Raw genomic sequence first — 122,986 nt, forward strand, 5'->3', positions numbered from 1 at the left:
CTCTAATCTTTACCAGTCACAACTTCAAGCCCCTAATCAGGAACGTATCCAATATTTAACTAATGTACAATTCTCGACATTGATTGAGGAACAAAAAAGAAAGAAACGCCATGGAGGCTTGTTGTACTTCACACCTTGATCTGGCATGATGAAGGTCATTAGACCAAAACATCTGTGCTTAACATTGGATCAATTTTTCATGTATACCTAAATACCGTATTTTCCACGTCGCATCAACCTATGTTAACTTCACAATAAATGTATTTGTTTATTCATCACTGAATCAAGAGTGTGCAGCAGATAATTTCTTTTTTGGATACTGACAGGGTCGGAGGACCCATTTTCTGCTTGCACCTCAATCTAGTATATGAGAGTGCAGTTCCACTGCTTTCTTACAATTGATTGAGGAACAATGAGACTTCCTAGATTCCCCGTTTAAAATGGAGGAACTATTCGATGCTCTGGCAGATATAGCTAAAGGTAAAATACCAGACCAAGATGGTATACAATAGGAGGTGTATACACAGTACCAGGATATCTTACCCCTTGCTTTGTAAAAATGTTACCAAGCTGCTTACTTGACCCACACTCTACCGGATTACTTTTACGATGCAACCATTATTCTTCTTCTCAAACCAGATAAGGATCCACTGGACTGTGGGTCATACAGAAATGTCTTCACATCTGGATCCGAACTGGTGATCAGCTTAGAAGCAGAGAAGGTGTTTGACCATTTAGGCTTGCTGTTCCTTGCTGCCTTTGAGACATATGGTCTTTGAGGGCCCTTCTTAGTGGCAATTACAAACCTTTATTTGACTCCTTCTGCTATGGTTAAATTATTTCATGCCTCCTTCCCTTCTTTCTCGCTTCATAATGTCACGTGACAGGGCTGCTCGCAGGGGCATAACTACTGGGGTAGCAGCGGTAGTAGCTGCCACCGGGCCCGGGACATTAGGGGACTGGCAACAGTTGCTACCGCTATGTTTTGTTTTTTTTTCTTAATAGGTTGTTACAACAGGCCCTATTTACTTACCAAACCTGGCAGGGGCCGGGATCGGTAAGTGACACCGCGGGCCCCACAAATATTATTATTATACTCGGGGGTCTTATCAGACCCCCGAGTATAATGATCGGAGGTCCAGGAGACGTAAGAGAACTTAAAAAACACTGTTACTTACCTCTTCTGGCAGGTTTTGGGCCTACTTCTGTGACGTCCCTGACGTCACATGACCGGGGCCTGCATCCCGGGTCATGTGACATTCCAGATGTCATTGAAGATGGCCAACACCATCGAGGACTGCAGTGGACCCAGGGATAGGTAAGTGACAGTGTTTTTTTTACGTTTATTCCCCCTGGGTCTAAAATAATTGTTCATGGGTGTCCACAATGGGGCATAATAGTGTGTGCAGGGGCCACTATGGGACATAATACTGTGTGCAGGGGCCAGTGTGGGGCATAATACTGTGTGCAGGGGCCACTATGGGGCATAATAGTATGTGCAGGGGCCACTATGGGGCAAAGTAGTATGTGCAGGGGCCACTATGGGGCATAATACTGTATGCAGGGGCTACTATGGGGCATAATAGAGCGCGCAGGAATGTGGAAAGGGGGGTCGGTTCGTCGAGGTCTTCTGCGTTGGCTGGGGGGGGCCATGTCAAAAGTTTGCCACAGGGCCCCGGCATTCCTAGCTACACCACTGGCTGCTCACTCTCGCCCTTTCTCTTTATCCTTTGTATTGAGCTCCTGTTGGCGGCCATCTATTTGCATCTGGACATTAACTGGGTTATAGTGCATGATTGGGAGTTTAAACTCTCCATATTTGCTGACAACGTACTTCTGACCCTCATTGATCTCCATGTCACTTCGCACAACCTCCATGCTCTTTTGGCCCAGCTTCACCACCCATTGGAATATAAGATCAACACATCTAAAATGGAGGCACTTCCTTTTCACATGCCTCCCATTTAGCTGGTTTTTGGTCTCTTTCCTCCGTAGGTGACAGGAGTGCTCCCTCAAATACCTTGGCATTCATCTTACCAAATCATTCTCCCGTTGATACAAAGTCAACTTATCTCTACTCTTTCAACACATATGGTCACTCCTCACTAAGTGTTTGGTCCTCCCTTTGTCTCTCTTCAGCCGGATAAAGATAACTATATTGCCTAAACTCCTCATCAATTTGTGACCCTCCCGATTTCGATTCCTCTCAAGGATCTTCGATCCCTTCAGGGATCTATTCTGCAGTTTATCTGGGCGGGGGGAAGACACAGGCAGGCTTTCTAGCCAAAACACGATGACCTGTAAAGCCAAGGGTGGCCTTTCCCTGCCTAATCTATCCTATATTATATGGTTCATCATAGCTAAGCACTGGAAGCAGGTGGCCTCCCAGCTCTTTACTCTATAACTAGAAAGTTCAGGTTCCTGGAATACTTGACAACTATTCTAAACAAAGAGGAGGAGACATTCCAGTGGTTTGGTAATCCTAGTATTTAATCTGGGCCCATCATGACCTGTGATTCTCAGTGGAGGCTAAGATTCAACACTCACACATTTCTTCTGTACTTTCACTGCGCTATGTTTGGGTTCATTATTCTACATAATTCATTTGGAGCCAAACAGATGCCCTCAGCAGGGCTGGATCCAGGTTTTGGTGGGCCCTTGGCCTGAGTCTCATTATGCCTGCTGTCAGCCATGGTAAGAGGTATAATCCAAAAACTCCTTGAAGACACAGCCTCATTTTTCAAATCTGACATTTATTGCCTTATGTGATAAGAACTTAAAAATGCTTTGGGGCCACATGGTGGCTCAGTGGTTAGCACTGCAGCCTTGCAGCACTGGAGTCCTGGTGTTCAAATCCTGCCAAGGGCATAAAACCATCTGCAAGGAGTTTGTATGTTCTCCCCGTATTTGCATGGATTTCCATCCCATATTCCAAAAAGACATACTGATAGGAAAAAATTTACATTGTGAGCTCTATGTGGGGCTCACAATCTACATTAAAAAAAAAAAAAAGAACTTAAAAATGCTTTAAAATATTTCAGTCATTCTGAGATTGTTTTATTGTGACACTTCGTACTACAAATCAATGGTACGTTTTAGTCAATATGCTTTGTGTTTAATAATGAAAAAAATAGGAAATTTGGTGAAAATTTGGAAAAAGGAGTTATAGTAAGGAGTTATAGTAAGGCCTGAGACTGCAATGGATATATCAGGGACAGATCTATTAGATGGTGGAAACAGTAGTAGTTCAGTCTTAGAGAGATTTAGTTTCAGATAGAGTGAAGACATGAGACAGCAGAAAGACAGTCACTGGTATTCTGTATGAGTGCAGGGGTGATGTCATGGGAAGATGTGTATAATTGGGTGTCATCAGCATAAAGAGGGTACCTGAATCCAAATCTGGTGATGGTTTCTCCAATGGGGGCAGTGTAGAGAGAAAAGTGCAAGGGGCCTAGGACCGAGCCCTGAGGAACCCCAACAGCAAGAGAAAGAGGGGAAGAAACAGAGCCTGTAAATGATACACTGAAAGTGCGGTCTGGGAGATAAGAGGAGAACCAGGAGAGCGCTGTGTCCTTGATGCTGACAGAGTGGAGCATAGTGAGGAGGAGATGATGGTCAACAGTGGCAAATGCTGCAGAGAGGTCCAAAAGAATAAGAAGAGAGAAGTCACCATTAGATTTAGCCATCAGGACTTTTGTGAGGGCCGTTTCAGTAGAGTTGCAGAGCATGGAAACCAGATTGTAAGGGGTCAAGCAGAGAGTTAGCAGAAAGATAGCGGATTAAACGAGAATAGACCAGGCGTTCCAAGATTTTAGAGATGAAGGGGAGGTTAGAGACGGGTCGATAGTTAGCAGCACAGGACGGGTCCAGGGAGGATTTTTTCAATAGCAGGGTTATGACAGCATGCTTGAAAGAGGATGGCAAAATTCAAGAAGAGAGAGAGAAGTTAAATATTTTAGTAAGTTAAGTCGAGACAGCAGGCGACAGAGATTGGAGAAGGTGTGAGGGGAAGGGGTCACTACTGCAGGTTGTAGGGCGAGATGAAGAAAGTAGCTGAGAGACTTCCTCTCCTGTAACAGGTTCAAAAGAGGAGAATGGACAGTCTGAAGTGTGGTTGGTTAGGGGATCCGTACTATGGTAGGTGTGGGACTCAATGCCACCTGGGGATAGAGCATGTCATAATCCATTATATGAAATATGTGTTACTATCTCCCGAGCATGGAATTATCCCACATGTGGATGTAAACTGATTAATGGGCAGATGGCAGCAGACCAAAGGAAAGGAGCGCAGTTGGAATTTTGGAGGGCAGACTTTACTGCAATCATTTTCAGGTGCCATGTTGCATTTTCAAAGCCCCTGAGGCACCAGAACAGTGTAGGGCCCTGCTCACAAGAGCTTACATTCAATCAGGAAATAGGGGGACACAAGAGGTCAGAGGGCTTGTTTGCTACAATGGTCCAGCCATCTTTTAATAGAAAAAGGTTGTGTAACTTAAGCTGTATGATCAGTCACCAGCCGGTATCTGTGAATAAACAGATGCTAAGTGCAAGGAGTGCAGTGTAACTTCTAGAAGGAGAACAAAGATCTGAGGAACAGTAGAGGAAGGATAAAAAGTGTTATTGTTCTATACTTCCGCACTCTATACTATGTTCAGGTCACTTGATAAGCCTGATCAAAGAGATGTCGTTTTAGTGCAGTTTTAAGGCTGCTGTGGGTGGGAAGTAACCAGATTGCCCAGGGTAACGTGTTCCAGAGCACCACTGCAGCTCAAAAAAAGTCTTGGAAACGGAAGTGGGATGTTCGTATAACAGAGGATGCAAGTCTAAGGTCATTGGCAGAATGGAGAGGATGGTTAAGGCGGGAGACATTGACATGAGAGGAGATATAGGAGGCACAGTGCTATGGATGGATTTGTGGGTGAGTGTGATAATTTTAGGTTGAATTCTGTGATGGATGGGCAACCAATACATCAACTGTCACAAGGTAGAGGCGTTTATGTACCAGTTTGACAGAAACATGAGTCTAGCGGTTGCATTCAGGATAGATTGTAGAGAGGAGAATTTAGTAAGAGGAAGCCCAATTAGAAGAAAATTGCAATAGTAAAGAGGAGACAGAATAAGAGCGGCAATGAGTGTATTTGATGTTTCCAAAGTGAGAAAAGGGAGAATTCTAGAGATGTTTTTGAGGTGGAGGTGGCAAGAGTGTGTCTGAATATGTGGGGTAAACGTGAAATATGAGTCAAATACAACCCCAAGACAGTGGGCATGCTGCCTCAGTGTAATAGTAAGGCCACAGACATACATGGAGATATCAGGGTTAGGTCAGTTAGTAGATGGAGGGGACACAAGAAGTTCAGTTTTTGAAAGATTCAATTTCAGAAAAAGAGAAGACATGATGTTAGAGACAGCAGAGAGACAGTCACTGGTGTTCTGTAGTAGTGCAGGGGTGATGTCACAGGATGAGGTACATAGTTGGGTATCATTAGCATAAAGATTGTATTGAAAGCTAAATCTGCTGATGGTTTGTCTAATTGGGGCTGTGTACAGAGAGAAGAGGAGGGGGGCCTAGGACCGAGCCTTGAGGAACATCAAACGCAAGAGGCAGAGGAGGAGAAATAGCATTAGCAAATGATACACTAAATGTGCGGTCAGAGAGATAGGAAGAAAACCAAGAGAGAGCAGCAGATTTTGCAGAACTAGTTTTCAGGTGCCATTCTGTATTTGCAGTGCCCCTATCTACTAGAATAGTGAAAACAAATTCAACTAATAACCTCTTTTTGGAAACTAAATCCCTTAAGAAATTTATCAAGGGGTATAAGTGAGCATATGAACCCCACTGGTTTAGCATTAATTTATTTTAAAAAAAATCGGTGCACAGCAAAAGTTGAAAGGTAAATCTGTGAAGAGTACATCACGGTATAAGGAGGCAAATAAATTATATAATTAATAATCCATGGATGTGTGGTATAGTCTGAAGTACTCCTTCATGCACAAGATTTTTTGGGGTAGGTGTAACACTGATTTAATGGTGTCTTTCCTCATCCATTTTTTGGAAAACACTCTTCACCTTTTTTGGGTCTTTCCATTCTTAGCAGTTTGGAAACTGGTGTCCTGGTACAATGCGAGCACTTTCAATTTCAGAAGTACTGAGCCATTCCTGGTCCCCAAATATCAGGGTTTGAAAACTATTTCCTGAACTTAAGGAATGTTACTGTCCTGCCTGTACAATGTGTATGGCCAGATTTTTATACCACACTTTTGTTTTCCTAGTGGCACTATATGTCTTCAGGATGGAGGATGCAGTCTGGTTTTGGAATAGTGGTGCTGGTACCACGGACAGGGACAAGGGTGCTGCCATTTCAATGAATTTTGGTTAGTACACTAGAACAACAGCATGTTCTCATTGCAGACTGCCCTATTCTCACCGCTCCTAAGTGGTTGTGGAATCCGTGCCATAGGGAGGCCTCTGTGATTTCTGAGTACTGGTCAACAAGCTACAGTTCCTCTGGAACTGAGGTACCTAAAACGTGGGATGCTGGTGTAGAAATTATCCACATAAAGGTGATAACCCTGATGCAGCAGTGGGTAGAGCAAATTCCACACTATTGTCCCACTAACTCCTAGGATAGGGGGGCATTATGGTTGCTCAATTCTTGTTTCCCTTCCATCATAAACGTTAAACTTGTGGGTGTAATCTGAGCTAGTCACACATAATTTGCATATGTTAATGCTGTACTGTGCCCTCTTACTGGGCAGGTATTGGTAAAATTTAAGCCTCCTTTTAAAATTGAACAGAGACTCATCTATAGCAATTTTCTCATATGGAATGTATGTTGCGGCAAATTGGCTGCTAAAGTGGTAAATGATTGGCCTGATTTTTAACAGGCGGTCAAAATTCATGGCATCTGAGGGTGGGCACTGTGCGCTATTGTTGTAATGTAGAAATTTCAGGATCGCTTCAAAGCTTTTTGTGGTCATGGCCATTAGAAAGATTGGAATGTTCTGTAAAATGTCTGTACTCCAATAACGTCTTTTTTTTTTTTTTTTTTTTTTAATTTTAATGCCCAAATGCAACACAAGACCCCAGAATATTTTCATCTTTGCTGCATTTACAAGGGTCCACCTAAGGGGCCTAGCATATGAAGAGGTGGCATTTTGTTCAGTAAATGGCTGGGAATATAAATTTGTTTGGGCCACCATTAAATCTATAAAATCATCAATTTCTGTGGAGCCTTTAGTCTCAAAACAGTCCATTACCTACTGGAGCAACCCCTATAACATCACTGATGCTGATCCCCACTACTGATCCTCATAGCCTCGCTGTTCTTACTTTGAAGAATCCCCTTCTGTGTTGCTGATGAAACCTTCTCTTTACGGGTAAGTTCACACAGAGTTTTTTGGATAGGAACCTGAAGTGGTAGCCGCCTCAGGTTCTGTTCCAAAAGACGGATCACCGCAACTGAAAGCCAGTGCATTGCCCCGCACACGCCGCTCCGGATTAGGCCCAATGAATGGGCCTAGTTCATCAGGCGATTACGGCCTCAAAACCCTGACCAAAAAACTCTGTGTGGACTTACCCTACCAGTGTAGTGTTTTGAAGGTGGCGCCGCACTTCCTCCTGGGTTAAACTGTTGAAATTTAATTGAGAGTTAACATTACCCCTAATAATGTTGCTGACCATTGGAATTTCTTGTATAAAGACCGTAAAAAGGCATTTAATCTTTTTCCTCATTCTCCTCCACCATTACACTCAGATTATTTTTGAGAGGGCCCACATTGTCAATTTTTATTCTCTTATTATTTATGTAATTGAAGAATAATTTTGGAATCTTTTTACCTGGCAATTTTTCTCAGCCTTGATCTTTGCCTCCTTTAATTGTCTTTTGCACAATTTATTTTACTTTCGAAGGTTGGCCATGCATAAAATGGATTGTAATTCTAACACCAAACCTCTATTTTGTGCGGTGAAATGCAACTTACTGTACTGTGTTTTCCACTACGATACACCCTGATTACTACTTAACATTCAGAGTCCGGGATCATCTGGTGACTTCTGCTATCAGAAATCTATGAATGTAACAATATCTGTTTTGAGGGCTCCATTAAAAAATCCAGACAAAATAGGAGTAGCCAACAAACTCCATTAGGGTCCATTAACACAGAGGAAAACGGTGAGGAACTTGGTGTGGAATTTCAGCGCTGAAAAAAAGCCTCTCATTGGCTTCTATGGGTTCCTTTTTCTGCTAGCATTTAAGTCTATGGGAGGTTTTTTTTTTGAGCGCTAAAATTCCACTCCAAATTTCTCACCATTTTCCTCCGTGTGAAGGCACCCTTATAGTCTATAAGGTCCTTCTGGTGCCAATAGCGTCTGTTATTAAATAGATTCTGCCCTACCATATTTTTGCTGTTATTAATGGGGCACACCAACAGAAATATTTAGCACAGATGTGAACACAACCTTAGGAGTACTGTGTTAGCCTTTCATTTAAAAAAAAAATAAAAAACAACAAGGAACTGACAACTAACAATATTAGATTTATGATGAGTTGCCTGTATCAATTCTTATTTATTTCTATATAAATAAAGATTATTAAATATATTAAAGCACCTGAACTTTCTTAAGAACAAGTGTGATGCAAACACACCCTGGAAGTGTGGTCATACCATTAGTTGTTTTTTGTGTGTGGGTTTAATTCCTCCCCTCCTCCTGCTTTGTCATATATGCTTGATGTTCAGGGAAGTATTTTGCAATTTCCAGTGGGTTGGAGAGATGGTAACGGCATCATTACACTGGGAACAGCTGCTGGTACAAAAGATTTATCAAGGCAGCAGGAAAACCAATGTGCTGCATGATAAGTCATGTATTAGAAGCACAGTGTGACTACACAACTAAGCAGGTGAAAAACGTGTTCGGTAAGTACAATGACTTTCTATACATATATTAGACATGATAAGGAGATCTAAGGAATAGTGACAGATGTATATGATATCAGGCTCTTAGATTTGTAAAAATTGTATTCTAGGTAAAATGTTGCTCTTTTTATATATACTATGTATCAACATTTCACAAGCTTCAGAACTAGCTGGATGTTGTCATCTTGAGCCAGAATTGTTATAGAAATCATTGTCTCCTGGTTAAAACACTTAGACTTAACATAAGGATATCAAGAATAATTTACATACTGTACATGTATGGACGTGAGCACCCAAAGTGACGTCATGTCTGTAGTACACTGTGTATAGTTGCAACACAAGTCTTTCTAGCATTCTATTCCGTAAGTACCCAGAGAATTTCAATAAATTGCAGTAACGACATGATCTATTACTATCAAGTCTACAAAGATGACAATCTAGACAAACACAATTGGTTGTTTTTGCCTCTTTGGAAACTACTTCAGTTCTATATTTTTCATCATCCTTAATATTATAAATCAAGGTTACTGTTCTTCTTGTTCCCTTTGTCATACCTAAGGCTTAGGCCACTCTGTGGAAAAGCCAATATTTTGCTACAGCCAAAGGCAAAACTGGATTTAACACTCTTAGCTTTGACTCAAAAACCGTCAGCAATATCTGAAACAAAAACACAGCTTTTCCAAAATGTGTGGCTTCAGCCTCAAGGGATTTATCAGAAATCAAGGTTATTCTAATATACAGTACAAAAATTATAGCTTTTTGCAATATATTTTCTATATCTATTTCTCATGATTTGCAAGACCTTTGCTGGTAGTAACTGAATAGGAACCTTTGATGTTCACTGGCAGGAGAAGAAAATTTGTCCTGGTCATGTGCTGTACACATAGATGCATGGTTTGTTACGAGACACACTTCTAGCTGTATTGTAATGAGATGTAGATGATTTTTACATATAACATAGGTACATTCTTCTACAAACTTCTTCTATTTCACTTCTCAAAGCTCTTTATTTACTGAAACTGGAATACCACATTCAGGCGGCGTTCACATTAGCATTGGTGACATCAGTAGTGTCTGTAGCTATTTCCCTTAATTTCAATGGGATTTTATATTGTGTCTGTAAGTGTCCGTTTGTGTCACTTTACACACAATCCCTCAGAAGTCCGTTTTTTCCAGCGGACAAAAAAATCCTACATCCTACATCTTTTTCTTTCCGTTAGAAAAAAACGGACGGCAAGTGTCCGTTTTTTTTTAACATTGAAGTATATGGGCAACAGACTTATAACGGACAGTAACTGATAGCCATCAGTTACTGTCCGTTATTTGTTTCCGTTGTTTTCTGTTCATGGTCAGAAACAGAAACAAAACAAAACAAAAAAAAAGGACAGTATACAAAACCGGACGCTAACTGACAGCAAGCGATGCTAAGTGCACTAAACTGATTCTAGTGTGTCCAATTTTTTTATTGATCAGTTAAAAAAACGGACACATTAACATCAGTTAGTGTCCGTTTTGGGATTTTTTAACGGACAGCTTCATAACGGAATTCAATGATAGTGTGAACCCTGCCTAACTGGTGAGAATGTAAATGTTCTGCATAACTGATAGACTGGGTAAGGACAAATAATGCAGGCAATTTCATGTTCCAACACTTTGCTATAATTTTGCACTAGAGTAAGTACTGTATTCTTTCCTTTTGGAATAATTATTGTGGTTTAAACCTACCTGTCAAAGGGTTAGGATGGCTCATGAGCTACAGAGGGGTATATAGACCTCGGCATTATACTGTACTATGAACACTTTACAACTAGTGTATCATGGATACCTACATTATTAGATCAAACCTACAAAGCAGAATGTACATTGAGCAGGTGCGATTTGAAATGGCCTCAGTTCAGATTATTAGCAATTTGATGCATTTTTACATGCTTGTATGCCTGAATAATTTCACTTAGCTCTATTATCCAATATCATTAATGGCCATTGTGACAAATCCCTCTTTTTAGTTGTGTAGTTCACAGAATTTTGTTCATATTATATCAATATGAATAATCTGATATGGAGTTTCTGTATAGTAAGGGAGCGTTCACACTACCGTCGGTGTCCGACAGCTAGTGTCTGCTGCTAATGTCCATTCAAAATCTTGTGCGGACATTAGCAGCGGACACTAGCTGTGTCCGTGACATTTTGCATTGATTTAAATGGACATCAGGTGCGTTGTTTTACAGTCCGTGTCTGTCCTTAACTGTCCGTTCCCAAAGATGTCCGACTTTTCAAGCGGACAGCAAAAACCTACATGTCGGGTTTAGCTGTCTGCTTGAAAAGTCGGACATCTTTGGGAACAGACAGTTAAGGACACCCACAGACTGTAAAAGAACACACCCGATCGCCATTTAAATCAATGCAAAATGTCACGGTCACAGCTAGTGTCCGCTGCTAATGTCCGCACAAGATTTTGAATGGACATTAGCAGAAGACACTAGCTGTCGGACACCGACGGTAGTGTGAACGCTCCCTAACAGAGCTGCCTTCTGGCTGTATATACAATGTTTCAGCTGGAAAACTGGTATTTTACCTGCCATACTTACTGAAAACTGAATAGTGATGACATTATTAAGGAATATTGACTATTAAAGATGTTTTCTAGAACTAGAATATTGATGACCTGTCCTTAGGCTATATCATTATTATCAGAATAGCGTGGACGCTTGGTGTCAGCTGAACAATATGAAACGGTTGTGGTACTTGGACAAGTTCCACTTCTGCTTTACAGGGCCAGAATAATTTCTCTGGCTATTACATAGATCTAGGTCAGGTAAACTAACCAAATTAAAATATTTCTCGCCAGATATGCTTGAGGTGATTTTTCAATGTAGATTTCCTTTTATGATTCCAAAGAAAAACTGGGTTCACATCCACGCTGCAGTCATACAGTCATATTACAAATCAAACTTCTAGCCAAAGGTTAGGTATTTAGTCTTCTCTAACAGGGATTAGATCAGATTGGTCTTCTTGGTATTTTTCTAGCCATGTACTGCTTGAATCATTCCTACCATCTTTCTTTGGGTACATAACCTTTAGTTAAATATCAGTTGTAGATTTAGTGAGCTCTACATATAGTGATGTCCACATATCAGTTTCTCTTTCTAATTATCGTTGATATTTCCCATAACAAAGAGAATGTAATTGAATATGATGTGCAGAATAAAGTCAGGTATAGAAAAGGTAGATAGCCAACAACTTGATAAAACTGGCCCTACTGTCTTGCCTCTATACAATTCAGAAATCTGTCAATTATTGATAATTGTACAAAACTAAAAAAAATACACATGTTGGTGGATAAAACCTCCAGGAATAATTAACATGCTGGTGAAATCTCACCCACTATTCTGGTACTGTAGAATGCATTGGGTCTATTTGCTGTTAAACTTTTGTAATTATGCACAATGAATCACTCTGTCTTGGCCAGGTATTCAGATACATGGCTAGGGCATTGAGTTTTTACACTGGGGAAGTACAATCTATCTAGAACCTTGCATGTACACCGATTGAAAAAAAAAATAACATACCCAGATAGAAATGCAATTGCTACAAAACTCTACATGCAGTTATGTTTCAAGCAGATATGTAAATGATTGTAGATATGGTAGGTTGTGGACATTAGGTTTTGCTACAAGATGGTATAAAAGAGTTTCCCCTGTTGCCTTGTAAAAAGGCTATCAGAGGCTAGTTTTGGGTAATGTGCCTCTTGTTGAGAGTTAACTGACTACTAGATATGCCACTGCAATGCACTCTAAAGCATATTGGCGAGATGACAGACTCTAAGAGGGGATGCATTACAGGAGGGAGAGAATTAGGATGATTGTATTGACGAATTGCCAGAGATCTAGGCTTCTTAACTGTTAGGAGGTCTTGAGTGCAGTGGTTATGTAAGGGCAGGTACACATGGTGAACAGGCTCCAGAAGGCTCAAACATATTGCTAATAGAGAGGAATGTTTGATATGCCATCAATCACAGTTTCATTATTTCCTTGTCCACCATTCAGTCACAGGTCGCTCCTTCATTACATACACCCCTGTCTTAGCCGCACCATTTCCAGGTACTTAGTAGAAAGAAATCCAGTGTCATGACACCCATAATGTGGCCTCAGACAGACATCCACCACCAACTGTATTTACAGTGGAGTCTTGAACAAAAAACTCAGGTTGTACAAGAACAGTATCATCTTGAGTAAAAAAAAAATCCAAGTTCTGTTTGGGATCCGACAATAGTTGGGTTTGAATATGGAGACCTCATGGTGGGTCCTTAAATCTTTCCTTTGCTGTGAGACCACATACTGACCTAAATGCTGATGGGATGATCTGAGGAGCCACTGTATACAACAAATGATCACCACTAGTAGTGGTACGAGGGCCACTAACAGCTCAGCAATATGTGTGGGCATCCTGTGGCCACATGTGTTACCTCTCATCGCAGTTTCCAAGTAGCATTTTTCAGCAGGATAGTACTCGTCCACACACAGCAAGAATTTCTCAGGAAGGTCTACAACAGATTTTAACACTTCGATGGCCTCCCAATAGATTTATCACCAGTTCAGCATTTATGGTAACAGCTGGGATGCCCAGTTTAGCAACTTACAAGTTTGCACAATCTACATGTCCAGATGCTGCAACATCTGTGGGAAAATGTGCCACTGAATACCATGACCATAATTCTTGAAACCTATTAAACCAAGGCAAATAACAAAACCTAAATGCCATTTGAAATTGCTCAGACACACAACGCACAATCAAATGCAGCAGAATCTCCAAAGCAGATATGAACCTAGGGGGAGCCATCCTACTTTGAAGTGGAAAAATCCTTTGCAGTAAAACTTGGTCTAGCTAAGGGGTAGACAGCACCTTTATTTTTTTTTTAGCGGTTTCAATGCATTTTCATGTGACATAATACAGAACAGTAGAAAAGAACACCTTTTGACAAGACTCCTGTGCTGCTTCTAACATTGCATTGTCCTTGTCACAGTGGGGATTATTGAATCGCTCCTTGTTCTTAGTGGAACTTTTCCGGTCTTGCTTCACTGGAAATTTGAGTGACGTGAACAATTAAATATCTGTAATTTGTCTTTTTCATGATTCAAAGGTTTAGAAAGTAGTTACGAGACCCTCCATAAGAAACAGGAACAGGGCTCCACTGCTCTGTAGCCACCACAAACAGTAAATAAGCTCAGAAGACAGGAAAGCTAGGACTATTGCAAATTATTATTAATTACACACATTAAGGTGAGTGTTTTACTGATGCTTTCTACCATGCGGGTCCATTTGTTTGTGTTTCTTATTCATGTAGATACCCCAGTATTTGTAACTCAATATTATGTAGAATCAAAAAAAAAAAAAAAAGAAACATATATTATTATTTTCTATCAGAATTTTATTCTCAAATATGCTACAGTATATAGTTTATTTGCAGCATAACAATGATATTATGATAATTACTTGGCTAGGTATTATGGGTATATGTAGATTACTATATAAAGTATGCACATACAGTATATGGCATTAAAACAACTTTAATTTCCAGGATTAATATTAATGAACATTAACTCATGTATCATACAGGAAAAGACATATCACTCATACCGCCTGTTTAGCTGAATAGGGGCCAGGAGGGGTCTGTTCTAGCCACAGAATATTTTAAAACAAGTATCCTGCTTCTTTCATCCCCTCCCCCTTCTTAGACTTTCATTGCTTGCACTAGCAGTACCCTCCAGGTTTCCATGGGATACTGACAGGGGTTTCACAAAGTAATAGTGTCAAGCATGATATGTGCTGCCCTATATACAATGTAATGATGCCAGCTGAGCCAGGGTATTGAATTAAATAGTCTTTACAATGTTATTACACTAACGCTAGGTTCGCACCTGCGTTGAGGTTACCCCTAGTGGAACCTCCAAACAGAAAACAAATCCCCTTAAAAAGTGGTTACTTTCAGAAACCTGCGGACCCGTCTATAATGGGGTCTGTCTGGTTTCTGCCTGAAAGGGGTAGAAAATGCAGAGAGAAAAGAGCTACTTGCAGGACTTTTCTCTCTGCATTTTTAAAGGAGAATGGGGAACGGAATCCCCAGGTGGAGAACGGAGCGGGCACAAGTGTGAACCCAGCCTAAGGGCTCGTTCACATCTGCGTTCTCCTCTCCGTACTGCAGGTTTCCGTTTCCTGCATAAAACAGAGCAGGAGACGGAAACCTGCAGGAGTCTTTCTCACCCATTCATTTGAATGGGTGAGAAAGTTGTCCGACCGTGAGCGGCGGTGAGCGTTTTATGCTCTCCGCCACGAAACCGGGTTTTATAATCCGGACACAGAGTCGGACATGCAGTACTCTGTGTCCGGATTTTAAAAAAATGGTTTCGCAGCGGAGAGCATAAAACGCTCACTGCTGGACCCGGTCCGTAGTTTCCGTCTTCTGGCATGCAGAAGACGGAAACCACAGAACGGAGACCCTGAACGCTGGTGTGAACCTAGCGTAAGCAGCAGTAGGATATTTTGTGCTGCATTGCATATAGTGTCTTGATGTTAGCAAGGAGGTGGGATGAGTAAATATTTGTCTTTATTCTATTTATTTTTCACTTGAGGTCTGTTCTGTGGTCTGTCATAGCGGTCTGTTCAGGGGACTGATTTGGAGTCTGGTTCAGTGTTTGTTTTAGGTTAATGCCCCAAGTAGCAAAATGCAGCAAAAACGCTGTGGAAAAAACATGGCTGTTATTGAAAACACAGATTGCCTGCTGCAGATTTTTATTCTGCAATGTTGGATGGAATTTGCCAGAATCCCATCCACTTTGCAGGTACTATAAAATTCTGCGTTCATGTTGACATCATCATGAAAAAAACTGCTACCTTCCATTAGAGATCTCTATCTGAAAAATAAATTACTTTTTTTATTCGGCTCCCTGTCGTACAGCAAAAATATGTAAATAGTGGTTCACTGCAAAAAGCATTCAATTCTTGAATTGGCTACAATAAAATCTGTGCTACTGTTTGAAGAATCTTTTTCCGATGAGGCTTCCATAAATAAAAGGCAGGTATTGGAGTGTAGCTGGTAATGTGGACTGATCATGGTCGCAGTATTCACAGCATACTTATAGTGAGTCGCAGTTCAGTTCTGTTTTTGGAAGGAATTCAGAATTAATTCTCTTCCAATTAATAAACATTTAGTAACATCACATTTATTAATAACATGATAAGTTTGCAGAATTTGAAAATTTAAAAAAGTCACCACATATGAGTGAGTATATCTGTACTTGTATTTGCTATACATTGTGCTAAGATGACCTCCATCCCACTGTGGCACAAAAATAAACATATTTTATATTTCTTTAGAGATTGACCCCCAACATGTAAAGTGGTGACCACAGTTGAAATATACATTATAATATAAACTGTGCTATAGCTAATGCTACCAAAGTGCTCAGCATGTAACTTGAAAAGTCTAACACATTAAGGCCCCATTCACATTTGCGGTGGTATTCCGTTTGGGGAGTACGGAGAGAAAAGTACTTCATGAACTACGTTACTTTCCTCTCCGCATGACTCGTGCGGACACTGTGCGGAAAACACATGGACCCCATTATAGTCTATGGGGTTTGTGTGCTTTCAGTGTTCACTTCTTGTCAATTCGTTCAGTATTCTGTTCGGGGGATCCCCAAGCAGACTCCCCAAACAGAATACTGAACACAGATGTGAACCAGGCCTAAGACATAGCTCTCATTTAACCAGTATAAAATATAAAATCACTACATAGTGTCTAATTTTTATATCTAATACTTGCCTAGTTATTAACCCACATGTAAATGACAGCCAGATTCCCGCTTTAACAGATAACACTGATCCTGGTTGTTTAACCCCTATGATGCTATGTTTAACCCCGATGATGCTATGACCAACAATGATCATGGCATCTTAAGAATCTATCAGTCAAGCTAGTCTTGGCCCCACCAATGCAATTGTGTCTAGGGGCCCACCACCAGGATGCAGTGTCGGACTGAAGGATCTAGGGCCCACCAAACAGCTTCCTACTAATAGCCTACAATATGGCTCCTTCACTAAAATTTTTCAAATATGTTGACTATCAGCGGTCACGTAGGGCATGCTGACGTTAGAAAATACAACTAATCCATGGGATTTTTGGCCAGGTAAATGGCTATCTATCGTGTCAAAAAATAAGAAAGATGTAACTCTACTGGCATCATACCACACTATGGGGAAGAGCAGTTACAATAGTTATTTTTCTCCCATGAATGTTGTATCAGCACGTGCCAATGCAAGCTATTGCTAAGCCACGTGTAGCATAGTTGATCAGCACTTGTAGCCTAAACATTGGACTGTAAACCGCCAATACTTATATACATAATGCAGAAAAAAAATTTCAGTGAATTTCTATTGAGCAGGACATATTACACTTCTAGTATCCACTGTACTGCTGTGCTGTTATGACATTGTCTTCTTCCATATTTCATTGATTCTTGTATTGTGTATTATATATAACAATGTAGTTTATTCTTGGTAGGAAAACCTGATGAAGTTAACCTAATTTTTCGATAGCTTATGGAGTGATACCCTAAAGACATGCACAAGGCCTTGGGTGTGCTGCAGGTGCTCCTGCTTCACTTTATAGCAGAAGGTAAGCCATTTTATGCTTATGTTTCAGCAGTGGCATACATAGTGTTGTCAGCATAACATAAAAAACATTTCTTCTAAAGCTCCAATATTTTGCTCCTTACACATGATCATGTGCATTGACAGTATGATAGCCATGTTTTTCACAACACACTGGCCCTTTTTTATGGCCACAAACACACTCACTTGTATTATCATGGGCATGTGTGTGCGACCGTTAACCTGAGGCAACTCATGTCCGGTCCTGTAACTGTCTGTCTTGCAGCCCAGGCTCATTGACAGCGATGGATTGGGCTGTTGAAGCATGGAAGCATTATTATTGTTATATTACAAAATCAAAACTAGATAGAGATATTCCTACCACGCCTTTTCTTTTGCAAATATACTTTACAATAGTTCATATAATGCCTTTTAGTTTAGCAAAAATAATAAAATACAATAAATTATGCTGCATTTTCTCCTTTTATAGGTGTCCAGGCCTGTCACATTACTATAGCTTCCTCAGTTATTCAACGTGGCTCTCCTTTGTCAGCTTCCTGTGATTGCCCTCGCTTAAGAAAAGGGGAATATGAAGTGGTTTGGAAACTAGACAATGATACTGTCCCATGTAATTCATCCAGCAATGCTCAGGCAGGTTCATGTCCACTGCACTTTACCAGCTTCAACAAGACCTCGGGTTTGCTCCAGTGCTATGCCAGCAACCATGATGGACTTCTGCTCCTCGACCAAATTACCATTAAGGCTGGATGTAAGTTTCATTTTATGTATGTAACAATCCACATGATAGGTCATCAGTATCAGATCAGTCCAACATCTGGACCCCTCCTGATCAGCTGTTTTGGCCACCTGCAGCCAAATACTATGACTTTATTGCATTGGTTATATACAAAGTAACATTATTTGCTTGACTGAAAAGGTGTTTGTAAAATGATTAAACAAATAGAAATTAAAGGGGTTGTTCACTTTCAGACCAATATTAAGAGACCAATGTTACTGTTTGTATAATAAAAAGCTGTGACGCTGCAGCTTACCATACATATGTCTGTTACTGTGCTGTGACTATGAGCTGTGCACCTGTGTATATCATGTGACCATGGACTGTATATCACATGACCATGGACTGTATATCACATGACCATGGACTGTATATCACATGACCATGGACTGATTTGTATCCACTGGCAGTAAACAGGATGAATGACAGCAAGCAGAGATCTAAAAAACTGCAAACTGTGAGGAATTGATACAGAAAGTATATTGATAAAATTGAACAATTTTTTTTATATGCAAACGATAAGGTTTGTCTCTCAATATTGGTCTGAATGTGGCCAACTCCTTTAAGTTTGAGACAGTACATCCTTAGATAAAGAAATACTGCCAAATCCTCAAGATCTTGAATTTAGGAGCGAAAAAAGGCTCCTGGTATGAGGATTTGCACAAACACAGTAAGGCTGGATTCACACTGGCGTTGGAGTCTTCGTTGGAGACTCCGCCACTGGATCCGCCTAAAATCGAAAGAGAAAAGTCCTGCAAGGAAGACTTTTCTCTCCGTTGATTTAAGTATAAAATTGTCGGAGACCCAAAAGATCCCATTATAGTTTATTGGGTCCGCGGGCTTCTGAGTAACTGCTTTTTAAGCGGACAGGGTTTCCATCTTTCTGGTTTCCATGCAGACTCAAAGGATAGAAATCCGAATGCCTGTGTGAACCTAGTGTAAGCTTTTTATCGAAGGATAGACACATATGTAGCCATTTTTAACTTGAATCAGTAAACATTCTGCAGTGAGACATCAAACAACAAAAGCCACTAAAAGTAATTGAAAAAAATCAAGTAAAAGAGGACTGTTTTCTTAACCTGTTACCTGTCAAGTTTAAAAGGGCTATACCTGTACCACTACTAACTTTACTATTACATTTATATCAACAATTCCACTATTTTACAGACCCTCCAACTCCACCAACAAACCTCAGCTGTTTGATGAACATTTCACAAAACATTCTCAACTGCACGTGGAAACTTCAGAATAGCTCGCTGTTGGAAGAAAATATAACACTGTCAACTTTCAGGCAAGTAGTCAGAATAGGAAACAAAGCCCTCTGTTTGTAACCGTGCCTAACACTTCACATTTACACATTATTGTTATTGCCTATTACAGGACCAACAGCAAATGTACAACTCATTCAGACAGTGAGTACAGATGTAGCCCCTCAAATGGAGACAATTTCTGTATTATTTCCCGCAAATATTTTAATGCTTTTGGAGAGCTGGCAGTACAAGTAACAGCTGAAAACAAGATCGGATCCGCTACTTCTTCCCTACTTTGTCTGATTCCGATTATGGAAGGTACAATAATATAATAATAATAAATTTTATATAGCGCCAACATATTCCGCAGCACTGTAAAATTTGTAGGGTTCAAGTACAGACAAAAACATACATTACAAAGAGATAGGCACTTCACACAATGGGACTGAGGGCCCTGCTCGCAAGAGCTTACAATCTATGAGGTAGAGGGGGTGACACAAGAGGTAGCAGGGGCGGCATTGCTTATACAGTGGTCAGACAATTTAGCAATAGAGGTTACTGTCATTACACAAACATAAAACTTTATGATCCATCACCAGTCATGTCCTTTAACATGTGGATGGTGCCTGGACATATAAAGTTAGCTAGAAACTGCATCACATCATGTGGGGTAATATGGGAGTGGGAAGAGAGGAGGGTTCATTTTAGGGATTCTAATTACGGTATGGAAGGGTTTACATTAGGAATTGTGATCGCCTGTCAGAAAAGATGTGTCTTTAGTTTGCGTTTGAAGTTGTAGAAATTGGGAGTTAATCTGATTGCCCGGGATAGAGCATTCCAGAGAAGTGGTGCAACTCATGAGAAGTCTTGTAAACGTTGGAGGTTCTGATAATAGAGGATGTAAGTGTTAGGTCATTGAGTGAACAGAGTGCATGGGTTGATCGGTAGACAGAGATGAGGGAGGAGATGTAGGGAGGTGCAGCATTATGGAGAGCCTTGTGGATGAGAGTGATAACTTTATATTTTATTCTATAATGAATAGGCAGCCAATGTAGCAACTGGCACAGACCGGAGGCATCGCTGTAGCGTCTAGACTGATAGATGAGCCTGGCCGCTGCATTCAGAATAGATTATAGAGAGGAGAGTTTAGTGAGGGGAAGACCGATTAGTAAGGAGTTACAGTAGTCAAGGCGAGAATGAATCAGAGAGACAATAAGTGTCTTTAGAGTATCTCTGGTAAGGAAAGGGCGTATTCTGAAGATGTTTTTGAGGTGGAGGTGGCATGAACGTGCGAGTGATTGGATATGGGGGGTGAAGGAAAGGTCTGAGTCAAACACAACCCCAAGCTAGCAGGCATGCTGCCTAGGAGTTACAGTAAGGCCTGAGACTGCAATGGATATATCAGGGACATATCTATTAGATGGTGGAAACAGTTGTAGTTCAGTCTTAGAGAGATTTAATTCCAGATAGAGCAAAGACATGATATTTGAGACAATGCTGATTGCTAGGACAATTGCTAAATGCTTTATCATACACTCTATTAAGATTATGTAATATCAAGAACACATTAATATTGTGTGTAATACATAACAATGTTGGGGTGCATTCACACTGAGTAAACGCTAGCTTATTCTGAACGTAAAACACGTTCAGAATAAGCGGCGTCTAAAGCAGCTCCATTCATTTCTATGGGAGCGGGGATACGAGCGCTCCCCATAGAAATGAATGGGCTGCTTCTTTCACTCCGTGCAGTCCCATTGAAGTGAATGGGGAGTGCCGGAGTATACGGCAAGCTCTGCTCATGCCGGAGCGTACACGCCGGCACTCCCCATTCACTTCAATGGGACTGCACGGAGTGAAAGAAGCAGCCCATTCATTTCTATGGGGAGCGCTCGTATCCCCGCTCCCATAGAAATGAATGGAGCTGCTTTAGACGCCGCTTATTCTGAACGTGTTTTACGTTCAGAATAAGCTAGCGTTTACTCAGTGTGAATGCACCCTTGTATGTATACATAATGTTGAAATATATTTATTTACTTGAGTGGAGTTTTTTCCAATGACTTTTCAGTGTTAGGGCCCCTTCACACGGCGTATACGCTCACTGCTTTGGAGCGTGTAAACGTTCCGTAGCAGCGGCGTCTAAAGCACCTCCCATTGTTTTCTATGGGAGCCGGCAGACGCGCGCTCCCCATAGAAATGAATGGAAAAAGCAGCCCATTCATTTCTATGGCGAGCGCGCGTATGCCGGCTCCCATAGAAATCAATGCGATCTGCTTTTAGACGCCGCTGCTATGGAACGTTTACACGCTCCAAAGCAGTGAGCGTATACGCCGTGTGAAGGGGCCCTTAGGGTATCACACTACAGCAAAGTATCAGTGTCTAGTTAAAGTTTTCTCTATCTGTATATGAACGTGTCTCACAAATTGCCCAGTTTGGCCCTGGCCAATATAGAGCAGCAGTGTTTTCCACTACAAATGGTATGTTCTCAAGTAGTTGCATTTGTATTTCAGTGAAGCTCGAGCCTATAGTTATTAAAGCTGCTATACCTCATAAGGACTGTGTTACATTGCAATGGACATATGGAAAAAAAGAAGACTTTTTAAAAAAAGATATGAGATGTCAGCTTCAATACAAAGAGGCTACAGAGATGAAATGGACTGGGGTAAGTCATCTGTAACACTCATCTGTTTTCTAAAGTGATCTGACCAGCCACACTTTTTCTGGGCCTTACTATAGCAAAATTAAAAAGATATCTACGGTAACTTGATCAACTTTGTTATTCTTCTGAACCCAGTACAACAGTAAAATGAGCACTAAGAGAGATTGGTACCACCAAGGAAAGTTCTGTAAGCAATTGATCAGTTCTGTCAAATCTGCCTACCAATCTGCATCTCTTCGCCAGGGATGTGGACTATAAACATCTTGGAGAGATAACCAAAGAACTTCTGTGGATGTAGGCTGCTCAAATCTTTCTGTTTCTTCATGTAATCCCAGATATACTTAATAATGCTGAGATAAGAGTTATGTGGAAGCCATATCAACACTTCACAGACTCCTCCTCTAAAGGGACATCACACCAAATATTCATTTGATTTAGAATTCTCCTTAGTTCATTCACTTAATCTTCTTGACAAAAATAAATTAACACTCCAATTACTGAAAGCATTGTTACTTGCAAACAATAGATATAGGACTACCAATAATTGACAAATATACTCAAAAGGGTGCCCTCAAACAAGACAAGAGTCTAAAACATAACTTTTATTTATATTGTATAAAAAGAAAACACTCCAGAAACTCAATTTTCTAAAATGACACTAACCCTATTTACGGTTACAATTTTGGGTAGTGTAAGGAAATATAAATAGAGGAAGGGATAGGTAGCTCATCACGGGTAATAAACCCCCCTTATATCGGTGCGACATTCAGATTGTTGATAAATGTCAATGCGTAGAATTAACCCCTCCACACCCCTTTCCCCATTACTCCAATATTAAAAGGCAAAGGGTGATAAACAAGCAAATCTGAAAAACGTCCTAGGTATAATTATGCCCAACAGAACGTGTATTACCCGTGATGAGCCACCTATCCCTTCCTTTATTTATATTTCCTTACACTTCCCAAAATTGTAACCGCTAAATAGGGTTAGTGTCATTTCAGAAAATTGGATTTCTGGAGTGTTTTCTTTTTATACAAAATAAATAAAAGTTATGTTTTTGACTCTTGTCTTGTTTGAGGGAACCCTTTTGAGCATATTAAACATTGTTACTTGGGAGCATTTTTCTCAACAACCTAAAAGTTTTGCACAGCATTGTAAATATTTCAATCCCAACTGTGTTTACAAATAGTGATTCTTGTGGAAATAATCCAGGTTGAAGTGCGATCTTTTGAAAATATCATCCTTCATATGTCAACAGAAGCACTATTGTATGTTTTAAAATGCATGACATATATGTGTTTAAACTGGAAAAGGAGAGTAAACAGGATGGCACTGCTAAATATACGAATGTGAGTCCTGGTAAGCTGGAGGTATATATGAGGAATAAAACCTTTTGTATTGAGAGCCGTGGGGGTGCTCAACAACCAGAAATAGAGCACTGTGGCAATAACAAAATAGTAGAAAAATTGGAAGGGCACTCACCCACATCGAGGCTCGTCTTTGTAAAAAACTTCTTTATTTGATGCAATACATATCTAAAAGCAATAAGTGCAGGGAGGGAAGAACAGCATGCAAAGGCAAAAGGCAACAGCCGTTTCGCGCAGCTATGTGCGCTTTCTCAAGCCATAGAATGCAATATGCATTCTATGGCTTGAGAAAGCGCACATAGCTGCGCGAAACGGCTGTTGCCTTTTGCCTTTGCATGCTGTTCTTCCCTCCCTGCACTTATTGCTTTTAGATATGTATTGCATCAAATAAAGAAGTTTTTTACAAAGACGAGCCTCGATGTGGGTGAGTGCCCTTCCAATTTTTCTACTATTTTGATATATGTGTTTAAGTTGACCTTTGCAGCCTTAGCTTTCCTGCATTACACAAAAGCCCGACCCCCTACTCCAGTGATAAGCAACGTATAGCTCTCAATAGGGAAACAAGGTACGGAAAGAAGCCAAAATCTGTTAACAAAGTAGCTTACAAAATGTATTAATGACACAAATACTGCAAAAAGTAAAAAATAAAAAAAAGTTGTTTGAAAGTTTAGTTACAATCTAATTTAGAAGAATTCAAACACAAAAGCAAAAACAGAACAATAAACTTGTCCGCTGTAGTAAAGGAATCTATATTAAATCTTATTCATTGCCTTTAGCTTGTAGAGAAAACAGATGTGAAAACATTGGACCAATGTGGCTTGTTGGGTGGCACAAAATATGATTTCCAGATTCGTTGCATCCGTATAAATCTAACTGGGCAGTGGAGTGAGTGGGGACCAACAACCAGCGTTATCACTGAGGAATCAGGTAATCTAGACTAAATCTATGTTAATAAACAAATCAATACTAGTCAATACTGGTAACAGTGTAATATTACTGTATATATTTGTGAATCGTGCAACATAATCACCTGTGTGGATTTATCTGAGATGTTTGTTAATATAGCTGTTAGGAAAATTGTTAGGACAGCAATTCCCAAGTAGCTGCTGGAAACCCTGGCACAAGAGACAGTGAGCCCTGGTCTGAAACCCCCAAGTGTCCCTTCGTGCTTGTCTGGTCCTATCCTACGTAATAGATGGCAACTGGGTGACGGGCCCTTCCTATATACGTGAAAACACAAAACGCAGACAAGACAAACAACAACAAAGGGAGGTCAGCTAGCCAAGGGTCCAGTAACAGTCGAGTAATGCAGTGCCAAATCGAAGTCCAAAAGAGTAGTCAATATGGAAAGCCAAGGTCAGGATTAAGAATACAAGTAACAGAACAGCAAGAGAAACCGCCAGCAAGCACGAGGCAATAACAGGCCCCAGTGTGAATGTGAGCCAAGAATAAATAGGGAGGATGAACCAGCCCTGGACCTGATAGGAAGGCAGGCTGTCAATCCCACGGCAAGACTAGAATTAACCACTACAAGGGAAGAAGACGGGTGTGGTGGAAATTCAAATACATTACTAGAGCCGTGTTCACACAGTGCAACCAAAAACTCTAAGCACGGAATCAAACTGCACCCACCTCCTGCACCGCAGCATGCGAGCGGAGGGTGGCGCAGTGACCCAAACAGGCAGAGACGTTACAATAACTTAAACTTTCTTCCATGGCAGATGATCCCCATATCTTGAGCATCATCTTTATTAAAATGGAACATTATCATCTTGACATGACATGTCATATATTAATTTTCGGTTGTTTCAATCAATGAAATTATGTATTTTGTTCTTCCCTGAGAAGTATTATAGCACCTAGAACAACTGGTTATTTTCAAATCCTTTACTGTCCAGAATACGTTTCAAGATTTTGGTTGTCCCAGATAACATAGAGCAACTTAATTTGAATGGGCTTGAAAAATCTCCGGCCGTGTGCACCGGTGAGCATTTTATGCACTCCGCGGCGAAACCGGTTTTTTTAAACCGGACACAGTCGGACATGTAGTATTCTGTGTCTGGTTTACAAAAAAAAAAAATTGTTTTGCCGCGGAGAGCATAAAACGCTCACCGGCGCTCACGGCCGGACTTGGCATGACAGGTTTCCATCTTCTGCATGCAGAAAACGGAAACCTGAAAACGGAGTTCAGGCGCTGGTGTGAACCCAGCATCAGTAGTTTTTGAATAAGTCCGTGTTTATCCATATGCTAATTAGCCTCCAGCGAGCACAGGAAGTTCTCCTCTCTGCTATTCTCTCCTATGTGTGTGTGCGAGCAGGGAGATGAGTCATCAGAAGCAGTAGACTGTGCTGTACACACACATAGGAGAGAATAGCAGAGAGTGCTCACTGAGACTTCCGGAGTGCACGCTGGAAGCTATTCCAAATATGATTTGAATGTTGTCTTCCCATTATATGTCCAAAATTATCATAATCAATACTATTTTATTATACTGTTATGCTTGTTTTGGTCATAGATCGACTTTATTACTTTCCTTGCCAATCTTAGTATTTATCTGTAGTAATTGCTATCACCAAAACTGAATGTTTTCATTACTTTTCTGTCCTAATTCTTACCTAGCCAGGTAAGATAATATGTTTTCATTCTAAATACTATTATAATTATAGCTCCAACTGGAAAATTAGAGACATGGTGGAGGACATTGGAATCCAGTCATAATACCACAATGAAAATTCAGCTATTGTGGAAGGTATGGTTATATAATCATATATTAATTTGTGATTTTTATTTTTATACAAAAGCAAGAGTAATAGAATGAATAGGATATAATTTGGATTATTAGGACTACCCTTGTCTATCCAATACATACATAGACCATGGATTAAAAAAATCTGCCACTTTGTTTTTTCCCTTTTATGATAATAGTTGATCAGAATGGCCCTGCCTCTTTAAAACTCCTGGGTTGCTTTATCAATATGTTTTGGGTCATTGTCCATCTGTACTGCAGAGTACTGCCTGATCAGTCTTGCTGCATTTGGTTGAATCTGAGCATAAAGTAAATAGCCCTGCACACTTGAGACTTTATCCGGCTGCTTCTGTCTTCTGTCATATCATCAATAAACACAAGTGTCTCAATAACATTGCAAGCCATGTATGCCCATCCTATCTCATTGCCTCCACCATGTTTACAGATGATGTGGTATGCTTTGGATCATGAGCTAGTTCAAGCCTTCTCCATACTTTTTTCTTCCCATCATTCTGGTACAGGTTGATCTCAGTCCAAAGAATACTGTTCTAGAACGGGACTGGCTTCTTTAGATTTTTGGAGGAGAAAGTATAATCTGGCCTTTCTATTTTTGTGGCTCTTGAAGTCTTCACTTTATGGTAGACTTAGTTACTGATACATCTACTTTCTGGAAAGTGTTCTTAAATTGGGTGGATGTTGTGAAGGGGATTTTCTTCCACATTGAAGGGATTCTCCACCAATCATCCACCACTGTTGTCTTCCATGGACATCTAGGCCTTGTTGATTTGACCACTTCTAAAATTCTGCTATCTTTTTGATGGATTTCTTCTTCTTTTTTTTTTTCAGCCTAGTGATGCTCACTTTAAGAGCTCCATTTTCCACGTTTTGTGGTTTCACAGCAACAGCTTCCAAATGTGAATGCCACACCTGTAATCAACTCCAAATCATTTATGTTCTTAATTAATGAAGGATTAACGAGGGAATAGCCCATGCAGCCCATTAAATAGCTTTTAAGATAATTGTCCAGTTACTTTTAGTCTCTTGAAAAAGCATATAATAGAGCTGTAATTCCTAAACCATTCCTCCAATTAGAATGAGAATAACCTCAAATTAAAGCTGAGAGTCTGCACTTTAAGCCCATATTGATAACATAAAACTGGATCTTGAATTGGTTAAATAAAATGCCAAAACTTGTGTCTATGTCCAAGTATTTTTGTACCTAACTGTGTGTATGTATATATATATATATATATATATATATTTGTGTGTGTGTGTGTGTGTAGAATTGAAATAGGTCTTTGAAAGGCACGTTTTGAGGCGAAAAAATGCCCACTAATACATGTGTGCATATGTTCTACAGCAACTGGAGAGAAATAAGGCCAATGCTGACAATTTGTGGTACATTGTGAAGAGCTCCTCTCATCAACATGACTCAGATACCATCTTGTGCAACACAACAGCTTTCAATTGTACGATCGCTCTGCCCACTGACAAGAGTACTGTCTTTATATCGGCATACAATAGTGCTGGAGCTTCTCCGGAAACAAAGATCATATTCACTGCCAGAAATGGTAAGAAATTAACAAACCTCAAGACTTGGACTATTACTAGATTTATGCTCACCTATCATCTATTTATATAAAAAAAAAAGATAATTCCAATTCTAATGAGACAGGATGACTTAATCTTAGGATATTGATATCAATAATCATTAATTGGGGATCCGATTCTGGCATCTCCCTGATGTCCAGCTGATTGAGAAGGCTCCCACACTAGTCCCTCAAATGGGACTGAGATACAAAACAAAAAAGTGAGTAACCTCAGAAAAAAATTTCTGAGGGTACCCACTTTTTTGTCTACATTTGATTTCTGGTAGTCCCTTATCCAGTGTATTACTATATGAGATACAAAACAAACCCCATATGACTGGGGTAGATTTAATGTTACAGGGGTGTCACATGCTGGACCCCAAGTGCTCTGATATTGATAAGAGGTCATCAATATAAAAGTCTCAGAAAATCCCTTTAAAATCAAGTTTAATTGTAAAAAAATAAATATTTTAAAATTAGCATTATATTAGGGAAGAACTTGAAATTCTCTAATGTTAAGTTAAAGTGACTTAAACCCAGATAAACCTCATAATGTGCATCCTGTTAACATTGTCAATAGCAGATTATATAGATGTGATTATTGTAATTATTTAGATCATTTTTAATTTTTACTGATATCTATGAATTTAATACAGCAGAAAATTTTAACAAATTCCTTGCAATTGCCATAACAGGAACTCCGGTGTCTAAAACGCAAGTGACTTCCATTGGTGATTCCAGCCTGCATGTAATGTGGAATCCACAACGTTCAGCTGAAGGCTACCTCCTGGAGTGGTATAAAAGTATGGAGCTACCTAACAATGAAATATACTGGAGAACCGAGCAAAAGAAAAGCAGTAGCCTAATTCTGCAAGGTAAAACACAATTTGGCAATTTATATACAGTGGATATGTAGAATATAGTAGATCATTTAAGGTGGAGTACTGAGTACTTCCAAAGTGCCCTTAGCTTATTGCTATTTGCTTTTTGACATACTAGTTGCTAGAGAAAAACTACCTAACCACCTTACCTCTATAAACCATTTCCACCATGTATGTAAAGAAAAGACCTTTCTAAACTGACATCTACTCCCTAGTAATGCAGCATACCTTCAAAATTTAGAAAAACTTTATTGTATACAAGATGGGTCACAAGTTCTCTGACCTGGTGATTGATGCCTATAATGCCTCATACTGCATATCATCTACAAGACAGAGCTCCGGTTACTGTACTTTGTATCGAGCTGTGCACCTGTGTGTTTATCACATGACCCTGGACTGTATATCACATGACAATGGACTGAATTTCATCCACTGGAAGTATAAACAAAGAAAGACAACAAGCAAGGATCTGAAAAAAACTACAAGGAATTGATACAATATGTATACTGGAAAACTGAAAAATTTTCATTATATAAACATAATAACATGCCCTGGGAGCGCTGCTCTTCCTGCTCAAGTAGCATGGGTGATCAATAGCAGTGGGTGGATTAACTCCTACAGCACAGGGAGGCATAAACAGGAGATAGTAGAGGTCTGAGTACCAAGAACAATGCTCTAGACGCTGAAGGCCCACCTCCAGAGCACCAATTGTCTCCTTTGCATATAAGTTCAATCTTTTTTCCCTCCTAATCTACAAAAGTGACATACATAACAAATGTGTAAAATAAGAAAAGAACAAATACCTGCCAGTTTACTTCCTTGCACTGTAATGCTGCAGATCTGTAGCTCATGCCATTGTCTGTATACAGGGTTACAGCGGTGAGATCATGTGGACAACACACGACTGCTGGAGCCAATCACTGGCCTCATCCATTGGATTTACTGTATGTCAGAATGTGTCCTATTCATGACTAGCCCTCTAAACAATGTGTTCCCTTTTTCTTTTCCAGACATTCAACCATTTCAGAGGTATACTGTGAGAGTGTATCCATTGTATAAAGACTGTATAGGAATGTTCAGAGAGACTGAAGTGTACTCTAAAGAAGGAGGTAACATGCAGCTGCATATACTCTGATATCAAACCTTGTAGTACCTCTCGTGTGTTGATTTCCTAAAACTGTATTGAAGGATTCACTGTAAAGAATTTGACTTTTAGATACAAAAATGTTATATATTTTTAGTTTTTTTACATTAATCTCTTAATTGATAAAAGGGAATATACCATTTTAGGTAGTACAATTAAACAAAGACACCTCAGTCTTTCCTGTTACTTCTGCCTGTTATATATGATGTGTAAGATACAGAGGATGACGATGATGATGTGTATTAGCTCTATAAGCAATGACTATCCTTCATCTTGTGTCTTCTCTCATAGCACCAGACTTTTCTCCAGAAATCATCTTATTGAATGTCACCAAGTCCCAGGCAGTGATACAATGGAAGCCAATCCCAGTACAAAGAAGCAATGGATTCATTACCAACTACACTGTTTTCTGGATTGATACAAGTGGAAAAACGCAGAGTAAGAGTTTTTATACATTTTCTCACACAACACAGAAAATAATGGTGGGAATTTTAATGGCGCTTGAAGTTCTCAAGTCGCACAAGAGGCAAATGAGTTATTAAGGGTTCAATTGTTTTGCAAACCAGCTATTTTTGCATGTATCATGTCAGAAACATTGGTTATTTGCTATTGTCCCTATAAAAAAAGGATCTACTTTGTCATTACCTATTTATCTTAAGCCAGAAGCTCAGATGTACATAATGCCCAGTGACAATAACAGCATACCATAATGTGAACCATTTTGATATAATCGGATTCTTGTGATGAATTTAAACCATAAGCTAAAACCCATATAACTCTTTGCTGCTTGACTACTTAGAAAACTAAATTGATGCCTAGTTCCTAGCAGATGGTAATGTACTGTAACCTTGGCTACACAGTCTCTAGTCATGCTGATAAAGCTAACTCCTGGGCTTTTTACAAGTTAAACATTAACATATTTTGCCAATACTTCCATCCTTTATACAGTAAATGGAGCACCTCTTCTAAAAACTCTGTGCTATTCTATTCCTCTGTTATTCCTCTTGGAAAAACTGACAACTGAGAAGTACTATTCTCTTTGTTCCATACTATATAATGCCCCTTAGTGGCCCATCACATAATCAGATACCCTCACATAATAGTCCCCCTTATAGGTAATAGTTCTGTTCACAAGTTACTTATCAGTTGTATAAAAAGAGGTCTAAAAATAATAATAAGGAGGGGAACTATTATTTATAAGGACTAAACTTTCATTTATAAAAGAAATATTATAAGGAGTGAATATTATTTATAAGGGGAACTATTATATTTAAGGAAGGCTCCTATAAAGAGGGAACTATTATTTATAAGGGAGGATATTATTAATAATAATTCCCTATTATAATGGCCCCTTATAAATAATAGTTTCCCCCTTACAATAGCCCTCCTTAGGGCTCGTTCACCTCTGCGTTCTTCTTTCCTTATTGCAGGTTTCCGTTTCCTGCATAAAACAGATGCAGGAGACGGAAGCCTGCAGGAGACTTTCTCACCCATTCATTTGAATGGGTGAGAAAGCTGTCCGGCCGTGTGCGGCAGTGAGCGTTTTGCGCTCTCCGCCGCGAAACCGGGTTTTATAATCCGGACACAGAGTCGGACATGCACTACTCTGTGTCCGGATAAAAAAATCCGGTTTCGCGGCGGAGAGCCTAAAACGCTCACTGCCGCGCACGGCCGGACCCGGTCTATGGTTTCCGTCTTCTGCCATGCAGAAGACGGAAACCATAGTACGGAGACCCTGAACGCAGATGTGAACGAGCCCTTAGATATAATAGTTTACCCACTATAAATAAATCGACCCCCTTATAAATAATAGGTCTATGTTCATAAATAAGGGACCCCTCAGCAGTAAATGTTTCTTTTTCTTTAAAAAAAAAATAATAAAGAAATACTTTTTATACTAATCTTATCATGATCCCCTGATAAGTGGAATAGCTGAGACCTTCTCCTTATTTTGCATTCTAGTTCAGGTAGTGTAATATAGTCACATGTGCCAAGACGTCCTGCATATCACTATAAGTCTACTATGGCGCAGCAGTGAATTTATAGCTCCGTGCTCTATCATAGGCTCAATGGTATGGTTGTAAATCTTATGCCTGGATCTGGGGGCCCCTTTTGGGACAGAGGCCTTTTGCTATTGCCCAGTTTGTCTCCCCACCCCACCCAATGCCAGCCCTGCCTGTAACAGTGGGACAGCACCCTAAATCCTGGATACAAGTGCACCCAGTACAAGTGCACTATTTGTCCTATGGTTAAAGTGGCCCTGGTTACAGGTTCTAATTACTTGACTATCGGGGTAAGGAATATAATCATAGCTGAATTATTGCACTTCATGTAAATAAATATTTAATAATTGTAGGCGCAACTCTACAAGCCTCAACAACAAAATACAATATAACAAATCTGCTCCCATCAACCACGTATCAAGTGTTTATAAGAAGCTCAACATCTGGAGGCAGTGTGAATGGGACAACTATAATGATTCACACCACCGTCCTAGGTAAGCAAGATGTTATTAGGTTTACTAAAAAAGTAATGCATGATGTTAAGGGGGCTGCCCCTAGAGGGCAGCAAACAGAGACACTGTTTTCCTAATTACATCCTGGAAAACAGATTTGCATATTTTTCCCATAATCCCCCAGTGGAGCGAAAAGGGCTTGTAAGTCTCCATACGCTTGTGAAGGTGCACACTCTCCCTAAGGAGTGTTATTATCCCCTGACATTGTAATGTTTTTTTGTTTTTTTTTTACATAGAAGCATTGTTCTAACTGTTAATAGACAGTCTTATGGAATATAATGCTTCCCAGTGCATACAGGTCCATGACACAGACCAATAGGAACTCCATGTACTGCCGCACAGGGTCCCTGCATTATAAAATGCCATATGCAAGGAACCAGGACATACTGTTCAACACTGCAAAACCTAATAAAGTGGGTTGTCGGAAGGATAGAATAAGCAGAATAACTATGTCACAATTTATGTTCATTCATCAAAACAGTACTATACACAGGACATGTAGTTTATTGGTAATACCTAAAGGCAGATCTGAAGACAAAACTCATTATTGTAGCCTTAATTTATGTGATCTTCATTTAAAGGGGTTATCCAGGATAAAATTATATTTCTACACTAAGCTAAACACGCTCCCTCACCTACTTTCTAACTTAGTTTACAAAAATGTATATTTACCTAGATCACTGTGGCGGTCAAGTGACTGCCCCAGGCACATTTTCAGATTTTCTGATGACATTCCGTTTCCAGGTTTCTGGAAATGAAACATCACCAATACTATCCCCACAACCCCCCAGCTCCCAGCCCATCATACTTGCAGAAAGACAGGTAAGTATGATGCGCTAAAGGGAGGGTTGAGTTAGTTAGTTAGTTAGTTAGTTGGGAAGGACTAGTAGTGGGCGGGCTAGCTAGGGAAACAGGGAATGTTAGGGAGTGAGAGAGAGAGGGGGAGGGAGTGAGGGGGTTAGTGTGAGTCTGCTCTTAGTGAAATTCAATACATCATGGTAGTTGTAGGAAAGAAGAACAAGAAGCCACCAATATAAATAAATGCAGAGGATGCCAGGAACTCCCAGAGAAAAATCACTCAAAACACTGCCTGGAAAATCCCTTTAAGATAAAATAGCACTCTTCAGGATGTCTGTGTTTCAGCCACATCAATACCTAAACAAACCAAGACTTTTTTAATATGTAGAGAAGTCCCAAATCGAACTGTAAGACATGTTTGTACATGGGTAGTGAACAAAAATTGTTCTTAGATTGTTTATATATGGTGTATACATTCATAATTCATCTCTACCATCTAGATACTGAAGACGTTAATATGATGCTCCTGACTTTCATTCTGTTTGGATTCTTGGCTATCATTTTCATGATTATTATCTGCCTTGTCAAACATAAAAGGTAATTTCAGTCATTCATAAAGCAATAGTTTAAGAATTCACAATGACAGTTTTGTCTACAAATGTTTACTACTGTTTGGGTGAGTTCACACTACGTAAACGGCAGCTTATTCTGAACGTAAAACACGTTCAGAATCAGCGGCGTATAAAGCAGTTCCCATTCATTTCTATGGGAGCCGGCATACGAGCACTCCACATAGAAATGAGTGGGCTGCTTTTTTCACTACGAGCACTCCCATTGAAGTGAATGGGATGTGCTCGCGTGTACAGCTCGGCATGAGCAGAGCTAGCCGTACACGCCAGCACATCCCATTCACTTCAATGGGAGTGCTCGTAGTGAAAAAAGCAGCCCATTCATTTCTATGGGGAGCGCTCGTATGCTGGCTCCCATAGAAATGAATGGAACTGCTTTATACGCCGCTTATTCTGAACGTATTTTACGTTCAGAATAAGCTGCCATTTACGTAATGTGAACTCACCCTTTTTGTGTAAAACCATCTGTTTCCTGTAAGTTTCCAATAACTTACAGTACTGTATATTCTTCTAACATGGTTTTTTTTCTAACCAAAGCTTAGTCTGTACAATGCCACAATGTTTCTCAGTACTATTGTGTACCCATGTAACTTTACTACACATTTTAATCTCACGTTTTCTTTTACCATGACAGGATGAAGAATAGATTCTGGCCTGTTGTTCCAGACCCTGCCAACAGTAAAATGGGAAATCTTGCCTTTTTCTTAGAAGAGGTGATACCATCAATTTTCTTTCAGTTTTAGGAGAGGGGTTCTTTCTTAACCAAAATAGCTTATAAACCACTTGTATGCGGACATAGGGGTGCAGTTAGTGACATAGTGAACATACATCAAAGTGTAATCTTGCTACCAAGAATTAACTTTTAATGAGGTATGCAAGTAGGTGGTTTGGTGCACCCAGGGTGTGTCCAGTCTACTGGAGCAGCCATGGGAATATCCCTTAACTGGGACGTCCTTTATTGACCTAGTGTTGCTGAATAACAGAGTGTTATAATCTTGGAGCAGACAATTATTTTTTTAGTACCTTCGATGTGTTGGCATTTCAAAATTCAGATTTGTATCTAGCTATAAATATTATTTTCTTTTTGTAGACACCCAAGATGACTTTTAACATCAATGACTTTCATCAAACTATCACAAGTGAACTCAACATTGTGGAAGGAAAGCAAAGAAATAATCCACCTTTGGAAAATGTCAACCATACCACTTTTGAAGATTACGGACATGCATACAATAAACAAATGTCACCTTCTACAGAAGAGCCAAGTAAATCAAGGTATTACGTCAACGTTGACACTGTCCAGTATGCCAAAGTGATTACAGCAGGTTACCGTGAACAGAGTCCTCCAACATCTGTCTATGTGAGGTCTGACTCCACACAACCCCTTCTCTATGATGTATCACCCAGCCCCAAGAATTATCAGAATACATGGTTTCATTTCAGCAGCCATGAGGACAGTGTGTTCTTGATGGAAGAAGAAAATATGAAAGACTTTCCTCTTCTAAAAGCTTTGCAGCTCCATGAGGAGTAAGATTAGTTAAATTGGTTTATTCTTTTATTCTGCAGCTGGCCAGTGTACTTGGTTTCCACATAGGCTGTTGCATTGTTCTTCACATACCTGTGAACTGGACCCAATGTCAAAATATTGTGTGACATTTGAACCATAGTTCATAAAAGAACTGAATTCACCCTCCAAGCATATCATGTAAAAATGGTAAAGGTGATCACCCAGACTTTCCCCTGAAGACAGGTATACGGTGAAAGAAGAATCGAACATATTAAAATTCAACATGCCCAATCCTTTGTTCTAAAGAGATATCACCACCAGAGGTGTCTGTCAGCACCTGATTCTCCTGACATGTGCTATACATTCAGCCAAAGCAACCACGCATGTGTATGGAGAGATTTGCTGAGAAGTGCTGTAGCACCTCTCAACAAGCAGCAAATAAGCAGTTCTGTGCATAGGCATAATATCAGAAAAGACAGATTAAGAAAATGTGAAGATTTTCTTCCAACATATCTTTTAAAGGGGTGCCATAAATGTCCAATTCTAGGAGCCACACCTATGTCGAGAATGGAGATCCTCAAATCCCCTGCTGCTATGAGTGTAGAGCTGGATGAGCATGTGTGGCTCTCAATATTCATTATCATGGGAGTTCCTAGAACAGGCAAACAGGCATATCATATACTATACAGCTGAATAAGCCCTGTACTCTAAGCCTGTATTTCTGTACACAGTAACATTCAATGAGAAGCAGAAACAGATCTCAATACAGAAGCAAGGGAAAAAATGCAGGATTTCACATAAAGGAGACAAAATGTGTTAATACGTAAATTAAATCACAAAATGTACTAATCACGAATTAAGCACGAATACTACCAGAAATGAAAAGTTGTCTGAAAGTTTAGTTAAGTTTTAATGCTGTGTAAGTCAGAGTCTTTTAGAGCTGTGACATATCTTTTATAGTCTAAAAACAAAAACATCATAAAATATTTGGTATGCTATTAATAGAGGGACTGAGCAGCATGGACTAAGTAAGAATAACATGTAACCACTTCTGCATGCAACAAGATACTTCTGGTTATAGCTGTGTTTGACTGTATGCATACCTGTATTAGTTTTGTGCGAGTTCATTGACGGCATTATAAAGAGAGACCAATTACCATGGATTGCTTTATTTCATCGCTACACCTCTTTTGTTTGACATATATAATATATTTGTAAATCAGCTGATATGGACAAGATTAATGATATTTATAGCAGTTTGTTCCAATTCTACACTGCACTTTATCCCTCTATAATATCTATATTGTCTATAAGGTAACTTTACATATTTTAGTAGTAGTCTTTAGCATAGAAGCTTGGTAGAGTAAATGTCTTATGTGTTCATAGTCTATTTTTATATTTACATAGTGTTATTACAGTGGAAATCTATAGTATAAGCTAAAGTTTATTTTACTATCAATGTGAATTATATTTACAAAAATAAAACATTTTTTTGTTGTTTTTCATTTTGTGTGTTTATCTGTATATATATTATTTTATTAAGAATTAGGGCCGATTGGACAGAAATGTGCACTATGGTTAGATACCGCTAAACAATTGGCATCACTTCTGAAATTTTGTGTGAAAACAAATAATTGTATACTATCAAATAAGATGCAATTATATACTTATATACTAAAATTATAGGACAACCCAGTGGCTCAGTGGTTAGCATTGCAGCTGGAGTCCTGGGTTCGAATCCTGCCAGGAACAACATCTGCAAGGAGTTTGTATGTTCTCCCTATGTTTGCGTGGATTTCCTCCTATACTACAAAAGACATACTGATAGGGGGGAAAAATCAAGTATTGCATAAAAAATCAGCACAAAAAAGTCGTAATAAAACTTAACTTTTAATGACAATAAACATATTCCATAAAAGGAAAAATCACCAGATACAAAAATAAAGAATCAGCATACAAGAAAAACTTACAGCTACATCAATCCAGTATAGGCGTTAGTGTGAGGCATCTAGATGGAACAAAGAGCCTACACGTTTCGAGACGTCAGTCTCTTACTCATGGCATGTTTAAAAAGCTCCACAATACCGGAATATATGTAGTTCCAATCACTACATATATTGGTCCCCCGAACTGAAACCTATGCACTTAAAAAAGTGGTTACCCTTGGAAACCCGTACACTGCATAGACTAAAATGAGGTCTGTTGGGTTTCTGCCCAAAAAGGGCGCAAAAATGTGGAGACAAAAGTGCTTGCAGGACTTTTCTCTCCGCATTTTTTAAAGAGGACCTTTCATCAGATCGGGCACATGCAGTTTTATATACTGCTGGAAAGCTGACAGTGCGCTGAATTCAGCGCACTGTCGGCTTTCCCGATCTGTGCCCGGTGTAAAGCGCTATTGGTCCCGGTACCGTAGCGCTTTAGTGTCAGAAGGGCGTTTCTGACAGTTAGCCAGGGATGCCCTTCTGCCCAGCAGCGCCTATCGCGCTGTGCTGTGGAGCGGGGAGGAACTCCCCCCTCCCTCTCCTGATAATACTCGTCTATGGACGAGCTGTGTGAGCAGAGGGAGGAGGCGTTCCTCCCCGCTCCACAGCACAGCGCGATAGGCGCTGCTGGGCAGAAGGGCATCCCTGGCTAACTGTCAGAAACGCCCTTCTGACACTAAAGCGCTACAGTCCCGGGACCGATAGCGCTTTACACCGGGCACAGATCGGGAAAGCCGACAGTGCGCTGAATTCAGCGCACTGTCAGCTTTCCAGCAGTATATAAAACTGCCTGTGCCCGATCTGATGAAAGGTCCTCTTTAAGTGGAATGGGGAATGGAATCCCCGAGCGGAGACCGGGTGCAAGTGTGAACCTAGCCTTAGACAGTCTTGAAATGTACCACATTTATCATGGTGACTGTGGCCTGGCCAAGGTTTGCAGCATTGAGCTGGACACAAGATATGCAGGAGAGAGCTCCCTGGAAATGGGGCTTGGTTCACATCTGCGCCCCAGTCTCTGCTTTCAGGTTTCCGTCTTCTGCCGACAGGAGATGGAAACCCGGCACACAGTGTCCGCCCATGAGCGTTTTGTGGTCTCCGTGGCAAAACCATTTTGTTTTAACCGGACACATAGTCCTGCATGTTAAAAAAAAAAAAACGGCTTCACGGTGGAGACCACAAAACGCTCAAATGAATGAGTTTGAAAAGTGACTGCCGATTTCCGTCTCCTGTCCAGTTTCTTTGGCAGAAGACGGAAACCTGAAAGCAGAGACCGGGTGCAGGTGTGAACCTGCCCTAAGTATTACTTTTTTTTGTTATTTGTATGGCACAACAGTTGTGTGTGGGGCACTAAAGAAGCATTTTTCCTATGAGGGCATCAAACTATCTGGGACCACTAAGGGGACATTATATTGCGTGGGAAGCAGTAATAAAGCATGGTGATAGTGAGAGATCAATTTTGCTGAGTGATTGGGTGGCAAATATGGTGCAGTTAAAAATTGCATATACATTTGTATATGGGGTGAGTGGACTATGTTGGGGTGCAATTAATGCTCATTTTGCAGCCTGAGTGAAGGGTGAGTACAAGATTGAGTGAACTGACCCCTGACAGCCGCACCAGGGCCACGTGCTGGATCAACCCATATGTAACAGTATAGTAAGATCGTATGGATGAAATTGTAATAGCGGGATATGTGGCATTTCATTGAAGTCAGATGTTATAAGTAGGAGAGAATAGCAATGTTCCATTCTATTATCTTGTGAATGTAGCTCTTTGTTTGAAAATAAGCAATTTCATTCAAAGTAAAAGATATCTAGGGGTATTGTGATCGGAGATAAGGAGATACATAAAACGCTCTCTCTACTTTATCTAGCAAGTCATCAATGTTAATGATACTGCCCCTATGCCAGTTATAAAATTACCTGTGGGGGAAGCCCAGTTAGAATTAAGGTTTAGTTAGAAGCGACAAGTGGACCGAATCAGTGGGATGCAATTGCTTCAACAGCTGTATTTTCTGCCAAGTTCGCCATGTAGCTATGAGCAGGGGGTTATTCCTAGTCATCTCCAGGATTGAAGTGTAGAGGAGTTGTAATGGGTAGTTATACTTGGAGCAAAGGACTGGTCACCATTTCTATCAGAGAACATTTCAGTGGCATAGAGCCATTTCATTGCCACCCTCTTCAACACCACTATATTGTACTATGCTCTAATGTCTGGGACATTTAATTCACTGATAAGCCTAGGTTGTTGTAGACTGTGATATGGGATATGAGAGTGCTCCTCTTTCCAAATGAATGTGAAAAACAAATAGCTGATCCATTTCTCATGTATCAAGTGGAGGTACAGCAGCAATGTATAAAAAATATATAGCAGGTGGGGAAATTCATCCATCTTAAGTAGGTGCCTCCTGCCCATGAAAGACAGAGGCTAATTTCTCCATGAGTGAAAGGTTTCTTCTAAAGTCTTGACATATGTGGTCACATTAGCTTTGTATAAACTCACGGGTGATTTAGTGATACAGTCCTTTGATAAGAGATATACATCATCTGTCAGAGGAAAGGAGATGATCCCATCCCACATGGCCTCAGCCCCCATCCCAACAGAATCATGGCTTCTGTTTTAGCTCACTAAGGTATGGCACAAGAACTGCCCTAGCTGCCTAATATCCGCCTTCACACGGAGTAAACGCGCGTGTATTTTTGCAAAATACACGTGTAAAAATAAGACTCCCATTGACTTTGTTGGGGACATTAAAGTGTCCTCATAAGAGTATGTTGCAGAGTTTCAAATTAGATAATTAATTAACAGGCCTAGATGGACTGCAGCCATTTTCTTTAAGCCTGGAGAACTGATTAAAGACACAAGATGGTAGTGTATCAAAAGAGTTCTGATTTTATTATAAGAAAAAGGTAGTTTAAATACATTACAGACAAAGAGCTGGCTTGGCTTATTCTAATTAGTATACCATGATTGGTCATAGAGATATAAGATAAGCCTGGCACATGACTATTGGCTGAGGCCTGATATGATCTGCATCTCATTACAACTTTCCACACTGGGATGGACTTTCCCATGAAACAAAGGATTCAAAATACTTATGTGAGCTAACATCCCAGACTATGTCTATATGTATATATCATGGCAAAAGAGATAAGATGACATGTTCCATAGACCCTGTGTCTATACACTCTAAGTGACCTTCATATACCATAAAATATGACAGAGTGCCCAGATACCATAAGATTAATACTCTTGTTGGTTATGTGTCCATACATCATATAAAGGGGATAAGAGATATACAAAGTCAGCTGCATCTTCTCAAAATGAGGCCCTTGAGAGATAATGATTAGCAACCTATGCATTAACGTTCATTATCACATTCCTTAAAGTCTAACAAAGGGCCTCCTTGACTTAAGGAGAAAAAACACATACTTATACAGTTTATATGTGAAAGAGTACAAGATGGCTGCCAAAATACAAAGATGGAGGACTTAACTCTAACAACTTCAATGACATTTTACAGGCGTATTTTTACACGTGTAAAAAATATCATTGAAGTCAATGGGAGTCTTATTTTTACATGTGTATTTTTACACGTGTATTTTGCAAAAATACACGTGCGTTTACTCCATGTGAACGGGCCCTATAAGATTGAGGAAAGAAATACTAGCGGAACTACATTAATATTAAAAAATGAAAAAAGTTATGTGTCTAAGAATATAGCAACACAAAAACAAGATATCTTGTTAAAAACAGTATTTTTACAGTTTAAAATTATATGTGTAGTATTGGCAGTATTAAGTTAATACTGCACAAAAAACGTATTACATATCTGTCAGGTTTCAGATTTTCCACAGAATCCTTGGATTCCTTGACATGTAAGTTTCCCTAACACAAACAGGTAGAGATACAATAGTAGCACACACAATCTGTGACCATGAACACGCAGGCAATCTCCTTTCTGTGCTATAGTGTGATTAGGAATAGCAATCAATCCACGATCTCACGCCACCCGTCTGCCGGATGCTAGAAGCCAGGAGACAGGATCGTGACGTCACCGCGAACTCTTCCGTACCAGTGCTCGATTGCTTTAGCCTCCACAATATGGCTGCGCCCTTGTGAGACCTGCTTGTGACCGCCGTGCAAGATGTTTACGCTGCGGACAGCCGTGTTTGAGGTCCTTGGCCGGGGTATTAGGTCAGGGGCTGCCTTGGTGGGCGCTGGAAGACAAGCAGCTCAGTGCCGGCCATGGTTTCCAGAGACAAGATCGCTGGCAGCGAGTATGTGTAGCGAGTCGTGCAGACATCAGGGGTTGAGTCTAGATGTTCTGTCATGTCTTGTCTGTTCTGTCATAGACACGTGACATTGGGAAGTGCGGCATTATATATGATGTTTGAATAACATATCCCTTCTGTGATGAGATTTTAGAAGCATATAGGACTTACCATTCATAGATGCATGACAAGCAATAAACTGTGTCTGCTTTGTTTCAGGGGCAAGTCTTATACCTGTATCCAGGACATACGCCACAGCAAAATCTGATGGTCAGTATTGTAACATGCACAAATAGTTCACACGTAAGGGAGGGTTCACACGGTGTAACGTGCCGCGTGATGTGGCACGTCTACGCCGCGGGACCCTTTGCGGGCCGTACACGCTCACATTGATTTCAATGGGAGCGGGGATCGTATGCGCCGCGCTAGTTTGCGGCCGTGATTTTGCAAGCGTTTTTTTTTTTTTTTTTTACCTTGAGGCGTTTTTTGGAGCTTTTTCTGGAGCAGTTTTTGGTAAAAAAAAAAACTGCTTCAGAAAACGCCAGGTGGTTTTCCCCTCCTCTAAAGTGAATGGACTGTAAAAGAAACTCTAGGTGTTTTCAGTTGCTGTTTTTTGCAAAAATAAAAAAGCTAGGCTTTTTTTTTGCAAAAAAACCCCCAAAAAACGCTAGGCGTTTTTCGCCTCCCATTCGCGAAATCTGCTGTCAAAATCTGCCTCATTGCCTCCGTGTGAACTAGCCCTTATGTACTCCTTTATAATAGTCTGTGAAAATCTGATTATAAGACATTCCCAGACATAAAACACAACCCCTTACTCATTGAGTCAGAGAAACTGACTTGACAGCGGAATGAAAATAGAATTGTAAATTTTTAATAATATGCAATTATTGCTTTTAGACACTGAGGCTGGATTCACACTTGCGCCGGACTCTCTGTCTCTTGGGTCCGCCGGGGACCTGAGTGACAGAGAGCCCATCCGCTAAAACAACGGTTATCTGTGGACTACAATGGGTCTGCCGGGTATCTGTATGGTTTAGGCTGTTTTAATACTGAAACCGGCAGAGAGAATAGTCCTCCGTGATGGATTTTTCTCTCCATAGATGTGATATTAGCCATAGTTTGTTGCATATTTACTTTTATAGGAATTCAATCACTAGGATTTTAATTAAGTGATAAATCTTTACGTCTTCTCACTGACCATGGCGTCAGCCGTTCATGATGGAGTTGCTTTAGCTTACCTAATCCACAGCCTCATATTATTCTGCCTACATTTTACGACTGCCCTTGACAAAGCTGTATCCTGCAGCTCGGTTTTTGCAGATGAAATTGCAGGGAAAATACACCGGAAAACTGAATGATAAAATGGAGACTGTCAACTTCCTGTAATGGTCATCTTTTTACTGTATTGCGTTTTTGGCAGAATCCTAATGGAACCTTTAAACGCAGATAACTTTAGATATAGGCATTTTCAGTTTACAAAAAATCCAGTACATATGATTTTACCAGCAAATCACAGCATGGTGATACATATACTATGGGTTGAGAACCTAGGATGTAGACCAAGTTTTTCTTATTGCTAATGAAGAGATAAATGGCCTTTTGTACAGCGACGTGATCCTGTGTCATATTTCTGTCTTCATGGCTCTACAAATTGTTTTGTTTTTTTTTTCCCTCTTCAGGAGGACCAAGCCAGCTAGATGACTTACCGCCTACAATGTTTAAGAAGGAGTATCTAGGAATAAAAAGTGCAGAAGAGTAAGCTATCCGCTGGGCCTTTCCATATTATGCATGTTTGATGCTGCATTTACTAGTCAAACAATTGAATCAGAAAAAAAAAATTCTATATTTTTGTCATGAAGAGGTCACATATTTTCAGTTTAAAGTGGTTGGCCACCAGAGCCCACTGTATCAAACAAGTCTTGCAGATGGGTTGCTTAGGGTCTTCTGAATCAAACAGTGAACCATTGCTTCTGCTGACAAACGCAGCAATATCTCGGCAGTGTCCCAAAGATCTCAGCTGTATAACAAATTACCGCTTACCTCTTTGGAGCAACAGTAATGACCTCGTTGTTCCAAAGTGCTCATCTGCATATTGACAAAACCGGAAATCTCGACCACTGCAGTACTGATTCACAAGGGGAAAACGCTATTAGGTTAGTGTCACTTGAATCAGTCTGTGGGGCTGGGCTGATAGCTTGGGTTTTGGTGACAGACTCCCTTTAGTTGTTGACTGCAGCATTTTATATAGTGGAATGACACGCCATTTATTAATGGCAGTGGACCTTAAAGGGGCTCTATCAGCAAAATCAAGCACGGTGGGCGGGCATTCAGGGTCCGCCGTCTTCTTCATCCACGCCTCCTCTTCCTGCGATGTCCTCGGGTCCCGTCTTCCTCCGGTGCTCGCGAACTGACATTGCTAAAAAAAAAAAAAAAAAATGGCGTGGGCGCATGTGCAGTAGCCGTAGTAGAAGCAGCATGCTAATGCACATGCGCCCAGGCCATTTTTTTAAGCAATGTCAGTTCGCGAGTGCCGGAGGAAGACGGGACCCGAGGACATCGCAGGAAGAGGAGGCGTGGATGAAGAAGACACACCCTGAATGCCCGCCCACCGTGCACGATGGGTAAGTTGATCACATTCTTTTTTAGGGTATTATTTTAAATCTGGGGGGTAGTTTAATATAACTTTAGCGGTGCCTGAATAGCCTTTTTAAAGGCTATTCACGCATATGTGGGGCTCTATCAGCATGATTTTGCTGATAGAGCCCCTTTAAAGGGAATCTATTGTTGCCCACGCCACTCTTGAAGCAGCTAGTTGAAGACTCATTTTTAAAGAAGTTGGTTTTGCTGAATGGAAGCGAGGCGTTGAACTTCTGATGACGCATCTGTGCTCAGAGATAATGCCCCCTGTGCTCTCTGAAGATGGTTTGCATTTGAAGAAAATCAGATTTAAAAAAAAAAAATTAAAGAAAAAACAATAACAGGCATACCTGGAATAACCTTTATAAAGTGTATTTGAAGTTATGCTTATTTAAAAAGCAATTTTAGAAATGATTGATCCTATTTAATATGTATGGAACTACTAGAACCACCTTTCACCAGAAATCCTCTGTAACTTCACTGTATATGTCTCTTGAGCTATATAAATGTATATATGTAAGCATTTTGATTGAAGGGTGTATATTTCTTTTCTTTTTTTCTTTTGTTTTTTGCTATCACTATGTTATGTAAAACCTAGTGTTTTCTATTGATAAAATTATGAAAAAATTAGGATAAGCCAATGTCCAAATATTTTTATATATTTGTCATATATGTTTATATATGAGCGCAATAGCTTACTTCTTAGGTGTTAATAAATTTTTCTTTATATATTTGGATTGAGCATCTCAATACATGTGCAACTTTTTCTCTTTTGATCAATTATCAGATGTACTCCTTAACATGTCTTTTTTTTTTTTTTTTTTTCTTAAGGGTCAATGATGTAGTTAAACGATTGATATCCCTGGATATGGCTAGTCAGGTCAGTATTGCTTTAAATAAGTGGAATCTAGTTTAGAAAACCATTTCATTTAGCGGAGGCTAATATGGCAAAAATAGTACAAACTGGGGGGAATTGATTAACCCTTCTAAGCCTGAAAACTTGTTAATGCGACGCATCTTTGGTACATGGGCCTTTTTTACACCTAAGATGCACCACGTCGCTCATGCTATGCTTTTTTTTTTTTTTTCTTTTTATTACAAAAGTGGGAGTGGGCTGGAGTGGGGAAGCCCTGGCCCGAAAAATGTATTATAACTCGCGCCAGAAAACTGGCACGTATTACGTAGGAAATCCTATGCCATTTCCACAGGAGTGTGGCTGATTTATTGAGACGAATAAATAGCTTCAACTTGTGGAAAATGATCCAGCCGGCAATAAAATGGATAAAACTTAATTTTTATTCATCTGATTCGTCATGAGAAAGTTATCCAAGTGAACATAGTGATAGAACACTGCCCAGCTACTGTTTATTGATTTATTGGGAGGTTGAAGGCTTGGTGTTTTTGCTTTCCTGAGCGTTAGGAGAAGGTAACTAGCTATGAGTACACAGTTGGGCACCTGATTCATATACGGCAAGAGAGACCCAGCCACATTTCGCTGAATATGTCGTCAAAAATCATACATTTTTGAATAAATCTAATTAGTTACAGATGTAGAAAGCGTATTGGTTGGTCACTAACAGAGATACCAGCCATTCAATAATTCTGACCCATTTCAGGAGGTCACATAGAACAGAAATAAAACCTGAATGAGTCAGAGATAGGTGTAGATTTCAGGTGCACATTTCAGTTACATTATTATGACCACCTCCTACTTTTGATGTAAGAAGTGACGCATTATGTGCTTGCTTGGTGGGTATATAAATATATAGATTGTACAATAGGCTGTCTGAACACATCACTTGTTGTTGTCATGGGTAAAAGGGATAACTTATCAGAGTTGCAAAAAGAGTGGCAGTATTTCTCAAAAAGAAATTTCGTGAAGTGCTCGATTTCTGCTGCGGTGAGAATATATCGTGATTTTGCAAACACCACCTTATTCCAGCTTATGAAAATGAACCGGGGGCTACCAGAGATGTCTAAAACATGTATTCAGTGAACCCTACTGCGCATGGGACTCTCTGTTAACAAAGATGCATCAGAGGCTTCATTTTGTATGGTTGTATTGTAACTGGATCAGAGAAGGGTTGCCTTCTCTGAGTCACGTTTTCTGCTTCATCGAATGGATGGGCATTGATGTGTCAGGCAAGAAACATCACAGAACAAAATCATGCAGCCATTGTTGGAAGAACATAAGCTGATGTAAGCAACGGTATGGTCTTCCTTCTTTAATATGTTTAAAATAATTTATCCCAAAATCAGTAGCCTAGGTGATATGGGTCTGGTTTCTGAGCGTCCCACCAATCTCAAGAAACTGTGTTAATTTTTATCTTTATGGGAAAAGTTTGGTAATATCTTTTCTTCTTTCTTCCTACTCACAAGACTCTGAATAGTTTGTAAAAAGTTGGCACAATATGAATGTAGAATAACGGGGAAGATAAAATGTTATTTTTCTTTATATTTTCTAGTCTGACAAACTGAAGATTAAAATTCAGCAACTTGTGGAAAAAGTAAGGAGAAATCCTGAAGACAGTACGTCTACTGAAGTCTACAGTAAGTATCGACTATCAATTGGGTATTGGTGGTCAGAGGTGAAAAAGAGTTGTAGTATATAATAGGATCAGAAGCTCCTTTGTGGCCACAAACTGATAAAGTAATGCAGACATGATCATCTTTTTATGGATATAGAAACCAGCCTTTAAGTGCACTAGTGGTAGGACTAATATGACTAAACAGTTGCAAATGCTGTGACTCCCCTCTGGAATCACTGTCTATAAGCCATGTTAGACATTTTTAGCCTCTACCTTTGTCGCAGTTGTCTGTAACTAATTTGACATTTCAAGCCACTCATAGCACTGCATTACAATTTTGACCACAAATCAATGAAGTATGTTTCTACTCATGCATATGCGGTTTTATATGTTGCTTTCCCAGTATGTGCCCCTGGTATGTGCAGCGATCTCTCCCTACTGTCAGAAGGGCGTTCCTCATAGTTCAGCGTCATTGCTGGGCTGTAAGGAACGACCCCCTGACAGTACTCGTCAGTAGCCCTGTATTGTCAGAGCAGGCGTTCCTTACTGCCCAGTGATGATGCTGAGCTGTGAGGAACACCCCTCCCCCCCTTCCCCAGTACAAGATTTTGGACAAGAACTGTGAGGGAAGGGGAGGGGTGTGAGGACATGAAAGGACCTCTTTAAAGACAATTGCACAGCACTATTACTGGTTCGGGAAGCATTTTGAACCTGACAGACCCCCTTTTAATTTTTATCATAACTTAAATTGTAATTGTGGGAAAACCTCACAAACTTGCAATTAATGTTGCTTTTTTTCTTTTCTTTTTTTTTTTTGCTTGTCTGAAGTCTACAAAACAAAGCATTTCTAAGAGGGAAGCGCTTCATTGGATGATTGTGAATCTACTTCTACTGTGTGTTTTGTAACATTCTTACAGTAATGTTTGGTGTAGATAACTGGAAACATGCAATTTCCCTTTTTTCCCTTAAATAATGTATTTCGACAAACTTCCACTCTAGTAGAGGTTGGAAATTTTAGGCTTTTGCAAGTAAAAATCTAAAAGTGTTTTTAAAAAATGCTATATAAAGTTAGTGTAAGCTCTCGCTGCTCAGAGTAATACTGTTACATCACACTGAGCATAAAGTTGATACTGAATACCAGAATAGTGCAGTGCTGCTGATTTGTGGCTTGGTTATACAGTGGAACCTGGCACTACCTATCAGAATTAGAGAGAGCTCCAGTATGAAGCAGATGAACTTCTCAATAGTGATTGTGACATCTAAGTGATTGGGGGGCCTTCTTGTCACCCCCTCAATGGTTCCAAGAGGTTGCCATTGCAGTGAGGGTATGAGGCTGGCATCTAAGGAGTTTTACTATATATTTGGTCCCCGATTACTCCCCCCAACATGTTTTTTGTTTTGTTTTTGTTTTTTTTGTTTTTTTTTTTTGGGGGGGGGGGGGTCGGTGTTTTAATTTGGCAGCCCAAGTCTACCCTGCCACATACCTGGTTGATCCTGTCCAGAATGGAGGCTGAGAGCTTATGAGTCTGCATAGGCTGACAGCCTCAGAATGACTGCAATACATGGTCAGGTATTGCAGTGTATAGGAATGGTTCAGGTCTCTTATTGGAGAAACAAAATAAAAAAAAAAAAAAAAAAAAAAGTTAAGCGTAGTAAAAATAAAGACATTTCCCCTAATCCCCACCCCTGCAGGGTGAACAGCGTAAAGAAAAAAAAATAATAGAAAACCGCTAGAAATGATTATACACCATTTTGCTTCATAAAATGTTCAATAAAAAGTAATCAATAGATTAGATGGAAACCAAAATACCACCAGTAAAAAGCACAGATTGTAAAAAAATACATTGTTATTAGATCTCCCCACAGATTCTTTCCTCGCTGAATTTAGTGCAGTCGGCTTACTGGCGGTATATAAAACATGAAAGGTGCTCTTTTTATGCCATGTATCCGCTTTTTTGGATGAAGATAAAAGTTAGACTTGCAGCACTTCTCCTCTGTCCAAAAGATACACCATGCACAGCAACAAATAAGTTTTTTTTTGTTTTTTTTAATTTAAATTGAGGTGTATGGATGCTGGACACAAAATTATCAACGGGTATCCATTTTGCAATCCGTATTTCTTCTCTGCTCATGCTCAAAATCATAAGAGGGGACGGCGTACAGGGTTTTTTTTTTTTTTTTTTGACTGATCCATCAAAAAAAAAAAAAAGACACCATGCTATGTGTGTGTTACCCTTTGTGACCGTATTTTTGAAGAATTCATTGTTTTTGTTTTTTTTCTACTCATTCGCAAGAGGTGGCTACCAGGCGTAGATATGAACATAGCGTAAGAGCTTTAAGGAAAATGTTTTAAATTTCTACAAATTTTTTTTTAAAAAAAGCTAAGATTATGGGAAAACCCTTTTAGGCCGGGGCCCATGAGACGTAAAAGCTGCAATTTGCTCATGGTGTTTTCCAGTCAGTGCAAAGTGGATTGGATTCTAGCGAACCCCATGCCCAATTTGCAGTAAAAAAAAAAACGCAGTGCGGACACTCTGCGATATCCAAAACCAGCGCAGTTTTGAAAATTGCAGCATGTCAATTATACCTACGGTAACGCCATATAATTAGGTAGAATTGAAACAGAAAGTCCGCAGCAGAAACCTCTGCAAACTTTCTGTCTAAAGCACTGTGGGAAGATCCTCGGCATTGCCGCCACGGTTTTTCCTGCAGCACTTTTTTGCTGTGAGACATCCTGTGGGGCCTTAGCCTAAAAGGGTTAAAAAAAGAAAAATAGGGAGGTAAACTGGATAGCTTCAAATGAATATGGAATTTATGGTTAAAATTGTGGAAAAGGAGGAAGTGGCGTAGGGGGTGGATGTCATTCTAATTATGAAAAAGCAAAAGAGTGGTAAGTTTTTCTTATAAAAGATCTACAGCAGGTAGATCAAAACCAACACATCTCTAAAGTAGAACAAACGTGAAATAATTTTCCCATTTCACCATTGCTGTTTTTCATGTTTACAGTCGCTGCATTAACCGCTAGAATCCAAAATTTTAAGGAGCATCTTCAAAATCATCCAAAGGCAAGTCACCTTAATCACTATCTTTAAAATCCTATCTATTAGTGGGCAGAGTGATGTTTTGAGATACATAGTTTCAAAATGTATGCATGTAGAGTTAACGTGAACACCTAGCTACCTTCAGCTGCCACTAGAGGGAGCATGGGATCTTTCAGCAAAATGTTACATTGAATTCATTCATAAACTTAGGAGTACACTGTGACCAAATAAATTAGTTGCATGTAACCATGTCGACTGCAACTGTCACTCAGTATGTAAAAGCAATCAGTAACACTATAAAAAGGCACAATGTAGTACTAGCCAAAGATTTTAAGGTGTGTAAGTGGTCTGGGGAATTATAGAGGCTGTCTGGGGGGGGGGGGAGGAAGGAAAATAACAAAACATACTCTCCTGTCTCCAGTGCTTTGGTGTCCTCCCAGCACAGTCTGGTCCAGCTGCTTCAATGTCTTTTTAAAGTGAAACACTATTTGCCGGCTGTGAAGTCCCAGATCCCTTCCACTAAAGTCGCTGAAGCCAATCAGCGGCCTCAGGAAGACAACACTGTATACCTCCCCAAGGATGCTAATTGGCTTTAGTGGTCACATGCAGCGGAAACTTTTTTTTTTTTTTTCACTGCGCCTGGTCGATTTAAAAAAAATAATTTTGGTGTCCATTTATGCCTGGAAACCACTTTAAGCTAACTTAATTTCCTAGCAGTTTCTTCATGCTGGACCTGGTGGTTCTGGCATGGTTCCTACCCCTGGCCATGTGATTGAAAACAGCCCCTTGACCCTTGAGTCGCTTCGATCCCCTCCCTCCCTTTCCTGATTAGACAAGTAATTACCTGTGCTGTGGGGGCTGGCTGAGTATAGGAAAGGAGGGAGAGGTGGAGAGACCTGGATCACACGCTGGTTCTACTCATGTCACCAGGGTTGGAACCCTCAGGTCTAACGTGAAGAAACTGCCATAGGAAATCAGGTAAGCTTAACTCCCCAGACAACCCTTTTAAGCTCCAGTGCTAGATTTATTACCAGCCAGTATATAATCATTACATTTATCTATGCAGGGAAGTTAGAAGTCTGTATCAGAAAAACTGACCAGTAACAGTAAAAAAAAAAAAGGGAAGATACCATTTGGTATAGAAGTTTGGACTTTTCAAATGTGGACGGGCTGTATGAATATATTTAGTGCATCAGCATGCCCTTCTATTAACCCCTGATGAATTATGAAATGCACAGGATACTAAGTTGCTGTCTGTGTGGCCGCAGGGAAGAAGGACCTGGGTTTGCTCTCCTGTGGCATTAAGCCAGGGCAATGGACTCTTAGTGGACCACACTGTGGCTAGGCTAATATTAATCTGGGCTACAGCAACTCCGTGCACCCTTATCAGTAGGGTGACACCTAGTTTAAATGTGGGTATTTTTACACTGTTATTCCACTAGGATGCCACAATGTGCATGAGTTTTAGGGTTTATGTACATTTTCAGACTTTTTAATGAAGCTCCTATAAAAGTTAGGTTTTATCTTAGATAGTTGATTTATTCCACTAAGCATCATACAGAGAATTGGTATTATCCTATGTTTTTGTGATTTTAGTATATTTTGTTATTTACTTATTTCTTCTGTTCTCTACTTTTTCACTTTTCCCTAGGATAAAGCAAACAAGAGACGGATGTTAATGTCAATAGATCGAAGGAAGAAGTTGTTAAAGTTCCTGCGTCGCACTCGCTATGATGCCTTTGAACATGTATGCACTCAGCTTGGCATTGAGTACACCTTCCCTCCTGAATACTACAGACGAGCAACAAAAAGATGGCTTGCTAAGAAAGCTTTCTGTTTGCAGGTCTGCATTTTCTCACTTGTGTGCAGTTACCATATTTACAGGGATATCGACACTTCTTCAGTTACATTTGTTTAATGCTTAGGCTACTGAGGGATGGCAGATCATTGTTGTAAACAGTAGTGGAATAGAGGAGCGCCAGTGTCCAATGCTTTGGCCACTAGCAAGGTTGGAAGGGGAGATGTTTGTTATAGAGCGTTTAAGTGTAACTAATTGTGGAAATTTCTTTCATTTACAGGTATATAAAGAATCACAGAAACTAAAGGAGAAAGAACTATCTCAAAAGAAGCCTATCCCTAAGGCCAATCCTCCTCTTTATGTTTTTCCCAAACCAACAAACTGAGTCTGAAATTGCATGTTGCTACTATATTATGAATAAATATTTTATTATTTTGAAATAAAAATATTTCCTATTTAAGATCAGGAAATAGCAGATTTTGTGCTAAATTCAAACTTTGAGGGTTAACCTCTGAGCACATTGTACTATTGTAAGAACTTCACATTAAATATGAATTTTGTTACGTTCTAGTTATTTGTGTGTTAAATGAGTGGAAAGTCAAAGTGAAACATGCAAACCGTGTGTGATTTGTTTTTATGCATATAGAATGCCTATAAGGATTCTTTTACTTTGTTACAATGCCAAGAGTTGCTCCATGGCAAAAGTCTATCATTTTAAATGTATATATGAAAATTCTCTACAAAAGTGTACTTAGTTTTATTTGTTAAAATTGATCCAAAAAAAGAAAAATCCTCTTTAACCTTTTGGAGTGGTCCAGTCTAAGGGTCTATTTCATACTGCTGTAATGCCACCACATGCCACCTCTGTGACTTACACTTGTATACTGCTACTGATGGGGTACAGTATGTACTACTGCTTATTCTACAGTTGAACTATCCCTAAATTTTCCCTCTCTCCTAGTAGTTTTGTCACCGATCAACTATTTAGCTTCTTCTAGGGGCCCTAGAGTCTGAGACACCTAACACATTCTAGCAAGAGTTCACACATCTTGTTTATGTTTATGCCTACTCTACATGCATTTAAATGAATTCTACCATTAAAACCTCTTTTGTGGATAAGACGTCGGAATAGCCTTTAGAAAGGCTATTCGTCTCTTACCTTTAGATGTGATCTCCGCCGCACCGTTTCTTAAAAATACCGTTTTTTACCGGTATGTAAATTAGTTCTCTGCCCCCATCGCTGTGAGAGAACTGATTTGCATACCGGTAAAAACCGGTATTTCGAAGGAACGGTGCGGCGGCGATTACATCTAAAGGTAAGAGACGAATAGCCTTTCTAAAGGATATTCCGACGTCTTATCCACAAAAAAAAAAGTTTTTAATGGTAGAATCCCTTTAAGTCCAGAGTATTTCCAAACGCACTTCACGTCCCAACAAGATGGAGGGGCAATCCTCAGGGGATTTAGAGGTATGAGCCCAGTGGGGAGTGGAAACCCTTCAAGCTGCTCAAATATATGTCTACAATGTGAGCTTGCTAGTTGTAGAGCTATAGAGGTAGATGCTCCACCCTGAGTGCAGAGGAACGTTCGTTTCAGCAGCGGTCCTGTAACTCTCCTTCTTGTTGGGACATGAAACGTGTTGGGTTGAAGGAAATAAGGGAAAAGTATTTAATTTGATAGGGAGACACAGGGAGAGCTCTAGAGACTGTTGTTGTAAGGACAGGAGTCATTTTGGGACATAGGTGAGAGACAGGATATAAATTACACCATCCCTTCATATGCAAGTCCTGTTGAGTCCCCGTCTCTCAATAGGTCCGGGTAAGACCATTCCTCTTTTATCTAGAGTACGGTTTATGTGCACTTAAATTGGCAATGTTGTTTGACTGTCTTAACATGAATATTTGTTATAATTTATATAGAAAATTAAAGGGGTTGTCCAGGCAAAAACGGATAACCTTTTTCATGTTTAAATCGGCAAAGCAAACTCGCCTGTTGCTCGTTGCTCCAATGGGTCTCTTCCGAAGTTGTGTTGTAGCTGCAGATTTTTTTTCCTGGACAACCCCTTTAAGTTTTATAATTCTTTTGGTCTTCTGCTTGTGACAATAGATTGTTGGATCATGAAGGTTATCTAATAAACTTGTAATTGCATGCTTTAACAATTGGATTTGGCTATTTATAGGCATAAATAGCCAGTAGTTCATAGGTACGACCTATAAATAGCCAATAGTTCATAGGTACGGTACCTATAAATAGCCACATCCTTAACAATTTGTCTATAAGCAAAATAATGTCTGTTGTACCATGTTATCGAAAGAGAAATCTGCCCAGGCACAATAGCTCTGAGCCACATGTCACTGCTTTTATCTGCTCCTTCAACAAATTATAACATGGATCACAAAGTAACCTATAAAATACAAACTAAAAGTGACTAATAACTGCCATTGTATTCAGGACTGGTTTCTGTGAAGAATTTCAGAGAATACTGCTCATATAGTCCTAGTACATTGTTATAGGGTTTTCCCCATTTGGGATAGTTATCCCCATCCATAGAGAGGTCTTCCTGCTCAATCCCGACTGATAAGGAGACTAGGTGACTTTTGTCCCTTATTCTGAATGGATGAGTCGTTAGGTAGCGCACGCCCCCACTGCTCATTTAATTTAATTGGGGGCACTGGATTTAATCGATGTACAGCTCTTAACTCACTTCATTCAGAATGGGGACAAAAATCCCCGTTTATCTAATAGGTGGGGATCTAGGATCACACTGTTCAGCAAGTTATCACCTACCCTGTAGGAGAAATCTGCTAGCTTGGGAGGATCATGACACCACTGACATGAGGAAATCAGAATTAGTCAAGAGCTGCATTATTGTAAATTAAGCAATTACATATTTGCACATTTGTGCTCATTTCCTTTTGTCGTTGAGTTGACTTCTTCCTTGGACTAGAAGTTATCACCAGAACATCACACTTCGAGCTACAGGTCTTCAAAAAGTGGTAAGTGTAACACTTTTTCTCTACATTATATACTCTACAGTATATAGGTTATACTTATAGGAATACCAGCTGTTGCCTTTCCACAGATACCATGCCAGCGGTCACTGAACAGCCTGGATATTCCCAACCGGGTGTTATGTCCCCAACTGGAGAGTGGAGCACCAACCTGTGTGACTGCTGTGATGACTGTGGCCTCTGTAAGTTAGACGTTTTGGTGTATATTATATGCATGTTGCATATCTTATATCCTTGAAAGACACAGCAGTGTACAAGATGCCAATATGCAAGACTGTTTACCATGTGCATTATGTTAATATAGGAAAGATTACATTTTCAGTAACCTGGTAATCCTGCTTTGGCTAGGTTCACATCTGCATAGTTTTCACTGGGGCTCTTCCCACAGAAACTGCTAAAAAATTGGCACCGAGGACACTTCTTTATGCTGGTTTCAGTATGAAAACTTTGGAAACCCAGTGGACCCCATTACAGTCGATGGGGTTTGCTGGTAACCAGTGTTTTAGCAGTTCGGCCGAGAGTCCAGCTTGAGTGTGAACCTAGCCTTATACACTTTTTTTTACATTATGTACATCTTTATCAGTGTCACATTTGGTGATTTCACTTTTAAAAAGGTACTGCTGCCATTTCTATCAGAACTTTTTAAGGCAGAAACTGTTCCTTCAATTACAGGTCTTTTGGGGTTCTGCTTTCCGTCATGCTTTGCATGCTATGTAGCTAACAAATACGGGGAAAGCTGCCTTTTGCCATGTGTTCCTGGAGGAATGACTGCCATGCGCACACACATGCGACTGACCTATGGCATCAGAGTAAGTACAATAATGGAACATGTTCCTACAATCTATAAAATATATGATAATGATAACCTGTAGACCTTTTAGCATGTACATTTTCCAGAGACTGAGTTAGGTGATCTCCCTGGTGATAAGAGACAGGCACATGTGTCGTGTGGAGGATGCTTCAGTTTTTGCATGCCTCTTTTTCAGCTGCCTAGTGTCACTATGGCAGCGATAATAACCACAGTAGAGTGGTTTATACAGATTACAGAGTTAGTACATATCAACCAAACTTGCTGATTTTAGCAGATTGCATTCTAGTGTGTTACCTCTTGGGAAAAGGATCGGGAATGTTGTATTTCTATCCTCGTGCCCACAGGCAGTAAGCTGCTGCAGCTGCGGGGATCAGCCAGCAGCGGCATGCTTATCCAAGCAAACATATCGCCAACAGATATCTTTTTTTTTTTATATATATATATATATATATATATATATATATATATATATATATATTTATTTCATTTCTATTGAAGTTTTTTCAAGCACAAAACAGTAAACAAAACCAAACTCTCGCAAGCACCTTCCCCAACTCCTCCACTTTTCCTCCCATCTGCATCTGCCATAATTAGTTGAAAAAAAAAAATTGATAATAGTCGAGTCATTTCCCAATATAAGGGATCCGGTTACTTCATGTGTCATGGTTGCAGCCCCAGGCTGCCTGGGCCACATTGCAATTCAGTTAGGGGGAGAGACACAAAAGGATTCAGGTACAATTTCCATTTATTCCCAGTAAAAAACAAGAGTATCAGCTAAGAACAGCACAGTAACAGTATTACTAGTTAGTCATATAGGATACATAGTATCATCATGAGTGCCAGTGTATTGACCATTCGAGTCCCTACAGAGATACTGCAGTCACAGCTCTATGTGCCAGGCCAGGCGTATCCATAAGTCTTCAAATTTCTTATATGTACCCGTTTTAAATATATAAATCTCCCCAATGGGAAGATACCTTGGGAGGATTAGAATCTCTGTAATGTGCAGCTACCAATTTACGGGCCTGGTACAGAAGCCACAGGATTGTCAAATGGTGACCCTCTGTCACAGGAGTTTCAGTAACATAGTCCAATAGGCATACAGTTGGGTCCAGATAGATAGAGAAATGGTAAATCCTCACTCTAAAATTTGTCACCCCCCCCCCCCCTCCAAAAGACTAAAATCCCCCCCCCAAAAAAAAAATAAAAAAAAAATTCACATAACATGTATGACATCAGCCCTCTCCTCATCACATCTATAGCAGTTGGAATCATTCCTATATCCCATCCTATGTTGCAAACAGCTATCTGAAGTGTATGGTGCACTGTTCCTCCCTCTCCTAGAGACTCCTTGTTAGTCTGGGACTAAAAGGTGATTTTTGCTAAATACTGCTATGTCGCCCTAAGATATCTGCCCTAATGCAAATGAATGGGGTTGCATTGAGCATTGATTGAAATTTTGCAACTTAGTCACAGTTGAGTCACATTGGGTCTGCAATGTGATCCCCATTCACTTGCATTAGTACAGATGTCACAGCAATTTTTGGTTGTACACCGGGAGTCACAGAATGTCTGTTTGCTATCAGAGAATGTGTGAGGCTGACAACAACAAATAATACAATTTAACATAGAAGCAATAACATAGCTCTTTGACTAATAAGAATAAGTTGAAAATATAATTTGGATTATAAATATAAATCGAGAGAGATGCTCTTTGTTGCCACAATCTTTTCTTGTTAAAAGATGATAATTCTGTACATAGAACCCCCTCTATTAAGTAGAATTTCCTTTAAAAAGTATAGTATTTCCAAATAAGTTTACCAAGCCTAAATAATACGAAGGATTCAATGTATGTATACCATGTTGTTATTTTGGATGTATTGGCTTCATTTTTAGTATTGAGCTGGAATGAACTGCAAAACCTGATAATACATGTAGATTTTCCTCTTAATAGGCCGTTACCTGCTCGAGTAACTCCAGCAGGTAACAGGCCCTATTTACTGCAGTGCCGGGGCTGCCTGAAGTTGGATGCGGAAAGGAACTTCCTCCTCCACAGTCCATCTTTTAACAGTAGTGAAGCCAATTGCTAGCTTCACTACTGTGCCCAAGCAGGGGCCACCTGCTGTCAGGGCCCCTGCCTCCCGGCACTTGAATAATGACAGCGGGCAGGAGAAACTTCTATCTCCTGCCTGCTGTCCCTAAACCCTGATACTTCTGTCCTAGTAGGTTACAGGACCTGTGTCATGACGTCATCACAGGTCCTTTAATCTGCTAAGCTATAATACTATAAAGTATTGTGCGGGCGGAGCTATCCGAATTGTACAGGTCAAGGTACAATGAGGGGAATGGGTTGCAGGTTGCCTTTGAGCAAGAGGGGGAATTGGGGTTCAGACTATAAGCAAGAGGGGTACATGGGTGTGCAGGCTGTGTGAGAAAGTCTGCACCCCATTCCTCCCTTTCTCACACATAGCCTGCACACCCATGTACCCCTCTTGTTCACAGTCTGCACCCCCATTCCCTCCTCTTGCTCACTGTCTGCACCCGTCATTCCCCCCTATGTGAGAAAGAAGGGAGAATGGGTGGTGAAGGCTGTGTGTAAGCAAGAGGGGTACAATGGGCATACAAACTATGTGTGAGCAAAGAGGGTGACGTGGGGGCACAGGCTGCGTGTGAGAAAGAAGGGAGAATGGGTGGTGCAGGTTGTGGGTGAGCAAGTGTGGTGGAATGGGGAGGGGGCATGGCAAAAGTTCACAACGGGGCCCAGCCATGCCTAGTTACGCCACTGAATGTACACTATGTTATGGCTCTATTGTCATGTAGATTAGTTGAAGGTGCTTTCTACATACAGAACATTACACAATATTTCAGAGGCAGTTTGTGGAATATGTCAAAATGAAGGAAACTGTGCGTTTAACTGCACTGTTCCTGCTTAAACAATGAAATACTAATGTTTCCTGTCTTTTTTATTTCTCCTTTTCAATTATGACATATATTTCACTCCTACAATAAGTTGAGTTATCCTAATAATAACATGTTGAGTTATCTAAAGCTAGCCACACATATCAGGTCTAAGCACACTGAGTTAGCAAACGCTGGTTACAGACATCAAGTCAGCAGACAAATATGAATACCTGTCCTGAGGCATTGAGGCAAAAAAGATCAGACTACTTGAATTCTAACCTACTTGGTCTTCAGGGAAATAAATATGGTATCTGCCAGACACATCTGGTGGCACTTCCCTACTGAAATAAACATGCATACCCTGCCAGTTCAAGCATGCATGCTTATGGAAGAGTTAGGTAAGGTAATGTAGTTTTTTCTAAGCAAAGTCTAGTACAACTAACCAACAATGTAAGCTGCAATATCTAGCTATGTGAAAGTATTACTGTTGCTTTTTCAGGGTACTTTATGCAATGATAGCCTTATGATGCTTTTCTGTGGATGGTGTGAGATTTGCAGAATGGCTCGGGAAATAAAACGGTTGCAGCATTAAAGCACAAGGTAGGTCAAAAACATTTTATTCCTTTCTGTCAAGTGAATATCAATGTTCAAATATCCAAAACATGTTTTTTAACTTTCATTTTCTTAGTGAAAATATGGTTATATCATTAGAAAATAAAAAAGGGAAAAAAATAGTGGTCGGGAAATAATTGCAAATTTGCTCATCCTAAATCAGGAATACATACAACTAAAATGTAATGTATCTTAGAAAGAAAAGATTGGCTTCTGGTGTATAGGATCCATGGCCTACCTTTAGACTAGGTTATTAGTGTGAGATCAGTAGGAGATCAAACCCTGGTAGTCCCACAATCAAAAGAAAGAGGGGACATTGACAGTTGCAGGAATATCACAGTGCTGCTGCATGTGGTTCTATCTTGTATTGTTACAGATCACCTCCTCTCCAAATATTCAGTAATGTGAAAGGTATCAAAAATTGTATGTATATGCAACTTTCACATGGCTGTTGAATCACAAAAACATAGACTATAAGGGGTTGTCCACTATTTAGGAATTCATAGTATATCCTTGTGAGGTAGCAGACAGCCAACCTCTGCACTGATCCGCTGCACTGAGCAGCCAGTGCCCGTACTATATGCCCCACAGGGCTAGAAGCAGATAACTGACTGGGAGCTTAGTTGCAATACCAGTGCATGGAGCCAACTGCTTTTGGCCTCATGTTGAGTGTAGTGTGGGCATCAGAGGCGCCCCATACAGCTGTTCGGTGCAGGGGCTGTCTACCCCCCACTGATTAGAAGTTTATGGGCTAGCCTAATGGTAGGCCATAATGTTCTAAACCTGGAGCAGAGTTGTAACTAGAAAACACTAGGCCCCATAGCAAACCTTTGACTTGGGACCTCCCCCCACGCATAGTGCACCCTTTCCTGGCCCCCCACACAGCATAATGCCCCATTTACACATATAATGTCCCAATGTGGCCTCCACACAGTATTATATATCCCATAGCCGCCCCTCCTCACATAATAATGTCACACAACGTCCCTTCCACAGAGTACATTGTCCCATAGCAGGGACAATGCCGGTCTGACCCATGTGAGGCAACTACAGAGGCCCAAACACAGCATGAAGTCGCACTGGAGCCCAAGAGAAGTTCATAACACTGGTTTTTATGTTCACTCATCTACTCTGATCTGAAGAGACCCCAGAGTATAATAGCAGCAGTATTTGTTGCAGTTTGCCCAGCAAATACTCTTGCCTTACTTATCGATCCCCACTTCTGCTGATGGCTTCCCCTTCTGCCCTCCAGGGGCTCTGTGTGTCCTATATGATGTTGCTGGGATGCACAGGGTCTCCTTGAGGGCAAATAGGGGGTGCTGAAGCAGCCATGACCAGGAACATGGATCGATAAGTAAATAGGGCCTGTTACCTGCTGAGATTGCTCCCGTAGGTAATGACCTATTAAAGAAAAAACAGATCAGGGGCCCACCGGGCACCCAAAGGTTGCAGGTCCCAGCTGCTATGGTGGTACTTATGCTACTGCCCTGGACATTCCCTTTAAGTCACTATGCAGATGTGTAAATCAATAGTTTTACATATCTCCATGGAAAAACAAAAGTGAAAAGGTAATTTAGTTGTATTTGAACACACAAAAAAGATCCATCTCCCAAAACAATCTACTATGGATTCTTAAATGAATCAACTAAAAATTACAAAACTGTATTAAATGTAGTGCTTTCCACTATTGTAAACATGGTTATCCCAAGTGTGGGATATCCCTATATCATGAACATAGCCCATAGAACAAAGGTAAATAAGAAACGGTTGCTAGGATGGCAAAATACCTTTAATATGTCAAGTTTTAAGAAAATGAATTTTATATAAATTAACGTTTAGTAATAAAATGTAGGTTAAAGGGGTTGTGTCTGACTTCAAAAACATGGTTGCTTTCTTGTTTCAGGAAGTGACATCATGTCCACTAGTCACATCGCCAAGCTGCAGCTTAGTCTCATTCATCTTAATGCAATGGAGATGTGGCATTACCATTTGACTGATGGACATGAGGTCACTTCCTGAAAAGACGAAAGCAGCCATGTTTTCAATTCCTGCACAACCCCTTTAAGCAAAGAAAGCATATTTCTGTTTGGTATCTATGGACTCCAGTATTAATATGTGTATTTTTTTCATAGGTTGCTTCTACGTCCCATGACATCAGAAAGAGTATGCTGTCAAATATATATAATGCTCCTTCACCAAAACATCAAATTGTATCAATAAAAACGAAATTGTTTTACTGTATTACTGACTTTAGATGTTATTATTCACTATATACCAATATACCAGAATATTAAATGGGTTGTCTAAGATCCAGGGGCGGATCCAGGGCCGGGCGAGCCGGGCAACCGCCCGGGGCCCCGCGCTTAGCGGGGCCCCGCGGCGCGGCCGGGACCTAACAAAATGGTCCCGGTCGGCATGTCCCGACTCCAACTGAGCCCAGCGTTAAAGCAGGAGCTGACAGCTCCTGCTTTAAACGCCTATGTATTTCAGCTCATCGGCGGTAGGACGCCGATGAGCTGAATGCATAGGCGTTTAAAGCCGGAGCTGTCACAGCTCAGCTCCGGCTTTAACGCTGAGCTCCGGGCCTCCGGCATTTGTAGCCGCGATGTGATGACGTCATCACATCGCGGCTACAATATGTGTCTGAGGGAGAGAGCTGCGAGGGAACGAGGAATGGTGAGTGTGTGAGTGAGAACGGCATGACAGTGGGACAGATGGAGGAGGGAGAACGGCATGAGACTGGGGCAGATGAAGAGGGGGAGAACGGCATGGCACTGGGGCAGATGAAGAGGGGGAGAACGGCATGGCACTGGGGCAGATGGAGGGGGAGAACGGCATGGCACTGGGGCAGATGAAGGGGGGAAGAACAGCATGACACTGGGGCAGATGGAGAGGGGAGAATGGCATATCACTGGGGCAGATGGAGGGGGAGAACGGCATGGCACTGGGGCAGATGAAGGAGGGAGAACGGCATGACACTGGGGCAGATGGAGGGGGGAGAATGGCATGACACTGGGGCAGATAGAGGGGGAGAGAACAGCATGACACTGGGGCAGATGGAGGGGGGAGAACGGCATGACACTGGGGCAGATGGAGGGGGGAGAACGGCATGGCACTGGGGCAGATGGAGGGGGGGAGAACAGCATGAAACTGGGGCAAATGGAGGGGGGAGAACAGCATGACACTGGGGCAGATGAAGGGGGGGAGAACAGCATGACACTGTGGCAGAAGGAGGGGGAGAACGGCATGACACTGGGGCAGATGAAGAGGGGGAGAACGGCATGGCACTGGGGCAAATGGAGGGGGAGAACGGCATGGCACTGGGGCAGATGGAGGAGGGAGAACGGCATGGCACTGGGGCAGATGGAGGGGGAGAACGGCATGACACTGGGGCAGATGAAGGGGGGAAGAACAGCATGACACTGGGGCAGATGGAGGGGGGAGAACAGCATGACACTGGGGCAGATGAAGAGGGGAGAACGGCATGGCACTGGGGCAGATGGAGGGGGAGAACGGCATGGCACTGGGGCAGATGGAGGAGGGAGAACGGCATGGCACTGGGGCAGATGAAGGGGGGAAGAACAGCATGACACTGGGGCAGATGAAGGGGGGAAGAACAGCATGACACTGGGGCAGATGGAGGGGGAGAACGGCATGACACTGGGGCAGATGAAGGGGGGAAGAACAGCATGACACTGGGGCAGATGAAGGGGGGAAGAACAGCATGACACTGGGGCAGATGGAGGGGGGAGAACAGCATGACACTGGGGCAGATGAAGGGGGGGAGAACAGCATGACACTGTGGCAGAAGGAGGGGGAGAACGGCATGACACTGGGGCAGATGAAGAGGGGGAGAACGGCATGGCACTGGGGCAGATGGAGGGGGAGAACGGCATGGCACTGGGGCAGATGGAGGAGGGAGAACGGCATGGCACTGGGGCAGATGGAGGGGGAGAACGGCATGACACTGGGGCAGATGAAGGGGGGAAGAACAGCATGACACTGGGGCAGATGAAGGGGGGAAGAACAGCATGACACTGGGGCAGATGGAGGGGGGAGAACAGCATGACACTGGGGCAGATGAAGAGGGGGAGAACGGCATGGCACTGGGGCAGATGGAGGGGGAGAACGGCATGGCACTGGGGCAGATGGAGGAGGGAGAACGGCATGGCACTGGGGCAGATGGAGGGGGAGAACGGCATGACACTGGGGCAGATGAAGGGGGGAAGAACAGCATGACACTGGGGCAGATGAAGGGGGGAAGAACAGCATGACACTGGGGCAGATGGAGGGGGGAGAACAGCATGACACTGGGGCAGATGAAGGGGGGGAGAACAGCATGACACTGTGGCAGAAGGAGGGGGAGAACGGCATGACACTGGGGCAGATGAAGAGGGGGAGAACGGCATGGCACTGGGGCAGATGGAGGGGGAGAACGGCATGGCACTGGGGCAGATGGAGGAGGGAGAACGGCATGGCACTGGGGCAGATGGAGGGGGAGAACGGCATGACACTGGGGCAGATGAAGGGGGGAAGAACAGCATGACACTGGGGCAGATGTAGGGGGGAAGAACAGCATGACACTGGGGAAGATGGAGGGGGGAGAATGGCATGACACTGGGGCAGATAGAGGGGGAGAGAACAGCATGACACTGGGGCAGATGGAGGGGGGAGAACGGCATGACACTGGGGCAGATGGAGGGGGGAGAACGGCATGACACTGGGGCAGATGGAGGGGGAGAACAGCATGACACTGGGGCAGATGGAGGAGGGGAGAACAGCATGACACTGGGGCAGATGAAGGGGGGGAGAACAGCATGACACTGGGGCAGATGGAGGGGGAGAACGGCATGACACTGGGGCAGAGACGGGGGGGGAATGAAACTGTGGGCAGATAAAGGGGGAGAATGGCATGAAACTGGGGACAGAGATAGAGGGGGGACATGAAACTAGGGGTAGATGAAGGGTGTATATGAAAATGGGGGGGAGATATAATTTACGGGTGACTGTAGGAGGATTATACTGTGTGGAATCACATGAAAATTGAATGAGAATGGGTGGAGTCAACATAAAAGTGGGCGGGGCCTAATTTGCTGCGGCGCACTGCGCACGCCGCACGTTTTGTTCCCTCTTTCTGGTCTTCAACAGTTGGGAAGTACAGGTTAGAAGTGCGAGACCCCCAGTAAGTAGGGCCCCGCCAAAGTCAATTGCCCAGGGCCCCGCAAACCCTGGATCCGCCACTGCTAAGATCTTTTTTGAGTTGATAAGTGCTGGCAAATTAGGCCAATTAAATGAAAAAAAAAGTACTCACCTCTTCTAGGTCCTCCATTTCCAGCAGCAGCTGTTGTGTAGAGGTCCCTGACTGACGTCAGCAGTGGTGTCCCATTGGTGTGAGTTGACAACTGCAACTAAGTTCAAACCTCAGTGGTAACGGCTTCACGCACAACACATCACTGCACTCATACTGCACTGTACTGGTGTATAGGAGGGAATTTATTAAAACTGGCATTTCCTATGCTAGTCTTAACAAAGGCCCCACAGGCACGAGGTGTGCTTGAATTATTAACAGTCTCTGGCTCTAGACCAGTCAGGAGGTTTGTAGAGCATCTTTGGCTCAAAAAAGGGCAATGCTCCAAAGATGTAACTGGAGTAAATGGATTTTAATAAATTCCCCCCATGTAAATAAATGCAATGGAATTAATTTACAATAAATTATTAAGTAATATTTCAATGACAGGTCTTTGCACTATCCTAAAGGTCTAAGAAATAAAATGGGTTAAAGAGAGACACTGATGGTGCCTGATGTACCCCACTGACTTATAATGGGGTCTGTCTGGGTTCTATCATTTTGAGTGAAAGGGTAATGGTGCTTGCTGAGCTATTCCTTATGTCAAATACAAAAGAATCTAAAGGATTCACATCAGATGTGAACACATCCTTAGACTATATGCGCAGGAACGTAGTGAAAACAGATGCAACATCCATTTTTTCATCTGTTTTTGCATCCTTAGAGCTTCTGTTTTCATAGATCCCTTCTAGACTTGAGTGTATTGACAACGCCATGAAAACAGACAAAAATAAAGAGACTATACCTGGTAATAATCCCAGCATCATTGCAAAACAAAGGCCTCTTGGAAGGTCGGGCATGACGCAAAAGGGAGCAACCTTTATTGGGTTATTTCACTGGAATTCTGTCTTCCCAACTACATCAGGGAAGATAGACTTGCACATTCCAGTGAGCACCCTCTATTGGTTTGCAACACAGAGACAGCATCTGACTTCCTAATTACATCATGGAAGACAGATTTGCATATTCTTCACATGGTCCTTTGCAAAGTGGAGTGCTAAAGGCTTAATGAGTCTCCACACACCTATATGGTGGTCTCTCCCTAAGGAGTGACAATATCCCCTTAACCCTATTTTTTGACAGTCTGTTAAAACCCCATTCATAGTCCGTGAATAGCTAATTGAAATCAATGTGGGGGAGATTTATTAATACGGTCTAAAAGCAAAACTGTCTTATTTGCCCATAGCAACCAATCACAGCATAGCTTTCATTTTGTATTCTGATCCTGATAAAATGAAAGCTGCATTGTGATTGGTTCCTATAGGTAACTAAGATTTACTTTTAGACCATGTTAATAAATCTCCCCAATGTGTTCTAAAAAGGACTGTACTATGCAGTTTACATACCTCCCAACTTTCAATGGACAGAAAGAGGGACAAAACGTGTGGCAAATTTAGCCCTACCCACTTTTAATTAGGGAGCCTTCACATGGAGTAAACGCACATGTATTTTTGCAAAATACACGTGTAAAAATACACGTGTAAAAATAAGACTCCCATTGACTTCAATGACATTTTACAGGCGTATTTTTACAGGCGTATTTTTACATGTGTAAAAAATATAATTGAAGTCAATGGGAGTCTTATTTTTACACATGTATTTTTGCAAAAATACACGTGCGTTTACTCCGCCATTCTCATCCATTTTTCTTAGTGCTCCCATACAGTATAATGCTTCTACAGTCACCCTAACATAACATACCTCCCAACCATCCCGAATTCCGCGGGACGTTAACGGATTGGGTGTCCTGTCCCAGTCAGCGGGAGGCAGCTGGAGGGGGACATTAAACAGTGGGGGTAGTTGGAGGGAATCATTAAACTGGGGGCAACTAGAGGTGGAGATTAAATTGAAGTAGATGGAAGGGGATATTAAACCATAGGGGTAGCTGAAGGATGTCATTAAATTGGGGACAACTAGAGGCGGACATGTCACCAGTTAAATGTCCCTTTCCAATTGCCTCAGCTTAATGTCTCTGTTCAGTGAACCCCATTTTTTAATGTCCCCTTCCACATCCCCAATTTAATGTCCCTCTTAATCTCCTCTGATTTAATGTCCCCCCCCGTCCATTTGCCACCAGTTTAATACCCCCCTTCATCTGTCCCCAATTGATAACTCCCCTCCAATTGCCTCCAGTTTAATATTCCCCCTCCATTACTGCCCCCAGTTTCATACCCCTTTCATCAGCCTCCAGTTTAATGTGCCACCTTCATTTGCCCATAGTTTCATGTTCCCCCTCAATTTGCCCCCACAGTGTAACATGAAAAAACACTGATATTCACCTCTCCTTGCTCTCCTGCCACTGCGCCTGCAGTTTCTTCTCCTGGAGCATTCTAGGAGCTGTAGGCACGATGTGAGTGACGTCATTGCATTGTACCTACAGAAACATGGAGCCAGAGTGCACGGAGAGCACAGCAGTGAAGCAGGAGCTGACTGCGGAGGCTCTTGCTTCATTCGCTATTGAAGTCAACTCATCTGCGTCTGGAGGATTGATTCCAGGACTACGAGACACGGCCAGGGCTACGAGACACGACCCGCAATTTGGGATTGTCCCGCAGAATCTGGGACAGTTGGGAGGTATGAGTTGATCGCTGTAGTGTGCATGGGGCCTTACTTTTTACCCTACATACCAAGGATTGATCTAATCCCTTCATATCCCTAGATAACAAAATGTTGGTATGGATATAAATAAACATAACCCAAAATAGGATGTTGTAAAATCTCTGCCTGTTCAGGTCACTGTGCCACCCCCTGCTCATGCGGCGGTGCAGGAGGCGTGTGCAGTTTAGCTCCTTACTTAGAGTCTTTGGTTTGTGAACACGGCTCTAGTTCTTTAATTGAATTTACACCACACCCGTCTTCTGCCCTTGTCTGCCTCTGTCCATGAAGTAGTTAAATTTGGTCTTGCCCTGTGATTGACAGCCTGCCTTCCTGTCAGGTCCAGGGCAGGTTCATCCTCCCCTATTTATCCTTGGCTCACATTCACACTGGTGTCTGTTATTGCCTCGTGCTTGCTGGTTTTCTTTTGCTGTTTAATTACTTATATTCTGATTCCTGACCTTGGCTTTCCCTATTGACTATTCTTTTGGATTTCGATTTTGCCACTGCATTGCTCTACTGTTACCGAACCCTGGCTAGCTGACCTCCCTTTGTTGTTGTTCGTCTTGTCTGTGTTTTGTTTCACGTATATAGGAAGGGATCGTCTCCTAGTTGCCACCTATTACGTAGGATAGGACCGGCAAGAGGAAGGGTCAGTGGGAGGCTTCAGCTTAGGGCTCGTGGTCTCTTGTGCCCCATTCTCCAGGGTTTCCAGCAGATACTGGGGAATTGTCATCAAAGCAATGTCCTAACAGATGTGCACTCAAATATATCTCGCCTCACTATGCTTTAGTTTTCATACAGACGGCATACACTTGTATTTCTCTAGTAATCTCCTAATATTCTCCATCACATGCTGTGTGTATGGATTTACTTTCAGGTGCAGACATAGATACAGAGAGTGATGTACATGTAGTGGGGAACAGCCACTAGCACTGGATACCCTCACAACAAGGTGGATATTAGAGAGGAGTGGATACAAGAAGGGCTATCCGCCTCCCCATGTATCCCCCAACCAGGTATATCTATGAGAGCCATGGTTAGGAGCACGCTGCAGCCGACAATGCCGAGGCAGCGCCATCTAGTGGATCCACAAGGAGGAAGCGTCTGTTCTCCACTTCATTCTAGTATGAACCCTGACAAACTCTAGGGGTGCAGAGGTAACAGTTACCGGGCTCTGTACCCTGAAGGGGCCCAAAGCTCCCTCTGCCATATGAACATCTGTTCTGTACCTACTTGTGTTATTTTATTAGGGAGCTTCAGGTTAGTCTATCATATCCACAGACAGCCCTTTTACCTTTACAGGAATGATATACGTGCCACGAAGCAAACAGAGTAGGTGCGACATAAACCTTTATACATTACACATATATTGCTCGCCATGACACACATTTCACGTCGGCGAAGAGATGCAAACCCCTTTAAGAGCCGCAGTATTAGCAAGACACTGTGATTGGCTGAGCCGGAAACCTAGCAACTGAGTGGCGGCGTCCGAGGCCTGAGTCACCGGGGAGCTGTATGAAGTGAGGTCGGAGAGAGCGGGCACCGGAGCTCTGTGACTGTGTGGCCGGCTCTCACAGCCCTCCATTACTGTAACAATACGTGGCCGCCATCTATAGATACTGGCCGGCTGTACAGCACGTACTTCCCCGAGATCTGTCCGGTGTCGCCTCTCCACCCCCGGCCATGTCTCTCCGCACCCTGCCACTGCTCTTCATCAACCTTGGGGGGGAGATGCTATACATCCTGGACCAGCGGCTGAGAGCCCAGAACATCCCTCCAGATAAAGCCAAGAAGGGTGAGTAGATGCAGCAATATGGCTGATCCTCTTATTGTGACGTGTTGTGAAATCCTGCTGCCATATAGTGGGCTCACTGTACCCTTATTATATGGTCTATGGCTCTGCTGTCATCTGCCAAAGGAGCAGAGCAACAGACGTAATGGCGATAGCCTGCGCCATTCCCACTTAGGGCTCATTCACACCACAGGATTCTGCTACCATATAGTGCTGCTGCCATATAGTGGGCTCACTGTACCCTTATTATATGGTCTATGGCTCTGCTGTCATCTGCCAAAGGAGCAGAGCAACAGACGTAATGGCGATAGCCTGCGCCCATTCCCACTTAGGGCTCATTCACACCACAGGATTCCTCCGCTGTCTGCTGCCCCATACACTTAATGGATCTATTCACCCGGCCATTAATTGTCCCTGTAAGTTGTCTGAGAATAAAATGGAACCAACCTTATCTGGAGCCGTTTCCATATCCTCCAATAGAGTCCCACTTGTTTACTTTTCTAAAAGAAAGAGAAAGACTTGCATGGAGGACCTTCCTTCCATTATACTACATCCACGCTCCCCAAATGCTGAGGGAACAATAATGATCCTGAGGGAACAATAATGGGGTCCACAGGTGTCCATATCTGACGTCACACACACAGCACCTTGTAACACTGCTCAGTACCTCAGTGTCCCGGTGTCTCTGCTCTGTTGATACATGGCCAGGCCTGAAGACAAAGGTACACTGCAGCTCCAGGCAGAGATTCCGGGTCTGATGTGAGTAGAGCGGACCAGGGGATTCTATTGCAGGTGCACAACTATATTCACAGTGACTTTAATCCATTATAGCACCAGCTAACCTGTTCTCTGGTATTGGGGAAGAACAGGTTAACAGATGCTGTAGTCAATTCTAGTTATGTGACACCGGCATGTAGCAGCTCTGTCCCTGGCCCGGATCGGGAGTGTCTGAGCAGGGACTAGGGACTACATGCCGCTCTTGTATGACTATAACTGATTACAGCATCAGTAAAGCTGTTCCTCTTCAGTGGCAGAGAACAGATTCATAGATGCTATACACTATTAAAGTCACTGTATATATAGGTGTTTGGCTACGGAAGCATCCCGAGGCTGGCCACATTATAAGTCGTCAGTCCGGTGTATTTTTATTAGTAAATGGTCTTCTTTAGTTCCTGTGACATCTTCATTATACTTAAATCAAGTGATAAAGTACAGAGTCAGACACATTATATTGAACTCTGCTACAGTCTTACTCTATACTTTATCACATGACTGTGCTACAAAACGGCCATGCACTGGAGAAACTCCAGATTTTACTGATCCTCCTCATACATTTCATTGTTTTGAAGGATCCGTGAAAACGGGTAAAAATAGGTCCTGACTAGGGCTGGGTGAGTACGGTAATTGAAAAATAACCGAAGCTGAATATCAACCAGAATAACTGACGTAATTTTGTTCATGTTATTCTGATTTGGTTATTACAGTATTTGCGAAGTTCTTTCCTGCAGTTTGGTTCGGACTAAACATGTCTGAATCAGAACTGCTATTTATACTGTGCAGTCTCTTCAGACCCTAGAGTATAATAAGCGGAAGGTCTAGGGAAGGTGAGCAAACATAAAAAAAGGTGTTACTCACCTCTCCTGGGCTCCGGTACAGCTCCCTGTTCTTTTTGGAGTTTCTGTCTGACGACAGCAACCGCAGAGGCCTGTGATTGGCCTTGTTTTGTCAAGACATATAGACGCAAGTGTCAAAACTTTACATGACCCATGTGACTGCTGAGGCCTATGATTTGTCCCTGACATTAGACAGGTGACCCAAAGACGGCAGAGAGTCACAACATGATCAGTCCAAATGAAACCACCATGTGAACCCTGTGTGACTAATCTTGTGAGGTTCACCCAATACATACTCATATTATAAGGGGCGTGACCTAAATAATCGCCATTAATCATAATTGAGGTAAAATGCATGATTAATCGCAATTTTGATTTAGGTTATAATTCATATAGGTTTTTGTTTTTTTTAAGAAGTGGAGTTTTGTCTGTGTCTTCTGTTTATTGGCAATGTGTTCAAGTATTTAAAGTATACCTCCTCTTATAAAACGTTTCATAAATGAATAGTACAGGTGAATATAAGAAATCTTATTAAGGAGATCTGTTTCTTTTTCCAATTATTAAAGGGATCCTATCATTCAGAAGTATTTTTTTGTCCCTAACACATCGGAATAGCCTTAAGAAAGGCTATTTGTCTCCTACCTTTCGTTGTCTTCTCCGCGCCGCCGTTCGCCCAAAATCCCGTTTTTTGTTGGTATGCAAATGAGTTCTCTTTCAGCACTGGGGGCGGGCCCCAGCGCTCAAACAGCACTGGGGGCGTCCCCAATGCTGCCAGAAAATGCCTCCATCTTCTTCAGGAACATCCTCTTCCTGTGTCTTCTTCCGGCGCAGGCTTTAAAACTTGTAGGCCTCGGGCAGAGCCTACTGCGTATGCCCACAGCCACAAGAAATTGCCGCTTCTGAATGATAGGATTCCTTTAAGCTGTTCTCTTTATTTTCAGTCAGGCCTGAATTTGGGACTGCATGACGCTTTATTGAGAAAAAAGGAACTTTTTGTTTTTACATCTGATCTTCTCAAGAAGACTGGTCAGTGTGAACTTTGCCTTGAGTTGAACAATTTTCATGTGACCTTCCGAAGACATGTTCTAGAGACAAAAACAAAAGAATTGAAAAAACTTGGTTGTACATCAAATCACACACAAAATAAGCTAGTGCTACTAGGCAATTTTGGCCACGATTACTGTCATGCAACCAAAGATCAACATTCATATTAGTGAATGGAGTCGCATTGTGACCTTGATTGTAATGCGACTTCTAGTCATAAAAATGGAACATTGCTCACATATATATGTCCTAATTATTGGACAACCCATTTAAAGCATCTTTAAGCAAAAAAAAAAAAAAAAATACATGTATATGGGTCCTTTTTAATCATATGGCAAATGGTGCACCTGCATTGGGCCCTATAACAGTAGGGGCTCCTCTCTCTCAGCCTATGTTCCCCCTTCAGATCCCCTGCTTGGTTCTTATTAAAGCCCATGTTAATTTAATGCCCCAATTCTGGTCTGTGTTTGCAGTAACACAGAGCAGTATTGGTGTGGTAGGATGTGCTAAACATAAGGCTCAGCTGCTACTGCTTTTCTCCTGGGCTGAGGGGTCCTGATCTGCTTCGTGCTTGGGCTGGCCAGAGTTTACAGTGATGCCACCATATTGTCACGCCAGTCTGTGAGCTACAGTGAGTGACCCATTACCTATCCCCAAGTGGCTGAGGGGCTGATTCTATTGCATATAAAACTATATGTAACAGTATACATTTTTCCAAGGTGTCTATCTGAGTGTTAAAGGTAATTGGTGGGATAATGGACAATCCAAAAACAGTAAGGAATCAGCACCTAGGGAGACTCTGTACTACATTAAAGGAGTTGTCCAGAATAAGATACAAATTAACCCCTAAACTAAATTCCCTCACCCTGTTTAACTTCTAATTGACTTGTATTAAAAAAAAAAAGTATAATTACCCATATCACTGGGGTCGTCATGTAACCACCACAGAGTGTTCCGAGTGCCCCCCTTACACCAGGTCTTGGTGATAATCCGGTGACGTTCTGTTTTGGAAGCGGTGAAATGGAACATCATTAGTACTCTTCCTCCCTCCCAACACCATCAATACTTACGTGGCTTCCTGTCCAGGAATGGCTCCTCCCCTCTTCTTCTCTTCAAGCGTTTCTGGAAGTGGCTGCGAAGTAGAGGTGGCACTCTGACCGGACTTCCCTGGATGAGCCGTTCTGTGATGAGGAACTCTCCGCTGTTATTCAAGGATCTCAGTGGAGTATATCTCCTGGTCCACATAGCTTTATGTTATGACTTTATAAAAGCCTTAGCCTTAGGGATCTCTTAGTCTCCAATCTTTCTGGCTTAGTCACGGTCATCCCAAAACCCAGTAAAGACCCAAATAGTTGTGCCAGTTACCAACCAATATTACTTATCGACGTTAAAGTGTATGCTAAGCTGCTCACTAAATGACTTACCCCCTTGATGCCAGGCCTGAATTATACTAATCAGATCAGTTTTATTAAGGACTGCAAGGCGCACAATAATATCTGTAAAACTCTTTTGGTGCGAGATCGTGACCTCCCTCTATGCCTCTTAACTGCTGACGTTGCATAGAGGCTTCCTGCGGGCTACTCTGGAACAGGTAGAGATTGGCCCGGGTTTTCTGGGTTTTTTACCTCTATGGAGAGACCACTGCTAAGGTGTGCAGTAATGGCATTCTCTCAGACTTGCTCCTGGTCGAAATGGGACTAGGCATGGATACCCTCTATCCCTCCACCTATATGCCCTGGTCATAGAGCATCTGGCGGTGGCCCTGCGGGGGTGCCCTAGTAATTACAACCTTGTCCCATAGAACTGAATGGGACAAAGCCGTAATTACATTGCATTAGTGTGCACGGTAACAGCAAAGAGGTCACAATGCTTGCAAGAGAACCGCTGCCGTCTCCAGTGGCTAATCATTGGGGTCCCAGATGGAGCCCTCACTGACCTCTTATTGATGGCCTGTTTTGCGGATAGGTCATCTAGAAAAATGAATCCGGCAGCCTTTTCTCCCTTTTTGTCATATTAGCAGAGAACAGCAAAATTACCGATTTTATAAAGCCAATGCATTCATAATCACAAATATTCTTGCCTGTTGAGATGGCCTAGTAAACTGTAACTGGATTGATCTCTAATGTTACGTTCACACTTGCTCCTGGCCTTCCGTTCTTCAGGTCCGCTTGGGGAACCATAATGGTGTTCGCTGGATTTCTGCCTGAAAAATGTACATTTTTTAAAGATGATTTTGGGACGGAAACCCTGAACGCAAAACAGGCTTTAGGTGTGAACCTAGCCTTAGGCCTGGTTCACATCTGCGTTTGATATTCCATTCGGGGAGTCCGCTTGGGGATTCCCAAATTGAATACTGAACGCATTGACAAGCAGTGAGCAATGAAAGTACACAAACCCCATAGACTATAATGGGGTCAGTGTGTTTTCTGCACGCTGTCCACACGGATCATGTGGAGAGGAAAACACACGGACCCCATTATAGTCTATGGGGTCCGTGTGCTTTCATAAGCTCACCGCTTGCTAATGCGTTCGATATTCTGTTCGGGGGTCCCCAAGCGGACTTCCTAAATGGAATACTGAACGCAGATGTGAACCGGGCCTTACTGAGGTGTTTGATCAAGTACATTTATTTATTCACAGATAAACATATCTAAGTATAATTCTGTCTCCATATTTTGATATACCATTTTCTTTTCTCTGACCTACCCCCACATAGATGACTGGACAGATCAGGAAAGAAAACGAGGTATGGGGTGCTGTAGACAAAATGGATCCTTTTTAACTATTGCCTGTTGGCTTATTGCTTCTGCCTGTTGCTCCAAGTGTTTTGCTTTCAGATGCTTCCTTCACAGTATAGCTAGTGATATTAGTGCAATCTGACTGGAATTTATAATAGCTTATATTTTTACAGCATGCTGCAAAAAATAGCTGATATTTTATTAAGTACCTGTTCAGATCATGTTCGGAGCCTAAGCTTAGTACATAGCCCAGAAAAAGCTGTGTGGTTTAAATGATATGCTATTTTATTTATGCCCGGTCTGTTCGCCAAAGTGCTGGTGTACCTATTAGTAATGTATCCTTCTGGCATATCTTACAACCTTCTGTCTGATAACTTCTAAACCTTGTAAACACGCAGCAAAGTGGATGGGATTCTGGCAAATCCCAACCACACATTGCAGGAAAATATGTGCAGTGGAAATGCTGTGATTTCCAAAACCATTGGTGGACTATCTGTGAATAGCGCTGCAGGAAAAACTGCAATGTGTTTCTGCCGTGGTTTTTCCCGTATCGCTTTTTGTCTGTGGCCCACTATGCCTCAAAAGGTTTTCCTATTATAAAAATAGCACATGAGTCTGATCAGTTTCTGATTATTGGGGAGTAGGGTTGAGCCGATCTTGAAATATCAAGATCGATTTTAAAATCCGATTTCCGATCATTTTCCAGCCGATCTCGATCGTGAAATTTACTCGATCGCCGATCGGAATCCGATCTTTTCCGATCCCGATCTTCAACCCTAGTCATTGCTTTTCTATGGGAAAAGTCACTTTTAGGGTTGAGCCGATCTTGAGATAACCTCCGATCTCGATCCCACTGGAAAAGTTTGGGTCGGAATTCCGATCGCGATCGTTAAATTTACTCGATCGCCGATCGGAATCCGATCTTTTCCGATCTCGATTGCTCAACCCTATTGGGGAGTCCTCATCAGAGCCTAGAACTGCAAATGTGATGTTTGGTACACACGGGTGCTTGGCTGAACGTGTTGCTGCAGCCATGGCTCCCGCATATTGCAGTGTGGAATGTGGCAATCTTTATGTTAGGGTACGGTACTTGGCAGTGACCACAGATGAAAAATGGGCAAGGACAGGCAAGGAAGACTGCACATAAAAGATACCGTATGTTCACAATGACTCTAAGGCCTAGTTCACATGGGCTAGTGACCGCGTATTTTGCTACTGATCCCCGCATCGGAATCAGAACCAAAATGCGCCTGACGTGGCTTCCCGCTCCGGAGTAGGCTCAAATGAATGGGCCTAGTCCGGAGGGATTGTCTTGATGTGGACGCGCCGAGGCGTCCGCCTCAAGAAAGGGCAGCTCGCTTCTTTTTTCTGCGAGCGGGAACAAACTGCTAGTGGAAAAAAGATCGCTAGCGGTTTACATAGACCTCTATTGTGACGGTGCAGATTTTGAGGTGGATTCTGCGCCAAAATCCGCCCCCTCTTGCCCCGTGTGAACTATCTCTAACACCCTGACAACATATAAGTGGTGGTATGTGGGTGAAGTATCTTGGGCATAGTCACACAAACTTTAATGTGAGAAAGAAAAATCAGTCACTGAATTGGATTTTTATGTAACAGATGGGTGCTGATGTGACACAGATACTGTGTTTCTGCTTTGCATCCATTCTGATTCTACCCAAAGGACCATTTTTATCAGGTAGGTAAAAAAACACAGGGCAGATTACCAGATATAGTGTCCAACCAAGTGTTTTTTGGCATCCATTGGCATGTTTTACGCTGCCAATTTTTAAAATCTTTGTGCCAAATAACTTATGTATGTGACTATACAACATTACCTTGGCATACAATATAGGTATTTGGAGAGGAAAACCTTTGATATATAAAAGAAATACCCAAGATGAGATGTGAACACCTCCTTGTACAAATGACAAACAGTAATGTAAATGCATGTACGGTATATCAATTTGGTTTTGGAAACCATGTAGGGAGAAAATAGGACATTTTATGGGAATTGTTATGGTGATATTTACTTTAATGGTAATTTATAGGAATTTGTGTTTGTGTTACTGAAGCTTGCAATGTTTTGGCCAGTTGGCTCTCCCTTGTTTCCAGATATTGGGAAAGGTGAAGATAAACAAGCATGTTGGAATTTTTTCTTTTTTATAAACTGTACTTGTTATTGAAAGATTTTATATAATAAATAAAAAAAGAGGACAAATAAACAGATTGGCACTCCCATGGCCCTATGAGACTTGCAGTTGATCCAGCACCCCATCCCATGTGCCTGCTTTTATAATTAAGTCTGTATTTCCCAGGCACCCCGTCTGCTTTCTGTTGAGAAGTAGATATAGGATAAGTGTTGGTAAATTCTGCTTGCTTGTGCTAGCAGTGCTTGTCTTGGTTGGCCACCCAGGTATGAGCAAAACAGAAAGATGCAATCATTTGTGTGTTGGAGTGGTGGATATCAGATACATCCATTTTGGAGAAATGATAATGGAGTATGAGTGGACTGTTGGAAATACCCCTTTAAGAGAAGTAACACGAATGTAGAAGACCTCATTAGAGCCAAGACCAGTATGTGTCCTATCTGTAGCTTATGTATGGAGAAGACATGTATATCTAATTCACAAGCTTTTTGATGCTAAATTTTAGCAGAGAAAGACCTTGAACCTCATTTACCAAAACTATGTAAAAGTGTGAATGTCTTTGTTGTCCAAAGCAACTGCTGAGAAAATAAAAGAGAGGTTTTGATTGGATGCTGTTGGCAACAAAGACAGCAAACGGCCTGAATGTCAGTACCTGTTACATTACGGGTCCTTTTCCCGAGGCCACTGATTTTTCACTGCCCCCAACAGATTTAAACTGTAAAAGAGTTGTCCATTTTTGCCTGGACAATTCCTTTAAGTGTTATAAACCTTTTAGAAAGCTGCAGATTTAAACTTTAAAAGTTTTGCCTGGACAACCCCTTTTAAGAAGATCTGAGAGGTCCTCTTTAAATTGAAGCATTGCACCAACATGACAACGGCAGACAATGTGATAGAGGCTAATGTTCCCTAGATCAAATACAGTTGTTGTTTTTTTTTTTCTTTTTTCCCCCATACATGCAAGGGAATCCATACTGTGCTAATGCAGTATATATAGGGAAGGTGTTGTTGATAATTTTTTTTTTCCTTTTTTACATTTATTTAAGTGGTTTCTATGTCTCTTAGAAAAAAATTGTATACTATGGAGAGATAATTTAGAAGTGAAAGGGCATTGTGCAACAGTAATACTATATATTATAGGAGAACTTTAATTTCTTTGTTACAGTTATGAATGATATCATCACCACCATGTTTAACAAGAAGTTTATGGAAGAGCTGTTTAAGCCTCAGGAACTATACTCCAAAAAGGCCCTCAGGACAGTATTTGACCGCCTCGCCCATGCATCTATCATGAGACTAAATCAAGCAAGTATGGACAAGGTAAGCACAGATAAAAATTGGGCGTTGGGGATCTTCATGTTATCTTGTCTTGTAGAAAATTCAACTAACTTATGTCTGGAATTCGAGGTGCCTGCATTTTTTGTACTGTTCAGGTCTACTCTGATGTCTTCTGCTTTTGTTTCCAACAGCTTTATGATCTGATGACTATGGCCTTTAAGTATCAAGTTCTACTGTGCCCTCGCCCCAAAGATATCTTGTTAGTCACGTTTAACCACATGGATGCTATCAAAGATTTCATCCGGGACTCGCCAAGCATTTTGAACCAAGTTGATGAGACTTTTCGGCAACTTATTGATGTAAGATAAATATATTTTAATGTGTGTCTGGAAAGTAAGCTGGAAATACTCCTTTAATGGGGGTTATCCATCATAGAATGTTACAGTATATCACTAGGACCTCTGCTGCTCCTGGAACACAGTTCTATTGTCCCTTCACTTTTAGCATTGATGGAGCTGTGTAGTCAGACCTCTGATGAGGGATTTGTGATCACTTACTATAGTGAGAGAAAACCAACCTCATTAGTTTTTAAAATGTGTTCTAAGTAGTAGTTTTAGGTTAAGGCACTAGTATGTGTCCATGATTGGTTCCTGTGAATGCTAGTTCCAAATTATTAAGCCTTGTTAACATCCATCCATGTACACAGGGGATGTGCATTGGCCTGTGTGAAGGTCTCTCAAACAAGCATGTCCGATGAGGCATTATAGGTTTTTTTGTGGTGAGTTATGGCATAGAAAATACCATAAAAAACAAAGGCATGCTGACACATAACAGCCTGACAGAGGACAAAAGGGTCCTATGGATATATCTGATGTGTGCACCAGGAGCTAGCCAGATTAGTCGATCAGACTTCAGCAGTAGCCAGCGTATAGATTGAATATGTAAAGCACGTGTATTTAGCTTTTCTTTTTGTTTCCCACTTTAAAATAAATGCAATACTGTATATCAGACCTGGAGCTACACGGCTTAATGCTATAGATTTACTTTAGTCACTGTATGTGTTATGTAAGAGTTGTATTCACAACATGATGAAATTATTAAATGTTACTTTTTTCTTCCAGATGTATAACTGTCTTCCTGCCGGTGAGTTTCAGCTTATTAGGCAAACATTGCTGATCTTCTTCCAGGACATGCATATTAGGGTAAGTATTAAATATAGGCCTACACTGCGGACTTTGATGTTCATTCAGTACTAGTTGTTTTTTTTTCTGAATCCCAGATTTGATTTGGATCTGTTTCCTACATTTGGCATTGGAGGCCAAAAGAGTATCTGTTTAACCTTGGTTGGGCCAGTATACTCTTACTCTGGGTTCACATGGGGCTTTTTGGTCCGGAAACTGAGGTGGAGGTAGTTGTGACTTGATGCCGGTGCACTGCACAAACATCCAGTCGCGCACTCTGCTCCACATTAGGCCCAATGAATGGGCCTAGTCGGGAGGAGGGAGTGTCTGAAGAATGAGTAAGTTGCTTCTTCTTGATTTCAGTGGGATCTGTCTTTTTGGTCAGGATTTTGAGGCAAATTCGGCCTCAAAATCCTGATGAGGCAATCGTGCACATTTAGACCATGCTACATACTATCCTGGGAAAGGGAAATCGGACTGTCCTTGTCAGATGACCAGGTAAAACAAATATTGTCCACCTCACACGGGTTCTCCGATTGTGTGCGGTTGCAGGATAATCATTTTAAGCTCTTATCCTGCCGGTACAAAATGCCAGAATGGTTATTTGCATGCAAGCTGGCTGATAGTAACCTGTGCTGCCGTTGTGGACAGAGTTGGCTCCCTTTCACATATCTGGTTGTCCTGTCCTGTCCTGCAGTCCTTCTGGAGAGCAGCCGAAGCCTCCTTCCAAACCATTTTTAAGTCCAACTCCCGGTTTTCCTTGCATCACATAGTATTGGCCTTGCCCGATGCACAACTCGATCCATCCAAGTGCGACTTGAAAACGCATCTCCTTGCTGTCGCTAAATTTCTCATCCCTCAGAATTGGCTGCAGACTGTGGCACCTACCCACTCAGAATGGGTCATGAGAGTGAACAAAGTTTGTAGATTTTAAGAATTATCGAGTTGGGCTTCAGGCAAACACTCTGTTTTCATCAAGGTTTGGACACCCTGGATCAGGTTCGCTAACCTCAAGTGATGTGCCTAACATTGTCTTAGCAGTTCCCCACCACCACCACCCTTCCCCTCTCCTACTTTCCTTTTCTTTCCTTCCCTCCCTTTTATGTTTTGAATAAAATGTTTCTGTAACATGTTTCTAAAAAATTTAAAAACTTTTATCGGCATGAAACCAGTGTCGTCCTTGAATGACACTGTTCTGATTGCATTTCTCCGCAATGTGCTCCGCCGTTCTTGCCAATTGTTAAATAAAAATTTGATTTAAAAAAAATTAAAAATCCTGACCAAAAAACTATGTGTGAACTCAGCCTAATTCTCACAATGGGAGTCTATATATTTAAATATGGTGTGCAAACACTATACACTTTATGTATAATGGCCCTGTCTAATGTATTGAGTATTTTAGCATTTTGCCTTCTCTTAATTTTTCTCATGTCATTCTATCTGTTTCGTAGGTTTCTATTTTCTTAAAAGACAAAGTCCAAAACTCTAATGGACGTTTTGTTCTGCCAACATCTGGTCCTGTGCCGTGGGGAACTGAGGTGCCTGGGCTTATTAGGTGAGCACTGAGTGATATTTTATTTAGTTAAGGTTACTTGTTTTAGTTAAGGTTACTATTTACCAGTAAAAGCCTGGCCTGACTCTTCACTGTCCTGAGGTTGCCGCATATGAATACTTAAGTGTATTATGCTTAATGAACTAGGTCCCTTTCTTTCCCACACAGGGACATCCAGGGCCCTGTCTATTACACCCCTGTACTTTAAGGGTCAGTTCACACGTGAACTGCCCGCGCGGGTTTTGACACGGAGAGAGACGTGGTGAGCCGCGTCTCTCTCTTGTCAAAACCCGCCTGCCGCGACCATCGCTGTCGCGGCTTAACCCTCTGCTGTCGGCTCAAATGAATGAGCCGACATAGGAGGGAGCTGCCGAGGGCGGAAGCCGCGCGGCTGAGCCTGCGCGGCTTCCGCCTGAAGAAAGGACATGTCCTTTCTCTTCTCTGCTAGCGGCAGCCCGCCGCTAGCGGAAAAAAAAAGCCCGGTGGTCTACATAGACCACCATTGTAAAGGGGCGGATTTTGAAGTGAAATCCGCTGTCAAAATCCGCCCCTTTGTTCACGTGTGAACTAGCCCTAATAGAGCAGATGGACAGGAAACTGTTGCTGTAATACAAACCTTATAGAAAACAGCATCTATTATTATTATTATGTGTGTGTTTCCTACTTGTTGTTCCTCCCATCTTATATATTTACCTGTTGGCTCTAGGATATTCAACTTTAAAGGAGAGGAAGTGAAGAGGGTGGAGTTTCAGAATGGAGGAAATTATGTCAGTCCACTACGGGAAGGGTCTTACGATCTTTTTGGTGACCGAGTTCTTAAGCTGGGAACAAACATGTAAGTATAGAAAATATTAGCCAATTTGTGAAAGTCATCCAAAAAACTGTCAGAACAGGTTATGAAAAAAATCAAGTTAAATGTGATTTGTGTTGATAGGTACAGTGTAAGCCGCTCTGTGGAGACTCACATGTCTGGAACCTTAAAAAGCTCCGCATCACACACCAAGGTAGTATCATTTGGAGATTAAAATTCGAACTAAAATTCAATGCCAATTGATGACTTCTTCTAAATGTTTTTGACCACATTAAAGCAGAAAATCACATGGTGGTCTCTATTCAGTAGAATAACTTTGTTTTTTCTTCTGTATTAAATTGGCCTTTTGTAGGAGAATGTAGTGCCAAATCCTCTGGCTAAAGAAGAACTGAATCTACTTGCCCAGCTTCTAGGGGGTTTGGAGCTAAAGAAGCCTTCAAGTTCTGACCACAGCTTCCGGCTTAACTTATTCATGAATGACGAGGAAGAAGAGTGAGTTGGGGCTCTAACCTTTTATTTGTTTGTACTACAGTTATGTAGGAAAAGCTGCAGCCACATAGCTTAACCATTGTACTTAATCACCCTGCCAAAAAATATGCCATTTGTCAAATCTTGAGACAGAAATGGCATTGAAGCCAAGGCATAGTACCCCTTCTAAATCACTACTGTCATAGTAATATACTTTATATGCCACTCATAATCACATATATATATATTTTCTTTTTATAACAAGACAAGCAGCACTTACAAGGCCGGAAGAGCTTTCTTACAAAGTTATCAACATTCAAGCCAGTGAAGTAAGTAAAGTATCTATTTAATTATCCATTAATGATCATGTGTTTGCCTCTGGCGTATATTTCCAAGATGGCGGGATCCCTGTCATCATCTGCTTTTTCCTACAGACTGATCTGCATCCTTATTACACAGAAGTGTCATTTTGCACATTCCAACTATTTACAAGCACTTTAGTTCCAAAATCTGTTTTAGTATAACAGTATTATTACAGGTGCCATAAAAGTTTACAATATTAGAAACAACACTACAGTGATCTGATAGATGAAACATGCACAAGAAAAGCATAATTTGTAGCGACAAGGGTATGCTCACATTAAAGGGGTATTCCCATGACGCTTGTTCACTAACCTGCAGGCTGTTGTGCTCTCTTCACTTCCTGCTTTTCTCGGCACATAGGTGGGCAGGGTTTCACTTGCATGGGATTGGTTGTAAATGAATTACCACAGTGTGAAGCTGATGTATCAGAGCTGGATTTGAGTCAGTTTGCATTACATACAGACTCCCTATCTCAGCCCTTATCAGCCAAATTCAATTAAACCGACTGATAAGAGCTCAGAAATCCTGGAGCTCTCACCTCCCCTATCTATGTCATTTAAGTAGCGGAGCTTCTCAAACAGCTCAGAGCTGCTCCCAGCCTCTCCCTCCCCCTCTGAGAGCAAGCAGCTACATCATTTGACATTTGAGCAGATAATCCCAAGTGCCATAGAAACGGAGTGTAAACAATGAAGTGAATAAATTAAGATAGCGGCCAAACAAAGCAGTTTTGATAAAGCAATGTGTTTAGGAAAAGTCTTAAATCCACATAAACTAGCAGTATAGACAGGATCCTTGTGATGGGACAACCCCTTTAAGCGTCTCGAAAGTACATATGGCCCTGTATAGAGAAAATCTGTGTGTGGTCACCCTGCAACATTTATTTTTTATCAAATATCTTTGTTACAATTTTTTTTAAATAAATTAACAAAAAGAAAAAAGTCCTTCCCTGTACTGTAATGGAAATCTTCTTCCTTACAGTCATGGTAAATTTGTGGTGGCTTATGCTCATAATCAACAGATAATGTGGACAAGCAGAGCTGCAGTGTAAAGCAGGAGGGAGAAAGAGAGCAGCAATCTAAAGGTGCACGCGCTCATGAGATTTAAAGTTGGCTAAACCCTAGTGTATATTGGGTCTCCCAGTTCTCCTTTTAGCAGATGCTGATAGGAAGAACAGTTGGGCTTACCTTAATACACGTGTAGTTTGTCTTTTGTTGTAAATTGGAAAAAAGTATCACTGCTGCGATAAGTAAATAGTTTTTTTTCTAATCTCTTTTCTAGGACCAAGAAAGAAACAAGGAACTTTCTAGAATAATGGGCGAGTTTCGAACAGAAGACACCCACATTCAGAGTGCCAGCAAGGGGGAAGATCTTCTAGCTCTGATGGATGGACTGTGACAATATATGACATCTCTTTAGTTTAGACATACACAGTCAAGGGCTGAGATGCTGGTTTCTTGCTGTGTAACAGCACACACATTTGTAATTCATGTACTGAGTTAAGCGGGCAGCTTGAACAAGTGGCAGGTCACTTTTATAGGTCACATTTATAATATAGTTTTGTATTTCCATATGTCTATAAATATAGTCTATCAGGATACGAAGAGCTTGTCTTTTCTTACAACACAGGATCTGTTTCAGAGGCCTTCAGGTGTACTTGAGGTGTATAATATAATGGATGAGAAATAGACTGTTTTTAGTTTTGAGTGCATAGGTTAGTTGTCTACATTATGTTTAATATTTTCATGCAAAAAATCTTTACACCTTCATACATGCAATTTCATCCATATAATAATAGATAATTATGTATTTCATGCTTTACCTTGGTTCTCCAGCTGTAAAGTTACTGGTTTCCAGTTCACTAGGAATAAGGAGGCAGCTTTCTGGTCAAGGGACAAGGATGTAATATGGGAATAAATGTACGCAGCGACAAAATAATGGTGCTGTAAATGAACAGGAGAAGCTTTTAACCAAAGATGATAAGGTAACACTATCACCAAGATATTTCTTAAGGCTAGTCTGAAGGAGCTTGTACATAGGATGAGAAGGTCATTGTGATCATTTTATCTATTTGTGGCATTGCGCACAGTTTATATTCTTGTTAATATGGTTGTCTATTTCTAATCTAGCAGATCCATTTGGTGACTGGTTGAATATGAGAGATGTTCTTGCTGCTCAATCCCCTGTGATCAGCTGTTTAAACCCAGAGGTAGTACTTGGTGAGGGGCCACTTACTTTTAAACTATTTTGAAGAAAAAAACTTAGCACATTAATTGTATTGTTGGGTGGTCATAATGAGCACTGCTCTGACTAATTCCAGGGGTGGGTGGTGGGGAGAATGATTCCCTGGCTATTACTTCCATAAAGGGTCTGAAAGTAAGACTGTTTGAATCTGCAGATATATTTCTTTATTTGCTTCAAATCATTATATTCTGTTATTTTAATGTTTATTTTATGTCACATAATTTATTAATAAATATTGATATGGAGAAACATTATTGGCTGGTAATATTGTGTTTTGTAGGGCAAAGATAGGATAGTGTGGCTCATGATTGTGAGCTATGGGAATCCCTTGTTCCAGTCCTGTCATTTAGAGCAGTGGTCCCCAACCTTTTTTCCACCAGGGACCAGTTTCAGCAAGACAATTGTTCTATGGCCCGGTGGGGGCGGGAAGGGTGTGGTTGGGGGACGGGGTTAAGCATGGGGGTGTAGATTACTGATGACGGACACTGCAGGTTATGAAGATGGCTACTGATGACGGACTCTGCAGGTTATGAAGATGGCTACTGATGACAAACACTGTTATGAAGATGGCTACTGATGACGGATATCACTCCTAATGCTGCTATTAACTTCATTACAGCCTCACTACAGCTACATTACATGTCACAGGGACAAGTGACGTGTAATGTAGTTGCCCAAAGTTTGGTAGGCGAGAGCGGGGTGGAGCCAAGACCCGCTGCATGTCCTGCATATCCCGGATATACAGTGGGTCCCGGCTCAAGCCCGCACTTTGCTCACCTTATCCCGATGAGCAACATCCAAGCGTCAGTGTTGTGGAGCCGGCTGGCAGGTCCTGGCTCAACTCCACAGCAGCTGCTGACTCCTCGCCGCTGGTATGCGAACCGGTGGAACATGCCCCGCGGCCCGGTACTGGTCCGCGGACCAGTGGTTGGGGACCCCTGATTTAGAGCAAACTTGTCATTATCTGTATCTGAGGCTTCTTATACTCCTTTAGCAGTTTTATGTCTTTCAAGTGTAACTTTTCTAAGCAATTTTTTTTATCTGGTACCTATAACTAAACTGCATATTCTACATACCGTATATACTCGAGTATAAGCCGACCCGAATATAAGCCGAGGCCCCTAATTTTACCACAAAAAACTGGGAAAACTTATTGACTTGAATATAAGCCGAGGGGGGAAATGCAGCAGCTACTGGATAATTTCAAAAGGTAAATGGTCGGAGTTTTTGGGTGCAGTAGGTGCTGGGAAAGGGGAGGGGGTGTTTTGGTTGTCTGTCTGCCCCTTCCCTGAGCTTGAGGACTGTTTTTTTCTTCCCCCACTTGGAATTCAGCCTGGCTAAATATAGGGTATCTGCAGTGCTCCTATTAACCCCTTCCCGACGGAACAGGAGCACTGCAGATACCCTATATTCAGTTGACCGGGCACTTTCAGACACAGGATACCTAATGTGTTTGTGTTTTACAGTCATTTTCTACTTTTGTATGTATTCTAGGGAAAGGACGGATTTAGAACTTTTATTTTTTTTAATTTTTTTTTTTTTTTTTTTTTTGCACCATTTTATGGGAGATTCTATACATTGATATTGTGGCTGGTCATAGACCCCTCCCTCCTCCAAAAAAAAAAATAATAATAATTATAATAATAATAATTTTTGGGGGACTTTTTCAGCACAAAACTGGGCTGAAAAATTCAGCTTATACTCGAGTATATACGGTACTTTGTTAGGGTGCATTCAGACGGAGAAAAATGGTGAGGAATTTGGTGCTGAATTTCAGCGCTGAAAAAAAAGCCTCCCATTGACTTCAATGGGTTCCTTTTTTTTTCTCTCCACTAGCAGAATTTAATGAGTCTTGCCAGACCTTTAAGCCTGCACTTTGCCGATGAGATACATTATGTGCCCACTGCCGTTGTGTGTTTGTTTTTTTGTTTTCTCACCTGCCCTGGTGTCCTTGCAAAAACTGTTCATGCTAGACAACCTCATTAACTTCTCCACACCCCCATTCCCCCAACCATCTTCTTGATTAATACTATATCAGAATTGTAGATATCTTCATAACTGTCTAACCTGGAAGCACAGGGCTCTATTGTGGGGCAGGTCATCAGTTTTGTATTGTGGGGTTTTTGTTTTTCTTTAAGCAAATCTGGGCCAGTGTGTTTACCCTCTTGCACACGTATTCCACTAACTCAAACCTATCCTTCCTTTACTTTCTTATTTACACTCTCCCTCTGCCCCATCACCATCTTTCCCATCCTGTCTCTCTCCCTCTTAATCTTGGACTGCTGTAACATGGCAGTCGACCTATAAATTGTGGCCTACAACCATATAGGGTTTATGTACAATGCTTCTGAAACACCCAAGTCGACTCTTCCACAGTGGTAATTTCTACAGACATGGAAAAGACCTTTGTTTGGGTTGGTTGATTTTTTATTTATTTTTTATATTCTGGAACACTTGGGCTATGGACTTCACGTAATGGACTGGGTACACTCATTATACTCTGCACTTCAAGCCTCTGTCAGATAAAATGACACATACTGCTCCCAATTCCACATCCAGAATAGTCCAAGATAGGGTTTCCCCCATTACATTTTATCTTTGCTCTGTTTCTAGAACCAGAGATTTCTACATAATGTTCTGAGCAGATAAATCTCTAGTAGGCAGAGCATTGCACCAATTACACTGGTAGTTTTTATGGACTGAGGGAATTTTCTGATATAGTCTATTGCTCCTTAGTCATAGTATTTAGTGACTTTCTATATGAGCAGAGGAGAAAAATTCTCTCTTTTATTGGACTGAATTAGCTTTTCTGTGGGTTTTAAAATATTCCCACAGAAGTGAAACCATGAATTATTCAGTCCTTTATCCTTCCCCTTTTTGTTTTGGAAATTGAACACTTGGGTGGTTGTTTTATTGTTTTGTTTTTTTGAATTATTTACTTTTAATAGATACTAATAAAGTTTCAAGTTTTAATACGTCCAAATAATAGACTACTCATCTATTTCTTCAATCTCTGTTTCTGGAACCATTCTTCCCAAGGATCAGCAACAATATAAACATCTCTGACCTGACAATATGAGGTCGTTCCATTAAGCTCTTTACTGCTTCCTTAAAGGGGTTATCCCATAAAGTAAACTCAGCAGGACCTTTGTCCCACTCCACATTCAACCTGAGTGCAGTCAGGCTGGTGGTGGTCGGTGCTCACTTTAAAGTGAATGGAAGCACTTGCTGCTTGGCTTGGCTACACTCAGGTTGAATGTGGAGGGGGTCAAAGGTCCTGCTGAATTTACTTTGCACAATTCTGTTAACAAAAAAGGTATGGGCCTTGGAAAAAGCAATGTAAAACAACAAATTATTACAAAAAAAAAAAAGTTTTTACTGTGCAAAAAGTAGTGTAAAAAAAAAAACCCTGTAAATTTGGTATCAAATGAATTTACCCACTGAATAAATATATCAGGTTTTTTAAGACATTTGGTAAATGGTGCAAAATATTCAAAAAAATATGCCTTGGTATGTGACGATGGAAAATGCAAAAAAAATGGTTTGGTCATCAAGGCCCCGAAAGAGGTCAGTCATTAAAAGGGTTTTCCGGGCAAAAAATCTTTTTCTTTTTTCTTAAGTTCTGTTAGTGCTATTAATGAGCTAATAATTGTACCCAAATATCTTTAGCAGTGATTTGAGTGATTTCTGGGTTTCTCTAGGAGCTCCTGGCATTCTCTGCATTTATTTGCATAAATAACTTCCTGTTGTCTTAACTCATGAAACCCACTACTAGCCCTTCCCAACTAACTAACTCAGGCCACCCCATCCCATCCAATCATACTTACCTGTCCTCCTGTCGAGATTTCCTTCTGTGGGGACGGCTCCTCCTCTTCTTTGATGACTGCTGGCGCATGCGCAATAGTCCCGGCATTACGGTGTAGCTTCATCTCTGCCTGTGCAATAGAGATTGAGTACCAGCTTACAGCGCAATGCCGGGACTCCGGCTCTAGTACGTAGGCACCAGCAGATGTCAAGAGAGAGGAGGAGCCGTCCCCACTGAAGGAAATCTGGACAGGAATACAGGTAAGTATGATTTGGTATGGGAGGGGGGGGAGGGGTAGTATTGGTGACTTTCCGTTTCTGAAAACAAGGAAATGTCACCAGATAATCAAAATATGTGCCTGTGGTGGTCACATGTCTGCCCCAGGGATATGGGTAAATATACATTTTTGCTAAATAAGTAATTTAGAAAGTAGGCGGGGGGAGGCTGTCTACTGTAGACTAATGCAGAAATTGCATTAACAACCCCTTTAACCCCATAGAGACACAGCCCAAAAGTGACTTAAGGACCAGGCCTCTTTTTTCAAAACTGACATGTGTCACTTTAAATGTCAATAACTTTGAGACGCTTTAACTTACACAAGTGATTCTGAGATTGTTTTTTCGTAACACATTGTACTTCATGTCAGTAATAAATTTTCGACAATATGTTTTGTCTTTAATTATGAAAAAATAGGAAATTTGGTGAAAATTTTGAAAAAAATGCAGTTTTCAAACTTTGAAATTGCAAGCCTTTCAAATAGAAAGTCATACTACCCAAATTTTTTCATAAATATAATTAACCATGTCTCATATTTATGTGGCAATCAAATTTTAAGCACCCTTTCATTTTTTTCAGAAATTATAAGGCTTACAAGTCAAGCAGTAATTTTCCAAATTTTCAAGAAAATTTCCAAAACACATTTTTCAAGGGACTAGTTCAGTTCTGAAGGGAAATTGAAAGGCCTCTCTAATAAAACCCCCCAAAAGTCACCCCATTCTAAAAACTGCACTCCTGAAAGAATCCAAAACAGCAGTTAGAAAGTTTCTTAACCCTTTCAGCATTTCACAGCAATTACAGCAAAATGGAGGTCAAATTTACATTTTTCAATTTCTGTCACTAATATATTCATTTAGCCCTAGAATTTACACATTTACTAAGGGTTAAAGGAGAAACTGCACCCCACATTTTGTTACACAATTTCTCCCGAACACGACAATACCCCATATGTGCTGGTACCCTAATGTACGGGCACACGGTCGCTATCAGAACGGGTGGAGCGCTAATTGGATTTTGTAGGCCAGATTTTGCTAGAATACTTTTCAGGCACCATGTCCCGTTTGCAGAGCCCCCAAGGTGCCAAAACAGGGGAAACCCCCAAAATGTCACCCCATTTTGGAAACTAGACCCCTCAAGGAATTTACCAAGGGGTATAGTGAGCCCTTTGACCCTACAGGAGTGTAGCAGAATTGGCCCAACAAAAGGAAAAGTAACATTTTTTGCTATAAAATGTTGCTTTAACCCCAAATTTTGCATTTCCACAAGGGGTTAAAAGAGAAAATGCACCCCACAAATTGTCAAGCATTTTCTCCCAACAACAGAAATGCCCCATATGTGGATGTAAAATGATCTATGGGCACGCTGTGAGGTCCAGAGCGGAAGGAGCGCTATTGGGATTTTGGAGGGCAAATTTAGCTGGAATCTGTTTCAGGCATCATGTTGCATTTGGAGAGCCCATGAAGTGCCAGAACAGTAGAAACCCCCCCAAAATGACCCCATTTTGGAAACTAGACCCCTCAAGGAATTTATCAAGGGGTATAGTGAGCATTTAGACCCTACAGGTGTTTCACAGATTTTTTTACCATTGAGATGTGAAAATGAAAAATTACTTTTTTTATAATAAAATGTCACTGTAGCCCCAAATTTTTCATCTTCACAAGGGGTCAAAGGAAAAATTGCACCCCACATTTTGTTACACAATTTCTCCCGAACACGACAATACCCCATATGTGCTGGTACCCTAATGTACGGGCACACAATCGCTCTCAGAACGGATGGAGCGCTAATTGGATTTTGTAGGCCAGATTTTGCTAGAATACTTTTCAGGCACCATGTCCCGTTTGCAGAGCCCCCAAGGTGCCAAAACAGGGGAAACCCCCAAAATGTCACCCCATTTTGGAAACGAGACCCCTCAAGGAATTTATCAAGGGGTATAGTGAGCCCTTTGACCCTACAGGAGTGTAGCAGAATTGGAACAACAAAAGGAAAAGTAACATTTTTTGCTATAAAATGTTGCTTTAACCCCAAATTTTGCATTTCCACAAGGGGTTAAAAGAGAAAATGCACCCCACAAATTGTCAAGCATTTTCTCCCAACTACAGAAATGCCCCACATGTGTATGTAAAGTGATGTATGGTCACACAGTGGGAGAGAACAATAGTTGGAGGGTAGATTTGGCTGCAATTGGTTTTAGTTACCATGTCACATTTGTAGAGGCCTTGAAGTGCCAAAACAGTGAAAGCCCCCAAAAATGTAACCCCATTTTGGAAACTAGACCCCTTGACTTCAGTGACGTCAGTGTTAAATTGCACCCAAGTATAGCAAACATTTGGATGCAGCTTGTATGGCAATAATTTATTTTGCAGAAATTACTGCATAACCGGATGAAAGTAATTGTGTGCAGAATACGTGATGGTATAAGGAGGCGATATTCCATGGAAAATAAATTTGAAAATTAATATTCCATGGAAGTGTGGTACAATCTAAAGCACTCCTTCATGCACAGGCCAGGTTTATCAGGGCAGGTGTCACACTGATAAATGGTGTCTCTCCTTATTCCTCTTTTGTAACACACTCTGCATCTTTTTTGGTTTTTCCCTTTTTTAGCAGTTTGGGGGACTTCGCCGGGAAAATGTTGCCCTGGTACTATACGGGAACCTTGAGTTTCAGAAGTACTGGGGCCTGGCACTTCTAGGTCCCCAAATATCAGGGTCTTGATAATTGTCTCCTGAAACTCAAGGAAAGTTCCTGTGTGGCCTGCACATCGTGATAGCACGTAAGAGTTATACAATGCCATCTGAACCATGTGCACGGCCAGCTTTTTGTACCACACTCTTGTTTTTCGCATGGCACTGTAGGGCTTTAGGACTTGATCAGATAGATCAACCCCTCCCATGTACTTATTGTATGCCAGGATGCAGTCTGGCTTGGAGACAGTGGTACTGGTGCCACGCAGAGGGACAGAGGTGCTGCCGCTGCCATTAGCTGTGGTCAGTACAAGGACATCCCTCTTGTCCCTATACTTGACCAGCAGCATATTTTCATTGCAGACGGCACTACTCTCACCCTTTCTGAGGGGCTGCGCAATATGTGCCCTAGGGAGGCCTCTTTGATTTCTGCGCACAGTCCCACAAGCTGCAGTTCCTCTGGAACTCAGGGATCTAAAGAGTGGGATGCTGGTGTAAAAGTTATCTACATAGAGGTGATAACCCTTGTCCAGCAGTGGGTGCATCAAATCCCACACAATTTTCCCACTAACTCCTAGGATTGGGGGGCAGTCTGGGGGCTCAGTCCTTGTGTCCCTTCCTTCATACACCCTAAATTTATAAGTGTATCCTGAGCTGCTCTCACATAGCTTATACATTTTAATGCCATACCGTGCCCGCTTACTGGGCAAGTATTGGCGGAATTTTAGCCTCCCTTTGAAACTGATCAGAGACTCATCAATTGCAATGTTCTGATCAGGGATGTAGGACTCTGCAAATTTGGTACTAAAGTGTTCAATAACTAGCCTAACTTTGTATAAGCGGTCAAAATTTGGGGCATCTTGGGGCGGGCACTGGGAATTATCATTGTAATGAAGGAACTTTAGGATACTTTCAAACCGCTTCCTGGTCATAGCCATTCGATAGATTGGAGTGTTGTGCAAGACATCTGTACTCCAATACTGACGAATTTTAGGTTTTTTCACTATGCCCATATGCAGAATAAGACCCCAGAAAATCTTCATTTCTGCTGCATTTACTGGGGTCCAGTTCTGTGGCCTGGCATAGGAAGAGGTGGCATTTTGTTCCAAAAATTGTACGGCGTACAAATTCGTTTGGGCCACCATAAGATCTACAAACTCATCAGAGAAAAAGATTTTGAAAAAGTCATTTTCTCTGAAGCCCTCAGTCTCAATTTGTATTCCTGACTGGGCAACAAAGTCAGGAAGCTGAGGTTCAAAATTTTCTGGTGGTGGGGTCCACATGGGCTCTACAGGTGGGGCAACTAACTCAGCAATTATTCTGGGGCGCCTCCTTTGGGGTTGCTCATCACTGGAGGAGGAGGAGGAGGAGGAAGAAGAGGAAAAATAAAGGAATGGGGCATTTTCCTCTTCTCCCTCGCTGGCGGTATCAGTGTCAGAGGCCAGTATGGCGTACGCCTCTTCTACTGAAAACCTTCTTTGGGATGATTGGGACTGTTGGGACATTTTTGTGTGTGTGTGGTGTTTTACTTGAGTATATAAAACTTTATTTCTTGAAACTTTATTGAAAATTCAAAGTGTGGGGTGTGTGTTGTGCTTTAACACGTGTATTTGATGTAAAAAAAAAAAAAAAACCTGCATAAAAAGTACAGATGTGATCACTAACGTTTATTTGTTACTGATCACTGCGCTGAGTAGCACAAAGGAAAAAAAAAAAAAGATTATTTTCTTCTAACTAAAATTGAATTAACTAGAAAAAAAGTGCACAAAAAGTACAGATGTGATCAGTAACGTTTATTTGTTACTGATCACTGCGTTGAGTTTAGGCACAAAGGAAAAAAAAAAAAGATTCTTTTCTTCTAACTAAAATTGAACTAATAAAATATAAAATAGACGGAGCAGTCTATATATATTTTATTACTAAGTCTAACTAGAAAAAAAGTGCGCAAAAAGTACAGATGTGATCAGTAACATTTATTTGTTACTGATCACTGCGTTGAGTTTAGGCACAAAGGAAAAAAAAAAGATTCTTTTCTTCTAACTAAAATTGAACTAATAAAATATAAAATGGAGCAGTCTATATATATTTTATTACTAAATCTAACTAGAAAAAAAGTGCGCAAAAAAGTACAGATGTGATCAGTAACGTTTATTTGTTACTGATCACTGCGCTTTAGAAAAAAACTGAGTTTAGAAAAAAATTCTTCTCCTAGCTAAAATTGAACTGCAATAATACAGATAGAAGTGTATATATATATATATATATATATATATATATATATATATATATATATATATACACACACACACTCTATATCTTTATTGCAGAAACTAACTTAAAAAAAAAAAAAAAAAAACAAGAAGGGCTTTCCAAAAAAAGTTCTGCTGGTAAAGTGTTAATTTTACCAGCAGTCAGGAAGAAGGGGGAGGGAGGCTCTGTTCTGCACCCACTGGCTAGGTGCAGATTGCAGAACTTTTTAGGAGCTGATGCAGCCAGACATGAGATCAGAGGTTGGTGGAGAGGGGGGATGGGAAGGGGATGGGAATGGGGATGGGAGGGTGGAGTGGCTGGTGGAGTGGCTGGGGGGAGATTTTTAGGAATGACAGGAGAGGGTGGCTGGCAGCAGCAGCGACAGAGCTCTGATCAGATCAAATATGTCACTGAAGACACGCAGCAGCAGCGGTAACGCACAGAAGGCTCACAGGGCAGCACGGAGGTCTACTCTGCTCGCAAGTCCCAGGGGAACTGACATGGGAAGCAAAGTGACCCCCGGTTAACACTGTCCTGCAAGCCTGCAATTGGTTGATCGGCCGTGACACGTGCCGATCAACCAATTGCAACATCTGGATGGTTGGCGCCACTGTACGCCCCCCAAACACTCGACAGGGATTGGTGGTATGTATACCTCCAATCCCTGTCACTTTTACTGACATCTGCCGGCGCAGATCCAATGATCTGTGCCGGAAAGCTGCCGGAAAGCTGAAATTTACCGATCTGAATAGATCGGTCATTTTCAGCGATCTAAGTGGCAGGGAGGGGGTTAAACCTCCCGATTCACGTGGAGAAAGTTGTCTGCTGTAATGGCAGCAACCTTCTTACAGTTAGCGTCTCTTGAGACACGGAGACTATTTATAACCATGACGTACTATTACCTCATGGGTCGCTAAGTACCAAGCTCCCATGAAGTAATAGTACGTCAAAGGTCGCTAAGGGGTTAAGGGATTAAGTGGCGTTTGACAGCCTTTCTGGAAAGTAATAATATTACAAATTATGGGTGTTAAATTACTGGAGACGGGATATTTATCCAGAGATTTTTCTTTCAGATTTCTATATTTGAAGTCAGGAGCCATTTTTCCCCTAATATGTGGTTTTTGGCATCCACGTTATACAGTGTGCAGAATTATTAGGCAAGTTGTATTTGAGAGGATTCTTTTTTATTATTGTTCAACAACTATGTTCTCAATCAAAAAAAGACTCATAAATATCAAAGCTTAATATTTTTGGAAGTTGGAGTATTTTTTGTTTGTTTGTTTTTTTTAGATTTGGCTATCTTAGGAGGCTATCTGTTTGTGCAGGTAACTATTACTGTGCAGAATTATTAGGCAACTTAATAAAGACCAAATCTATCCCCATCTCACTTGTTTATTGTCACCAGGTAAACCAATATAACAACACAAAATTTAGAAATAAACATTTCTGACATTCAAAAAAAAAAAAAAATTCAGTGACCAATATAGCCACCTTACTTTAGGATGACACTCCAAAGCCTTCCATCCATAGATTCTGTCAGTTGCTTGATCTGCAGCAGCTACCACAGCCTCCCAGACACTGTTTTCCCTCCCTTAGATCTCACATTTTATGAGGGACCACAGGTTTTCTATGGGGTTCAGATCATGTGAACAAGGGGGCCATTTTCTTCTTTTAGACCTTTACTGGCCAGCCATGCTGTGGAGTATTTGGATGCATGTGATGGAGCATTGTCCTGCATGAAAATCATGTTTTTCTTGAAAGATACCGAGTTCTTCCTGTACCACTGCTTGAAGAAGGTGTCTTCCAGAAACTGGCAGGTCTGGGAATTGAGCTTCACTCCATCCTCAACCCGAAAAGGTCCCACAAGTTCATCTTTGATGATACCAGCCCATACCAGTACCCCACCTCCACCTTGCTGGCGTCTGAGTCGGAGTGGAGCTGTCTGCCTTTTACTGATCCAGCCTCGGGCCCATCCATCTGGCCCATCAAGAGTCACTCTCATTTCATCAGTCCATAAAACCTTATCGCTTAGCGCTGCGTGATCGCATTGCGGTTTTTCCGCAGCGCCTTGAAGAGAAAGTTCACGGAGTTTTCCTCTGCAGACTTTCTCTTAACATTATATCTACGGGAAAGCCGCCAGTGTTTCCATAGATATAATTGACATGCTGCGATTTGCAAAGCCGCAACAGCTTTGCAAATCGCAGCGTGTCCGCACTGCATTTTTTTCCGCAAAGTGGGCATGGGATTCGCATGAATCCCATCCCCTTTGCTTGCACTGTAAAACACAGCGGCCACGCTGTGGGCAAATCGCAGCATTTACGTCCCGTGGGGCCCCGGCCTTAAGATACTTCTTGGCCCAGTCTTGATGTTTTATCTTATGTTTCTTGTTCAAAGGTGGTCGTTTTTCAGCTTTCCTTACCTTGGCCATGTCCCTGAGTATCGCACATCTTGTGCTTTTTGATACTCCAGTAACGTTGCAGCTCTGAAACATGGCAAAACTGGTGGCAAATGGCATCTTGGCAGCTTCACGCTTGATTTTCTTCAATTCATGGGCAGTTATTTTGCACCTTTTTTTTTATCAACACGCTTCTTGCGACCCTGTTGGCTATTTGCCATGTAATGCTTGATTGTTCGGTGATCACACTTCAAAAGTTTTGCAATTTCAAGACTGCTGCATCCCTCTGCAAGACATCTCACAATTTTTGACTTTTCAGAGTCCGTCAAATCTCTCTTTTGACCCATTTTTCCAAAGGAAAGGAAGTTACCTAATAATTAAGCACACCTTATATAGGGTGTTGATGTCATTAGACCACACCCCTCCTCATTACAGAGATGCAAATCACCTGATTTACATAATTGGTAGTTGGCTTTCAAGCCTATACAGCTTGGAGAAGGACATGTATTGTGATCAAAATACTCATTTGCCTAATAAGTCTGCACACAGAGACTCTCTGCCCACATCCCAGACTTCATATCTGCAGACGAGGAGAGGAAACTCTACATCATACTGGGAGAAGAAGAGGCCAATGTGGAGATCGCTGCCCAATACGTGTCCAGCTGTCACCAAACAAGAGGAAGATGAGACTCCACGGACTGTTATACCCCAAATCATCCACCCCACCCCACCTCCCCATATAGCGGTCACCAACGAAGAGGACGATGAGACTCCACGGACTGTTATACCTCAAACCACCCACCCCCCATACCCACCACTCACCCACCCGGATCCAACTCCCCCCCCCCACACACACACACACACACTTTACCAGCTTTGGCAATGCCAAATATCTATTCGGACGTGCCAATAAAGCTTGTTTGATTTGATTTGTGTAGGAGGTTGTACCTTCTGGTTCGATTAGATAAGATTCTAGGTTAGAGTAGATGGACTTGTGTTTTTATCAACCCTATCACCTATGTACAGTACTCATCCCAGATATTGTAATTTGAGGGAACACTGTTATACCATTAGCTAGTAATAAAGGTTTGCTTATTAAGAGTGTCTGAATTTATAGGTCTCTCTTCTTTAGAGTGTTCCTCTACAAATATAATGGAAAATGTGAGCTTAGACTTAGAAGCCTGCATTAAATAAACAAGTGCAAGAGGCAACCTGTGAGACTCCCATTGCTGTATTTTAGCCTTAGGGGACTTTTATGTCATTACTGGGAACCACAGAACTAACTACATGAACTACCTTTAAAGGGGTATTCTAGTATTAATGTTATAGCATATCATTTTAACACCAATGGTTTGCAGGTGATTTATAGAATGTGCTGCTTCCTTCTGAGATTTGTTGGATAATTAGCAGTCAGACCTCCATGAATAAATAAGTGATGACTAGCTAACTATGGTTGGAAAATTTTACTTTTTAAAGTTGCAAATTTTCACACTTTCCTTAAAGGGGTTGTCCACTGCACATTTTTGTCCAATGGCAGTAAGCAGAATGAATGACAGCAAGCAGAGATCTAGAAAACTGTAAGGAATGGATACTTAAAGTATACTGTAAAACTGTAGAGCTTTTCAGTACACAAATAATGACATTTATCTCAATATTTTCTGAAAGTGGACACCTTTAACCCCTTCCCGACATGCGCCGTAATAGTACGGCGCGTGTCGGGTCTGTAACTATGGCAACCGCCCGGGAGCCGGGCGGCCGTCATAGCCGCCGGGTGTCTACTGCTTTAAGCAGTAGACAACCGGCTCTAATGCCTCCGATCGGTCCCCGGACCGATCGGAGGCATTAACCCCTCCGGCGCTGCTGTCAAAGGCGCCGGAGGCGCCATCTTCCCAGCGGCGCATGGGCGCCGCCATTTTGGCAGGGATCGCCGGCTCCTGGAGCATGCTCCAGGGCCGACCCCCCGTTGCCATGACAGCCGGGAGCCTTGTTAAGGGCTCCCAGCCAGTCTGCAAATTCTCTCTTTTGCAGGCTGGTGTATACAGCCTGCAAAAGAGATGATGATTTTTTGCAATGCATTGCAATGCATTAGCATTGTAATGCATTGCATTAGTGATCAGACCCCCTGGGGTTCAACACCCCTAGGGGGTCTAATAAATGCAAAAAAAAAAAAAAAAAAGTAAAAAAAAATATAAAAAAATATAAAAAGTATTAAAAGTTCAAATCACCCCCCTTTCCCTAGAACAAATATAAAAGTAGTTAAAAACTGTGAAACACATACATGTTAGGTATCCCCGCGTCCGAAATCGCCCGCTCTACAAATCTATAAAAATATTTTTCCTGTTCGGTAAACGCCGTAGCAGGAAAAATAGTCAAAAGTGCCAAACCGCCGTTTTTTCACTGTTTTAATTCTGATAAAAATTTGAATAAAAAGTGATCAAAGCAATAACATTTCCCGAAAATGGTAGAACTAAAAAGTACACCCGGCCCCGCAAAAAAACACGCCCTATGAATCCCCGTACACCTATGTATAAAAAAGTTACGGCCGTCGGAATATGGCGACTTTTAGAAAAAAATTTTTTTAACACCGTTTTGGAATTTTTTTTAGGGGTCAAAATGTAAATAAAACCATATAAATTTGGTATCCCTGGAACCGTACCGAAACACAGAATACAGAGGACATGTCATTTTGGCTGCACAGTGAACGCCGTAAAACCAAAGCCCGTAAGAAAGTAGCAGAAATGCATTTTTTCTTCAAATCCACCCCATTCTGAATTTTTTTCCTGCTTCCCAGTACATTATATAGAATAATTAATGGTGGCATCATGAAGAAAAAATTGTCCCGCAAAAATTAAGACCTCATATGACTCTGGGAGCGGAGAAATAAAAAAGTTATGGGGTTTAGAAGGAGGGGAGTCAAAAACGAAAAACGAAAATCAAAAAATGCCATCGGCGGGAAGGGGTTAAAGAGGACCTTTCATCAGATCGGGCACAGGCAGTTCTATATACTGCTGGAAAGCTGACAGTGCGCTGAATTCAGCGCACTTTCGGCTTTCCCGATCTGTGCCCGGTGTAAAGCGCTATCGGTCCCGGTACCGTAGGGCTTTACAGTCAGAAGGGCGTTTTTGACACTTAGCCAGGGACGCCCTTCTGCCCAGCAGCGCCTATCGCGCTGTACTGTGTGAGCGGGGAGGAACGCTCCCTCCCGCTCCTGATAATACTCGTCTATGGACGAGCTGTGTGAACAGAGGGAGGGGGCGTTCCTCCCCACTCCACAGTACAGCGCGATAGGCGCTGCTGGGCAGAAGGCCGTCCCTGGCTAACTGTCAGAAACGCCCTTCTGACACTAAAGCGCTACGGTACCTGGACCGATAGCGCTTTACACCGGGCAAAGATTGGGAAAGCCGATAGTGCGCTGAATTCAGCGCACTGTCAGCTTTCCAGCAGTATATAAAACTGCATGTGCCCGATCTGATGAAAGGTCCTCTTTAAGTACTTATAAACCTTAATTTGCAATACCTACTTCTGATGTCAGTGGGGTGAGAAAAGCCATATTGGATATATTTATTACATTCTGGCTCTTACAGGGACCAGAGACTTGATAAACTACAATATACAAGAAATTTAGGGAGCATTCACACTACCGTCAGTGTCCGACAGGTAGTGTCCGCTCCTAGTGTCCGTTCAAAATCTCGCACGGACATTAGAAGCGGACACTATCTGTGTCCGTGACACTTGTCATTTATTTAAATGGCGATCGGGTGCGTTCTTTTGCACTCCGTGCCCTTCCTTCACTGTCCGCTTGTAAAGATGTCCGACTTTTCAAGCGGACAGAAAAAACCTACGTCGGGTTTTTCTGTCCGCTTGAAAAGTTGGACATCTTTACAAGTGGACAGTGAAGGAAGGGCACGGAGTGCAAAAGAACGCACCCGATCACCATTTACGTGAATGACAAGTGTCACGGACACAGCTAGTGTCCGCTCCTTATGTCCGTGCGAGATTTTGAACGGACACTAGGAGCGGACACTACCTGTCGGACACTGACAGTAGTGTGAACGCCCCCTTATGTTTTTAGCTAACGTGTTCCTTTTTTTTTTTTGCTCACCACTAGAGGGCAGCAGTGATACTTTTTTTGTTACCCATACAATTTCTAATATGTCATTTATTGAAATTATGCTTCATACAGATCTCATTGTTTGCAAATAAAACTTGCACGATGTTCAGGAGGAATTGAGGACCATTATTTCTCACAAATGTGCTTTAGTTCATCAATATTCTTGGGATACTTTGCATGAACAGCCCTCTTCAGGTCATGCAAAAGGATTCCAAAACAATTTTTCTTTTAAACCCCTTTAAGGATGCAAGTTAGCGTGTACGTTTAAAGGGCCTCTATCACTGGGAAAAGTCATTTTTAACTAATCACATACTTGCATAGGCTTTAGAAAGTCTATTTCACACTTACCTTTAGTATGTACACTCACCGGCCATTTTATTAGGTACACCATGCTAGTAACAGGTTAGACCCCCTTTTGCCTTCAGAACTGCCTCAATTCTTGGTGGCATAGATTCAACAAGGTGCTGGAAGCATTCCTCAGAGATTTTGGTCCATATTGACATGATGGCATCACACAGTTGCCGCAGATTTGTCGGCTGCACATCCATGATGCGAATCTCCCGTTCCACCACATCCCAAAGATGCTCTATTGGATTGAGATCTGGTGACTGTGGAGGCCATTGGAGTACAGTGAACGCATTGTCATGTTCAAGAAACCAGTCTGAGATGATTCCAGCTTTATGACATGGCGCATTATCCTGCTGAAAGTAGCCATCAGATGTTGGGTACATTGTGGTCATAAAGGGATGGACATGGTCAGCAACAATACTCAGGTAGGCTTTGGCATTGCAACGATGCTCAATTGGTACCAAGGGGCCCAAAGAGTGCCAAGAAAATATTCCCCACACCATGACACCACCACCACCAGCCTGAACCGTTGATACAAGGCAGGATGGATCCATGCTTTCATGTTGTTGACGCCAAATTCTGACCCTACCATCCGAATGTCGCAGCAGAAATCGAGACTCATCAGACCAGGCAACGTTTTTCCAATCTTCAATTGTCCAATTTTGATGAGCTTGTGCAAATTGTAGCCTCAGTTTCCTGTTCTTAGCTGAAAGGAGTGGCACCCGGTGTGGTCTTCTGCTGCTGTAGCCCATCTGCCTCAAAGTTCGACGTACTGTGCGTTCAGAGATGCTCTTCTGGCTACCTTGGTTGTAACGGGTGGCTATTTGAGTCACTGTTGCCTTTCTATCAGCTCCAACCAGTATGGCCATTCTCCTCTGACCTCTGGCATCAACAACGCATTTCCGCCCACAGAACTGCCGCTCACTGGATGTTTTTTCTTTTTCGGACCATTCTCTGTAAACCCTAGAGATGGTTGTGTGTGAAAATCCCAGTAGATCAGCAGTTTCTGAAATACTCAGACCAGCCCATCTGGCACCAACAACCATGCCACGTTCAAAGGCACTCAAATCACCTTTCTTCCCCATACTGATGCTCGGTTTGAACTGCAGGAGATTGTCTTGACCATGTCTACATGCCTAAATGCACTGAGTTGCCGCCATGTGATTGGCTGATTAGAAATTAAGTGTTAACGAGCAGTTGGACAGGTGTACCTAATAAAGTGGCCGGTGAGTGTAGATTGCCTCAGTGGTTTCTGAATAAGTCAGTTTTTATTCATATGCTAATGAGCTCGTGAACTGCCATTAAGTGAAATGGCGAGTGAGTCTGCGCAGTAGCGCTCCGGAGGGAAGCGCTACTACGCAGCTGCGGGATTTGAAGACAAGAAGACGGAAGAAGACACGGAACCAGAGGGCGTCACTACAAGAAGACAGAAGAGGCAGGCGTGCCCGAAGCTGACGTCGCACCGTGCATCCCCGCCAATGGTGCACGTTCAGGTACGATTAGCATATATGTTTTAATGCTTTTATTTAAAAACGGGACCGGGGATTAATATAACATTTACGGTGCCTGAATAGCCTTTTTAAAGGCTATTCACGCATGTGTGGGGCTCTATCAGAATAATTTTGCTGATAGGGCCCCTTTAACAATTGCCAAAAAAGTATGAAGAATTAATTGTTCTCCTGATTATCCTGACTAATTAATTGTTATTCCTCTGAGTGACTGTAATGATGATATACGGAGGTGATCACATTGACTGAGGCGCCATCTTCTCAGTGGCACGTGGGCGCAGCCATTTTGCCAGTGATCGCCAGCCCCTGGAGCAAGCATGGGGGGCGACCTCACGTTGGCAAAACAGCCTGGAGCCTTGTAAAGATTCCCCTGCCTGTCTACAATGACTTTTTTTTGTTTTTGCAAAGCATTAGGGGGTCTAATAAATGCAAATAAAAAAAAAATGTAAAAAAATGTAAAAAGTATTAAAAATTCAAATCACCCTTCTTTCCCTAGAAAACATATAAAAGTATTTAAATACTGTGAAACACCTGCACATTAGGTATCCCTGTGTCCAAAAACACCCAGTCTACAAATCTATAAAAATATTTTTCCTATACGGTAAAAGTCATAGTGGGAAAAAAAATTTAAAAGTGCCAAACCGCAATTTTTTCACTGTTTTGACTCTGATAAAAATTTGATTAAAAAGTGATCAAAGTAAATGCAATTCCCCAAAATGGTATAACTGAAAAGTACACCTGATGCCACAAAAAAAAGACACCCTATGCATCCATGTACACGGAAGTATAACAGAGTTATACTATAACTATACTACTAATAGAGTGTCAGAATATGGCGACTTTTGGAAAAAAAAAAAAAAATTGGCACAGTTTTGGATTTTTGTTAAGGGGTTAAAATGTAAATAAAACCATATAAATTTGGTTTCTTTGGAATCGTACTGAAACATGTCATCTTGGCTGCACAACGATCGCTGTAAAAACAATCCTGTAAGAAAAATCGCACAAATTCAGTTTTTCTTCAAATTCATCCCATTCTGAATTTCTTTCCAGCTTCCCAGTACATTGTGCAGAATAATTAATGATAGCATCATGAAGAACAATTTCGCCTGCAAACATTAAGACCTCATATGGTTCTGAGAGCGGAGAAATAAAAAAAAAATATGGGGTTTGGAAGGAGGGGAGTCCAAACTGAAAATCGAAAAATGCCTTTAGCGGGATTAATATTTGGTACAGAAATCTTTGTTTGCAATCACAGAGGTCAAACGTTGCCAAAATTTCACGATACATAGACCCTTACATCCTCCCTTCAAAACATTGCAGTCGTCCTGTCCACTTTGCAGAAAAACACCCCCATAGTATGATGTTTTCACCCCCATTCTTCAAGGTCGTGACATTCTTGGGGTTCTACTTATCCTTCTTGCTCAAACACAGGGAATGGAGTTAATACCAAAAGGTTCTATTTTGGTCTCATCTGACCACAGAACCGTTTCCCATGTTCCTCTGGAAGGAATCATCCTTAACCCACGATGCAAGATCTTGCATGAAGTCTCAGATCGAGGAAGATTGAGAACCAGCTTGTGTTTTTTCCACTTTCTAATAACTGTGCCAACTCACCAAGGTGCTTGCCTATTGTCCTGTAGCCCATCCCAGCCTTCTGCAGGTCTGCAATTTCATCCCTTGTGTCCTTAGGCAGATCTTTGGTCTTGGCTATCATGGAGAGGTTGGAGTGTGATTGAATGTGTGGACAGGGGTCTTTCATATAGGTAATGAGCGCAGAGTAGGAGGGCTGCTTAAAGAGGACCTTTCATGACTTTGGGCACAGGCAGTTCTATATACTGCTGGAAAGCTGACAGTGCGCTGAATTTAGTGCACTATTGGCTTTCCCGATCTGTGCCCCGGGTAAAGAGCTATCGGTGCCAGTACCGTTGCTCTTTACAGTCAGAAGGGCGTTTCTGACAGTCAGTCAGGAACGTCCTTCTCCACAGCAGTGCCTATCGCGCTGTGCGAGCGGGCAGGAACGCCCCCCTCCCCTCCTGATAATACTTGTCTATGGATGAGCACTGTGAGCAGACAGACAGGAACGCCCTTCTGACTGTGAAGAGCTACGGTATCGGCACCGATAGCTCTTTACCCGGGGCACAGATTGGGAAAGCCGACAGTGCACTGAATTCAGCGCACTGTTGGCTTTCCAGAAGTATATAGAACTGCCTGTGCCCAAAGTCATGAAAGGTCCAAAGAAAAATTAACAATTCTGTGAGAGCCAGAATTCCTGCTGGTTGGTAGATGATCAAATATGTATTTCATGCAATAAAATACAAATTATTTTTGTGTGTGATTTTCTGGATTTTTTTTAGATTCTGTCTCTTACAGTTGCATTACTACAAAAAAAATTACCGACCTAACAATTCTTTGTAGGTGGGAGAACTTGCAAAATCAGCAGAGTATTTGAGGACTTATTTTTTGCGTGACCAGTACTTTCATTTTGCACCATTTTAGAATACATATAATGTTTTGATTAGCTTTTTTTTTTCCATATTTTGGGAGGCCTATGAAAAAAACCATGATTCTATCATAATTTTTTTTTTTTACAGTGTTCAATCTGCATTAAAGAGGACCTTTCACCATTTTGGACACATGCGGTTTAATACACCGCTAGAAAGTTGACAGTGCGCTGAATTCAGTACACTGTCGGCTTTCACGTTCTGTGCCCCCGGTGAAGAGATATCGGTGCCAGTATCGTAGCTCTTCAGTGTCAGAAGGGCGTTTCTGACATTCAGTCAGGAATGCCTTTACTCACAGCAGCGTCTATAGCGCTGTACTGTGAGAGCAGTGAGAAACGCCTCCCCCACCTCCTCACAGTACTCGTCCATAGCCGTCCACTCGTTCGTCGCTGGACGGTAAGGAACGCCTCCTCTCACAGTACAGCACAATAGACGCTGCTGTGAGGAAGGGCGTTCCTGACTGACTCTCAGAAACACCCTTCTGACATTGAAGAGCTACGGTACCGACACCAATAGCTCTTCACCGGGGGCACAGAACGGGAAAGCCGATTCAGCGCACTGTCGGCTTTCTAGCAGTGAATTAAACCGCATGTACCCTAAATGGTGAAAGGTCCTCTTTAAAAGTGACAAGCCACCTTTGTCCAACAGGTCATTATGATTACAGCAATACCATATTTATATTTGTTTTGTCGCTTTTACAAATAAAACAGCACTTTCTAAGAATTAACGATTTTCCTGGGGTCACCATATTCTAACAACTATTAACTCTTTCACTTTTTTTCTGGAGATATTTATGAGCTCTTTATTTGTGTGGCAACTTGTATATACTTTTTATTGGCAGCAATGCTTGGTATGTATGGCTTTTTGTTATGGATAATGGAGACTTATACACACATGGAGATAGCTGGCTTATGTATTTTTTTTTTTGTTTTTTGTTTACGTTATTTGTTTGTTTTTTAAATTAAAAGGTTGTTTTTCTGAACTTTTTTTTATACAACTACAGAACTTGCCAGGTGTTTTAGCTATTAGTGTCCAAGCTGCTGACAGACTCCCTTTAATAGGACTCCTCTGTAAAATGACTATATTCTAGTTTAGAATAACATTACCCAGAAGGCAATGCACTGGAATATACTCTATTCAGACAAGACATGGTTAATCCTGCAGAATGCTGCTCTGGGTTTAGTATTGGATGTAATGCACTTTATACGGGAGCTTCAATACTTGTGCAGAGCCCATGCGCAGTCACAACTAGGTAGCTGACGTTTAGCCAGATCCCTCGTGTAGTAGATGCATTAAAAGAGCGCCCTCAAGCGGACATGTACTCTACGGCAACACAAGCCGTGCACGGTGAAGGTCCGGAAGACGGTAGTTTAGTGTCCGCCCTTGTCCCCTCCCCGGCCTGCAGGATTGGCGCACAGACACGTGACTAGTGGGATTGGTTGAAGCATATTCAGCAGCCTTTGCCGCCATTCCTAAAAGGCGGACTCTGATTGGCAGGTAGGCAATCACGTGATAACAGGCGGCTTCACCACGGCGCAGGTCCTAGCTGTATGGTTCGCGTGCTGCTGTAAATAGGAGAGTGCGCAAGGTAGGCGGCAAGTGTAAGAGCTGTGTGTGCCCGCTGTGCCAGCCCTTCTCAGGGTATACGGAGCAGTGCCTGTATACTATATACTGCGGCCATGTCATACCGGGAAACCTCATCGTGCATGGAATTCACTGCATGTCAGCTTTCTAGCGGAATATAACACCGCACATACTACATATTCGGTGATCCCCTTCCTCATTCTCAGAATTGGGAAGGGTGGGGCTTAAAGCAGACACCCCAATTTATCTTCTGTCCTATGGATGGAGAATAAATATTTTAAATGACCCCTTTAAATGATGTTTTTAGCCCTGTTACCAGCAGGGTGCAACATCAATATTTGATGGGCTTAACCCCTTGGTGTTCGGCCGCTTACACGCATACCTATGGCGAGGAGGTATTCGATCAAATACTACTCGCTTATCTCTAGTCTTAACCCCTTAAAGGGGTTGTGCAAGCAAAAAGACAACCCCTTTAATTTTTAAATCAGCCAGGGGAAGTAAATAAAAAGAAAAAAAATACTCTCTTGTCCCCGATGCTCTGGTGTCTTCCCAGCGCGTTCCAGTCCTTCTGCGGAACGGTCTCTACTAGAGTGCTGCTGACATGACTGCTGAGGCCAATCATTATTGGCAGGTGATGTCAATCATGGATTTCTTCTTGAGGCCGCTGATTGGCCCCACTGACGCCGATCAGCGGGAACTCAGGAAGAGACCCGGGAGAAGCCGCCGAAGCAGAAGAGCCGGGAGGACATTGGAGCATCATGGACAGGGGAGTATGCATTTTTTAATTTATTTTTTCGCTGCCCGTGGCAATTTTTCCTAGGCAACCCATTTAAGGATATGGCTAAAATCTTCCCCGTAAAGGTCATGATGCAGCTTCCCTCTGACCCAGCAGTCATGTGATCTGCTACAATCAGAGCCTGTTAGAGCAGCTGGGTCCTAGGGGATCCAAATCAGCTCTACAGTCATCGCCAGGAGGCTATATTCATCCCACAACTGGGGCTAAATGTACCATCCCCAAATACAGGGGAAATCGGCCTCTCCCATCAAAAATAAAACTCTGGTCAGACATCCCCAGAGGTCTATTATGACCTTATGGGGACACAATGTAAAATAAATAAATAGAAAAGTTTCTAGCTCCGCGCTCGACAAGACCATACAAAATAAAAATGACTCTAACGGATTGGAAAAACTATTTTAGGCTCCACGCTGGAGAATGCAGCTTTTTTTGTTGCAGATTTTATTGCGTTCTTTTGAGCCAAAGCTATGGATACAAAAGTATTGGGAAATATATAGGAAGTTCTTAGGCCCCATTCCCACAGAGTAACACACCGCTCATTTAGACACGTGTCAGAGCGAGGCGCTTCAAAACAGATCCCATTGACTTCAATGGGTGCCAGTTTTCGCGCGCTACACATTGAACTCAGTGGGAGGCTTTATAACCCATTGATTTCAATGTGTAGTGCACGTAAGCCGGCACCCATTAAAGGGTAAAGGAAAAAATGCATCATACAATTTCTTCCAAGTATTGAAATCTCCCATATGTGGATGTAAGCTGCTGTTTGGGCACATCGCAGCGTGCTGAAGCGAAGGAACGCAATTGGGCGTTTGAAAAGCAGATATTGCTGAAATAGTTTTCAGGTGTCATGTTTCATTTGCAGAGCCTGTAAAGTACTAGTACAATGAGCAACTCCAAATATTACTCGATTTTGGAAACTACACTCCATACAGAATTTATCAACCGGGTACAGTAAGCATTTTTACCTCACAGATTTTTCATGCCATTATGCATACTTATTCCCTATCTACAGGACAGCTCACCGGTTACCGAATCCCAGGTCACCCAGTGATCAGGAGGGTGGGGCACTGAAATTCCCTCGAAAGCCACATTGTGAATGGAGTGCCTGTGTGATTGGCGCTCCATTCACTTTTATGGTGCTGCCGAGGATTACAGTACCGGTAGCGCACTGGAGCTCCATTCACAAAAAGACTTTCAGGGCACTTCTGGTTCACCATCCTTCTGATCACTGGGGGGACCTGGCGATAGGGTCTCCAGCAATTCCACTCTTATCCACTCTCAGGACAGGGGATAAGTGTCCATAATAGCACAACCCCTTTAACCCCTTCCCGACATGCGCCGTAATAGTACGGCGCTGCCAGGAAGGGCTTCCCGCAAACCGCCGTACTATTTCTGTGGCTGCATGTGCGCACACATAACCTGTGTGCGCACCATGCGCTGCGGGTGACAGCCGTATGTTACGGCTGACAATGCCCCGTAACACCCGCGGTCAGAACCGGGTCCGATCGCGGGTGTTAACCCCTGATATGCCGGCGGTCAACATGACCACCGGCATCTCCGGGGTTTCAATATAATGTGGTGCCGATCGGCACCCCCCGTGCCGGTTTCGGAGAGTGCCGGTGTTCGTAGAGGTCCCCGGGTCTGCCCCATCACTTACCCCCTTCACGTACCTGGTTGATCCTGCCGTAAAGGAAGCTGTCAGCCTGTGCGTCCACACAGGCTGACAGCTTCCTATACTCTTCAATACACGTGTAACACGTGTATTACAGCGTATATGTAGTGAAGCGGTGATCAGCCGATCACTGCTTCAATCCCCCATGGGGACAGAAAAAAAAGTTAGAAAAAAGTAAAAATAAAAAAGTTTAAATAAGTTTAAAATAAATGAGAAATAAATAAAGCCCCAAAAATCCCTTTTTCCCCATATAAAATGTTTTATGTAAAATAAAGAAAAAAACATTACATATTTGGTATCGCCGCGTCCGTAATAACCTGAACAATAAAATTAAAACATTATTTAACCCGAACGGCGTAAAAAAAAAAAAAAGTAGAAAACCGCACAAAATAATGATTATTCACCACCTTTCCCTTACAAAATGTTCAATAAAAAGTAATCAAATGGTCAGATGAAAACCAAAATTGTACCAATAAAAAGAAGAGGTCATCCCGCAAAAAATAAGCCCTCAACCAGCTCTGTCTAGCGAAAAATAAAAACGTTATGCCTTTCAGAAGATGGCGATGCAAAAATAATTGATTTTTTTCCCTAAATTGAATTTTATTCTGCATAAATAGCAACGCATAAAAAAATAATATAAATGAGGTATCGCCGTAACCGTACTGACCCGCAGAATAAAGGTAACATGTTACTTATGCTGTACGCTGCGCGGGGAAAAAAATAAATGCTAAAAAGCAATGCCAGAATTGATGTTTCCTTTTACATCCCACCCAGAAAGAGTTAATAAAATGTAGTCAATAAGTTACAGGCCCCAAAATGGTGGCATTGAGAAGCACATCTAATACCGCAAACACTAAGCCCTCATATGGCTACATTGCCAGAAAATAAAAATCTAGCTTGTACAATATGAAGACAAAAACCCTAAAAGTCGCCAAATCATTAGGACATAAGTGGCTGCGAATAGAAGGAATTGTATAAGCTGTGCGAGCGTTTTCAGGGGACACCCCATATTTAGATCTTATGAGGGATAATACACCAGCGCTGATCCCCCAGAATGCCCCTCTTCCCCGTCCATGTCATAGGAGCTAGTGGGAAAATAGAATAGGATTTGGTGTGCCCAATTTACTCCGCACAGCTTACACATTCACTTCGGGGTTACTAATGCTCACTACATCACTTGATAAATTCTTTGAGGGGTGCGGTTTTCAAAATGGGGTCACTTTCTAGAGGTTTCCACTGTTTTGACACCTCAAGGGCTTTGTAAATGCGACATGGTTCCTGAAACTGCTCACAGCCAGATCTGCCCTCTAAAAGCTCCTTGGCGCGCCTTCCCTTCTGCGTCTCGCTGTGCGTCCATATATTAGTTTACAGCCACAAGTGGGGTACTGTGGTAGTCGGGAGAACCTGCCTAACAAATTGTGGGATGCATTTTCTCCTTTAACCCCTTGTGAATGTGCAAATTCTAGGGCTAAACGAAAATATTAGTAAAATAAAATCAAATTTGAAAATTTCACCTCCATTTTGTATTAATTCCTGTTAAGCACTTATAGGGTTAAATTACTAGGTATATGTTGTTTTGTTATTTAAGGGGTGCAGTTTTGAAAATGGGGTGATTTATGGGGGGCTTTAATACAGGGGTCTTTCAAAACCCCTTCATAACTGGATTAGGCCCTTAAAAAATGGGTTTTGGAAATTTCTTGAAAATTTTGAATTTTGTTGTTTCACTTGTAAACCTTATAATGTCCGTAAAAATTAAAAGGGCACCTAAAGTTTGGATATCATCGAATGATCTGCATGTGTAGTAGGTCCTTAGGTCAAGATATTGCAGCCCTAAAGTCTTAAAGACCTACTACACAAGCCGATCATTAGAACTTTAAACAGGACATGGCATCCAAATACCATACATCTAAAGCCATTTTCACACAACCGTATGAATGGTCAGTGTGCTATCTGGGTTTTTTCCGGATAGCACAGTGAGCCATTCATTTCTATGGACCCGTACACATGACCATAAATTTACACGGTCCTGTGTGGGGGCCAACGGTTTGGCCCGCTAAATATAGGGCTGCAGAAGCATGGGCGGCACACGGATGACATCTGTACACGTTTACGTTAGTGTGTGTGTAAAATATATATTAAATTTTTTTAAAAAAATTCTATTTTCTCATTTTACAAACACTAACTGTTACACAAAGTATGTGACCTATCAAGAAATAACATTTACAAGATGAAATCTACACTTCCTCTTGTTATCTCATAAGTTGCTTCTCAGAAAGGATAAACCCCAGAAATAGAATAAATCTACAGGAAGGGAAGACCTTACCCTTCCTGTTATGACCACAAGGACATGAAGAGGGTGATATTGAGTAACTATGAGGACAATATTGTATAGTGAATTGGGAAGAATATAATGGGTACTGCTAGGGCTTTTATATTGATAGCCTTTGGTTACAATGGGCCATTAATATCAGATCCGTGGGGGTCCTACACCTGCCACCACTAGCTGTCACCTAATTAGATGGGGTTACATAGGGGTGAAGTCTTCACAGTGCATACACTCCATTACTTACCTCTGAGAAGGTCGGCATGATGTTAAAGGGAGCGCCCTCTGTTGGATGTCTTGTCTGAGACTCTGTCTTCCTAATTACATCATGGAAGATAGACTTGCACATTCTCAGTCAGCTCCCTCTATAGGTGTGTATACTTGAGGCACTGGCATCCTAATTACATCATGGAAGTCAGATTTGCATATTCTTCCCATGTTCCTTTGCACAGTGGAGCGCTCATGGCTTAATAAGACTCCACACACCTAAATGGTGGTTTTCTCCCTATGGAGTGACGATATCCCCTCATAGTCAAATGAGAAAATAGAAAAATACTTCTATGCCCTGTTGTAAATAACAGTGAGGGAGATTTATGACCTTTCTCATGCCAGTCTTGATCTGCCCTGTACTGGAGTAGGATGTGCCGAATTTATTAAGTGTCCCATACCACTAGAAATTATAGAATTTCTGCTGGACCATGGAAGGGCATGCCTGCCTTTTGTGCTCCACAGTTTTCTAAAATGCATCAAAAGTTTCAAGAACTTAATAAAATATATGATAAGCTCCCCCACTCTATGTGTTGCCAACTAATTTAGTGTATGCAAACATGTCATCCATTGTGTTATGATTAACAAGTTACTGTCTCTTGTAGGTGTCATCATGGAAGTCTGTCACTCTGTGAAGGAGAGAACAATTTCTGAAAACAGCTTAGTAATCCTTTTGCAGGGGTTACATGGACTTGTTACCACTGTTGACCTACGGAATGAAAGCTCTGCCAGAGGAACAGTCTTAAATGTAGATGCTTTTATGAATATACGCCTGAAAAAGGTTACCTACACCGATCGCCATGGCCAGGAGGCTAAACTAGATGACTTGTTTGTTACTGGACGCAATGTGAGATACGTCCATATCCCAGAAGAGGTTAATATAATCCAAACAATTGAAGAACAGCTAAAGAAGATACAAAGTGTTCGTGGGTTTGGTGGAAAGGGAAGAAAAGAATTTGCCTCCAAAAAACCCAAGTAATTTGTAAGACTGCTCCACATGGACTGAACTGAATGCTAGGAAATGGCTTTGGGCACATTTCTGTGTTACTTGAATATATTGGTCTTGTAGACAATAAAATAATGCCACTGAACTGTTGAGGCCAGTGAGTGGCTTCAGTAGCCCACAGGCTAGTCCACAAATATCGATTGATGAACTGCATTTCACTCTGGATAAGTTTACTTTCATGATTCAATATAAACCTAGCACCCAACAATACTGAGAATGATCTTTATGATTAAGGCTTAGTTTAGCACACCATGTAGCTTCTCCAAAACCCACAATATGCCACTCTTAATGAACACTGTGGTTTCAACCCCTGCATAGGATCCCTTGAAAGAGCACACAGGTATTGCAAGCACACCTAATGGAGCCATTGATCAGTTGTATCAGTTATGCGTGAGAGAATACTCATCAAGTTCCTGGACTGGCTAGGAGTTTGTTGACTACTAGAGAATATACTCGATCAAATACCTCTGACGCATAGCTCCCGGCACCAGGGAAGGTGGGAGGGGCAGTAAAAATTTGATGCCCCGGAAGTGTTTATGCACCGGGAACTATGCGGCCGAGGTATTCAAATGAATATATTCACTCATCTCTATTGACTACCCCATTAAAATTATGGCAAGAGAGTGTTTATTTTTGCTGGTTTGTGCAAGGCTACAAAAAGATGGCAAATACATTCATTTTTACTAGACATACAGCTAGAAGTATAGTTTGCAGATTCAGAGTTAAAGCAACGCTAGCTACGCTACCTGGACCTGGTAGAAGGAGGACTTTCACGGAGTGGCACTAGATACACGAAGCAGGTGGACAATCTGTTTGTACATTAAGTAGGGCTGGCTGGCTAATTGAATAATAACTTGAATCAAATATCAAACAGGATAATGGACGTTATTTTGTTAACAGCGATTATTTTGGTTTGTCCAAACTGAAACTTCTACTCCTATACCCAGGGAGGTAATCGAAAAAAAAAAAAAAAACGTATTGATCATCTCTCCTGCGCTATTCCCTGCTGTCTTCAATGCTTCTGACTGAATTATGTCTGTAATGCAGTCAGAAGCACCGCCAGAGTATAATGGCAGTTTCAGTTCAGCTGTATTCAGTCTGAATGAAACCAGGCCGTGAAGTTCACCCAACACTGTAAAAGGGGAAATTATCTAAATCGCCATTAATCGTAATCTAGGTAAAATGCCTGATTCATTGCAATTTTGATTTATGTTCTAATCGTCCAGCCCTAACATTAAAGAGGATCTTTTATGTCCTTTTTCACGTGTGGTTTTATATACCGCTAGAAAGCAAACCGTGTGCATGGTCGGCTTTTCAGTTATGTGCCCGGGGCTGAAGATAGCAGTGCTGTTAGTTTCAGCACCGATCTCTGCCCACTGTCAGAAGGCTGTTCCTGACGGTCTAGCTGTGAGGAACGCCACTAGTCAGTCCTCAGTACTCATCCTTAGAGTATTCATACACGTGTATTGTGCCAAAATGAGCGCGCATTTACTCCATGTGAATGGACCCTTAGACTTGTACTGGAGAGGTGTTCCTCACAGTTCAGCATCATTGCATGCACTAAAAAGAATACATGGTCTACTGTGAATTGTGTCATAGGTACATTAATGTTCTTGGGCTGCTTTGTTTTCTCTAGCATCGAGAACCAGCATGTAGAGAGGACAAGTCCGAGGAGAAAATATTGGACCTTCTGTGAAGACGCTGGTCATTGGCTCTTCCAGGGATTACAAGTATACTTAAAAGTCCACTAAGGATAGGTTTCATTAAAGATTCTGGAGTGGCTCTACAGTCATTTGACTTGAACCCCATAGAAAATCTTTGATGGGGTTTGTAGAAGGTGGTTGCATCATGTGAAACATGAGAATATTAGTGACCTGGAGGCCATTGCCCTTGGGAACTCTGCCAGAAGCTGATGTGTCACTATGTATCGTGTTTGCAACAGGTCATAAAAGCAAAAGGGTGATGGGCTATGTACTAAAGATGCTTGTCATCTACTACTGCAGTAGTCATTAAAAGTGGTATTTTGTTTGATTTTGGAGGAACCACTTCTGGCTATTATAATTAAAATATTCTTGCTTGGTTTATTGAACTTTATTTGCAACGGTGGTTGAATAATTTTGATTGCAACTAAATGTCCGTAATTTTTTTGTTTTGCTTTAAAGTTTGCAGACATTTCCTCCATTGCATGGCTTTAATGTGGGTCATCTAAGGTTGTATCTCGTGGAGCGAGATCATTTGTCCTTCCTCTCTGTGAGAACTCTCTGTACTCCAGGTCTCTGCTGTAAACAGGGATTTTTGCCAGCTTCAATTAGAACCTCTGACTTCATTCTTGTTTTATTCCATTGTGGGCACTTTTTTTTGGCAAGAATGCACTCTTGTGCAATGCAATGCTGAGTGCCAGTGTCATGTGCCAGCCAGCTCCTGCCTATTTAGATGCCACTGTGTGGTTAATATTGATATGCTCCTGTATTTTAAGCGCTGCAAGTGCTTCTATAGCATTGTAGGTAACTTGATAACATCTGTACTATGTTTTATTTACTTGAAAAAATAGTAAAAATATGTTTTATTTACTTGAAAAAATAGTAAAAATTATTTCAGGACATATCAGAGATAATTCTACATCTAATTTTAAATGAATGGACCACTACACTCATACATGCGTATATATATATATATATATATATATATATATATATATATATGGAATAAACAGGAAAAAAGTATAATGGAAAGAGTTACACATCGTCTGTATCTTAGAGCCATTTCTGATATTGGCTTGCAAATACTGAATCAACAACTAATAATGCTGCCATGTAATAAGGGCTCAGGTCCGTTTATGTAGAAATAAATTTGTGCGGATTTTCACCAAATATAAATGCAAGTGTCTTGCGTGTCCACTACATTATATACAGTGTTGGCCAAAAGTATTGGCACCCCTGCAATTCTGTCAGATAATACTCGCTTTCTTCCAGAAAATGATTGCAAGCACAAACTCTTTGGTATTAATATCTTCATTTATCTTGCTTGCAATGAAAAAAAAAACACAAAAGAGAATGAAAAAAAGTCAATTCATTGATCATTTTACACAAAACTCCAAAAATGGGCCGGACAAAAGTATTGGCACCCTCAGCCTAATACTTGGTAGCACAACCTTTTAGACAAAATAACTGCGAACAACCGCTTCTGGTAACCATCAATGAGTTTCTTTACAATGCTCTGCCGGAATTTTAGACCATTCTTCTTTGGCAAACTGCTCCAGGTCCCTGGGATGTGAAGGGTGCCTTCTCCAAACTGCCATTTTGAGATCTCTCCACAGGTGTTCTATGGGATTCAGGTCTGGACTCATTGCTGGCCGCTTTAGAAGTCTCCAGTGCTTTCTCTCAAACCATTTTCTAGTGCTTTTTAAAGTGTGTTTTGGGTCATTGTCCTGCTGGAAGACCCATGACCTCTGAGGGAGACCCAGCTTTCTCACACTGGGCCCCACATTAAGCTGCAAAATTTCTTGGTAGTCTTCAGACTTCATAATGCCATGCACACGGTCAAGTAGTCCAGTGCCAGAGGCAGCAAAGCAACCCCAAAACATCAGGGAACCTCTGCCATGTTTGACTTTAGGGACCGTGTTCTTTTCTTTGAAGGCCTCTTTTTTTTCTTTTTTTTTTTTTTTTTTTTTTCCTGTAAACTCTATGTTGATGCCTTTTCCCAAAAAGCTCTACTTTTGTCTCATCTGACCAGAGAACATTCTTCCAAAACATTTTTGGCTTTCTCAGGTAAGTTTTGGCAAACTCCAGGCTGGCTTTTTATGTCTCTGGGTAAGAAGTGGGGTCTTCCTGGGTATCCTACCATACAGTCCCTTTTCAATCAGATGCCGACGGATAGTACGGGTTGACACTGTTGCACCCTTGGACTGCAGGGCAGCTTGAACTTGTTTGGATGTTAGTCGAGGTTCTTTATCCACCATCCGCACAATCTTGCGTTGAAATCTCTCGTCAATTTTTCTTTTCCGTCCACATCTAGGGAGGTTAGCCACAGTGCCATGGGCTTTAAACTTCTTGATGACACTGCGCATGGTAGACACAGGAACATTCAGGTCTTTGGAGATGGACTTGTAGCCTTGAGGGAGCCTTCACACGGAGTAAATGTGCGTGTATTTTTGCAAAATACAAGTGTAAAAATAAGACTCCCATTGACTTCAATGAGATTTTGCAGGCGTATTTTTACAGGCGTATTTTTACACTTGTAAAAAAATATCATTGAAGTCAATGGGAGTCTTATTTTTACACGTGTATTTTGCAAAAATCCACGCGCATTACTCTGTGTGAAGGCTCCCTAAGATTCCTCACAATTTTGCTTCTCAAGTCCTCAGACAGTTCTTTGGTCTTCTTTCTTTTCTCCATGCTCAATGTAGTATTTTTCTCTTAGACTCAGCAATCATCCGTTTCATCTGTATAGACCTCTACGTAATCTGATACCACAGTGAACTGCAGTCCATTTTGTTTTTAACAAAAGCTTTCAAAGTACATGTCTTTTTTGGGTAGGCATGGAGTAGGAAACAAACAAGATAAGTGGAGAAAGGGGCATGTTTTTCAGATATACAGTATTACAAAATTTCTTATATTGCTTGTACCATCAATTTTATGCAGTTTGTTGAAAAACTAGTAGTGACCATTTAAAGGTCACAGCTGTCTTGTAATGAAGCGTGCATCGGTCTATCTATCACATGACCATGGACTGATTTTTATCTACTATAAATAAAGAATGTCAATAAACGGATCTAAAAAAGTGGTAAATAGATACAGAAAGTATACTGGAAAATTGTTTAACTTTTCATAATAAAAACCTTTATTTGCTGAAACTGGACAAACTGTATAATTAAACAAGTTGTCTAACATATGTAAACATTTTTAAAGTGGCCATGACCTACAAGGCCTTCATTGATATTGTGGCCAGTGCTATATTTTTGTTTTCTATGTAGGAGTTAGAAGCCGCACTAATACTGTGACTCTTTTAGTTCAATTTGCAATCCCCCAACTCTGCGTGTTAATTGAATTAAGATGTCCAGCTAATCCACTGGTCCATACCAAGAGGCCAAATGGTTTTTGGCTGTGTGGCTTGTAAACCAGACATTGTAGCCACTTTGGACACTTACCAGACCAAAAATGTGTGATCAAACAAAAGACAAAGTAGAAAAATGTGACATCAAAAAAGTGTGTCATAATTCATGTTTACTAACCATCTGTGTGGTTGGGAGACCCAAACCTTTCTATGACATCGAGTAAGGGGATGATGCCACTTCCAGACTATTCAAAATTATGAATCTGTGGAAGATAATAGAATTAATCTTAGTGTTTGGTATTCCTGGACAGTGTCGGACTGGCCCATCGGGGAACTGGTGAATCCCCGGTGGGCCCCAAGCCCCCTGCTGAAAGTCCTCATTTTGCCAATGCAGAAGCACTGGTCAGGGGCTCCCAATCGGGCACCTGAACAATGCATTTGCATTTGCCTCAACACACAGGGGCCTCCATTAGCTGATGCTGTACATGGTGTCCTTCCTATATATAGGGAAAGTATATATCGGAGGACACCATTTTCAGCTTCAGCGTCAGATAATGGCTGCTTGTAATCCTTCACTTAGCTGCAGCAGCTATCTCTGCTATCTTATGAAGTCCTGTCCGTGCTGCCTGAACTCCCCCCCCCCCCTCCCATAAACTATTGACTCTTCACTCACATTAAGTATGACTATGTCAAAGAAGGGACAGAAGCAACACAATAAATAAAATGACAATTTTTATTAAGTGATAAATTAAATTACACATAAACAACGGGGTAAATGCTTCACAAAAAGGCAGGTGGTGTGTGGTAATAAATAGTATAAAGGTCTAGGCTGAAAAAAGTATGTATATCACAGTCAAATAATAAGGGTTCACATGTTGTTGCAAGTGTGGCAGTTCCAAAGCAGATAAAAATATCCCATCAGTAAGAATGCACAACAGAGAGACATATGTGAAAATTGCATACATAGAAGGTAAAGAACCAACCCTAAGACCATAGTTATAATGTAAAGCACCTACCACCTGTTCCGCGCCCCAACGCGCGTTTCGCCCAATGGCTTCGTCAGGGGGACAACGGCTTCCTCAACCATGGTGCATTTGACCATATCTTAAAGGAACAATGGCTTTACTCAGACCGTCCCCTGTCTCCCAAGAAGAAATTGGACATTCTTTTTCTCTCCCCAGATCAGTGTGTCTCCTAGTGGTCGAAGACTCCTGCGTTGGACCCCATGAAAGCTAGGCTCTCCAAGGCTACTATTCTGCCTTTAGTGGACTCTAGATCAGCGATCCCTCGATGTGGTGCGGGCTATCCAGGTCTATTTCTCTCTCTCACTGACCCCTTCCATTGTTCGGATGCATAGTTTGTGCTCCCTGAAGGGTCCTTGTAAGGGCCTGGCTGATTTCAAGTCTTCCATCTCCTATTGATTTCAGTCTGTGATCAATGAGGCCTATTCGTTCAAGTGTAGGCCGCTGCCTATCTGTGTGATGGCTCACTCTACAAGATCTGTTGGCGTTTCCTGGGCTATTCAGCATCAGGCTTCTGCTGCCCAGGTCTGCAAAGCTGCCACCTGGGCCTCTATCCACACTTTCACAAAATCATACCAGATCCATTCTGTGGCCTCTGCCAATGCCAGTTTGGGTCATAAGGTTCTGCAAGCGGCTGTGCGCTACGTTTTTTTTGCATGGTTGTGTAATTCCCACTCTCTGGAACTGCTTTTTGACATTCGATGGTGCTGTGTCCCCCAGTGAAATAAACAAGAAAAATGGATATTTGAACTCGCTGTAAAATCTTTTTCTCGTTATGGTCACTGGGAGGCACAGATCAAACTCTTATTTTCCTTCTTGTTCCTGCCTGGGCTGTTATGGCTCACTCCATGTTTTGTTTTATTTCTTTTGTGTCTCTCTCCCACTGCTGCAGTACAAACTGGCAAGTACACAATCTGTGGAAAGGGTATAGCCGACATCTTTTGATACTCCTAGTGTCAGCTTACAAGTGGCAAGGTCTATATCCATGGTGCTGTGTCTCCCAGTGAATGTAACGAGAACAGTATTTTATGATGAGTACAAGAATCCATTTATCCCCTAATTCAATGGGAGTCACTTCCTTTTCTTTTCCCACTAGCGATTTTTTTTCAGATAGCGGGAACAAGAAGAGATGTGTCCTATCATTCCGCAGCCCAGTCAGCCGCAGCGTCCGTGGCGCGAGACTTACTCTTGATTAGGCCCTTTCATCGGGCCTAATTAGGAGCAGGATGCCGCAACCGGATGCCGATGCACTGCATCAGTATCCCGTTGCGGCTAGCCGTGCAGAAAAGTCACATGGCGGAATAGGGAACTTACCCTTACACAGCCTGTTTAAATAATGTAGTAGTTCACCATCTAGCTGCTTGGTATTAGGATACAGGAGCTCAGCCAGAGATCTGTGTGCATCTCTGAATGGCTGGTAATAGTGTGTAATGTAGTGTACCTGTGAGTGTACCCTTCTGTTAGAAGTAGGCCCAGAGTGAAAACTAATTTCTAAACTGATGAAATGTTAAAAATTAAAATTGAAGTGCACATAAGTACTGTAAATATGTATAGTCAAATGTTTCTACAAATCATAAGCTACTGACAGTCTGTTATTGCCTCCTACTTTCTCTTTACATTGCTCATATGTGTTTAAATAGTTGACAACCTATTACTCCAGAACGCTCCTTAAACATGCCTACCCTACTTGGTCAAGTATTCACATTTATTTAAATTAAGGAAGCGGAAATTATCAAGCAAGCCACCTCTGACAATGCATTGTCGTCTTTGGTAAAATTTCGTGTTAAGAATGCATGCATAATTTGCTATTTTTTCAGTCTACAATACAATCTATTGACCACCTATATTGGCCTGCGTTCTCTGCAAAATGAGAAGAAACAAGGAAGGGACAATAAATGTGGCATACAAGGTGCAGTGGGGCACTTATCTCTTGCAATAAACAAGCACAACATGGTGCTTGATATGGTTTTGCATAAGACTACTGTGTTATTACAATTTACAAGTGATGTTGATCCAAAGAGTCAAATATTCATCTGTTCTTACAGCAGAACAATATTTTGGATGCATGCCCCTGAGTTTTGAACCTGCTATGTGGATATCCATGGGTGCATAAACTGGATGTTCAAAAAACATGATCTGACATTTTGGTGTCAGACTCAGCACACATATAAAATGACAGGGGTTCTGTATGTAAAGAATGTCTGAACATTGACAGGCAGTGTTGTGTTTGGAAAGTGAGTCATGGTGCTGACTTGCAGTCCAAGCCACGTCAGCTCTTGCAAATACCACACAGAGAAAAGATCTGTGACGCATAAACTCCTAAGTGCCTGGGAAAGTAATTGCACATAGTACAGAAGGAAAAGCTTCCTCTTATAAACAACTGTCAGGGGTACATAGGTCTATTCAGTGTGTATACAGTATAGACCAGCAGTCTTCAATGCTGGGAGTTGTAGTTTCACTTCAGCTAGACAAGAACAGATTGGAATCTAATGGTATAAACTGAAGGCTGAAACTCCTTCAAGGAGCCATGGATTATTTACACCCATATTTCATCATGGTTATTCTGTATGTGCGTGTGTATGTGTGTGTATACACGCACACACACACAGACACACACATATATATATATATATATATATATATATATATATATATATATATATATACACACACACATATAAATATATTTATTTATTTTCTTTTTTTTTTTTTTTTTTTAACTTTTCTAATGACAAGGACATTCTGGCCATGTATCTTTAAGTGAACCTGCCAGTATAAAAATTCAGTCTAATCTGCAACCATATTACAGTATAGTTATGGCACACCTCCCAACTGTGCCGGATTCATTGCTGTCCTGGTTGTCAGGAGGTACGTTCTGGCTTCAACTCATCTGTGTCCAGTCTAGACGCAGTTGGATTGCATACAATGGTGAAGCAGGAGCCGTCCATTCCCTACTTCACCATTCGTCCAGTTTCTGCCCCAGGAGCAGTATGCACAATGTGATGACATCACTCACTTTGCACCTGCAGCTCCCTGAAGACTCTGGACCAGAGAACAGGGAGAGGTGAGTACTAGTGTATTTTTTATGTTTGGTAGGAAAGGGACATAATATTGTGGGGGTATCTGGAGAGGAGACATTAAACTGGTGGGGGGAGGGTAGCTGGAGGGGACATTAAACTGGTGGCAACTGGAGGGGGAAATTATATTGTGGGGTGCTGGAGGGGGACAATTATGCTGGAGGAATGGTTATGGGGCTGTTCTAGCAGTGACTATCAGCCTTCCATGTTGACTCTGCATGGAGATAGCTGTCAATCACTGATAGGACCCCCACCACCACCACCACTACATGATGATTACTAAGCATAGAGATAAAGGACAAGTTGCACTCAATCTTGGCTTGCTTTAAATGATCATTAATAGAGATAAGCGAGTACTATTTGAAACTCCCGTTTCGAATAGCACGCACCCATAAGAATGAATGGACGCAGCCGGCACGCAGGGGGTTAAGCGGCCGGCCGCAGGCAAAGTCTGCATGCCGGCTGCTTCCATTCATTCCTATGGGTGTGCGCTATTCGAAACTGCCGTTTCGAATAGTACTCGCTCATCTCTAATCATTAACCTTTCAGGCAACTTGTTCTCATGTGATTCTGAACCAAAATTTACTGCACTTTATTTAAAAAGGTTGTGGTTTTCTGCCTGATAAACCTCTTTAATGTTCATGCCAGTAGGAGTCTTCCTCTTTTTAATTTTGCTGTTCACTCTTACTAGGGAAGGTTCATCTTTAGAAACAGGGAACACAAGAAATAGAAGAGTAGTTCCCTTTTATGTGATCCTTGTGTGTATACTACTTACAGAGGAGTCTGCCGCTTCTCACAGTTTATAGTGAATGTAAGTAGAGTCTACTGTTGATTAGCTCAGATCGCTCTCCTTCTGTGTTGGGGATCTTTTTATCTGCTTCATAAACCGGATTTGGGATCCAGTGGCTCTGGATATCCTATATTATGTTCCCTTGGGTGTTTCTCAGCTATTTCCCCCTACGCCCAACAGCAGCACAACTGGGGTATTCCTGCCCCTATGAGCTGTTAGGACAGGTGGAATTTTTAATTACCTAACAGCTTTTGACCCCTATAAGAGGCCGGAAGACCTGCTCCTCCCTTGTGTTTTTTTCTGTCCTGTGGGACAGGACAGGTGGTCAGGGGGGGAGCAGGTGTTCTGACCTCCTATAGGGGTCCACTACTCTCCCCCACCCGTACCTGACAGCGGAAGATCTTTTTCCTGGACATCCTCTTCTTTTTTCAGCAGGGGTCCCCTTTTCCCGGCGGGGACCCTGCCGGCTCGTGCGCGCTCCTGTCTGGCTGGCGCGCCTGGTCGGGGCTTTCCCCGGGTATAGGAACGCTAGACCTAGGAACCTTTCTCAGGTTCCTCGGGTCCGCCGTCTAGCAGGGTCCGCCGCGCATGCGCAGTGCGCGGGTCTTGCGGCGGACGGGAAGAGAACAACCCCTAGACACGAGCATTGCCATGGTAGTTCGGGGGGGTCCCCCCGGTCCTTGGGACCATACCTGAGTCAGATCCCCCTCCCCCTGTCTTCCCCCCTCCCCTTTCCTCATGGAGATTCTGGCTCCGTTATAGCCCCTGCCCCCTGGGCGGGGCTCCGGGCAAAACCCCGCCCCCTGGCCTATTTAAGTCCCCCTAGAGCTTCAGTTAGTGCTTGTCGCTCCGGTTGCAAGCGCATCAGTTTGTGAAGCTCCCTGGTCATTTTCAGTGCTGGAGAGCTGTCTTCATTGACTAAGGTTTGGTGGGGGGGGGGGGGGGGGTGCAGTAAGTAGTTAGTGTATCCTTTTCTTCCTCCTCAGAATGTCTTCTTCTTCCTCCACTGTTCCGCCTAGAAGGAAGGCTGCTTCCAAAAGGAAGCATCTGGCGTGCGCTTCTTGTAGAGTGCCGCTGCCTGATGACTCCCAATATCGCTTCTGTCAGGGGTGCAGGGTCCCCTCTGTTGAAACAACTCCCATGCGAGAGATGGTGTCCTGGGTGAAGGGGTACGTCCAGGACTCCATGAAAAGAATGGAAGCCGTCTCCCTAGCCAAGAGGCCACGGCTGGATTGTGAATTGTCCCTGCCGCCTCTGGAAAAGCTGCGCCTCAGGGATGTGGAGTCGTCTTCTAGTACGGAGGAGGAGAA

At 41.7% G+C, this 122,986-nt stretch overlaps 4 protein-coding genes and 1 long non-coding RNA gene across 8 annotated transcripts; all 5 read left to right on the top strand.

Annotated features, from left to right (window-relative positions):
* Positions 1-8,778: 8,778 nt before the first annotated feature.
* CSF3R (colony stimulating factor 3 receptor) lies at positions 8,779-35,468 on the top strand. Its single transcript, XM_075264523.1, has 16 exons — positions 8,779-8,913; positions 17,474-17,587; positions 18,053-18,331; positions 19,526-19,649; positions 19,739-19,926; positions 22,119-22,270; positions 24,411-24,561; positions 26,302-26,384; positions 27,742-27,952; positions 28,666-28,845; positions 29,862-29,960; positions 30,287-30,433; positions 32,352-32,492; positions 33,809-33,905; positions 34,572-34,650; positions 35,028-35,468. The coding sequence occupies exons 2-16, from the start codon at positions 17,533-17,535 to the stop codon at positions 35,466-35,468; spliced, it is 2,427 nt and encodes an 808-aa protein (XP_075120624.1). The 5' UTR covers positions 8,779-8,913; positions 17,474-17,532.
* Positions 35,469-41,493: 6,025 nt separating this feature from the next.
* Positions 41,494-52,247, top strand: MRPS15 (mitochondrial ribosomal protein S15). The gene is made up of 8 exons (XM_075264580.1): positions 41,494-41,704; positions 41,918-41,968; positions 43,378-43,453; positions 45,167-45,215; positions 46,801-46,885; positions 49,870-49,928; positions 51,556-51,747; positions 51,983-52,247. Exons 1-8 carry the CDS (start codon positions 41,572-41,574, stop codon positions 52,085-52,087), a joined length of 750 nt encoding a protein of 249 aa, XP_075120681.1. The 5' UTR covers positions 41,494-41,571; the 3' UTR covers positions 52,088-52,247.
* A 2,201-nt stretch (positions 52,248-54,448) lies between these two features.
* LOC142193741 (uncharacterized) lies at positions 54,449-61,238 on the top strand. The gene is made up of 5 exons (XR_012714999.1): positions 54,449-54,697; positions 54,784-54,894; positions 55,385-55,521; positions 58,924-59,024; positions 61,169-61,238. It is a non-coding gene; the product is annotated as an uncharacterized LOC142193741 (long non-coding RNA).
* A 7,291-nt stretch (positions 61,239-68,529) lies between these two features.
* OSCP1 (organic solute carrier partner 1) lies at positions 68,530-84,262 on the top strand. Of its 2 annotated transcripts, XM_075264562.1 has the most exons (11): positions 68,530-68,776; positions 74,147-74,176; positions 77,478-77,632; positions 77,782-77,949; positions 78,712-78,792; positions 80,223-80,326; positions 81,030-81,158; positions 81,258-81,327; positions 81,487-81,626; positions 81,868-81,931; positions 83,244-84,262. In XM_075264562.1, the coding sequence occupies exons 1-11, from the start codon at positions 68,665-68,667 to the stop codon at positions 83,358-83,360; spliced, it is 1,170 nt and encodes a 389-aa protein (XP_075120663.1). In that variant the 5' UTR covers positions 68,530-68,664; the 3' UTR covers positions 83,361-84,262. The 2 variants fall into 2 exon arrangements, with proteins under 2 accessions (XP_075120663.1, XP_075120665.1); XM_075264564.1 differs by lacking the exon at positions 74,147-74,176 and having other exon boundaries at positions 68,535-68,776.
* Positions 84,263-105,524: 21,262 nt separating this feature from the next.
* On the top strand, positions 105,525-111,807 carry LSM10 (LSM10, U7 small nuclear RNA associated). Of its 3 annotated transcripts, none has more exons than XM_075264590.1 (2): positions 105,525-105,584; positions 111,335-111,807. In XM_075264590.1, the coding sequence occupies exon 2, from the start codon at positions 111,343-111,345 to the stop codon at positions 111,706-111,708; it is 366 nt and encodes a 121-aa protein (XP_075120691.1). In that variant the 5' UTR covers positions 105,525-105,584; positions 111,335-111,342; the 3' UTR covers positions 111,709-111,807. The 3 variants fall into 3 exon arrangements, with proteins under 3 accessions (XP_075120691.1, XP_075120690.1, XP_075120689.1); XM_075264589.1 differs by lacking the exon at positions 105,525-105,584 and adding an exon at positions 105,604-105,675; XM_075264588.1 differs by lacking the exon at positions 105,525-105,584 and adding an exon at positions 110,460-110,505.
* The last annotated feature ends 11,179 nt before the right edge of the window (positions 111,808-122,986 follow it).

Source organism: Leptodactylus fuscus, chromosome 2 (genome assembly GCF_031893055.1).
Source record: "Leptodactylus fuscus isolate aLepFus1 chromosome 2, aLepFus1.hap2, whole genome shotgun sequence".
Taxonomy (NCBI): domain Eukaryota; kingdom Metazoa; phylum Chordata; class Amphibia; order Anura; family Leptodactylidae; genus Leptodactylus; species Leptodactylus fuscus.

Bases quoted from the DNA above. Each gene is read 5' to 3' on its own strand.
- CSF3R (XM_075264523.1), top strand. From the start codon at position 17,533: ATGCACAAGGCCTTGGGTGTGCTGCAGGTGCTCCTGCTTCACTTTATA. The intron at 29,961-30,286 runs GTAACATGCAGC...CTTCTCTCATAG, and splicing joins AGTGTACTCTAAAGAAGGAG to CACCAGACTTTTCTCCAGAA. The intron at 32,493-33,808 runs GTAAGCAAGATG...TCTACCATCTAG, and splicing joins GATTCACACCACCGTCCTAG to ATACTGAAGACGTTAATATG.
- OSCP1 (XM_075264562.1), top strand. From the start codon at position 68,665: ATGTCTCTCCGCACCCTGCCACTGCTCTTCATCAACCTTGGGGGGGAG. The intron at 81,328-81,486 runs GTAGTATCATTT...GGCCTTTTGTAG, and splicing joins GCTCCGCATCACACACCAAG to GAGAATGTAGTGCCAAATCC. The intron at 81,932-83,243 runs GTAAGTAAAGTA...TCTCTTTTCTAG, and splicing joins TCAACATTCAAGCCAGTGAA to GACCAAGAAAGAAACAAGGA.
- MRPS15 (XM_075264580.1), top strand. From the start codon at position 41,572: ATGTTTACGCTGCGGACAGCCGTGTTTGAGGTCCTTGGCCGGGGTATT. The intron at 45,216-46,800 runs GTCAGTATTGCT...TATATTTTCTAG, and splicing joins CCCTGGATATGGCTAGTCAG to TCTGACAAACTGAAGATTAA. The intron at 51,748-51,982 runs GTCTGCATTTTC...TTTCATTTACAG, and splicing joins AGAAAGCTTTCTGTTTGCAG to GTATATAAAGAATCACAGAA.